The 111,697-nt window shown below is 33.7% G+C and overlaps 2 protein-coding genes across 3 annotated transcripts; both read left to right on the plus strand.

The window, feature by feature from the left end:
- Positions 1 to 37,279: 37,279 nt before the first annotated feature.
- TSLP (thymic stromal lymphopoietin) lies at positions 37,280 to 45,279 on the plus strand. The gene is given in 7 exon segments (XM_023498622.2): positions 37,280 to 37,393; positions 37,734 to 37,905; positions 38,992 to 39,134; positions 39,937 to 39,975; positions 40,767 to 40,910; positions 44,294 to 44,413; positions 45,178 to 45,279. Coding segments are annotated over 7 exon segments (834 nt in total).
- Positions 45,280 to 55,615: 10,336 nt separating this feature from the next.
- Positions 55,616 to 111,436, plus strand: WDR36 (WD repeat domain 36). 2 transcript variants are annotated; one of them, XM_031968395.1, is made up of 23 exons: positions 55,616 to 55,909; positions 59,993 to 60,020; positions 65,552 to 65,652; positions 67,282 to 67,399; positions 70,108 to 70,240; positions 71,416 to 71,470; positions 72,542 to 72,674; positions 73,013 to 73,188; positions 76,172 to 76,292; positions 76,740 to 76,805; positions 79,600 to 79,686; positions 86,309 to 86,463; positions 88,019 to 88,133; positions 89,258 to 89,423; positions 95,780 to 95,888; positions 96,657 to 96,736; positions 98,836 to 98,943; positions 100,429 to 100,526; positions 101,339 to 101,484; positions 106,455 to 106,574; positions 106,756 to 106,837; positions 109,598 to 109,785; positions 111,058 to 111,436. In XM_031968395.1, the coding sequence occupies exons 1-23, from the start codon at positions 55,733 to 55,735 to the stop codon at positions 111,205 to 111,207; spliced, it is 2,712 nt and encodes a 903-aa protein (XP_031824255.1). In that variant the 5' UTR covers positions 55,616 to 55,732; the 3' UTR covers positions 111,208 to 111,436. The 2 variants fall into 2 exon arrangements, with proteins under 2 accessions (XP_031824255.1, XP_031824260.1); XM_031968400.1 differs by having other exon boundaries at positions 101,342 to 101,484.
- Positions 111,437 to 111,697: the final 261 nt, after the last annotated feature.

The following is a 111,697-nucleotide window of genomic DNA, read 5'->3' on the forward strand; positions in this document are numbered from 1 at the left end:
AGGTTTTGGAAAGCCAGACTGTAGGCTCAAGGTCCTAGGTTCAGTCTGAAGTCTCACTTGGGAAGGTTAGAAAGGAGATGGCAGCCAAAAATTATCTATGCAGGGGAAACTCCTTTGGAAGAGGTGGAATACTCCCAGACTGATCTCTTGTAGGCTTTCCTCAAGGGACATTCTAAGAATACATTGTTCAATAAAAAAATGGTAGGAAAACCTAGAAAAGAGTTTGACAAAAAGTAGTTATAGTTCAACATCTTACACTATATACCAAGATAACCTCCAAATTGGTGCATAAGTTAAATATAAAGGATGACATGATAAATTTAAGGGAAAAGGAAGAAAATACCTTTTAAATCTATGACTACGTGAAAACTTTATGAAGAAACAAAGGAGAAAGAGGATCATAAAAAACAAATAGAATAAAGTAGATGTGCATAGATCATGAAGTGAGATATCACTATGCTGTAAGAAATAACAAAAATAATGACCAAAGAGAAGCAAAGGCATGATTTGATCAAGTGAAATAAGCAGTGCAAAGAAAATATATATATGAAGATTAAAACAAGGTAAACAGAAAGAACCTTGAAAAAATCAAAAGTGAGTGTTACAAAATTGCAAAGAGCAAGCATGGCCCCCAAATCATGTATATGTGTGTATATACACATATATCTGTATATACATGTATATATGTATACATGGATATGTATATGACATTCCTAGTATTCCTAGTCTATTACTTTGCACAGGTGTAAAATTTGTAAATGAGGAACATTTTCCTATGTTTTGGTACTTTTGTCACACAACTAGGTTCCAATTAGTACATATAATGAATCCCCTCAAGTGGTCACATTCAAATTTGTGCTGCATACTTGGGCTGGAGCCAATTATCATACTTTACATAATTGTCCCTTCAAATGATGCAAAGATGAATAAATTCAATCACTTGGGGGATTCATTTTTTACTTGAATTAGGACCTAACTATGTTCATTGGTTTTACAGTTCTTCCTCTTTTTCTTTAAAAATATTATTTATCATATGGAATGACTTTCTGGGATGAATAAGGAATGCCAGGAAAAATTCTACTGATATAAAATAACTAAAAGGTAGAAATAACAGATATTTCTGTATTCTACCAGAAAAGGTAGAAATAAAGATAAAATGAATCTGGTTACAACAAATTAAAAAGTTTTTGCACAAACAAATCAGTGCAACTAAAATTAGGTGGGAAGCAGGTAAATGGGCAAAATCTTTGCAGCAAATTTTTCTGATAAAGAGAAATATTTCCAAAATATGTAAGAAATTCATTCATTCATTCTCCCATTAACCAATGGTCAAAGGATATGAATAGGGAGTTTTCAAAGGAAAGAAATCTAAGCCATATGAAAAAACTACTCCAAATAATTAATAAATGAAAATTAAAGGAACTCTTGAGTTCCTATCTCATACACATCACATTGTCAAAATGGGAAACAAAATGGAAAATGCTGAGTTGTAGGGGTTATGAGAAAACAAGCAAACTCATGCCCTATTGGTAGGTCTGTGAATTGATTCAGCCATGAAAGCAATGTGTAACTATGCTCCCACAATCATCTACCCTGCAATAACCTGTCACTATTAGGATCATACCTCCAAAGAGCTTAACAAAATTTTGCCACTATTTTTGTAACAGCAAATAATTGGAAGTAAGAGGATGCCCATCAATTGCCAAATGGTTAAACAAATTATGTTACATGAAAGTAATGGAACATTCTTTTGCCATGACAAATTATTGTGCCAGTCATGTGTGATGTAGTGGAAAAAAAACTGGATACATTCAAGAAACCTGGGTTCATTATTCCAGTTCTATAATTTAGGAGCTATGTGATTGGGCAAATCACTTAACTTCTGTAAACTTTGGTTTCTTTGTGTGCAAAATAGAGATAAGTTCCTATTTCACACAGTTGTTTTGGAAAATGTTTTGTAAATATTAGAATGCTATAGAAATGAGAGCTATTATTAGATATCTTTCCTTATCTATTATTCCTTCAGGGACCTGATAGTAATTCAGGTATTAATATAGTAGGCAGGCTAGGTAATAGCTAATTGACTTGATAATCTAATCTCTCCATAGGTAGCCTTAAGCACTAATGGGTTCTTCCGTTACTTTGTAAACTCTCCCAAATAGCAGGAATGCAATTTAATTGGCTCTGTTTTCTGGAAATAATACCTCCAGTTGAAGAGTTGATTCCAATTATGAGACTATTAAGGAACTACCAGCCAAGGGATAAATATTCATTAAATGTTCACTATGTGCCAGACACTTGGGAGTGATAGTTATTTTTTAAAATATTATAAAAGCTTTATTTTTAAAAGTTATTTCATCAGCATGTTTAACCCATGTTTTAACCTTGTTCTTCTCACATCCTAATTATCAGTATCTCATTTGCTTTTTTTTAATTTTTATTTTTTGGTAGCAGTTATTTTTGGTCAGGGAACAGTTTTGTTGACCATACAATCCCTGTACACAGGTAACTACTTTCATACTACCTACATCCTATCTGTTTAGCACATATTAACAATTCATCATCAGTGTAGCGCTCTATCCCCATTTACCACTAATATAAATGTACTCCCATTTACTTTTCTGTCCGGAGAAAACCAATTGACTTTAACTTATTTGGATTTGTTTGAGTAATGACATTTAGGATTTATTTAGAGGTTTTGGTTTAAATGTAAATAAATACAACTGTTGTACTGACTTGGAACAAATAGACTGCTGAATTAGTGACCAAGAATAAATAGCTGAAATGCTATGGTTTCCCTCAAGCCTGAATCCCATAGCAGATAGAGGTTCAGTTGTGTTTACAAAGACCACTTATGAGCATGATTCTGTTTACAAATTCACATCCTCACCATCTGCAGGTTATTTTCTCCATTTGAGACCTTTATCAGATTTTGGATACTTTTCTAAATACCAAAAAATACATTGATCTCTCCAAGGGAAACATGGCAGGATGCCACTGGCCCAATTTATGCTGAACTCATAGCATAAAAATATAACAATGGCTGCTGACCATCTCTGATAGCCAGTCCCATTATTATCTCTTAATTTTACAGATAAGGAAACTAAGATCCAGAGAAGTTACATTTGTATTAAGTGGCAGATCCAAAACTTGAATTCACATCTCATGACTTCAAATTCATCAGGAAAGTGGAGGGCTATTCTCACTGTACCACATTACCTCACTGACATTGCTGACTGGAAAAAAAGAAAGCTTTATATGTATAAAATTTTCTTAGCAATACTTGCTATGATAGAGATTTGGAAAAACAATGTGTGCGATTATGTGGGAATGACTAGTAAATTATAGTATGTGAAAGTAATTGAATATTATTATGTCATAAGAAGCTCTCAATAGGAAAAATTCAACAAAATCTAGAAAGATAAATGAGGATATATTTATTAAGGAAAAAGAACAAAAATAAGCATGATGATTGAAAGATTACAAATATATGAGCAAAGATATTAATTGTAGGAAAATTCATAATATTTAAGACTTCATTATTTGATTTTTAAACAGAGTATATGATTACATGAACAATTATTTAAGTTATTATTTTTGTGCTTTTTGTATTTTCTTCTTTTTATTCTTATTGTAATATTTGAAAATTTATACTTATTTTAAAAAGCCAAAATAAGGCTTATGGTACAAAAGTTACCTAAATTTCTATCTTTATCTTTTTTCTCCTTCCAATTATAATGCTTTCAAAAAACCTTTCAATGACATCTTCATCCTTCTCCAAACTAGTTTCTTAATCTTCCTAACATTTTCTCAATGACCATTGAAAGGTCTTCACCCTGAAAACTAACTCCCCACTTAAATTACTCTCACCTTGAAAATACTCTATGCCCCTAAAGCCTCATCTTCTGAATGGCTATTGTCACACAAATTCCAATCTAAGGGAGAGGACCAGATTAAAGATGCCTTTATCTCTTGCTCCCCAAGCTATATTAGTAGACTCATCTCCAAGAAACTTTTTCTATCATGTCCCCTGCCCCTTTTCAGCTCCTTTTATGTGTGGTCTTCTCCCACTAGAGCTCCTTGAAAGCATGGATTCTCCTTGATGCTTCTGTTTATCTTCCCAACCCTTAACATAGTGCCTTGAAAATAGTAAGTGTGTAATAAATGCTCATTTCTGGACCACTGGTCCACTGCTCATTGCCTACAGAATGATGTCATTTGCATGACACTTCACATCTGGTCCCAAGCTACTACTTTTTATACTTTTGTTTGTTCTTTTGATCACAGTTCCCGCTACCTTTTCTTTTTTTCTTACCATATCTATGTATGGAAATTCAACCCATCTAGTTCTAGTTCAGATGCTACCTCCTCCAATTAAATCATTACTTATTTTTAGTCTAACTACTTCCACAGCAAACCTGAAGTAGTTTCCTGAAAATCAAACAAACAGACCTATGATGCTGAATGCTTCACACATAAAGACAGACATGACTTATGTTTGGCTAAGGGACCTGTGAAACCATGAGACTAAAGAATTATGTAGAACCTTTGAAAAAGCAAGAGAAAAGTGGGGTTGAGAAATATGGGCAAAACAGGCAAGAAGTAAAATTTGAAATGGCCTACTAAAACTGTAGATAGGTGGGGAAAACAACCCCTCAGCATGTCTCAACTTCTAATGCCTATAACCCTAGAGACTGCTAAGAAACAGTTTCCCCAATAAGATAAAGTTTTCCTTTGACTGAATTGAAATCCCAATTATCCCAGGTGAAAAATTCATCTAGTCTTTTGAATTTTTTCTTCTACTCTACCCTATATAATAGCCCTAATTTCTGTTTATTTATTTGGATAAATATATTTAAATATTTCTAAATATCTAAAAATAATTTTGTGAGTAAACAGCATTTGGTGGAAAGGGAGTAAAAATGGCTGTGACTATACTATTACCTTTTCCTTTTCAGTGACCAAGGAAGTTGGCATTTATTCCTAAACCCCAAAAGAATCATACATCAAAATTACCAAAATTCAATTTATGATAGATATAATTTTAAGTCAATATTCATCTTGTAGATAGGAAAATGAAAGAAAGATCATTCTAGAGCCCTTCTTTTGTTGCCCCCCAAAAGTAGACATTACAATTTCTTATGGAAATTGGGTGGGTCACATACCAGATCTGGTACCTCTATCTCTGCTACATAGGCCAGATGTTTTATGTTATTTATATTTTATTTAAATTCTACTGCATAATATTTAACATACATATATAGAAGTTATCAATCATTTCCTCTTATATGCTTTCATAGAACTTTGTTTGTAGTTCTATCTTTTATCAATTCTATCCTATACTATAGTTTTTGGTTTCCATTCTTTAATTCTCTACTAGATTTCAAGGTCCTTAAAGAAAGATGATCTGTGATATTCATTTATATATTCTGGGCATATAATAAGCAATGAATGTTCAATAAATGAATGAAATAAAATTTAGAATTAGTTAAGTTCACTGAGAACAAACTTTGTCTGCTTCATAATTATTATATGGCTAGGCCCTATCACTTTATTTTTTAAAAAGCAGTAGGTGAAGATGACTGAGGAATTGCCATTATAATTTTTTTCCTCCAAATGGTGATATAGAAATGGATCACCCATTGATTTTGTTATATCAGTTGTATCCAAACTTTTTTAAAAATCTCACAAACTGTCAGAAAATTATGAGGATGGAACTCCAATGCAAATAGATATTTATTTACAAATTATATTTAATTACTATTTACTACACCAATACTTATAAAATACTGTCAAAATAGATATTCAAAAGGATAGAATGAGCCATTCAGGCTAAGTATAGATGCATTGTCTTCCATAGGAGATCTCTTTGCATTATATTTTCCGCTAAACTCACTCTTCTTTCAAACTTTTATATCAGTCTGAAGGTATCACCATGCTTCCAATCACTTAGTTGAACAACCTAAATGTCATCCTCGATTCCTCCTTTTATTCATCTCACCTATTCAGGAAGTTGTCAAATCTTATTTCTATTTCTACTCAAACACCTCTCTCTCTAGTTGAAATCCTTTTTTAAAAAATTTTTATTTAATAGCCTTTTATTTACAGGTTATATGCAGGGATAACTTTGCAGCGTTAACAATTGCCAAACCTCTTGTTCCAATTTTTCACCTTACCCCCCACCCCCTCCCCTAGATGGCAGGATGACCAGTAGATGTTAAATACATTAAAATATAAATTAGATACACAATAAGTATACATGACCAAAACATTATTTTGCTGTATAAAAAGAATCAGACTCTGAAATATTGTACAATTAGCTAGTGAAGGAAATCAAAAATGCAGGTGGGCATAAATATAGGGATTGGGAATTCAATGTAATGGTTTTTAGTCATCTCCCAGAGTTCTTTCTCTGGGCATAGTTGGTTCAGTTCATTACTGCTCCATTGGAAATGATTTGGTTGATCTCGTTGCTGAGGATGGCCTGGTCCATCAGAACTGGTCATCATATAGTATTGTTGTTGAAGTATATAATGATCTCCTGGTCCTGCTCATTTCACTCAGCATCAGTTCGTGTAAGTCTCTCCAGGCCTTTCTGAAATCATCCTGTTGGTCATTTCTTACAGAACAGTAATATTCCATAATATTCATATACCACAATTTATTCAGCCATTCTCCAACTGATGGACATCCATTCAGTTTCCAGTTTCTAGCCACTACAAAAAGGGCTGCCACAAACATTCGTGCACATACAGGTCCCTTTCCCTTCTTTATAATCTCTTTGGGATATAATCCCAGTAGTAACACTGCTGGATCAAAGGGTATGCACAGTTTGATAACTTTTTGAGCATAGTTCCAAACTACTCTCCAAAATGGTTGGATTCGTTCACAACTCCACCAACAATGCATCAATGTCCCAGTTTTCCCGCATCCCCTCCAACAATCATCATTATTTTTTCCTGTCATCTTAGCCAATCTGACAGGTGTGTAGTGGTATCTTAGAGTTGTCTTAATTTGCATTTCTCTGATTAATAATGACTTGGAGCATCTTTTCATATGACTAGAAATAGTTTCAATTTCTTCATCTGAGAATTGTCTGTTCATATCCTTTGACCATTTTTCAATTGGAGAATGGCTTGATTTTTTATAAATTAGAGTTAATTCTCTATATATTTTGGAAATGAGGCCTTTATCAGAACCTTTGACTGTAAAAATATTTTCCCAGTTTATTGCTTCCCTTCTAATCTTGTCTGCATTAGTTTTGTTTGTACAAAAACTTTTCAGTTTGGTATAATCGAAATTTTCTATTTTGTGATCAGTAATGATCTCTAGTTCTGCTTTGGTCATAAAGACCTTCCCCTTCCACAGGTCTGAGAGGTAAACTATCCTATGTTCCTCTAATTTATTAATAATTTCATTCTTTATGCCTAGGTCATGAACCCATTTTGACCTTATCTTGGTGTACGGCGTTAAGTATGGATCAATGCCTAGTTTCTGCCATATTAGTTTCCAATTTTCCCAGCAATTTTTATCAAACAGTAAGTTCTTATCCCAAAAGCTGGGATCTTTGGGTTTGTCAAAGACTAGGTTGCTATATTTGTTGACTGTTTTATCCCTTGAACCTAATCTATTCCACTGATCAACTAATCTATTCCTTAGCCAATACCAAATAGTTTTGGTAACTGCTGCTCTATAATATAATTTTAGATCTGGTACAGCTAAGCCACCATCATTTGATTTTTTTTTCATTAATTCCCTTGAAATTCTTGACCTTTTGTTTTTCCATATGAACTTTGTTGTTATTTTCTAGGTCATTAAAATAGTTTTTTGGGAGTCTGATTGGTATAGTGCTAAATAAATAGATTAGTTTAGGTAATATTGTCATCTTTATTATATTTGCTCGCCCTATCCAAGAGCATTTAATATTTTTCCAATTGGTTAGATCAGACTTAATTTGTGTGAAAAGTGGTCTGTAATTTTGCTCATAAAGTTTCTGATTTTCCCTTGGCAGATAGATTCCTAAATATTTTATATTATCAGTAGTTACTTTAAATGGAATTTCTCTTTGTAACTCTGTTGGATTTTGTTAGTGATATATAAGCATGCTGATGACTTATGTGGGTTTATTTTATAACCAGCAACTTTGCTAAAGTTGTGGATTATTTCTAATAACTTTTTAGTAGAATCTCTGGGGTTCTCTAAATATACCATCATGTCGTCGGCAAAGAGTGAAAATTTGGTTTCCTCATTGCCTATTCTTATTCCTTATTCTAGTTGAAATCCTTATCATCTATTGCAATACCATCTTAGTTTCCTAACCTCAGATCTCTTCTCAATACAATTAATTAACTTCCACAAAGTTTGATTTTCCTAAAGAAGAGTTATTACCATGTCAACCTTCTACTCAATAAACTCTCATGATTTTTTTTCTGTTGATTATAAGATTAAATATAAACTCTTCTGTTTGGAGAGTAGTAGCCAGAATAACTGGCTGTTATTCTAAGTAGTAGGTTTTAAGTACCCCAGAGTAGCCACTACTTAGAAAAAGCAATTGCTCACTTTTTACTGGGTACTAATTTCTATTGAATGGATGACACAAGGTCATATAATCATCCTTTATTCTAGAGTTCTCTATTATGGGTTTAGCAATATTAAATAATTCCTCTACTAAGATGGGTAGAACAGGATTATGTTATTAACTAGAAATTATACATTAAAAAAATCAGGCTTGCCTGAGTCCCTCTGGTTTATTTGTAAAAAAAAAAAATTAAATTTAGTTCTATCAAGGAATGTCCTTTTCTCTGTCCTTATAGTGTCTCTCCAGTCACAGTAGGTAATTCAGAATGACAGTTAATTCAGTCTCTTCAGAGACCCTCATAAAATGACAGTTTCAATTTCACTCTCTTCTCAGATGACAGTTAAAATTCATTCTCTTTATAGATGACAGTTAAAACCTTTTGTCTCCTTAGTAACTCCTCAAAGTACAGTTATTATTAAACTGTCACTCTTCAACAATCTATTCATAAAAATAAAACATCTCTAGTATGTCAGGGATAAGCTATTGAAGCATGGATTGAATTTTTTCTTATTGCGACATTTCTTTTTCATCCTCAAGAATCACTTGGGGACACAGTCAAATCCCATTTATGTTTCTTAAAAAATTAAAATCCAATGGATTTATTGATAGATACTGCTGCCAAATTTATCAAGCGACATTTTTAAGAACTGTTTTTTGTTACATAGTCTTAGAACACAGGCCCAGGGTTCTAAATTACCACTGAGAACAAAACAGTTTTTTCAGCTTATTTCCAATTATGTAAGAGGATTAAAAAAAGAAGATATAATTAGGAGTGATATTTCAAAGATAAATTTTTTTGTAGGATAGAAAGAGATAACAGGAGAAAAACTATTATCAGATCAATTATAAATTGATCAACAAACATACAGGTAGAAGTGGTTATCTGAAAACTGAGCCAGAACTTCTTTGTCTAAATAGTTACTTAAAAATAAATGAATTAAAAATCTTTGAAAGTCTCAGCTAAAATACATGTCTAATAATAATAATAATACATATAATAATAAAATACATATATAAAATAAGGAAAGTCTCAGCTAGCTATTTGACTTTCTTTACAAGTTAAATGTCTATGCTGGAGTCAAATAGAAAGGACATTTAAAACTTTTTCTTCAGATGGAATTGTGGGAAGATGAAAGAATAAGTCAGAAAAATACTTGGCTTTCTCATATCCTCCCCACCTTCCAAATAAAATAATGCCCCAAAGTAAATTTTAGAGCAGCAGAAATAATTAAAAGTCATAATAAAGTGGTTATTCAGGTTAAGACATTAAGGAGGATATTAGGAAATATCTGATCTCCTAGGTGGTTCTTTGACCTGAATGAAGAATAGATACTTCCAGGAAGATAATCACTCAGTCCCTGAGAGGTATCACCCTAAGTGTGTGTGTGTGTGTGTGAGCATTTTCTGTGGTGGTGATGTTGGGGACCCTGATTAAACTCAGGGACTGAGAGGAGTGCTTGAGGTAAAACTCAGGGACTGAGAGGAGTGCTTGAGGTAACTTATAGACCAAAGTGTGAACTGGAGGAGCAATGTCCACACCTGACCTTAGATTATAAAATTTTGGAAGAACAAAAAGGTCAAATGCCCCCATATAAAACTCCAAAAACAACAGCATGAGAAATATGAAGCCTGAGATATTATCCCCCACATCCTGGGGGCTGAGCCTGACTCTAATATAATGTTAATAGCCAAGAGATAGGCCATTAAAAATGAGTAAAAAACAGAGAAAGAAACTGACCATGGATAGTTATTGTGATGATAGAAAAGATCAGGGATTCAAACTCAGAAGAAGAAAACAAAAGCTTCTTATAAAGCTTCAAAGAAAATGTAAAATGGTCACAAGTCCCAATAGAGTTCTTGGAAGAGCTTAAAAAGGACTTTAAAAAAAAATAAAAGAGTTTGGGGGGAAAAATTAGGAAAAGAAAGAAGAGTAATGCCAGAAAAACAAGGAAATTATGAAAAGAGATTCAAACATTTATGGAAGAAAAAAAGATATGAATGGAAGAACTGTTACAATGGAAGGAAGGGCATATGAAGGGTAGGTAGTACAAAAATGTCATTCTTACTGGTACCAGGATAAAGAGAGAGTGATAAATTTTTAGAAGGGTATGCAAATTAGGGAAATAGAGGTCAGAAATAAATTAGAATTCTGAGGAAGGATATGGTAAGAGGGGGTGGGGCAGAGAGACAGAGAGTCAAAGAGATACAGAGAGACAGACACAGAAAGACAGTGAGATAGAGGTATTTATTGAAGTTATATCTTTGAGCCAACTTAGTAACAATAGACCTGAGATTTAAATATTTTATTTTTGCCTTATGGATTAATAAATAATATGGTTACCTGTTACTCTGTAGACTTAAAATAGACAGCATTTTTCTATTTTGTTTTTTTTAAATAAACTATCATGTATCTTCGACAGAGAGAAGATCTAATTCATTCCAATTGATCAATGAGGGACAGAATCAGTTACACCCAGAAAAGGAACACTAGGAAATGAATGTGGACTACTTGCATTTTTGTTTTTTCTTCCCAGGTTATTTTTACCTTCTGAATCCAATTCTTCTTGTGCAACAAGAGAACTGTATGGTTCTGCACACATATATTGTATCTAGAATATACTTTAACATGTTTAACATGTATTAGACTACCTGCCATCTAGGGGAGGAGGTGGAGGGAGGGAAGGGAAAAGTCGGAACAGAAGTGAGTGCAAGGGACAATATTGTAAAAAATTACCCATGCATATGTTCTGTCGATAAAAAAGCTATATAAATAAACTATCATGTTTATCAAAAATGTGAAACTCCAAAATGAGACTATTTTTTATTTCTTATGGTTGATTTTTACTCCAAGATGGATTTAAATTAGAAAGGATAAATAAGGCCTTTTGTATATGCCTATATGTGTTTTTATATGCTTACTGTTATTTATGACAACATACAAAACAATAATAATTTAGTCCTAAGTTTTGACTAGTGAAATTTTGCTAGTTGAGGTGAAATATTTTGTAACAGTAATGTCATATTGTTCTGAGTTTTGATTTCAGTTATGCTTGTCTGAATTGTCATTAAGCCAACAGTTCTACTATAAAAGATGAATTTCACACGCTGTTTAAAGGAAATGCAGTCTGAGAACTACAGGTAGAGATCTGTGTCTGGGAAGAATAAGCAAAGGTAGAATCCTTTTTTGTCACTATGAAAAATGTACCTCTCAATGTATTGTATTTTTATTTTTAATAGCATTTTATTTCTTTCTCCAGTTACACATCAAGAAAAAATTTAGCATTCATTTTTACAAGATTTTTAGTTACAAATTATTCTCTCTCCCTCCCTTCCTCCTTTCCCCTCTTCTGAAGATGATAGGCAATTTGATATCATTTATACATGTGCTATCATGTAAAACATATTTCCATATTAGTCAGAGCTGTGAAAAAGCAAACCATGAGAAAGATTAAACTAAATGAAAAAGTGCTTTGATACACATTCCGAATCTATCAGTTCTTTATCTGGTTATAGATAGCATTTAGGAAGTCCTTTGTACATATAGGCTCCTTTTCCCATTGGGCTATTTCCTTTTTAAATGGGAAATTTTTCTATTTAGTTAATTCTGAACCTTGTTGTGATGCCCTGTTAATAGTGTAGAACTTTGAATAATGTGGAATTGCATAATTGGCTATTAACTATGATTTACCTGGAACCAAACAGAGTTCAGGGTGTTTTCCCTCTATTAAGCTTAGTCAGGTCAGTCTGTACTTTCAAAGAGACAATCTTGGACACTGTCATAGTCATTACCTTTCTTTTTCCTTTCATAGCAAATTTCTATAATCAGAGAAAGTGAACTACAAAGGTTTTTGTTGTTGCAATGCTAAATCTGTTAATTAACATATTAATTCTAAAAAATCTCTGAATTACTATAATAAGACACAAATATGAAAGATGTTATTTTAAATATGAATTTGTTGTCAACTCTACATCTGAGAAAAAATGAGTTCTTAGGCTTACCATCTATAGGATTAGGTTTTTGAATTATCTCTCTCTTTTTAAGATGGTATGAAGATAATATATATTCTCAAAAGAGGGGGATAGGATAAAATTGAAAAAGTTTAAAAATTTTATCAGGATAGTAAACTTTATGTTGAGAAAGCAACAAGATTAGACTGTTTTCTTTAAGAACTAGAATATCTATTTACCTGGTTTTCAAACATTTCTAATGGGGATATACAGGTTTTCAGTATGTTGTAGTAATAATTAGATTACAGATTTTACATGTAAAATTGCTTTAATAATTATAAAGAAAATGTAAACTCATGGGGTCCTCTCCTATTTTGAACTTTCTGGTGATATTAAGTAATAGAAGGATTCATTTTCCAAGTCAGACCCCTGTGGATTCTCTTTAAGATTTTTTTCTTCAGCTTGTAGATGGCATTATTCATATTATGTTCAAGTAAAGATAAGAAAGAACAAGTTGTATGAGAAACAGAAATTCTCTGAAATTTCAGGTGAATTTTTCTAATTGGATGTTTTCTAATTTGATATACCTCTATAGCTCTGTTGCTAATAAGATTCCCTCCATAAGGTATGAGGTTTTCACCACATGAACTAGTTACTGGAAAACAATTTAAGAGGTTGTATTAAATTGTCTTGTGAAGGCAAATATTAGCAGTACTAACTAGGGAATCTCAACAAGTGAGTTTGAACCAGAGAAATGGATATGTTAGGAGGAGTCACCTTAAGCTACACTAAGAAAAAAGCCTATTCTATAATTTACAAAAGAAGATATTCCCAGGGACCAGATGACTACATATAATAAATAGCTGGCACTCAAGATGAAATATTCTTATTAAAGACACATTGGCTTTAATTTACTAGAAATAAGAAAACTTCATGTTATATATCAATTCATTTGAATGTATCTCCAAATCTACTTACATAGAAAATCACTATCAATTTAGCATTCTAGATTAATCACACTCAAGAATGTATAGACTAACTACACTTAATAAAAATAAAAGCTGACATTTCTATAGTGCTTATCATCATGTGTCAGATATTATGTAAAGTACTTTTCAATTTATTCCATATACTGCTCCCAATAATCCTAACAAGTAGGTGTTCTCATGATTCCATTTTATAGATGAAAAAACGGAGGCAAAGAGATTACATAACTAATAAATTTCTCTGAAAAGTTTCTCAAATCCTTATCTAAATAGAATCAAAAGATTCTCAAATTTCTTTCCAAAATTCCAAACCCTTAACTAAACCATAATTTGGGAGTTTGCAGTAAGGATATTACAAGATAGTTACAGATTTTAGTGTCCAATTAGTTTATAATGCTGTGAATTTTTACCAACCAGGAAAAAAAAGAAAGAAAAGAAAACAGAAAAAAAATCCTTCCTTTTCTTATCCATCTTTATCTCCTCAATCTACAGCCTCACTGAGATTTTCCTCCTATCTCTCACTAAAAATTTAATCAAAAGTCAGTGAGAATAAATGCCTGTTTAAAATCACTGACAGCTGGATTTAGTAATCTTGCTCATTTGGAGAGAAGAAGCTCCAAGTGGTTGCTGCTTCTTCACCGCCCTCTCCAGTTCCCCCCTTCTGGAAGGAAGGAAGAAAAAGAAAGAAAAAGGAGAAAAAAGATGAAAGGAAGGAAGAAACCTGCAGTGTAAGATAAATAAATGAGCTTAAATAAGAATAACACATCAGTTAAGTGGGATATGCTGTAGCAGTCCATGCTCATCTGTTTAACTCGAGATAAAAATACCTATGATTTTTTCTAGAAAAAAAAGAGAAACGACTTTTCTTTATTTTACCTCCTCTTAGGAAGAAAGGGAATACAAAACTTGGAGGGATGGTGTAGTTAATGGGAAGAGAAAGGGGAAAACAGGACTGTCAGCAGTCCCTTAGACACCATATCTACTTAATCACTCTAGCAGCAGTAGCTCATCAAAATCTAAGAAGGAAGGAGACAAGGAAGAAAAGAATAATTTCTATAGTGCTTCTGGGTTAGGGGCAACTAAGATAATGCAATGTACAAAATGTTGGACCTGAAGTCAAGAAGACTCATCTTCCTGAGTTTAACACTCACTAATTGTCTGACCTCACACAAACCATTTCAGTATCTTTGCCAAGAAAATTCCACATGGGGTCATGAAGAATCAGACACTGATGAAAAATGTCAAGTATTGTGTTAAATACTTTATAAATATTGTCTCATTTGATCTTTACAACAACCCTTGGATGTAAGTATTATTGTTATTCCCATTTTACAGGGAGGAAACTGATGAAAACAAAGGTTTAATACAACTAGTATGTGTCTGAGACTTTTGAATTCAGGTCTTCCTGACTACAGTGTTCTATCCACTAGAGTAACTAACTTCCTCTAGAAGGAAGGAACAGCAGAGCAGAAATCTAGACTCAAGTGAATTGTTCAACATTTCCTGCCCAAGTGACTATGAGGTATAAGATAAACTTTCCTCCTCTAGATCTCTCTCAGAATTCTTCAAAAGCATGGTCTGAGTTCAAAATATATTAACAACCCATGAATTATAGGATCTCTCTCATCTCCAAATCAGCATTAGTTGATGTCATATCTAAATTAGATCTCCAAATTCAATACTTTTATTAAAAATTAGTCATTTGAATAAACTAAAAAACCACAAAACACAATTACAATAATTATTAAGGCTATAAGAAATCATCCCTATAAATATGCAAGAAAATAAAGTCACGATAAGGCAGGAAAGTACAATAAATGAGCACCAGAATGCCAAGGTGGCACTTAATTCTTTTTTCACTTTGAACGAGTCATTTCACCTTTACGAGTCCCACTTTCCTCAGTCCTCAAATGGAGAGGTGGATTATTGAGTGTATGCCCATCAGTTGGGAAATGGCTGAATAAGTTATAGAATATGGATGTGATGGAATATTATTATTCTATAAGAAATGATGAGCAGAATGTTTTTAGAAAAGCCTGAAAAGATTTAAATGAATTAATGCTGAATAAAATGAGCAGAACCAAGAGAACACTGTACAAAGCAACAACAAAATTATGTGAGGATCATTCATGATGGACTTGAATTTTTTCAACAATGAGATGATTCAAGGCAATTCCAATAGACTTGTGATGGAGAGAGCCATACATACCCAGAATGAGAACTATGGAGACTGTAGATCAAAGCATAGCATTTTTACCTTTGTTGTTGTTGGTTTGTTTGCTTGAGTTTTTTCTTTCTTGTTTTTTTCCCTTTTGATCTGATTTTTCTTGTGTAGCATGATGAATATAGAAATACATTTAGAAGAATTTCACATGTTTAACCTATAGTAGATTGAGCACTATCTTGGGGAAACATGGGGAAGAGAGGGAGGAAAATCTTTGCATGTATTTGGAAAAATAAAATACCATTTTTTAAAAAGACGTAAGTTAGGTAATTTTGTAGCTCTAAAACTATAATCAATGCTGCCTGGTCTGTAGTATGAGCTCAACAAATGTTTTTGAACTAATGAGTGAAAGAATATATGGGAATATAGGAAATAGGTAGAGAATAAACCATAATCTTCAAATGTGTTCCACCCAAAACTGGTAGATGTAGAAAAGATAAAATCATATGTGGGCAGAATAAGAAAGTTAGAAATTGTGGTATTTGTTATGAAAAAATGGATTTTGAAAGTCCCTCTAGAAAAAGAAAAATAATTTTTCTGTTTCACATATAAACATTTCTTTTTACTTATAGGTCAAGAAAGTACTATATCTTCTCAAGGCATCAAAACAATGCTCACACATATGAATATAGTACTTTACAACTTATAAAGCCAGTTCTCAGAACAACTATGTGAGGTAGTAGATAATGCCTCATATTATTGATGAGAGATGTTACATGAATTGACTAAGTTTCCATGACCAGCAAGTGATAGAGTGAAAACTCTAACACAGATCCTCTGATTAAAAAACTCAGAACTGATGATTTCAGAAAGGCCTGGAGAGACTTACATGAACTGGTATTGAGTGAAATGAGCAGGACCAGGAGATTATATATTTCAACAACAATACTATATGAGGATCAATTCTAATAGCCATGGTTCTCTTCAACAATGAGATGAACCAAATCTGTTCCATTTGTTCAATAATGAATAGAACCAGCTATACTCAGCTTAAGAACTCTGGGAAATGAGTGTGAACCACTACATAGCATTTCCAATCTCTCTATTTTTGTCCACCTGCATTTTTTATTTCCTTCACAGGTTAAGTGTACATTATTTCAAAATTCAATTCTTCTTGTTCAGCAAAATAACTGTATGGACACGTATACATATATTGTAGTTAACATATACTTTAACATATTTAACATGTTTTGGTCTATCTTACATCTGGGGAAGGGGGTGGGGAGAAGGAGGGGAAAAATTGGAATAAAATGTTTGGCAATTGTCAATGCTATTAAAAAAAAACAACTCAGAAGTTGGTGCTTCTTAAAATTGAACTGTCAATATTTAGAACATGCTGCTTACAATGATGAATTTTGGAGGAATTTGAAAATGACTTTTTAAAATATATATTTTAAGGTTAAATTATATATTAAAACACTTCTAAAAACTTTTTAAAATGATTTTCAGTTTCTAATTCTATTCCTCCCTGTCTTTTCTCCCTGAGATCCTAAGCAATCAGATATAGATTATATATGTACAATCATGTAAACATTTCCATATTAGCCATTTTGTATAAGAAGATTTAAATAAAAGGAAAGAAAGAAAGTGAAAAACAGTATCTTTTAGTCCAGTGGTTCTCAAAGTCTGGTCCAGAGCATCTTGGGAATCTCTGAAATCCTTTCAGAGAGTCTACAAATTCATAATTAGTTTTTATTTTTAATGTGATCAATATCTATAACTATAAACCACATAAACAAAAACTCTTTGGACAGATCCTCAATCATTTTTAGTAGGATAAAGATATTGAGAACAAAAGTTTGAGGACTACTGCTTTAGTCTGTATCCAAATCATATCCATTCTTTTTCTGGAGGTAGATGGTATAGTTCACCATGAGTCCTTTGGGATTTTCTTGGATCATTGTATTGCCAAGAACAGCAAAGTCATTCACAATTCTTCATCAAAAATATTGTTTTACTAAGTACTATGTTTCCCTGGTTCTGAATATAGTGGTATAATATACATCAAAAATTGTAAAAACACCATGAGAAGCATATTTCTTTGGGTTTGCGGGTTTTTTTTTTTGAAGCTTAATGAGCACAGCTCAATATGCTCGATGCCAGTAGACTAAATGGATTAGACCATATGAATAGTTTATAAGTAATTCTAATGTAGTTTAGGTAAAGCTGGTCCTTAGTGTAGTGTCATGTAATTAGAAATTACTTCACTCTTGTGGGCCTCTATTTCTTGGTCTGTAAATTAAGCAGTCACACTAAATATTCTCTATGATCTCTTCCAACTCTGTAGTTCTACAAGTTAGCAGAACAAAATATATTTCCAAAGAATTTAAAATTTGGTAAGTATTGGTATTAAAAAACTGAGTGACACATTTTGAATGTCTTGAAAGATGTACAGAAGCCACAGGAAGACTGGTAAGAGTGATATGAAGTCTCTTATCTTTTGGAATGAGGTAGTTGTCTTTTCTGCTCAGAGGACCAAAATGACTTCATTATGTTGGAGTCAAGGTACAATATGTCCAACTGGGACTGATTAGACCAATATGAGCTCAGAAGGCTCTATTGAAAGTTGGTCACAAAGACTCCACATTTGGAGTGGAGAGTTCTCTAAATTTGCACATCATGCATTTTTTAAAATTATTACAATTTTGCTTAGCTTATATAGCACAGTACCTTTTTTTGATGTGTGATGCATGAAACTCCCCCAAAAGACAGTGTTTTTTAGGTAATTAATAATTGAAGCTACAATCTATAAAATCATGGCCAGTGGTAACTAAAGACCTCAAAGAAGCCTTAAAATATTTAAAATCACTTTCAGACAAAGAGCTTAATGTCAGTTGAGACAGAAGTCTTAAAAAATATTTTTTTCAAAATAATCTTCCAGTATAAGTAGGGCAAGTATTATCATCCCTTCTTCACAAATGAGGAAACTAAGGCTTAGAATAGCTAAATGACTTACTTACAAAGTCAAAGAATTTGGACTTTATCCTATGAATTGGATAGGGAGTAGTTGAAAAATTTTGATGATATGATGAAATTAGCATGTTAGGAAGATTAATAGAGCATTGGTGTAGAGAATGGATAAGAAAGAAAGAAAGATGAGAGGTACTAGGATGCTTCTGCAATTGTCTAAACAACTGGAAATAATAGGCTGGACTTGATAGACATTGTGACAGAATAATCAGTATGACTTGCTAGCTGATTAATTATAGCGGCTAAAAAATTTAGAAGGAAAGAACCAAGCAAGCAAGCAAAGAAGGAAGAAAGGAAGGAAAGAAAAAGTGTTGCCCAACTGACAAGTTCCAATTGGGTCCCCAGTGGGGCACTTCTAGTTATAAGTGGTTGTTTATCCTTTGTTCTTAAAAAGGATCATGACATCAGAAAGGTGATGTCATGACATGCAAGTGAACTGGATTTCAAATAAATAGATTGATAAATAGATGAAAGGCAGATATGTAGATGATAAAAAGATGATAAAAGATGAATAGATAGATGAGAGATACAGAGATAAAGAGAGAGAGAGATACAGAGAGAGAGACAGACAAACAGGGAAAGAGAGACAGAGATAAAAGAGAAAGATACAGAGAGAGAGAGAGACAAAGACAGAGAAACAGAGAAAAACAGAGATAGACAGGAAAAGAGAGAGCCAGAGAGAGCAACAGAGATACAGAGATAAAGAGAGATAGAGAGAGACAAAGACAGAGAAACAGAGACAGAGAGATAGACACAGAGACACAGAGAGAGAAGAGACAGAGAGACAGAGTCAGAGAGAGGTGGAAAGAAGAGAGAGAGATAGGGAGGGAGGGAGGGAGGGAGGGAATTTGGTAGAATCCTTGTTATGTAAGATATTAATTCCAGAAAAATTATTGTGCATTTTATGCATATCCAGTTTAAAAATACACACATCAACAATGCCTTACACTCATTTTCTTGCTGAGAAACCCAACAGAAAATAAACAGAAGGCACAAAAATTGAGTCTTGACTCCAAAACATCTACAAGCAAAGCCTCAGAGAAATATATAGTTTGGGCACAAGTTCATCTAGAATTCCTGGAAGAAATGAAGCAAGAGTTTTTTAAAAAAAAGAATTGTTAAACATTTTATATATAAAATGAGAGTGTGTGAAAGGAAAAAAATGTAAAGTAAATGAGAACTATGGAAGAAAGAATTGGAAAGGTGAGGGGTGGTCAGAAAAACAAGTTATTGGAGAGCTGAGAATGGAGTCTTAAAACTAATATACAGTTGCGATATTTTCTTTAATGAAATTATTTATTCTATTTTCTTCTTTTGGGAGGGACCCACTTATTCCTTTGGAAATAATTTTTTCCTTTAACTTAGAATTTTTTCTTCAAAAGCCTCTTATTGTGATTTTTGTTGTAATCGTAATGAGTATAGAATGTGTTTAATATATCTGCTTTTCTATTTAACGTGTGTCAGAATTCCTCAATGCAGTTTCAATCCATAATAGCCTAACAAAGTCTTAGGGCAGTTTTTAAAATGTATTTTAATAAAATTTTTATGTTTTATCTTTTAGACAAAAATATAAATTTAGGGGATATATATTAAATAATGATACTATATTCTTAGCTATGGTGCTTTAAAGAAAAATGTAGGTTTCTTGTCTATCTCTTTTAACTGTACCATGTCATACTTTAATGTTGCCTTGTCTAAGATCATGATTGTCAACTGTAATTTTTTAATTTCCCTAAGGCAAAATAATTAGTGCTTAATTCCTTTCCTGATTTTAATTCTGTATAGATCTTTGTTTCATGTTATTTACTGTAATAATATATTGCTGAAAAGTACTCAGTAAACCCTCATACCAGAGGTATTAGTATTCCCTAAACACACCTAGTAAAAAACTTAACTCAAAAAAGTGGATTCCTTGAAAAACAGAATGAAGCAAACCCAGCTCAGTAAGTCCGCATAATAATAAGTAATATTAGAACAAAATCAAAAGATTTTTTTGGAAAGAAAAGAAATCAAGTTAAGGAAAGATGATTTAAGAATCATTGAATTGTCTTAAAAGAGATGGCTTCTCTTTGGTCTCTTTACCCTTATGTCCAAGAAAATAGGAGGTAAAAGGTAAGGAATATGATAAAACAACAACAACAAACTAGTCACCTGTAATTTAAATAACCCATTCCCATTTTTCTTCAACTACATTAGGCCCTCACTACCGCTGCTTACACTTGTTTATTTTTAATGTTCTCTTTATTATCTATCCTCCAAAGAAGTTTATTTTGTTTCTGGTTATTCCCTTATTTACTTTATTCTTCTTGGGCTTTTTTGTTCACACTGTTTTTCTCCATTGAGTTTAATATATTTCTATATCAAAATGATGTTGTGTCCAGCCCTTTTTGGTCTGGTTCAAACAAGTGTTAGGTTCATAAGATGTCAATCTTGCTCATCTTTTCAAAAATTCTAGTCAACTCTGATGTTTTTAACTTCTTGAAACATAAGAAGACATTCTGTATTTCCCTGTTTCCATTGAGTGGTAACCAGAATTGGCTGTATCTTTGAAACTTCTCCAATCTTAAATATGCATTTTTTCAGGGTAAGAATTCTTGATTGTAATCTTTTATCTTTTGCCTTTTGGAATATCATACTCTTAAGATTTTATCTCAATCACAGTTGCAGAACCTAACACAAAGATTTTTGTTTGGTTCCTTTATTCTTGAGCTTTTTCCTTATGAATTTGCAGAATTTTTTTCCTAAGACTTGGAAGATTTTGATCTTGTCTATGAATCTCTTGAATGTCTTTATCTTGAGGTTTCTTTATCAAGATGATTGGAGATTTCATTCCATTTTCATTTTTGTTCACTTGGTTTTAATACAGCTGAGCAGTTTTCTTTCATGAATTCTTAAAATATGGTTTCCAGGCAACCCAATGATTATTATCTCTTCTTGACTAGCTTTTCTAGCTTGTTTTTTAGTCTTTTGAGTTTGTTCTTATATTTGTTGTGTGAAATTATTGTTTTATTTACTCCATTCTGTTGGGTTTTGTGGGATTTTTTGTGGAGGGTTACTATTTGGATAAAATTTCTTATCTCTTGTTCTCTTAATTTTTTTTTTCTTCTAGAACTCTAATTTCATTCTTCAATTCTTACTTTTTTTATTCTATCCATTCCCAGAATTCATATGGTCAAGTCATTTTCCCCCAATTTTTCATAACATGTCAATCTTACTCATCCTTTCAAAAATTCTAGCCAACTCTGATGTTTTTAACTTCTTGTAACTTAACTTCAGGGTAAAAAACATTCTGAAATTCTACTTCCTGTGGAGCTACCCCACTTAATGAAGGATAGCCTTTTTTGAGTGATTAATGGAAGCCACCAGAAAGAGAGAGAGTGAGACTATCTCATATTGATAATTTTAAAGATGCAGACAATTCTGGCTACCACTCAATGGAAACAAGAAAATTTAGAATGTCTTCTACCTGAAGCAGGTCCTCTACTGTAAGTAATCTGTGATTGTGTTATATAGCCTGGTCACACCAGAAAAAAAAAATCTTTACTTAATTTTATTCTTATTCTAATTTGCAAATTCATATTCAAATACTTGTCAATTTCTTTATTTCATGGAGTCAAGAGTATTAAAATTAGAAGACTATTAAAAAAGTCTAGGACCAAGTGACAGCAATGTGAGAGGAGAGTAGGAATAATGTATGTGAGGGATGTTGTCATGGAGGGTGAGCACTGTCTCTACAGATTGCAAGAACTAGCACCTGTTCCTCCTATTTGCTTCTAATAGTAGTGATTACATTATGTTTTCAAAAAAATATGGAACTTCCTCCATGAGATTTATCACTAATTAAAGAGATTACTCAAATAATACAATAATCTATTTGCTTAAGAAAGTCCAATGTCTACACTATTGGCATGATAGCAATCCACTGAATTAGACCATAAATTTTGGACATTATAATTTGGACATTTTCAAGGCAGAAAAAGTTGAGTTCAGAAGGACTTATCTTGACTTAAAAAACAAGGACACTGAGGACTAAAAAAAATAACTTATAGTATATCATCTAAGTAATTAGTAGCCAAGCTATGTTTCAAATCCAAGTCTCTGATTATAAAACTAATGCATTTTCTACTACATTCCACATCACAACTATTTTTAAAGAAAAAAAGAGGAAAAAATCAGCAAAGCTATTACATTGAAAACTTTTGGAAATATATGCAATATTCCCTATATTGCATTACTTCTATTAGGGAGTCAGGAAGAGATATCTTCCTATTACACTGAAAACAAATTTTCTATGTGAGCCTTTCTATCTTGGGAAATTGGAAAATGTAGAAATCAGACTTGATTTATTGAATTATTGAATATCTAGACTTAAGAAAGTGATGGAAAAATATTTATAATAAAGATTAAACTTGAAACTGTTATTCATACATTTTGTAGAATCAGTTATTAAATATTTACCATCATATACCTGGTTGTAATCACTGTGTATATTACTTCTTTGTCTTTCCTTATATCTCTCTGCACCAGTTAATACAAATTTCTTGATACTTCTCTATTCATTTGGCATTTCTTGTGCACAATAATATTCGATTACATTCATGTGCACAATTTCTTAATTGCTTCTAACTCTTTGCTACTATAAAAAGTGATGCTATAAATATTTTGATGCATATTTTTTTTCTCGGTGACATCCTTGGGATATATGGTACTGGTGGAATCTTTAGGTTGAAAGTAAGAAGATTCTAGTCACTTTATCTGTTTAATTCTAATTGTATTTCAACATAGTTGTACCATTCTAATGTGTCTATCTTCAAATAGTCTTTCAACACAGACTATCTTTTGTCATCTTTATAGACTATAAGGTGAAACTTCAGAGTTGTTTTGATTTAGTTTCTCCTATTATTAGGGCGTTGGTACAATCCTTAATACAGTTTTATATATATATATATATATAACTTATAATTTGAGAATTTTTGCTCATTGTGTGACCTCTTCTCTATTGGGGAATAGTATCTAATATTAATTGAAATAGACTATTATGTATAATGAAGAAAAAGTTTAACATTAACAAATGTCAGCTCATCATTTGACACCAAGTCAAATAATGATAATTCTAAAATGTGTTTTAAAAATTATTAATTTTAGGACAGTTAGATGGTGCAGTGGATAGAGTACCAACTCTGAAGTCAGGAGGACCTAAGTTCAACTCTAGTTTCAGACACTTAACACTGCCTAGCTGTGTGACCCTGAGCAAGTCACTTAACCCCAATTGCCTCAGCAAAAAAAAAAAAAAAAATATATATATATATATATATTAATCTTTTAATCTTTTACCTCTGGATACTGTTTTAATTAATGAAAACAAGGACAAGTTTCCCTCATATTGTGAATTACCATGATCTTTTCTATAAAAACAATCAAATTCTCCCATTATCTTTCCATACATTGTCTTGGATGTATTGATGCACACAAAGGCAATACTCTAATAGAGTTAAAACGAGATAACAAAGGACCTTTTTTTAAAAATTGATGTTTTGGTTTTAATTACAAATATTTCCAGATTATTCTCATTCCACAAAAGTTCTCTTATAATAAAGCAAAACAACTAAGAAAAACTTATAATATAGTTACTTATTTGAAATTACATATTGCAATATTCTACCTTTGTAGCACCCCCCCAGTTGTTCTCTATTTTTATAGTGTTTTTTTAAACTTCCTGTTATGTTTTTAATCTCTTAAAAACAAAGAAAAGCACCATCAAGCTCATGCAAAAGTGAGATGCAAAAGGTTTATAAAAATGAACTACTTAATTTCTCATTACACATTTAAAAAGAGAAAACAAACATCCATGCAACAAAGCAACAGAGCTATTTGTTTTTCTCTTCTAAGTCTGTGTCTAAAGACAAATGCCTCTTTCCCTGTGTATACCATTGTTTACTCACATAAGTGGATGTTTTTAAACCTGGTTGGCTTACCCAAATAGAATTTTGTACTCCTGTATTATCTAGGCCTGGGACTAGAATAAATGGAAATTCAAATCAGGGATTAAAAAGGGAGAGCCTAGGATATACTAAGGGGGAAAAAACCAAAATATTAGCTCCAGAATGTGAAAAAGAGGAAAAAGAAAGCTAGCATTTATTAATCACCTATTATTTGCCATGCAGTCTTTTAAATGCTTAGCAAAAAGTTGTCCTTTCAGGAGCTTTGATTGGTCCACTTGTTTTATAGTGTTTTTAATTAATAGAAATTGATATTAAAAAAGAAAGACAAAATTCTTGTAATAAAAATGTGTAGTCAAGCTAAACAAATTCTTCATTGGCTACATGGTGAAGAGATGAATAGTATAGTATATCTCATCCTTAGTCAATAGAATCATAATTGGTCATTGTATTAATCATAATTTTTATAGCTATCAAAGCTGTTTCACGTAGTTGTTTATGTGTAAATTGTTTTACTGAATCTATTAATTTCATTATTCATCAGTTTACAGAAGTCCTCAAAATCATTCATTTTAATAATATTTTATAATTTTATGTTGCAATATAAATTGTTCTTCTGAAATTATACTTATTTCACTCTGATTCATATAAGTCTTTCCCAGACTTTTAAGTCATCTATTTGCTCATTCTGTAAAGCATAATATTACTTTCCATCACATTCATATACCACAATTTATTCAACCATTATGCAATTATTGGACATAAGTTTTTAGATTTTTGCTACTACAAAAAAAACCAACTTTACGTATTTTTATACATGAAAACTTTTCCTACTTCTTTAATCTTTGATGGGTATAGACCTATTAGTGGTAGCTAGATCAAAAGGCAAATTGTAGTCATAAGTCTAGCAATAGTATATAAATCTGTTTATTTTCCCTCAGCCCCTTCAATATTTATCACGACTCTTTTTTGTCATTTTCAGAACTTTGATGGGTGTGAGGCAGAATCTCAAAATTAGTATTAGTATTCAATTCTCTAATTAGTAGTTATTTGGAGCATTTTTTACATGAGAGAAAGTTGATAATTTAAGGACCCCTATTCAATATCATCTTAAAAGGGGTAATAATAGTAATATACATATAATAAATATAACATATTCATTTAATGATATATATTAAGTTAATCATTTAATAAGTATAAGAATGAGCAATGAATTAATTCATATTTTGTTTGTTACATAGGAATATAGATTCTAATAGGTCTCAATTTTAGTACTTAACAACTATAGAGCTTGCTTTCATTAACACAAGATTACTGATAAAGATTACAGCTATCTCCAACCTGTTTAGTTCAAATTCCCTGGCCAAACCAAGCATGGGTGGTAGTATGGTATAGAAAGTCCTTCCAGGATGTTCTCAGACTATATGTTTAGCATATACCATATCTTTTTGCCCAGTCTAAAAAGGAGTCCATCCATCTTGTGACCACCTAATCAACAAAAATATTACTTGATTCACCAAACTATGACCCTGCTGACATGTTATTTTTGCTCATTTTAGCTTATGTGCCATTTATTTATCAATGGAATTGTTTTTATTTTGTATAGTCACTATAGAATGTCTAGGTATCAAACCCTATAAAATTAGGACCCCAGAAGGAGAGAGCATCACAGATCATGAAGAAGGTCTGAAGTCCATTTCATTAGAGGGGGCCAGATTCTTTTAATAAAATATTTTTCGAATTCTGCCTCAGTTTCTCCTTTAGTCATTTGGAGTGATTGTTATAGATAACTGGGATTTCTTTCTTTGAGAATTGTCTGGTAATATCCCTATGCCATTTATCAGTTGGAGAATGGCTCATTCTTAGAAATTTGAATCAGTTTCTTAAATATCTTATAAATGAATAATTATCAGAGACACATTTTGCAAAGATTTTTCCCCAGTTGTATCACTTAATCTTAGCTTAATTGGATTTATTCAGAAGTTTTTTTTTAATTTTATGTAATAAAAGTCATTTATTTTATCTTCTGTGTACCCCTTTGTCCCTTCATTTAATAATTATTTATTAAGAGTCTATTATCTGCCAGGTACTGGGGATACAAATAATAAAATGAAAGATAGCTCTTGCCCACAAGCAGCTTACAATTTTAATGGGACAAGAAAACACATAAAAGGTAATTGGAAGGGGAAGGGGCAATACCAGGGGCACCCAGAATGGCGTGGTAGGGTGGGGCAGGGAATCAAGTTCTATGGAGTTCAAACCAAACAAGTTACAGATGGAACTAGTTGTAGATGGAAAATTAGTTGGAAAGTCCAGATCCCTGCCCTCTACAAAGGAAAAGTTTAGTGTTCCATTTTCCAATCAGAGGGGAGAATAGGCTAAGAGAGTTGGGAAGATGCTGAATATCCAAAGCTGAATTATTTACAAAATGATTTAGAACATCAGCTAATTCTCTTAGAAATGTTTCATTTGAGTTCAAATCTAGCAGTGCTGTGGAGGGAAAATGACCTTGTCTGGTCATTAAATTTTCTTCTATCTATACATCTTGTAGGTAGCCTTCCCCATGTTTCTCTTAATAATGTATACTTTTATATCTTGGTCAAATGCATTTAGAATTTATTTTGGTATAAATTGTGAAGTATGTTGGTCTAAATCTAATTGTTTCCATAATATTGCCTAATTTTCCCCCTAAATGAGGGGGAGATCTAATATCAAGTCATTCTAGGAAGTGGGTTCTTTGTGTTTATCAAATACTAGAATATTATACAGTTTGCTCCTAAATATTGCATACCTAATCTATTTTACTGATGGTTCTATTTTTTAATTAATACCAAATTATTTTGAAAATTATAGTTTTGTAGATATGAAAGTTCTGAGTTCCCTTTATAACCATTTTTGAAATTATTATTTATCTTGAAAGTCTTGACTTTTATGCTTTCAAATGAATTTCAGTATCATTTTTTCTAATTCTCTGAAGTCATATATATTTATATGTATATATATATATGTGTGTGTGTGTGTGTGTGTATTAGTGACTTGATTGGTATGGCACTGAATAAGTAAATGAATGTAGGTAATAGTGCCATTCTCACTATATTGATCCATTTTACCAATAAGCAATATTTCCCAATTATTTAGGTCTGTATGTGTAAACAGTAATTTATATCTCTATTTACATAGTTACTGTGTATAGACTTCCAAATATAATATACATTCCATTGTACTTTTAAGTGGAATTTCTCTTTTCTTTTCTCTTCCTATTAGATTTTATTAAGATTATAAAGAAATGCTGATTGTAGTTTTCTTTAATATCTTGCGAATTTGATTAAGTTATTGTTTTATTTCATTTTAGTTAATTCTTTAAGATGCTTTAAGATCATCATACCATCTGCAAAAGTGATAATTTTGTTTCTGTTTTGGTTATTCTCTCAAATTTCTTTTTTTTTTCTTTTTCTTTTTTGGTTATAACTAGAACCAAAATTTCTAGCACAGTGTCAAATAGAAATTATGACAGTCAACATTCTGGTTTCACTGAAAAGAATTTAAGTTAATTTCCATTAATTATAATGGTAGCTCTTGGTTTTAAGTATATATTATTTATCATTTGGAGACAGCTAAATGGCACAGTGGATAGATATGCTCCAAGAGCTCCCAGTCTGATGTGGGGAGGGAGACAAATTAAAACAATTGTGTGCAAACAAGATATAGGCAAAATAAATTGGAGATAACACAGGAAAGAATTAACATTTCAGAGGAATCAGGAAAGCTTCTTGTAGAGATTTTAGCTGGGACTTGAAGAAAGACAGGGCATGTAAGAAGCAGAGTTAAGGAGGAAGAGAGTTTCAAGTATGGTAGACATCTACTGAAGATTCCTGAAGTAGGGAAATAGACTGTCTTGGGTAAGGTAGATGTCACTGGATCACAGAGTACATAAAAGGGAACGAGGTGTAAGAAAACTGGAAAGACAATTGGAGGCCAGGTTATGAAGGACTTTGAATGCCAAATAGAGGATTTAACATTAAACAAGGCTGGAAGGACAGGATAGAACCAAGAAGTGGAAAGCTTTAAATACTAGGTTGAAAAGTTTGTATTTTGTTCTAAAGGAAATAACCATTGAGAATTTTTGAGTAGGGATTAAGATCCCTATATGTAGAAAACACATGAAAAAGCAGTATGTGTGATTTTTATAGAGTTGGCTGAGCAACTAAGCGGTATACAGAAGATCAAGAATAACTCTAAGGTTCTTATGAAAAAAATGGGTGGTGAAGGTAATAGGAAAGTTTGGAGGAGGGATTGGGTTTGTTTTCTTTTTGGACTGGGAGAAGAATAATGAGTTCTGTTTTAGAAATGTTGAATATGAGAAACTAATAACTTAGTACAGTCTCTACATTCTAGAAATGAAGAAACTGAGATCAAGAAAGGTGACTCCCAAAATTCAAACAGCTGGTTAATAATAGAAATAGAATTAGAACCTATGTTCATTCTTTTAATTACATCACATTGCCTTAATTTTAGATCCCTGAAATTCATTAGATTAGAATACTCATCACATTATTTTCAATAGGAAATATTGGCAAATAATGCTAGAAAGCTTTTCTCATCAGCCAAACTACTAGTATTAGTTAAATACATGTTGGTTAATTGAGCCTGGTACTTCAGTATGCACTTAGAGAGATGTTCAATTTGGTATCTGCCTTTAAGTTCCCATAAGTAGTTGCTTTTGTTTTTCATTCTTATATCATGAAATACTTTTCTGTTATAGCTTACCTTCTGAATGTAATTATTACTCCGGGTTTAAGGTAAATGTGAACATACCTAAGGTAATCAGTCAATGTGATCTAACTTAATATAGATCTTTCCCAAAGTTTCTCAGATATTGCATTTCCATTGAGACATCTAGTGGTAGAACGTGCCCTGTGATTTGGGAAATAAACAAACAAAACACACAAAAGAAAAACACTTAAACACCTTTAAGATGAAAAGCTAGAACTGAATCAAACAATGTTCTACATCATAATATCCTGAATGTGCATTTATTTTCACTTATCTCAGGAACTTTTGTACCCATAATACTGCCCATTTGACAAACCAGGGAGGCCAGAAGTGGGAAAAAGTTATGATAAGCAACAAGATTTCTTAATTATTGGTCAAACAATTTTCCATTAGAATACATTATTATTGTTTTCCTTATTATACTCAATTATGCTTTTTCAGTGTAATATAGCATATAAATTAGTGGGAACCTCAGATTCTTTTTTTTTTTTTTTTTGGTAAAATGAAGGGTTTGGACTAGAGGATCTCTAAAACCAATTACAACTCTAAGATTTGGAGTTCTATATTAATTCTCCTCCCCATCTCCCATCTGTAACGCACATATAATTTTGTTATTTAAAATTTATTGTAGATAGTTGCTGAATTATGAATGAAGAGAATGTAGATGTCAGCCACATAATATGAATTCTAAGTAATACACTATTGTAGTCTGAATTGCTGCTGCAGCTCTTTTTGTGGTGGCAAGGAATTGGATAATGAACAGATGCTATCAATTGAGGAATAGCTGAATAAGTTATGGTATATAAAAGCAATGTAATATTATTATTATATAAAAAATTATGAGCAGGCTGGTTTTAGAAAGGTCTGGAAAGATTTACATGAACTGATACTGAGCAAAACAAGTAGGACCAGGAAAACATTGTATACAGCAACAAAAAGACTGTGTTGATCACTATCAAACAAGACAGATTTGCTTTTCAGCTATTTGGTGATTCAAGGCAATCCTAATAAACTTCAAATGGAAAGTGCCATTTGCATCCAGGGAGAACAATGGAGACTGAATGTAAATCAAGACACTTTTTCCCTTTTTTTCTTCTGTCTTTTTTTTCCTCTATTTTTTCCTTTCAGTCTCATTTTTCTCTCCCAACATGATTCATAAGGAAATATGAAAAAAATGAATGCACATGTGTAACAAACATATTCTTTTTACATGTAACTAGGAAAAATAATATTCCCTGGAAAAAGTAGCTCTTTTAGAAATAAAATTTACTATTAGAAATAAAATTACTATTTCAAAATAAGCTCCTCCATTTTAGCAACATGAATAATGCTTTGAGGAAGAAGGAACGTTATCAGAAAAACTTTAAAGACTGAGAAGTCTACTCTAGAAAAGATTTTTATTCAGTACAATCATCTAATCACAGGACTGGAGGAGATCTAGCACTGTATTCTCTACCAACTCCATTCTTATTAGGAGGAAAGGAATGCAATACAAATATTATCTCATTTGATGTATGAAGTTAGATTTAATAGTGGTTAACATTTATACAGTGCTTACAATTTAAGTGCTTGGGTATTTTGCATTTATGGTCTCATTTAATCCTCACAATAACCATGTTAAGTAGGTGCTATTATTATTCCTATTTTATAGATGAGGAATCTCAGACAAACAGGGGCAAAGTGATTTGCCCAGGTCACACAGTCTGAGAGTGGATTTGAACTCAGGTCTTTTTAACTCTAGGCAGAATGCTATTTAAGCCACCTAGCTGCCTAGGTATGTAGATTTGAACTCAGGTTTTTAGGATCATAGAATTTAGAGTTGAAGGGATCAAATGACAAACTACTCACAGCCAAATCCTCACCTTGCTATTAGTTAGATAGCTAGTGAGCTAACAATTTTTTAGGCTTTGTAAACAAGTTTATTGCATTGTATCATACAAAAAGAGCATTGGATTTGGCTCTTAAGTCAAAATTTACCAGTCTCTCAATCATCTCCTCTCAGGTATGAATAAGAAAATGGAAGTTCAGAAAGGTAAGGTAATTTCTTCCAGATTACATGGGTATTAAGTAATAGAGCTGGAATTTGAACACATCTTTGACTACTTTCCATTACACTATATATGTTACAAGGGAAAAATTCAAGTTTATAAAAACAGAATCATTCTGCCTTAAATTCATAAATCATTTAATCATTTACCATTCATAATGCTTTCTAATATTAATGCTACAGATCTAGCTGTAGCACATACCTGAAGTTCTTTAAAATAAGCAAATATGGGAAGGTAGTATTGCATAATGGATAGAGAGTCTTGTAATCTGAAAGACCTGGTTATGAATCTGGGCAAACCTTTAAGCAGCTCTCTAAAATTGTAAGTATTGATGGGCAGATTTTTTCCTAATCTATAGGAGTTATCATTCTATACCAATGAAATCATAACCATGAAATCATGAACCAATTTTTTAAATTGTGAAATGTGCAGAAATATTCACATAATTCATTCCTAGCTCTGTTCAAAATTATGTATCTTTTACATATATATTAAAGAAAAGTGCTCTGCCTTTTTAAATAAAAATTGGTTTATAAGGAAGGAGATAGGCATTTATTAGGTGCCTACTATGTGGCAGGAAGTACAAAGCATAACACCTTGAGGTGGATGCTATTATCCCTATTGTATAGCTTAGGCAAAAAGGGTAAAAGACTTGCCCAGTGTCATACGGCTAGTCAGTATCTGGGGTCTTCAACCTAGCACTCTATCCAGTATCTATCTATCCAATTTAACTCATTCTTATGTGTTGTTATTTAGTCCTTCAACCGTGTCTGACTCATTGTGACCCATTTGAGGTTTGGGAGTTTTCTTTACAAAGACATTGGGGTGAGGACCTGAGGAAAACAGGGTCAAATGACTTGCCCAGTAACTTACAGTTAGAAACTGTCTCAGATAGCTGAATAAATTGTGGTATATGAATATTATGGAATATTATTGTTCGGTAAGAAATGACCAACAGGAGGATTTCAGAAAGGCCTAGAGAGACTTACATGAACTGATGCTGAGTAAAATGAGTAGGACCAGGAGATCATTATATACTTCAACAATAATACTATATGATGATCAATTCTGATGGACCTGGCCATCTTCAGCAATGAGATGAACCAAATCATTTCCAATGGAGCAGTAATGAACTGAACCAGCTACGCCCAGCAAAAGAACTCTGGGAGATGACTAAGAACCATTACATTAAATTCCCAATCCCTATATTTTTGCCTGCCTGCATTTTGGATTTCCTATACAGGCTAATTGTACAATTTCAGAGTCCAATTCTTTTGTATAGCAAAATAACAGTTCGGTCACGTATATTTATTTTGTATTTAATTTATACTTTAATAGATTTAACATCTACTGGTCATCCTGCCATCTGGGGGAAGGGGTGGGGGAAAGGAGGGGAAAAATTGGAACAAAAGGTTTGGCAATTGTCAATGCTGTAAAATTACCCATGCATATAACTTGTAAATAAAAAGCTATTTAAAATAAAAGAAAGAAAGAAAGAAACTATCTCAGATCAGATTTGAACTCAGGAAGCTGAGACTTCCTGCCACCAGGCCCAGCACTCTATCAACTATGTCACCTCCCATACTAACATAGTTCTTTAATAGTTACAAAGCACTTTCTTTATAACTATGAGGTAGAAAGGACTAATATTATTATCCTTATTACGTAGATAAATAGACTCAGAGCTTACTAATACTCATTGAGGTAGTAGTTGTCCCAGATGAAATTCAAAAACAACTCTGCATGTGGCAAAACTGTACTAATTGAAAGAAGCCTAAAAAAGCTATCGTGGGAGGTTGTGCTTATTTTATACAAATTGAGCTTTATGCAGAAAAGCAACTCATTCTAGTGAATAGGACACTAGATTTAGAGTTAGACCTGGGTTCAAATGTAGCTTTTCAAGTTTGACCCTGAGCAGGTTACTTAACATATTTGAGACTCGGGCAGCTCTGCAAGATTTATGGGAAATGGTACAGTGCAAAAGAAAAAAGAAAAAAAAGAAAGAAAAGAAAAAAAAGAGCTCTCTATTTGTATCCAAAGAATCTAAATTAAACCTCAACTGCCATTTACTAGTGTAAGGCATTGGTCAAGTTTCATCTCCTCTCTCTCAGCCCCAAATTAAGCTGAAGCTTAAATACTTTGGCCATATAATGAGAAGATGAGACTCATTGGAAAGGAACCTGATGTTGGGAAAGATTGAAGATAAAAGAAAAAGGCAACAGCAGAGGAAAAGATGCAGAGATAATATCATGGAAAATGATGGATATGAGATAGTGGAGGATAGAAGGGTCCATAGGCTCACAGACTCAGACACCACTGAATGACTAACCAACAAATTAGAGTATTCAGCCAGATAACCTCTGATCTAGCTCTAAATCTATATTTCTATGATCTATAACTTACTAAACAACAGATAAATATAGATTTGGTGGAGTTAGTTTCACACAATAAAATCATATATTCTTGAAATATAGAAATATTTATGAGGAAATGGAACACTCAATTGCCCTGATCTTTCTGTCTCTAACTCTCTTTCTCATCACAATATGTTCTAGACAAACTGACATAGGCAGAATTGTTAGTTCTTCAAGATGGTCTTACTGTTTTATTCATCTTTTTCATTTTTTGTTCCCCAAACCTGCCCTCCCCAGCCCAACCCCCAAATGTCCTCAGGAATCTCACTCCTTCACTTGCTTTTTAAAAGAGCAAATCAATTTGATGCACACTAAACTAATGTGTCTGTGTGTGTTTGTGTGTGTAAATGTTCCTCCCCAAGAAGGCTTTCCCAGGGATTGCCTAACTCACAGGAATGAATTGCTAATAATGGGATTTCATAGGAGATAGGACTCTTAAAATACATCACTGCTGGAAATCATCCCTGAACTGACTCATATAATGGTCACATTACTTAGAAGACTTTTGGAAAAGGAAGGTTCAGACATTAAACATAGGCAGCTACTACAGAAAAGCAATATTAGGCAAGTTGACATTTGCAGTAATAGTCAGAGTTCCAATTTAAAGAATGAGACACAAAATTAAGAACATTTACAGCATTTACTGGAACCTGTCATTTATGAAAGTGAAGAAACGATAACATTTTTATGTACAACCATTTTCAGACCTTTAAAAAAACTAATAGAAACAAACTAGCAAGCAAGAGCTATCATTAGACGTGTTCTGAACAGCTGGTGGCATATTGGGTAGAACATCAGGCCTGTAATCAAATTTAACCTCAGACATTAGCTGTGTGATCTTAGGAAAGTCACAATTTCTGGATTGTTTCTCATTTTCTTCAATTGTTAAATGAAATAATAATAGCTCCTATTTCACAGGGTGGTTGTGAAAATCAAATTAGATAATATTTGTAAAATAATAGTCCAGTGCCTAGCATATAGTGAATGCTATATGAATGCTTATTCTTTTCCCTTCTCTTTCCATATATCCAAAGGATGTTGAAAAAGTGATTCGTATGACAAAGTTATTTATTCAACATTTATTAGGTGTCTAATATGTGCAAAACACTGATCTAGGTTCAGGGAAAGCTATAAAGTTTATCTAAAACAAGATCCCTGCCTTTATGGAGTTTATAGTCATTAGTGATATGATACATACAAAAACTGGTAACCAAAATGAAAAAAAAAAATGTGAATGAAAATGATACAAAAACGGTGCTTTTTTTTATGTCTGAGGGGAATAACAATGCAGAAGAATTATATTTTTTAAGTGTACTAACAGAGATCCAATACTCTAGCAATTTTTTATTTCTATACCTCAAGGACTATTTGTTATTAACTCTATTTGCAAAAGTCAAATATATTGAATTTAAAGGATCACTACTAAATAAAGAGTGTTTTAGACATAAATTTCCCTAGCTCCAGAAGTCAGAATTAGAAGCAACAAGTAGAAGTTGCAAAGAGGTAAATTTCAAGTTGAAATAAGGAAAAAACTTCCTAGCAAGTAGAACTATCCAAAAACTGAATGAACTTTCTCAGAAGAGAGAACTTCTACCTTAATAGAGGATTTAAAGTGAAGTCTGGATGATATTCTGATGGGTATTTCAGAGCAAAGATTCTTGTTCAAATAAGTGTTGGGCTAGAAGGCCTCTGGATCTATAACTAGGATAAAGAAACCAAGACTCTGCACTAGGGTACAGAAATATAAAATAATTATTTTTAATGATTGTATAATTCAAATATTTAACAATTATATGTGTGTATATATATATGCATATATACACATATGTATACATATATATACAGTATATATATGTGTTTGTATACATAGCATATATGGTATGTATGGAATATATACATTTTTATATGTGAATATGTAGATATAGATATACATATATGTGTCCTTGTATATATAAATATACATACTTATGTGTGTATGTATATATTAGCAGTACTTTTACCCTTTCAGGAGCATAGCATAGAAACTAGCTAGCAAGAATAATTAAACTGAGAAGCTTCTACATGGTACCTTCTTAGGTTAGCTGTCACATACCAGGTAAGTTTTTCTCTAGCTGAGTCTAATTCTTCTTTCTTCATAGCAATCTCTCCCCTAGCATAGTTGAACTCTGGAAGAGACCTTGGGAAACTATGGGAAATTGAGAGGTCAGCATTCATGACACATATTAAAAAATAACATTTCCCATTCAGTTCTTTTTCACTGGTCCCAGCCATGTCCATTCATGAAGCACAAGTTGTACTGGTCATTCTGAACTGCACATTAAATTATGTAATGACCACATTTATTTATATAAAGGTTTTTTTGCATGTAGTAGAGATTCATGTGGTTAAACTATATTAATGCTTATTCCCTTCCTGTCTTTGAACTGTGCAATAGAATATGGTTTCTTCCATTTCCTAGAATTCTTTGGTTCTATGATTCTTTCTGCATTAGAACTATAAAATGTAATAAATTTAGGAGTATGTCATTGGACTAGCTCAATCCACCATGATCCCATACATCCATACAGAACCAATAGAAAAGTATGTTTTTGATGAGGCAAGCAATATTTCTCCCCAAATTTTTCTGTCAGGCATAATTAGTTCAGCACTATGATTTCATGTGTATATAGAACTTCTGATACAAAAACTCTTTGCGGATACAGATTGGCAGCTTATTTGTAATGTACAATTTTCTCCCTTTTTAAAAATGTCATTTTTGAATATCATATTCATTTATAAATATACCCTTGCTCCCCAAATCTAACATTCCCTCATAGCATTTTTTAAAGTTCAAGAAAGCCAAACATAGACTGTGCTTTACATCACATGTGATATTTCACAGCTATTTCTTATTCCTCAATTCTTTGATGAAAAAAAGGAGGTGCATTTTATCTAGGATCAAGTTTGGTCATCATAATTTTATAAGATTCAGTTTCATTTTTTTAATTTTTAAATTGCTATTTTCGTTTACCATGAATTTACATTAGCCATGAATAAAGTTTTAACAATATCCCAGAATAATCTAGTGTGGCTAGAAAAAACAGTTTTGCTTTTTTCCCTAGGGATGCAAGGAATTAAACTCCACTGCTGTTGCCATTTCCAGCCAAATCTTGTGAATCATCTGCTGTTCACTACTTCAGTCGTATACATATTTCCTTCTCTCAGTCCAAACATCAGCAGTCCTGGGTGAGCATTACAACTGACAGCTGTTTTACAAAACTTTGGATCTAGTTTGTCTCCCATCCAAAGCCCTTTCCTCTCAGCCCCACTCCACCCACTGCTCTGGTTCCCGGTCTTTGTAATTTCGGTGACCTTTACCAAGATTCATGTAGGGTGCTCCTGCCTCAGCGGTTTCAAGTGATGACTCCTAGGAACTTCCCAGGGGCTAAGAAGCAGCAGGATTCAACAAGTGGGGAGTGGGGGGATAGGGAGGGGTATGAAAATGTATCGGGGGTGGAGCTGACTGAGAGGTGGGTGAGTTTCCTTAATGCCTTTGTCCTCCCAGTGTTTCGTCAAATTGGGAGTTAAAAAGGTAACTTGGTAAGGACCTGTTTCCCAGGGGATTGCGATGTCCAGAGTCTCCCTCTTGCTTCGTCCCCTCCCCTTCCATCTCCTCCTCCTTTCCCTCGCTCACTCCGTTTCTCTCTGTCCTTATCTCTCCTTCCTTTCTCCCTTCCTTTTTTCCTGTTCCTTACCTTCCTTCCCTTTTCTCTATTCCCTAGCTTACCACATGAGAACTGGAAGCGGTAGAAAAAGAATCCAAGAGTAAAACTCGGTCTATCCCCAGTTCTTGAAAATCTCTGCCCTCGCTTAGCTTTTTACCACGTCAGGAATTTGGTCAGCACGTCATTTAGTTACTGGTCAGGCAGCAACTTATGCCTCGTGGTTGAGTGCTGGGCGTGATAGTACGAAGGAGCTCTCTGCAGCTTCTCATACTTCTGTGTTGGACAGCACCTCCGTACCTCTATCCCTGGAATTTGATATCGGTGTCCAGCATCAAATGCTTTTATGCTCATTTGGAAACCATGCAACTAAGGAGAAGGGAGTAGGATCATAAAGAAATATAACTCTGTAACCAAAATTTTACAAATACTCCATGCCAGTGTTGTTTCCATAATCTCCATGTCTCCTACTCTCTACATTTTGATCTCTGACCATTAGTCTCTGTTGTAGGTAGGTGTCTGCTCCACAATGGTTTGTTTAAAAAGTATCTCTCCTGAAAGAAGAGGTTTTGTTTAAAAAAAAAAAAAAATCCAACAGACCATTTCCACTGTCCTTAATCACTTTAAACTGCACCTGCATTCAAATATGCTATCTCTCACCAATGCTGTTGTGATCTTCAATCTGGGCTATTACTGTCAAGCCATGCTATTTCTCCTATTTCAAATGTACAATAGGCTTTCTTCTAGTCAGAGTGAATAAACTCTGCCCAATAAATAATTGGGTAAAGTGTAAGCCTTCAGAGATGTCAGAAGAATGGTGGTCTCAAGTCTCTCTTTAAAAAAAATCCTGCCCTCACAAAAATCTCTTTCTCAGCTGGTAAAGGTGCCTCTTTTTACAAATCAAAGATATAGTGTGACCAGAGATTTCTCTTTGAGATGAATGTACCTTTTAAAAGCAGAATTATTTAATAGAAGAAAGGAAGGAGGGAGCTAAGGGAAATTCCTGGTGATTTTACTTATGTTAAAATTCCATAGATTTGCTGCTCCTATTTTGTTTTTACATCAGCAATAGAAAGTATGACATACAAAAATATCATTGGCCTGTGAAGAAAATCAAAATTCCCCGTAGGCGTCAAGGTACTTTATATGTAGGAGCCAGCCAAGCTCTGCTGATCAACAGGGAGACTCCAACTTCTGGCAGCAACATGGGTGAATATAAGACAATTTTGTATTCATTATTGAGAGGTAGAGAAGAGTGTCAGTATTGAGCTAGTTCAACCAAGCGAAGTGCAGCATTTCAAAAATATACAGCATTTCAAAAATATAGGCATTATACATTGGGTGCATAGAACATGGGAACAAGGGGGATTCCAAGTGGGATGGCTGAGCCTAATATATTTGTTTTGGTAGTTTTTTTCAGGTTGATCACCTTATTTCGACTGACTGGATTGGTGTTATCCTACAACTTCAGTAGCTGTAATCACTACCAAATGGCCAGTGACTTTGAAAATGCAATATATAATAAGAAACTGGAATCTTTGTATTCGGAATCGGTGAGTGACAGGATTTAGTCTATATTCCATTGAAACACTAGGTCATTTCTCAGTTTTTTAACTTAAGAAAAAATTCAATAGTCACTAGGACACTAGGAAACAGGAAATAGTTGAAGCATAGGTATATTATGGCCTTTCTAAAAAATTCTAATGTTTCAGCATCATCCTAGGGAAAGCTTATGTTTGTGACTTTCTGGAAGTAGTCAAGAGATTGTTCTTAATTTATTTTATTCAAAATTCTATTCTAAGTTAATAAGATGTGAAATTTAGTCAATGAATCTAATGCATGGTCAATATGTGAACAAGGATGTTTTATTGAATGTGAGCACGTGTAGGTAGAGGGATGTCTACTTCAGGTCAAAAACTTGGTGTATATTGTATATATTAATTTAAATTAACATATTCGGACTTTTGAGAGAAGAATTTCAGAGTATTCTGACAGGATCCTTGTGTTTCTTTGGCTTGAAGGGAAGGGAACAAGCATTTATTAATGTGTCTCCTATGGGTCAGGACCTGAGCTAACCAATTTATAAATATCATCTCATTCAAAGATGGACCATAATGGTCCTTTTACAGCCCAAAGAAGAAAATTCATTCTCCCCAATGCCCAATACTGCTAAACAATTCTAATTCTCTAAAATGTGATAAAATGGGTTTAATGGAAAGAATTGGCGAGAAGGCAAATTATTCCTTGATGATGAGGTGTCCCTTCATCTATATATACATCTATAGATATATATACATATATGTGAGAGCATACATTCTTAGCAAATTTTCTATAAGTTTGTCTCTTTTCCTTTAGCCGTCATCTGAAAATAGCGATTTGTTCTGTGAAACTAAGGTGAGTAGTGTTATATCTGCTGCTGAGTGAGAGGTGGGAGAGGTTCAGGGAGGGGAGGGATGATCTAGTGTGTAGCAAGTGGAGGTGTTGAACTTGGAGAGTCAATAACTAGAGATGGTTTTTCTGTACGGACCCAGAGCCTTTGGACTGCTTGGATCACATTTTAAGAAAACAGTGTTCTTAATGAGGGTGGAGTGAAAGGTGTTCATGAACTTTCAGAAAGGCCATGGGTTTGTTCTGATTTCAAACTTCAAGTAAGCTTCACTTAAATTAGAAAGATCCTTCCACCTGAGAATTTCTTGGGTAAGGATGCTAGGCGGGATGTACAAAGGAACCTGAATCACCACTATTCAAAATTCCAGGTAGGGACTGGGAGAGGGGTCTTGGGCACCACCTATGGTTTTCCCTCTGAGACTGAGCAGCTTTCGGGAATAAAGGAATTTCGGAAGAGCTACTAGCTCTTTCTTCTGCGCCCTCAGATTGTTCTCTTTTTCCTCCTTCTCTTCCTGCTTTCTGCTCCTGTTCCCCTGCCTCCCACTTTTTTTCCTCCTCCCTTTCCACGCATTCATTTACTCCCTCATCCTTATCATTGCCCTCCGTGCTTGTTTTTCTTCTTCCATTTCCTCTTTCTCTACCACTCTTCCTTCCCTTCCATTTCTCTCCCCTTCTCCCTCCCCCGCCACCCATTCTATCTGCACAGCTCCCCACCCTCACCTTTCCCCAGTTTTCTCTTTTGTGGACTTTCCCCTTTCGTGGTTTTCACTTTCTCTTTCATTCCTTTCCGGAAACAGAGTGGTTGTCTAACTGTCTTAGAGCAGCTTGCCCGCAATTGGTCAAACAACTGTTCCTCTGAGATGGGGGAAACTTTTGATGATTTCGTGAATAGGACTCGCATTGCCCTGAAGAATTACTGTCCAGGCTTTCAGGAAAATCAGGTACAGACTGGCTTCGACGGAGGTCCAACCCTCCATCGTCAGTATCTTTACTTAAGCTTTGGAACTAATGCTTATGCAGTAGTAACTAAACGGGCATTTCTGACCCGGTGCTTCCACCAAGGAGTTCCTTGGCTTCTTCCTCCCTCCCTCCCCCTCTCAGCACTCTCCATCCTCCACTGAAAAGCAACTGGTTCCAAGGCATAGTAACTGTATGTGCTGAATAGAAAGTGGATTGAACCTGCTGTGGAAAGACAAAAATACTACAATAGGAGAGTGCATTCTCCCAGCTAGATCGAGAAAACTGGTACTCCTGCAGGTGATTAATGATGGAGATAGTATGGTAGAGTGAAAAAATATATGTCGTCAGGGGTCTTCAGTTAGACTTCCAGCTCTATTACTTCAAATGATCCTACATGCAGTAAGTTCATTAAGACACATCGTGACACTGGGTAAGTCACCTTACTTCACCTTGAAAGATTGCAATTTAAACCTTAAGAGAGTAATCTTTCACTCATATTAGTTACCGTCAGGGACGGTGTACAGAGTTATCTTTCAACTTTCCTTTGAGCTAGATAGTCAGTAGCTTTGAAAATTACTGGTGGGTAAGTTTGTCTATTTTTAAGTTAAGTTCTTTGTTAAATTAACAACAATATTTTGCATATATTTTTCTAAGAGGGAAGGAAGGAAAGAAAGAAGGAAAGAAAATTATCTGCAGGCAATAAAACAAAGGATAATTCTAGGATTAAAAAAGACTAACAATTCATTTGAATGAACATGTACCAACTGTGTACTAGGTGATAGGAACATGCAAAGTATAACTAAGGCACAAAACTCCCTCATTAAATTTATATTCTCTTTGAATAAGTACAAACACAGATAATTATAAAACTAAACAAATCTAGTACCAGCAGAATAGTCCTAGTTAATAACTTGTGCCACCTTTCAGAATGTGGCCCTCAAGGAGTTCCTGTACCCATGACTTTATCTCTGTATATCCTTGTTTTGGGGTATGGCTAGAGGCATAGAAGGGAAGAACTGGTTAGAATACAAATAAAAGCTGATTTTGTCATAACATTCATTTTAATGATGCTTGTCAAGATGTAAACCTGTGATTGGGAATGGGCAGGCTAGTAAGAAATAGTGTGGTAGAAATGGAAAAATCTCTGGAGCTAGCAGCCAAGGAGCTATGCCCAAATTCTGGGTCCATCTGTTATTAGCCAGTGTGACACAGGTTTCATCTGTAAAAGGAAGTTTACTCTTGTTAACTTACATCATGGGACTGTTTTGAGGAATTATGTATTATGAGCTCACAAAAATGTGAGCTATTATTACTTCCCCCAAAATGATTATATTCTGGCCTGAGGGCATTTTCAACTTTCCCTACAGTCAGGTAGGTGTTCAGCACTGAGCTTGGAATCAGGAAGATGTGAGGTCAAACTTAGCCTCAGATACATACTAATTAGAAGATCCTGGACAAGTGACTTAATCTTTTGGGATTTTCTTGGCAAAGATTCTAGAATGATTTGCCATTTCCTTCTCCAGATCATTTTATAGATGAGCAAACAAAGTTAAATGATTTGCTTAGGGCCTCACAGGTAGGAAGTGTCAGATCTTATTTGAACTCATCTGATTCCAGACCCAGAATTCTGTCCACTGCTCCACCTAACTGCTCCATTTCACATAAATACCTAGCATACAGTAAGTGCAAAACAAATATTTATTCTCCAAATAAATATTTATTCATAAAATAGGATCTAGAAAAGTGGTTGATTGCAGGCATGGGTTAGGAATCAAATCAGTTGAAGACCTATTTGATCTTTGATTCTATATGAAGGTTGTCCAATCCAGTCTTCAATATCAGCTGATCAAAAAACTCTTATGGACTGAAATGAATTCTCATAGTAGAATGGGCAATAACAATACTAAGGAAGGAAGACTGAGCAAAAGGATAGTAAGACCAAGATACAGTCTAAGAAGAAGCAAGCTTAGATTATTCTTTGTATGATACATTCAAATTCAAGGGAAAGATTAAGGCCAATAGGGCTAGTCTTTGATACTAAAAAAGTCATGATTTCATCAGTGTGTCTATACTTTTCCCAAACCTTAGTTAATGATTTTATGGATTCCTTTGGTTAAAAAAAAAAAAAATCACTTCTTGACCAGTTCTCTGGAAATGAGTTTCACAAAAAAGGTTCAGCTATTGAAGTAGGATTTTAAATAGTAGAAGAGAACCAGGAAATAGTCAACCAAGATGACTAAAAGAAGTCATACACAGAGAGTTTAATGCAGTTTTTTGAGTTCCAAAATAACATCTTTTAGCACAAATGAAGAGAGGTCAACCTATAATCCATCAAGTATTTACTGATCAATTACTATATACTATTTTCAATACAAATACTTTATAAGCTCTTGGCATGTGCAAAATATTGGGCACAGATTAGAGAGGAGGTCTGATTATTAAGTAAATATCAGTAAACAAGACCGCATACAGTTAGGTAACAAGTTATATAATTCATAAAATAAATGCTGTAGAAGTTCTGAAAAGAATCAGAGCAATTAAGGGAGATTTCACAATAAGAGTATAAAGTAACATTTGAAGGATGGTTCAAGAAGCAGCTAGGTGGTACAGTGGATAGAGCACAGACCTGAAGTCAGGAAAACTTGAGTTCAAATCTGGTCTCAGACTAACACTTCTTAGCTATGTGACCCAGGGCAAGTCACTACCCCAATTGCCTCTGCCAAAAAAAAATATTTAGATAGAATTAGAGGAAAAGAGAACAAGAACAAAATAATAAAAGACAGAAAATAAATGCGATGAAACTGATTGGATTGTAGGAACAAAAGTAATAATGCTAGAAATTTTGGTTCTGTGTGGGAAAGACCTGAAGGATCCAACAAATCCCTAGGATGGCAAGATCAATTTTAGGGCTCACCTGGAAGGCTTTAATTTATTTTAAAAGCAGATTTATGGCAACCCCAAAAGTCTTAGAACACATTTCCAATAGCTGTAAAATATCCAACTGATTCCACAGCTACTCCAGATGATTAGGGTCTTTTAGGAAACATTTTTCTGTTTCCATCTGGAGATCAACAAATAAAAAAAAAAAATCAATTAACATTTATATAATTTTATATAGTTTTGCAAACATAAATTATATATGTTATTTAATTTGTGTTTCAAAACAGTTTCTTTCATCATTCCCATTTTATAAATGAGGAAAATGAGGCTTAGAGATGTTAAGTGATTTGTCCAGGGCTATATAGCAAATAAATGTCTGAATCTAGAGAGGGTGCATGTTGGGAGTCAAATGTTCTTAAAGCTATACAAACGTAATTTTATAACTTGAATATTAGTATTCACTGTATATTCTCTTGTTCCATAGGCAAACAATATTCAAACACCAGAAAAGAATATGGAAGAAAGAATTAAAATAATGACATGCTCTGAAATAGCTAGAAACTTATTAGAAATTTGGAGAGAATACTGGCAAGAAACAAAAAATATCAAGTATGTACACTTTCAAAAAGTGCCTTGTTTTTTTTTTTTAATGCTGCCAATAGTTTTTCTTGTTAATTATACAACTTTTAAAAGCATATTTTAGAAACATTTTAATACATGTTTTCAGCTGATTTGAGGGTAGAGGTGATTAGAAACAATGCTGTAAGAAATTTCTCTAATAATTAACCACTTAAGTCGAGCTTCACAACAATGATTCTACTTTGGAACTCCACAGAAATGTGATTCAAGTAAAAAATGGGAAAGTGGAGAAGAGTGGTCAGTGGTGCTCTTTGATATTTTGAGAAGAGAAGAATAAAATCAGGCTCAAAAAACAATTTTAACATGTGTATCACCCTAATCTTGCCACTATCCTCTTTTATTTCTATCACCCTGCTTGTCTTCAAAGACTATTTCCTTAGCTTCAAATTGTGAGTTGTTCAGAATTAGGGTGAGCTATTTTAGGAAAAGCAGGCTCCTAAAAATATATATACAATCTATACAAAATGTAGTAAGGATAAATAATGGTATTGATCCCACAATTTGAAAATAAATTCTTGATTTTGTAGTACTCATGTCCAAAGAGTTTTGTATTTTAACTTATTACATTATATTCTTTATGTGCTTTTTTGAATAATAAACCTACAATGGAAGAAAATATCAGAAATTGTTGGTTAACAAAAACAAAGTTTAATAAATGTATTTAAATTTCAAAATATTTCTTAAAGCAAAACATTTACTTCAAGCATATTATTAATTTTGTACTCTTACTTCACAGCTAGAAGAGGGAGGAAAAAGAAGAGAAGACAAAGTCTGAATAAGTGATATAACACTACTGTAAAGAACTTTAAAGAAGAAAAACTATATTCTTAGCTCAGATTTTTTAAATTCTTGAAACAATATTGAAAAATACTTTTTATGTTTGTAAAGATTATTTATATTTTAAAACATTTGCAGAATGAATTTTTAACTTATTTTGTGAACACTTAAAAAAAGATATTGTTCTATATTGTCATAAAGAATCAATATGCCAGTTTAGCTGAACTGCTTCTTCTCTTTTTTTTACATTGTTGTTATTAAGATTACTTTTTTTGCTTAACATTTTTGTTATTTGAATTAACTGGGAAAGAGAAAAGGGAGAGATATAGTTGGAATTTAATGTGAGGTAAAAACAAAACTAAAATTATATATATATATATATATATATATATATATATATATTGCAGAAGGGATTCCCTGCACTGGATAATTGACTAAGTAACCTCTAATGAGCCTGAAACTAAGATTTTCTGCTTCTATGAATTAGTTTGCATGATTTAATGTTCCTAGCTGGAGTGTACAGAGGGCTGAACCTTGGGTCAGAAAGACCTGAATTCAAATCAGACCTCAGACACTTCCTAACTGTGTCACCCTGGGCAAAACATTTACTCTCTCCCTCAGTTTCTTCAACAGTAAAATGGAATAATAATAGCACCCACCTCTCAGGGGTTTGGTGAATGGCTCACAGTAAGCACTACATAAATATTAGCTTTTATTATAATAATAATTATTATTATTATGTTAGCTATTACCTCCTTTTAATATTCTGGGATGTTGGAGTTTTTCCTTCTTTTCCTTCTCCCCATCAAAACTATATTAAGTGTTTAATTTTCATTTCTCTTTGTGCTAGTTTATGTAGATCTCATCTCTGATCTCCAGGGGTTTCCAATATATATAATAACAATCTTCCAATCTCTATAGTAACAGCCCACTTATCCAATTCTTACTATCTTTTCCAGGACAGTTGATGTGGTGGCTATCCTCTTAAAAATTGTTCATGATTCTTTAATGAGCTTACAAGCTCAGTTAGCTAAGACATTTATTGAATGTCATAGTGATGAGGTCCTAACTAACTTTTTAGGGGGAAAAATCCTTTTTAGGATTTAGCCTGCCAGATAAGAGCATGTCCCAACCTCTTGGGATATTTCCTTTTTCCTTCTAAGCTTTATTTAGGAACTTGCCATTTCCATCACTGTTAAAACCCCTTTCCTAACTATATGCTCTCCCACTATATTTCCTATTTACCATTCTTGGTGTCTATTGTATCTATCCCTTCATTTTGTCTGTACCCTCTTGTCTTAAATAAACCTACCTTTTGTCAAAGAGAATGTCTACTGTGAATTCCTCACATGACCAAAGCCCAACATTTGGGGTTTCTCCTAAAGTATATCATCTGGTGCCACATCATTGGCTACATCAGTCACATCAATAGGAAGTATATTTGTTACAAAGTATTTCCTTCAAACACTATAGAAAAATATATTATGAGAGTGCCTCATTGTTTTCCCTCTCTCTAGAAATGCCTCACAAAGTATTTTTAAAATTTTTTTTATTTATTATTAAAGCTTGTTATTTTCAGAACATATACAGGGATAATTTTTCAACATTAACCTTTGCATAACCTTATGTTTCCAAATTTTACCCTCCTTCCCCCGACCCCTTCTCTAGATGGCAAGCAATCCAATATGCTATACATGTTACAAAATATGTTAAATCCAATATATGTAAACATATTTATACAATTATCTTGCTAATGCCTCATAAAGTTGACTACAAATCACTTTGCTCTTCAGTATGTCTAGCTCTTTGTTGATTTCTTTTTCTTTCCTTCTTCAGTGAGATCAGTGACTGGCCTATAGTCTTTCTATTCATCCAGATTCCTGCACTCATAAAGGGACTTCTATATACATATCTATATTTCCTCAAGTACTTTAACTTTCCAGTTCCTCAATTTTCTCATTTTCTATAACTTATTCTTCTACTTCATCTTAGCTACACACAGAAAGGGTCAAATTCTATATCTATATCACCTATAATTCTACTTTCATGTTCATGAACTCTGAAGATCTCTGATCATAATCTGTTGTCAACTCATTTTGCTCACTGCTTCACAGCCCCTATTATTGGCACATATTAGGTACTTAATAAATGTTCATTCACTTACTGCAAAGAGAGCAGTATAATGTTAACTGGTTCACCAAGAGATCAAGATGGAGAAAAGAAAGAAAATAAGACATTGTAAAGATATTGACTGGAGGAAGAATACAGTTGTGATGAGACTGACATGGTGGGGAAATTATTATTATGCTTTATTATTTTATAACCAATATTACTCTGTAACCCATCCCATTCCCCATATTATCAAATCTCATTTCTCAGCCTAAATCAAAATATTTTGTTTTTCATCTTCACCTTTGTGGTATGTGAAAATGTCACAAAGGTAAACTGAGGCAAGTTTTCCTGGCATTATAAGAGTTTATTAACAGTGAAACTAGTAACTATTAATAAAATAGGTTAAATTGTTCATGCTTCAGTAGACCAGTAATCACAATGGCACTGAAAAGATCATAGTTACTGAGAACCTGTTGGTGGGCAAGAGTTGGTAGCAGAAAAACCTAATATTAGCTGTAGCTGGAGAAAGTGGGCTTCAGATATGACTGATCACATCTCTCTATGACAATTTTAATAAGACTCAGCTGCCTTTACTAATCTTGGCTAGAAAAACAAAACCACCTTAATCAGGATTCCTCTGGTCAGACTATCCCTTGGACAACAAGTCACCCTTAATTTTGACTAGGAAAAATAAGGACAGGAGAGCCGACCCTGGGAGGGGAGAAGGAATTCAACCCAACCTGGTTCTTCTGTTATCACTAAACCAAAGTGAGGGTCTCACTTTAATCTGGTTAGCAAACCAATGTCCTAAGGATTAGGAGAGATCACATTCTTTGGTCATGCCTTGAGTTTGAACTGGAAGAGATTTCATTTTGAGCTAGACTGAGAAATAGGGTTAGACAAAAATGAGCTCTTTTCTCAGTCAGGGAATAAACATTTATTAAGTACTTACTATGAGCCAATAAGCACCTCCTATGTACCAAGCACTGTGCTAAGCAATGGGGATACTATGAGAAAAGATAGTCCCTGCCCTCAAGGAGGTTATAATCTAATGGGGAATGCTAAAAGGAAACAAAAGGGGCATGGGGCATTCACATTTACAAAATTGAAACCACACTATCTCCAGTCATCTCGATCTATATCTGGCCACTGGATCCAGATGGCTCTGGAGGGGAAAGTGAGGCAGGTGACCTTGTACAGCCCTACCAAACTTAAATTCAATTCATTTGCATAGCATGGTATCACCTCCCTGATATCATGGTCCTCTTCAAGAAAGAAGAACAAACAACAACCTCTGTGAGTAAAGTTGGTCCACAAACTGGAATTGGTCAGTTGGGAGTTCCTTCCTTCCTTCCTTCCTCCTGTTTGGAGGAGTTTGGGCAATAATGGTGGGGAGCTAGCCTTACTTCTTCTTACTAATATAGAGTTTAACTTAATAAATACTCCAATACTTCCCTCAGTCTGGCATCAAAAGTCCTCCTAATCCAGATCCACTTTCTAGCCCTGTGTCCCCTACTCTATTACATATACTTCTTGGTTCAGATATATTAGACTATTAAGCTTTCCCTGAAGTCATCCAGTGCTTTTCAGCTCCATGCTTTAATCATACTGTTTTCTCAGTCTAGATTATCATCTATAAATGTAATATTCTCTCTAAAATGTAATCTTCAATCTTCTCTTGTTGGAGTTTTCTTGGGGTCTCTGGGAGCAACCTTCCTTTCAGTTCAGTTCAGTAATCACCACAAGTGCAGCCAAGTGTTAAAGTCCAAATCTTTTATTGTCTCCTCCAAAATCTTGTCTCCTTCACTTGGGGCTCAGCTAGTTTTTCTGGAGGTCTTCTGGATCTTGGTTTCAGTGGAGAAGTGAAAGAGGACAGCCTGCCCCCACTTCTCTGGTCTTCCCTCATTCTCATTCTGGTTGAGTTTGTCTGAGCTTATATTCACAAGATGTGAATCTTATAGAACTATAGTAAGTACTAAGTACATGTACTGAACTAGAGAACTGGTAAGCACCATGCTAAATAACCATTGTCTCTATTAATTCTACTGACTTAGCACCTTGTTTCAAGTTCTGACCCATAACATATAATCCTCTCCACCATCTTCCTATCAAAATCTTAGTCATCTTTAAGGGTCAGCTCAAATGTAATTTTCTCCATGAAGTCTTCTATACCTCTTTAATCAAATAGAATCTCTCTTTTCTCTGAAACCTTATAAATACTACTTGTGAGATGTCATAAAAGGGATCCATGGCATAGTAGGAAAAACTCTGGACTTGCTTGGAACCAGAAGAACTGAATTCAGTCTCTAATTTAGACATTTATTAACTGTGTAAGCCTAGGCATTTTACTTACTGATATTCAGAGAAAATGAATATATTGTTCAGTGTCAGATAGTTAGGGGCCTTCCATCCATGAAAACACTGATAATTTCAGCCCCTGAATTTCAGCCTCAGATTAAACCTGTTCAGTCAAGTCCCATAGTTCATATCAATGGCAAATACTTCCCTATCTTTCCTAGGAGTTATACTTTTCTTTCAAGGTGCAGAGGAGGAAATTACAAGGAGATTTAGGGTTTCTAGAGTTTTTTTGAGTTCAAGATCTCTTTAAATATCTATCATTTTTAGGTATCCTTGTGTGGCCTGTGTGGAACAGAAAACTCATACTTTTTAAAAAAATAATTTTAATTGATGTCTTCTGTTTTTGACCATCGCTGGAGAAGGAAATGTAAAACACTTCAGAATCTTTGCCAAGAAAACTCCATGAATAATATTAAAACAATAAAAGATGGCACTGGAAGATGAGTCCCTCAGGACAGAAGGTATCCAACACACTACTGGAGAAAAACAATGCCCAACAAGAAGTAGCTCCAGTACTAATGAAGCAACTGGACCAAAGCAAAAAGGAAGCTTAGCTGTGAAGAATGTACCTAGCAATGAAATGAAAAACTGAAACTGTACAGATCAACATTGTACAGGAAGCTGGAATGTAGGATCTATGAATGAAGATAAGCTGGTTGTGACTAAATAGGAAATGAAAAGATTAAAACAATGACATCTTGAGTGTCAGTGAATTTAAATGGAAGGAATGGGTGGATTTCATTTAGGTGATTATTACACATACTACTGTGGGCAAGAATCCCTTAGAACAGGGGTGGGGAGCCTCTGTAGGAGAAATGATTTGCATAATTAACTGTAGGCAATGATAAACTGAAAGCTAGGTACAACAACCTCCCACTATTTGAGTTGTATAAATTGATAATTTTGATTGGCCCATGAATGGTGTTATACATATCCAAATAGCCCTTGGCAGAAAAGTTTCCTCACCCCTGCCTTAGAAGAAATAGAATGTTCCTTGTAATCCAACTGAGTTTCAATTGATCAAGGATGGACAGAAGCAGCTACACCCAAAGAAAGAACACTAGGAAATGTGTAAACTGCTTGCATTTTTGTTCTTCTTCCCAGGTTATTTATACCTTCTAAATCCAATTCTCCTTGAGCAACAAGAAAACTGTTCGGTTCTACACACATATATTATATCCAAGATCCACTGCAATCTATTTAACATGTATTGGACTGCTTGCCATCTTTGGGGAGAGGGCGGAGGGAGGGAGGGGAAAAATCGGAACAGAAGTGAGTGCAAGGGATAATGTTGTAAAAAACTATCCTGGCATAGGTTCTATCAATAAAAAGTTATTTAAAATAAAATAAAATAGATACTCCTAAAAAAAAAGAAATATGTTCCTTGTAGTCAATAAAAGGCTGAGAAAAGCAGTACTGAGGTATGATCTTGAAAATGACAGATTGATATGTTTAATACAAGGCATACCATTCAACATCAGATTAATGCAAGTTCATGCTCCAACCACTGATACTGATGAAATCAAAGATGATAAGTTTTATGAAGACCTTCTAGAAATCTAGAAATAATACCAAAAAGGATTCACATTCATCATATTCATCTTAGTGGACTAGAATGTTAAAGTAGGAAATAGCACTGGACATGGAACCATTTGGCTTAATTGAAAAAAAAAAGTAAGACAATGCTGTATAGTATCATCTTATTTATTAACTTATATGCAGAATACATCATGTGAAATGCCAGGCTAGATAATCACAAGCCCAAATTAAGATCACCAGGTGAAATATCAACAACCTTAGATATGCAGATAATAACACTCTAATGGTAGAAAACGAAGAATTAAGATGCCTCTTGATGAGGGTGAAAGAGAAGAGTGTAAAAGCTGGTTTAAAGCTTATCATCACAGAAACTAAGAAATGTTGAATTCCCAATCCCTAAATTTTTACCCGCCTGCATTTTTTATTTCCTTCACAGATTAATTGTACAATATTTCAGAGTCTGATTCTTTTTGTACAGCAAAATAACGGTTTAGACATGTATACTTATTGTGTATCGAATTTATACTTTAATATATTTAACATGTATTGGTCATCCTGCCATCTAGGGGAGAGGGTGGGGGGAAGGACGGGAAAAATTGGAACAAAAAGTTTGACAATTGTCAATGCTGTAAAATTACCCATGCATATAACTTGTAAATAAAAAAGTTATTAAAAATTACAAAAAAAAAAAAAAACAAAAAAGAAACTAAGAAATGGGTAATTGGTCCCATGACTTCCCGACAAAAAGAAAGTGGAAGCAGATTTCATATTCTTGGGTTTGAACATCACTGTAAATGGTGACTATGATCATGAAATTACTTGGAGGGAAATTACTTGCTCCTTGGAAAATCTGAACAGCATACCAAAAAGCAAAGATATCACCTTGCCAAAATTAGTATAGTCAAAGCTATACTAATAGCTTTTTTTCCAGTAGCAAGATGAGGTTGTTGGATTGTATGGAAAGCTGAAGGTTACCGAATTGACACTTTTGAATTGTGGTGCTAGAAAAGACTTTTGAGATCCCTTGGACTATGGTGCTTTTCTTCTTTATAATATGAGATGGTTCTCTCTAGGGACAAGTTTCTTGGGGAGGTTTTCTAGAGGCAGCCTTAGTTTCAATTAAGAGTAATAACCACCCAAAACACAGCCAGGTGCTAAAAGTTCAGATCTTTTATTGTCTCCAATATAACCCGGTTAGTTTTCTTAGAGGCCTCTCTCTCGTTGGTTCTAAGAGAAATCTTGCAGCTTTGTCCTTTGCTTCTGCCTCTGCTTCCTTCAGCCTCCAGCCAGCACCAAGGTGAATGTGTCTTGCCTCCAAGAGAGGGCTTCTGCTGAACTGACCGATGCTCCCTTCTTCAATCTAATACAGCTAAACTCTCCGAGAGAGCCTCTGTCTGTTTCTTATATAGGATCTCTTCTGACAGAATGGGATTATAGGTTTCTCCCAGAGTGCTCTCTGGCCCTGAGAGTTTTAAGGGAGGTGTGAATTCAGATATCTCATACTAAACCCTGAAATCTCCCAAATGTGTGAACTCCATTGAGTACTTAAATACTTCTTGTTTATATGAGCTGTCTAAAGGTGTGAACACAAGCATTGTTTCTATCAATTGTACTTAGTACCTTGTTTCTTCTGGCCCATAACATCTCCTTGTAAGATCAAATCAATCATACTGACCCATGCTAAATTAGATAATTATTGTTTCTATCAACTTTAATGACTTTACACTTTGTAAAGATTCCAACATTGGACAGCAACAAGATCAAATTAGTCAATACTTAAGAAAAAAATTCAGGGTATTGTGAGGGATGTAGAAGACCCTTACCCAAAATGACTACTCAGAGATCACTCAATAGAAAGCAGAAAAGTTATTTATTAATAAATTCTCATGAGAATGAGCAATTCCACTGCGAGGAGGGAAAGAGAAAGCTTGCAGTAGAAGGGCTAAAGATTTAGGAAAGATATACAGTTTTTATAGGTTTGGTTACAAAGGATTACATCATAGGTTGGGGAGCATTGAGAAATCGGTGTCTTCTCCCCTAATTGAATGCTAAACATTGGTGCCAAAGGCAGATTAGAATGGAATGCTTTGTTTCCCTGATTCCGAGAGGAATCATCAGTCAGACCTTCAAATTTCAGATTATTGAGCTGACGGCATTTAATAATCTAAATATTGATAACATTGAACAAGGATAAATGTCATCATTTCTGGTTAAATAAATATATCTAAAGTTTTAAATAAATATTGGCTTGCACACATCATACTTATGCAAGTCACAGAGACATAGAAATAATAAAAAATACAGAAAAAGAATTTAAACATTCCTGTAGGTTCTTCACTTTATTTCTCCATTCCACACAGTATTCACTAGAGATCAAGTACTGAATCTGAAACTTAAATACTTCTCCCACATAATGAGAAGACAAAATTCATTGGAAAAGACCCTGATATTGGGAAACACTGGAGGCAAAAGGAGGATACAATATAAAAATGAAATGGATAGATAATTTCATGGAAATGAGGAACATAAGCTTGAACAGACTTTGGAAGATAGTGGAGGATGGAAGAGCCTGGAATGCTATGGACCACAATGGTCACAAAGTGACAATGGACACAACAACAAAGTATTGCTGAACATCCTTCACTCTCTTTCAAAGAACCATTCCATGTAAAAAGAAAAAACCAGTAATGTTTAAAGACAAAAAAGAAGAAAAAAAGTACAAATGGTTACAAATAGTGGAAATACACTAAAAAAGTCAAAAACATATGCAATGTGCAACATCTGTAAATGTTCCATCTCTACAAATGGGTGACTTTGGGGTGTTGTCTTTACAATTTTATTACATCTTTCTCCTCCTTCTCCTTCTCCTTCTTGTGTGTGGGGTAGTGATAGTTGTTCCTGACATTTACATTGTTGCCATCATATATATTGGTTTTCTTGGTTCTGCTTCACTCTGCATTAGTTTATATGAATCTTTTCAAGCTTTTTGTATTATTGCCTTTATTCTGCTTTTCTGTATTATTCAGTTGTCTGAACAGAGGCAGGAGTGTTCTGGGCATGGGGACCAGCTAGAGAGAATGCCCTGGAACTGAGACATAGTGTTGTCTTGTTTGGGGAATATCGAGGAGGTCAGTGTCACTGAATTGAAGAGTTATGTGTTGAGGAATACGATTTAAGAAGACTGGAAAGAGAGAAGGATGCATTCAGGACTCTGAATGCCAAATAGAGCATTTTGAATTTGCTCCTGGGAAGCAACAAGAAGCCATTGAAGTTTATTGAGTGACTTGATTGGACTTGTGTTTGAAGAAAAACTCTTTAGTGACGGAATTGAAGAGGCTTTGGAGTCAGGAGATGTAAGACAGGCTATTTCGGTAATGTAAACACGAGACAGAGAGAGACAGAGACACACACAGAGAGAGACAGAGACAGAGAGACAGAGAGAGACAGAGACACACAGAGAGAAACAGAGACAGAGACAGACAGAGAGACAGAGAGACAGAAAAAGATAGAGACAGAGACAGAGAGAGAGAAACAGAGACAGAGAGAGAGACAGAGACACACACACAGAGACAGAGAGACAGAGACAGAGAAACAGAGACGGAGAGACAGAGAGACAGAGACACAGAGAGAGACAGAGACACACAGAGAGAGAGACAGAGACGGAGAGAGAGACAGAGAGAAAGACAAAGAGAGAGACAGAGAGAGAGAGACAGAGAGAGAGAGAGAGAGACGGAGAGAGAGACTGAGAGAAAAACAAAGAGACAGAGAGAGAGAGAGACAGAGTCAGAGAGACAGAGAGAGAGAGAGAGACAGAGACGGAGAGAGAGACTGAGAGAAAGACAAAGAGAGAGAGAGAGACAGAGTCAGAGAGACAAAGAGAGAGAGAGAGAGAGACAGAGACAGAGACAGAAAGACAAAGAGAGAGACAGAGAGAGAGAGAGAGAGAGAGACAGAGAGACAGAGACAGAGACAGAGAGAGACAGAAAGACAGCGAGACAGAGACAGAGAAGAGAGAGAGAGAGAGAGAGAGAGAGAGAGAGAGAGAGAGTGAGAGTGGGAGGGAAGGAGAGGGAGAGCGAGGAACTGATGAGAGAGTGCACTAAGTGCAGAGAAAAGAGGTCAAGGACAAAATCTTGGGGGACACCTACAGTTGGTAAACAGCTTCTGATACAGAAAAAGACAAGAAAGGATGTGTGTTTGATTCTCCAAGGAGATCCCTGCCGGCTTCAGACGGCTGCAGCCAAACGTGCGCAGCGCTCCGCAGGACGGATTCCGCGGGAATTGAGAGCGTGCCCCGCGCTCGGAAGCGCCGGGGAGGCTTCCTCTAACAGAACGGAAACGAGGGTGACGCGTTGGTCTCCGCGCCGGAAGTGGCCTCGGCAGAGGCGCGCGGTCTCTGGATGCGCCACGAGAAGCTGTGGTCGCGGCGCCGGAGAAGCCCCTGAGCTGGAGCCGCGGCGGCGGGCTTGCCGGACTAGGGCTCCAGCTGTCGGAGGCGATGGAGGGCGGCGGCGGCGGCGGCGGCGGCGGGCACTCCCCGGGCAGCGCGCTGTTCTCCGGGTTCCGCGCTCTCGGGCTCTTCAGCTCCCACATCCCGCACGTGGTTCGCTACCACGGTCGGCACCGCAGGTTCTACGTGACAACTTGCGTGGGCACGAGTTTCCACACCTATAATGTAAGTAGCCTCTCGCGCCGCGTCCTTCCTCTCCCACTGCGTCGCCCGCGTCTCCCGGGCCTTCGGGCTCCCCCCCGCCCTTGCCGCCGCCCGCCACCGAGCGCCTGCTGCCGGGCTTGTGGTCTTCATCCCATTTCATGCCTTAAATCATCCGCGCCTCCGGCAAAGTCAGCCCTGCGGAGGAGCTGACTCATTTCTCACGCTTTGGGGGCTGCACGTTTTTTTTTTTTTTTTTTATTTATTTAATAGCCTTTTATTTACAGGATATATACATGGGTAACTTTACAGCATTAACAATTGCCAAACCTCTTGTTCCAATTTTTCACCTCTTACCCCCCCACCCCCTCCCCTAGATGGCAGGATGACCAGTAGATGTTAAATATATTAAAATATAAATTAGATACAATAAGTATACATGACCAAAAATTATTTTGCTGTACAAAAAGAATCAGGCTCTGAATTATTGTACAAATTAGCTGTGAAGGAAATCAAAATGCAGGTGTGCATAAATATAGGGATTGGGAATTCAATGTAATGGTTTTTAGTCATCTCCCAGAGTTCTTTCTCTGGGCATAGCTGGTTCAGTTCATTACTGCTCCATTGGAAATGGTTTGGTTTATCTCGTTGCTGAGGATGGCCTGATCCATCAGAACTGGTCATCATCTAGTATTGTTGTTGAAGTATATAATGATCTCCTGGTCCTGCTCATTTCACTGCATCAGTTCAAGTTCTCCAGGCCTTCGAAATCATCCTGTTGGTCATTTCTTACAGAACAGTAATATTCCATAATATTCATATACCACAATTTATTCAGCCATTCTCCAACTGATGGACATCCATTCAGTTTCCAGTTTCTAGCCACTACAAAAAGGGCTGCCACAAACATTCGGGCTGCACGTTTTTTAATCACTTGCCCGTCACCCAGGTTTGCCGCTTCGCTAAGACACCCGGAAATCAGTGACCGATAATACTCTTGTACGCTTTGTCACTCCTTGGCTTCCGTGGCGGTAGTTTGCCCCGAATCTCTTCCCGCCGGTCCCTTATTTCTTGCCCGACCATCCATCGCCCTCTTAGAGGGTGCTTGCTCCAGCTTTCGTCCTGGACCACCTCTTCTTTCTGTGCTTTAGAGAGTGTATGAGTTCAGTTGTGAGTACACTTCCCAAGTCCTAATCTCCCCCCAGATCGCAGTGTCCCCAGCTGCGTGATGAATATGTGCCCCTGTTTCCTAGGCATCTCAAACTCGACATAGGGGAAGGGGGGAAAGAACTAACTTGTTTGCAATCTTGGTTCATGTTGAGCTTATTTACTTCAACTTTCTTTTTATTATTTTTATTTTTTTATTTTTGTTTTTATTTTTTTTTTAATAGCCTTTTATTTACAGGATATGTGCATGGGTAACTTTACAGCGTTAACAATTGCCAAACCTCTTGTTCCAATTTTGCACCTCTTACCCCCCCCCCTCCCCCAGATGGCAGGATGACCAGTAGATGTTAAATATATTAAAATATAAATTAGATACACAATAAGTATACATGACCAAAACGTTATTTTGGTGTACAAAAAGAATCGGACCCTGAGATAGTGTACAATTAGCCTGTGAAGGAAATCCAAAATGCAGGCGGGCAAAAATATATGGATTGGGAATTCAATGTAATGGTTTTTAGTCATCTCCCAGAGTTCTTTTTCTGGGCATAGCTGGTTCAGTTCATTACTGCTCTATTGGAAATGATTTGTGATTCTGCTGGAGGATGGCCTGTCCATCAGAACTGGTCATCAATAGTATTGTTGTTGAAATATACAATGATCTCCTGGTCCTGCTCATTTCACTCAGCATCAGTTCGTGTAAGTCTCTCCAGGCCTTTCTGAAATCATCCTGTTGGTCATTTCTTACAGAACAGTAATATTCCATAATATTCATATACCCCAATTTATTCAGCCATTCTCCAACTGATGGACATCCATTCATTTTCCAGTTTCTAGCCACTACAAAGAGGGCTGCCACAAACATTCATGCACATACAGGTCCCTTTCCTTCTTTATGATCTCTTTGGGATATAAGCCCAGTTATTTACTTCAATTTTCATATAATACCAAGGTCCAGATCTTCTTGTTCTGCTATAGCATCTCTTCATTCAAAAACCCGAATCTAGTTCAAGGTGTCATCGTCTGGGTTATTCCTAACTAATCTTCCTAACCATCAACTCTTTCCCTTTTCATTGTTAGTTGTGCACCTGCCAAAATAACCTAACTAGCCATAGAATAAGAGTGATTCATGTCACTCCTCATCACAGAAACCCTGAGTGATTCCCTCTTGCCTTTAGGCACAATATAAATGTTTTATCCTGGCCTTTGTGATTCTCTGATTTAACTTCAAACTATCTTTGTAATTTTCTTTCACATTAATTCTATTAATTAAACCTTAAGGCTCGTACTTCCTCCTTTATTAGTATATATGATTTTCATTCAATACATTTGTCCCATACTGACAGTATACTTCTTTCTCATCTGTTTTTTCAGAAATCTATTTTTTTTAAGATTTGATTCAGATGATACATCTGACCTTAACTGAAAAAATTTTGTCCTTCATCAAATTATCCTAAAGCAGTCTGTCTAACTGAGTCTTCTTTGCCTCTGTGACATATTTACCATATTTGTCTGTGTAATATATTTATTATATTTTTATCTTTTCATCTACCTTCCCTTCTCCTCACCTAAGATTTTAAAGTAGGAACTTAAAAATATATTCCTTTTATTTCCAGTGCCTAATATAGTATCTTCCACGTAGTGGATGTAAGAAAGGATGACTCTTGAAATTAAAACAAAATGAACAGATATTAAATATACATATATATATATAAATATATAAAATACAAAATTAAAACAAATGAACAAAAATCTCCTTTGTTTAGGCACTTGGGAAGATGTAAAAAAAAGTTAAGAAAAATACAGCTTTAGCTCTTAAATCTAGAAATATATAGACATAGGTATGTGTAACATAAAAATTGATATGAATATTAATTAAATTACATGATAGGCCTAGATAAGAGTCAGAAGAACCAATGTCAAATTTCACTTTTTTCCACTTTATGACTTGTAACCTGTAGCAAGTGCCTTCTTTGACTTTAGAGGAATGCCTCAAGGATCATATATATAAATTCCATAGTTTGAGGTTTAAAATCCTTAGTTATCTCATCTTTCCATTCTTCTTATACATTATTCCCTTTCATGCACACTATAGGCTATCCACACTGGTCTTATTATTCCTTTTAAGCATTCTGTCTTCTCTCTTGGTGCCTTTTCATTTGCTCTCTCATATCTAGAATATACTCACTACTTTCTTTCTTAGAATCCCTATTTTCCTTAAAAATTCATCTCAACCTACCTTCTACATTGAAGCCTTTCCTGACTTTCCCCAATTGCTAATACTTTCTTCTCCACCAAAAAAAAAAAAACAAAAAAAAACTTTGAACGATTTTGTCTTTTCCACTCCTTCCCCTCAAATACCTTGAATTGATTTTATGTTTACATGTACAGAATCCCTGTTTCATCTTTATATTTAGAGGGCCTAGGACAATGCCTGGTACTTAAAAGAAATGCCTGTATTGATTAATTGATAAAAGGAGAGCTGAAAAACTAAATGCTTTATGTGGCCCAAGAGAGAAGGTCATTCTTTGTGTGGTGAGAGGAGGGTAGTTGGGGAGATGGATTATTTGTGAAGGTGAAAATATCAACTGTTCCTCATGGTTAAGATTCCAAAAGGGATTTTATATTCTCAATTTGCTTCAGGCTGTTGGATGTCTTCAGTGGGGAGTAGTAGGTTGTTTTAGTCCCCCTGTAGTTTTTTCATTGCCAAAAGCTGTATTCTTAACCATAATCACATAGTTCATAAGTATGTTCTTTGCCCCAATGAGAAATAATATAACTATATATATATCCACCACTAAAATAAACCTTGAATCTTTGTCCTCCTGAAGTCTGTAGAGCAATTTTCATGTACAAAATACAGCACATTTTCTTAAGCATGCTATTATATTTTTATTTGCTAAAACTTATTCAAAATTCCTTTTTTTTCTTTTTAAACAGGTCCAAAAGCTTAGTTTGGTAGCAGTAAGTAAGTATGCAGTTTATTCTAAATTTATTAATGTTTTGCACTTTCTTGATGGTATAAAATGTGTATTTTTGAATTACATAAAGAAATGAGAAATCATTTTGAAAATGAATTTGTGAAGGTTTTTTTGTTTTTGTTGTTATAATAGAAAAGATAGAGCCCATATTCAAATTATTTCACTTTTTGAGCTTCAATTTTCCTTATTAGTAAACTGGGGATAATTACATTTGGTACTAATTATCTTAAAGGGTTGATATGAGAAAAATCACCATAAATGTGAGTTCTTGTTATTCAGTCAGGAATGATATCAGTGAAAAAGAAAGCATCTGAGAAAAAAGAATAATTGGAAAAAAGTATCTTAGATCTGAAGTAATAGTATCAGAAATATTAAAGTCCCAAATTAATTGAAGTTCTTGAGAAATAACTCAGGCAAAAAAGAGAGTCAGTCATTGAGTTAATAGTCAACAAATATTTATTATCTAGTAATTGTATATCCAGTATTGTGCTAAATGTTGGTGATAAAACAAGGCAAAAACAGTCCTTTACAGTAAGGCACTTACATTCTAATGGGAGAGACAACATGTAAATAACTAGGTAAATACCAAGCTATTTACATAGTAGATTGGGATATATAGAATATTTGAGGAGAGCTAGCTCCTTAGGTGTGAGGGCTTGCCAAGCCCTTTTCAGAGGGGCTCACCCACTTTGGTGTCTATCTGGCACTCAGCTTTTACCTGTGGCTCCAAGAAGCTATAACATGCTTCAGCCACATCCTGGTAAATCATCTCAGCAGAAAGGCTATACCAGATTGAGGGTAGTCACCAGGCTTATAAAGTTGTTGGTGAGTTAAAGAAATGTTCACTCCAGATATGTGAAAACTTCCCCTGGTACAATGGACAGAAGAGAATAGTTTGTTCCAGTGGCCATAAAGGCAGCTGGAGCAGGCTCTGTGAAGTACTTAGATCTTGGTCAAACATCACCACAGTCATCTGCTGCATCCCAGGCCATCACCATTGATCCTGACTTTTGTATTGCCACAGGACTTCCTTAATTCTGAAGAGGCTGAAGAATTGGTGCTAGACTCTGCCTCACTTAAATCCAGTTTGCCCATGAGTAAAGAGATTACCCTGTGATAGCATTGATCCTTTGAACTGAGCTAGCTCAGTCTTTGGAAGGCTCTGAAGGAAAAATGTGGGAGAGAGGAGAGGTATTGGACTGACCACCAAATTAAAGGTCTGCAGAACCATTGTGCTGCCTCATTGTTGTGTGCTTGGGAGACCTGGGCAGTTACCAGCTCTATGCCAGGAAACTGAATTACTTCGATTTGAATTATCTTGGGAAGGTTCTGAAGATCACCCGGCAGGATCAGGTACCAGACACTGAGGTCCTTTTTAGACCTAAACTGCCAAACATCCAACTCTACTGCAAAGAGCACAACTGTTGAGCTGGTCACATTGTTCTAATGACAAATATATGCCTGCAAAAAAAGAGTATTTTATGGACAACTCACACAGGACAAGTGCTCACAAGGTGGTCAGAAAAAGCGATACAAGGACACTCTCAAGGTCTCTCGTACAACTTTAGGATCAATTGTATGACATGGGAGACACTGGCACAGGACTGCCCTGCATGGTGTGCCCTCATCAGAGAAGGTGCTGTCCTCTGTGAGCAAAGCAGAATTGAATTAGCTCAAAGGAAACATGAAATATGCAAAATTAGGGTTCATGTGGACTATTTGTGTCCTACCTATGGCAGAGCATTCCAAGCTCCTATTAGTCTCAACCATAGTTGGATACACTGTAACGCAATTCTAACACAGTGACAGCATTTTGGTCATCTTTGAAAATGAAGACAATAACACAAATCTGACAGTCTAAGCAAAATTGATGAATATTTACAAAAATATAAATTGCCCAGATTGACAGAAGAGGAAACAAAGTACATAACCCTATCTTAGAAAAAGAAATAAAATAAGCCATCAATAATAAATGCTTATAAGAAAAATATCCCCAAGGCCAGATGAGTTTACAAATGAATTCTACCAAACATTCAAAATGAAATTAATTCCAATATTATATAAACTATTTGGAGCAATAGAGAAGGAATTCCTAAGCAAATCATTTTATGACATATGGTGATTATACCTAAAATGGGAAGAGCTAAAACAGAAAATTAGACCAATTTTCTTAATGAATATTAGTGCAAAAATTTTGAAAAAAATAATAGCAGGGCAATTATACAATATATCCCAACGATTAAACATTATGAGCAGGTAGGATGTATATCAGGAATACAGGGTTGATTCAGTATTGGGAATAATTGACCATATCAATAAGAAAATCAAAACAAATCATGATTATGTCAAAAGGTACAGAAAAAGTTTTAGGAAAAAAATACAGCACTTATTTCTATTAAAAAACACTAGAGAGCATAGGAATAAGTGGAGCTTTCCTTAAAATGAAAAGTAGTATTTATCTAAAACCATCAGCAAGTATTATCTGAATGGAGATAAACTATAAGCCTTTTCAATAAGATCAAGGATAAAGCAAGGAGGCCCATATTGTCACTCTTGTTCAATATTGTAGTAGTAATGTTAGTTATAGTAATAAAAGAAGAAAAAGAAATTGAAGGAATTAAAATGAGAATGAGGAAATAAAACTCACTTTTTTCAGATATGATGGTGTACTTAGGGAATCCACTAAAAAACTAATTGAAATAATTAAAACTTTAACAAACTTGCAGCATATAAAATCAAGCCACATTAATCATTGGCATTTCTGCATATTCTCAACAAAGTTCAGCAGTAAAAAATAAAGAATTTTCATATAAAATAACAGTAGATGATATAAATTACTTGGGAATATACCTGCCAGGACAAATCTAGTAATTATATGAACACAATTACAAAATACTTTTCACGCAAATAAAGTCATATCTAACTGGAAAAATATTAAGTTACTCATGAGCAGGTCAAGCCAATGTAATAAAAATGACTCTTTTCCCAAAATTAATCCATTTAATTCAGTGCCATAACAATCAGACCTCCAAAAAATTATTTTACAGAGCTAGAAAAAATAACAGTCATCTGGAAGAATAAAAGATCAATAATATCAAGAGAATTAATAACAAAAAAAAAAAAAAAACCCGCAAAGGAAGATGGACTAACTATATAAGATCTCAAACTGTAAATAAAGTTATAATCATCAAAAGTATATTGTTCTGGCTAAGAAATAGAGTGGTGGGTCAGTGAAGTAGATTAAGTACACAGGACATAGTAGTAAATAATCACAGTAATCTAGTGTTTGATAAACACAAAGCTCCAGTTCTGGGAGGAAGCTCCACTATTTGACTAGAAAACAGTATAGCAAAAATGAGATATAGACTTATACTCTTATACTTTATATCAGATAAGATCAAAGTGGGTCCTCTTTTTCATCTGATTATGAAAATGAAGGTTAAAATAATTAGGAAGATAACTGGCTTGAGATGAGAAGAGGGGACAAGTGGGAGCTCTTGGCAAATGATTTTTTTTTTCCAATGAAATATAAAATGATGTCCTCAATTGATAGGGTTAGGCATAATGGTGACAGGAGTCTTGAGGCAGGAAGTTTTGGAATTCTCAATGTGGAAAGCTTAAGCTTCGTTTATTAGCAAGATATTTTTTAAAATTGATAATCAAAATGCTTTGGGGAACATAATTGACAGAGAAAAGTCTTCATTATGTCATGATTTAAAACTGTCAGGCACAACCAGATCTTTCATTCCAATTTACTTTTTTAGACATGGATAGTGAAAGCCAGAGATGTTAAATGACTCATGAATAGTAGGCAGCATGACACCTTAAGTAAGATTGGAGTTAAAATCCTACCTCTTAAATTTACTGTGTACCCTTGGGCAAGTCACCTAAACTCCCTTTAGACACAGTTTCCTCATCTTTAAAATGGAAATGATAACAGTATGGTCTTCACTGTTGTGAAGATAACTGAGTTAGTAAATTTAAAGTACTTTGCAAATCTCAAGGTCTATATAGATGATGGCTGCTGGTGGTGGTGGTGATATAAGTAAGTAGTAAAGGGAAGGAGAGAAAGATGGCTCAGTTCTTTTTTCCCTTAAATTTTCTCCAGAAAGAAAACTTCAAAAACTCAGACAAGCAATGTATAAAGAAAACTGAAGACAACATAGATGAGAAGATTAAATAAAACCATATCTAAGGGTATAAGTTGTTGCTAAAGTCACCCTAAGTTATAATTTTCCAGTATTTAAAACATAAATTTCAAATGCAGACACATTTTAAAGGCATCTTTTCCATCTTCTCTTGAGTTTTAGTTCACTTTTTAAATTGTTTAAATCTTTGCTAGTTTGAAAAGTGTTCCTGCTGGAGAAAATGTAACAAGATAAGAATCAACCACCTTCAGCCCTTCCTTTAACTAACAAGTTAGTCAACAGTTGGAAAATCAGTTGAATACCATAAATAATAATGGCAAACATAAAATACTTTACAAAGTACTTTGTATGTGTCATCTCATATGCTCTTTTTAAATAACTCTTTGGGTTAGGTACACCAAGTGTTTTTATCCCTAGCTTTAAAGGATAAAGCGAGACTCATTAAAATGAGTCTGGAGGTCATATCGCTTAATGAGGTAAGATCTCAATTCAGGTCTTCTGATATAAAATCCAAGATTCCTCACTCCATCAGAGTGCCTCAAGCACTTTGATAAATGTAGACATTTAGTATCTGAAGTTCATTTAAATGTTTAATGAAATTTTGAGTGGTATTGTGAATAAGATGGCCAGCATATAGTTTTTTTTTAATTATATAAATGAACAACTGGAACCGAAGAGTGCTAGTTAATGGATTTATCAGAAATCCAGAGCTGTAACTACATATAGCTTGAGATACTTAATTCTGTCTCTGTCTCTTAAAGCCAGTGGGGTGTCAGACAAGTCACTTAACCTCTTCATCCTCTTCCTGCTACCAATGAAGGCTGTAGATTAGATAATCTCTGAAGTCCATTCTAACTAATTTGATGGTCTTGTCATATATTCTAGGAAATTTAAAGGATTTGCTCATTTTCATCTTTGATTTATGAGCCAGAGTGCTTTCTACTCTTCCAAAGTTCTTTGGAGTACAACAGGGATTTGTTCTTAGCAATGTCAAAGCCAATATTTTAATCACTGGTTTAGACAAAGATATGAGGCTCATGTTTATTAAATTTTTGGATTACACAAAGTTTGGAGCAGTAGCTAATATGTCAAAGACTGAAGTGTGCTCAACTGAATCAAGAAGATAGAACTCCTTAATAGGGAGAAAAGGGGTTCCATCATGTATGTATATAGGCTACATTTAGGATGAACACCAAATTGGCTTTAACTCTGCTATAACTCAGGACTCCAAAGTAAAAGCCTCAATCACCCAGACAGTAGGGACTGCAGATGCTTGTCCCCATATCTAGTAAAGCATGTTAATACCACAAGTTAAAATATTTTCTTATTTTATATTAAAACTTGGGGATTTCTTGTTTGTTCCTTCCTAGGCAATTCTGTACCTCAGGATATCACTTGTTTGGCAGCTGATGGGAGGCTGGTCTTTGCTGCATATGGGAATGTTTTCTCTGCATTTTCCCGAAACAAAGAGGTTTGTATTATTCTGGAAAATTTTAATTTGCCTATTTCATAATATTTGTTATTTCATATAGTGAATTCTAAGGGAGAAAACATAATGAGTACACTTTGTTACTTCTGTCAGCTTCTTGAGAACCTTGCTATATTTCACCTTGGTAGACTTGGGAGGAAGCAAAATTACCCATCTTCCTCATTCTTGGGCAGATCCTATCCTATATTATCACTTCACTAGTTTAGAATGGAAGATGGTGCCGTAGGTATATAATGTGTTAATAATGAGAAAAAGAGAAGTGGCAATGTGGATTATTCTGCTAACTTTATAAATACTAAAGCTATTTTATGGTCTCTACTTTTTAACAAGGTTCTCACTGTTAAACTAAGCATGCCTTTAAAGTTAATTTTAAATCCAATAGGAAGACTTTGCTTCTACCTCCGGTCCCCAGTGCTTTGGATAACAAATAACATAACTCCTTGCAATTTCGATGTGTTATTGTATATATATCATATCTTTCTATACTTTCTCACTTAATGTTATAAATCAACTATAAACAGGTGCCCAATAAGTTTTTGTGGATTTCTCATGACTTAATGAGTTTCTAGAGCTACTCTAAAATCAATACCTTTTATTAACCAGGCTTATGAGATGAATAGGTGTTTTTAACTTTTATTGTGTCTTGTATCTCTTTGGCAGCCTATGGACCTGTTCTTTTTAAATACATAAAATATATAGCATTATAAGGGAAATCAATTATATTAAAATTATCAAAATATATTTTAAAAAACCAAGTTTACAGATCCCAATTTAAGAACCCCTGCTGTAAGACCATCTTCTAGTGTGTCCCTAGGCTTATACCTGAAATCTTTTCAGCTTGATAAGACCTGTCCAGTGATTTACTCTTCATTCTCCTCTCTTTCTCACCATTTTTTCTGAGTGTCCTTTGCTGTATCATTATCATTCATACTCCCAAGACTGCCCTGGGCTACCCTTAATATATTCTGTCTCCTGGGGACCATATCAGCTTAGATAACTTTAAGTATCACCTCTGTATCTCGCTGTATCTTACTCTTTCCCCCCAAAACCAACATTTTTACTCATTTCCCTCTTCCTGCTGAGGATACCATCATCCTTTCAATATCTTAAGTTTACAATTTTGTTATCATTCTCAAGTTCTCATAATAACTCATCTCACCATCAGTTTCCAAATCTTTTTTCTTGTCATCCATCTCCTCCTCTTTTTCCTAACATGACTGCCTTTCTGGTTCTGGTTCAGGCCCTTATCAACTTTCACCTGAATCATTGCAGTAGTTTCCAAATTACTCATTTCCTATATATCTAAAGATGTGCATGCTCTCTGATATGGATTGTAAACTCATTGAAGTTAAAGACTGGTTCATTTTGGCTTTGTATTTAATTGACAGTCTGAAAATTCAAGATAACTTGTACATGATGTATGAAAATAGGATTTTTAAGAAAGAGCTCTACCATCTGTCATTTGTTATTACTATACAAAGAATTTAATTATAAGAAATATAAGTAGTGAGGATGTTTTTATATTTTCTAACATTAGTACTATATTATTAGTATATACTGTACTATATATTACTATACTAATTGAAGTATTTTGAACTTTTAATGTTATAGGTAGCACATACCTTCAGGGGTCACAATGCAGAAATTCATCTCTTACAGCCCTTTGGGGATCATGTCATCTCTATTGATATAGACAGTATTCTCATTATTTGGCATATATATTCAGAAGGTAAGAATATACATTATGCAATATATTTAGTTCAGGATGGGAGAAAATAAATTTTTAAGTTGCTAATCTTTCCTGTAGAGTTATTAGCATCTGCAATAAGTACTTTTTTTTTTAATAATAAAAGAATTATTTCATTGTGTTTCCATTAATTAAATTTCCAAGAAGCAACCAAAAATCACAATTTTGATAACTTGTCTATTTTTTTTTTTATGTTATTTGTTTTGTTCACATTCCCTGGGTTTGTAAATTGTTACATCTTAGTTTAATTTTTGGGATAACCATAGTTAGTTTCTCATCTCTACATAGTTATAAAATAAGAGTTGTTTTTAAAGTTTAGATACCTACAGAGTTCTAATATAAGATACTTTGGAAATAAACTCTGTATATTTACAGTGACTATAGCCATCATTTTTATATGACAACAAAAATGTTATTCTGGGTCAAACCTACATCCATTTCCATTGATATTTTATTTTTGATAGTGGCCACCAAAGAACATTTTTGGAAATAGTCAAGTCAACCTCAGAAGTTTTGAGATTGAAGTCTCGAATACTTCTACTTCCCTTAATGATTCATAGCTTCATCATCCATAAATTACCTGAATCCTTCTCAAGCTTTTACATTTTCACATTGTATCACTTCTTGGATCTCATATACTGACAAGACAGACTTTCTTACTGAAAGTTTGCTACTTATTGGGGTAAAGAAATTTGTCTTAAAATAACCTTTTTAAAGGTCAAGGCAACTATTATATTTCATTTGGTGATTTCATCAGCTCCAATTGATTTAGTATTATTTCTTTGAAGATGATTTTTGGATCTCTTTATCCAGCCTTAACCTTTTGCCTAACCTATTCTAGTCTTGCATTTCCAAATACCTCTAGAACATGTGAAACTGGTTGTTCCATAGACATGTTAAACTCAACATGCCCTCAAATGAAGTAATTATTTATCTTTCTCAAACTGCCTCCCCACCACTTCCTTATCACCATCATCTTCCTAGTCCCCTAGCTCACAACCTGGGTATAATTGAGCCCTTTTTCTCACCTTCCACATCCAATAGTTAACTTTTAAGTTCTATTGATCCTTCCTTTTGTAACTTACCTTTTAAAACCCCCACCCCCAACCTCCCAACATTGCCATCACTGGTACAGGTCCTTATCACCTCACACCTAGACTATTTATTGGAGTAGTCTTCCAGTTAGTTTCCCTTCTTCAAATCTTTGCTCACTCCAGGACGTCAGCCCCCTCTCTCAAACTGATCTTACTGAGTTCAGTACTGAAGTGTGTCAGAAAAACCTGGAAAGATTACTATAAACTGATGCACTAATAAATGATTAGAATTAGGAGAAGATTATATTCAGTAACAATATTATAACAGTAATCAGCTGTAAAAAATTTTAGCTTCTCTGATCAATACAATGATGCAGAACAGTTCCAAAAGACTCACAACAAAAAATGCTATCCACCTTCAGAAAGAAAACTAATGAGCTCTGAGAGCAAATTGGAGCTTTTTTTTTTTTTTTAACTTCATTTTGGAAATATGTTTTGTGTAACTTTTTATATACAGTGGGTATTTAAGTGTTTTTTTTTTAAAGCACAGTTCTGACCCAGTTATTCTTTCTCATTCAATAAACTCCAGTAATTTCCTGTCACTGCCAGGTTCAGATATAAAGTCTTCTATGTGGCACTTGAATACCTTCATAATGTGGTCTTTTCTTCAACTTTTTCCCCAACTACTCTGAGATCTAGTGACACTGATCTTTCCTAGCTATTTCCTGAATGACCATCCATCTCCTGAATATGTATTTACTTTTTCTCCCCTTGTAGTAAATTTTTATTGCTATTTTTATATTACTATAATTTCCTCCATTCTGTTCTCTTTTCTCCTATAGCCTATCCCACAAAACAAATAGTATTTTTTTTTTAAGAAAGAAAAATTAGAGGAAAGTTCTTCATGATTGATTAGTACATTGAAAGAGTTTAAAAATATGTGCAATTCTTGTGGGATTATTACCTTTGACTTTGCATTTTTACTTATTGTTAACTATACATGAAATTCCTTCATCCTTATCTCCTGTCTTCCTTTAGCTCCAAGCTAAAATCATGAACTTCTGATTCTTCTGAATGCTGGTGCTTTCCCCCATGATTATCTTTAATTTATCTTGTCAGTATATAGTTATTGGCATGTTAACTTACCCTACTAAACTGAGTTTCTCAAGAACATGGACTGGAAGATTATTGAATTTTTTTGTTTTTGCCTTTGTCATTTTTTGTTATAATCACAATAAATCCTTGTTGACTTGATTCCCATTAATTTAATTATTATCTGGAATACCTCAGCATCATTTGTATGCTTAGAGAATTCACTAGGCTTCTAAATAAAGACACATATAACAGTAAAATCAGATTTGTTATTGTATTTCCCCATCTAAGAAGTGTTTTTCATAATCTCTTCTATTTCCTATCTCTAAATGAGTTATATATCAATATCAAATTTTTTCTTTTCTATTTGAGAATAATTTTTCATAATAATTTTTGTATTCATTGCTTCTATTTTAACCATGTTTCTTTTGTAGTATTTTTACAAGTTAATTTATAACAAATCTAAATTTTAAAACGTACTTATTCTTAGTATTAGATATTTGGAAGCATTACTGCATGCTGAAATTATTTGCATTGTTTCTTAAACTGTTCCTTTATTTGCAGAAAAGTACCTACAGTTGACTTTTGATAAGGCTGTTTTTAAAATTTCTACCATTTTGCATCCAAGTACCTACTTGAACAAAATTCTCCTCGGGAGTGAGCAGGGAAGCCTCCAATTATGGAATATTAAATCCAAGTAAGCATATTTCTAATTAGTTCTAATTAGATGCTTCTCTCCACACATTTCAGTTTGTGCTCTACTTATTAGCAGCTAGTTATCTTAACCAATATTTAATTGCATTTCATAAAATCTAGAGAAATCTGTCTTGGTAATTTTCTAGTGAAAAATATTTTGAAATTCTCTTATACATCCATGCAGCTGACTTTGATTTGTTTTTATGGCTCTACAGTCAAATGTGAAAGACAGGTGAGTTTTTTGGATGACCTTTGAGTAAACTGAGGAATAAGAAAAATAGAATATGAACATGAGAAATGTTAAATCACATATTTCCTCAGTAATAGTAACAAACTCATTATTGCAATATTTTTAAGCATTTCTAAGAACACAAAATTTATTTTTAAATTGCATACTTTCTTACAAGTTTATTGAAGGTTGATAAGAAAAAGGGGGAAAAAAAGCATTATCTCTTGGATATTTAAGTGACTGCTTCTCAAAATCTTTCTCTTAACCCCCCCCCTTTTTTTTTTTTTTGCTGAGACAATTGATGTTAAGTGACTTGCTCAAGGTCACACAACTAGAAGTGTTAAGTGTCTGAGGCTAAATTTGAACTTGAGTTTTCCTGACTTCAGGGCTGGTGCTCCACTGAGCAATCTAGCTGCCCCTTAAAGCCTTTCTTAATTCTAAGATGATAACAATGACTAAAACAAATGTTTAATGCTTTAGTATAGCTAGCATAATACTTTTAGATAGGTTGTGTTAGCTAATGAATATGTACATGTTAATATGTTGAAATCAGTTTGCATAATATACTTATTTTTAAATGACTATATGTAGCATGATTTCACTAATTTGAATGATCAGAAGTAAGGAGTGATATTTTTATGATATATTTTTTTGTTTGTACCTGTGCTTTATTTCATGCTGTTTGGTAGCTAAAAGGAGAAAAAAACTTATAGTTGTATTCTTAAAAAGAATATTCTTTACAATTCTTGTTTGTGTTTTTGCCCTACTTTTAAATTTAATTTGCATTTAATCAATTCAACACGTTTATGAAGTACTTGCTGAGTGTAAGGCACTGTGCTAGACCTTAACTTTGGATTTTCTGAAGGAGTGTGCTTTCATGTTTTCTAAGTATATGGTATTTGTCCATCAAAATTAGTTTTTTAAGTAGTTTTTTCCCCCCCTTATAGCAAACTTCTATATACATTTCCAGGATGGAATCTTGCAGTGACAGCTCTCCAACAGGTTAGATTTTTACTGTTAAGAAACAAGTGTTAAATATGTGCTTTTCTATATTTTGAGCAGCATCTCTGTAGATTTTAAAAGGTAGAAGAATAGTTCATTTGTTACTTTGATGCCTATGACTGCTGGAATGAAAAAAGAGTGCTTTGGAAATTTTAAAATAATTAAAATGAAAAGAAACTAGTCTTAATGGCCAGTTATGGTTATGAAATTCTGCTTGTGAAGATGATATATTAGTTTTGCTGAACTAGTTTTTCTACCTTTTATTACAAGTAATGGCTTAATAAATTAGGAGTTGAGAGAGGGGGATATATTTGGAAATGAATACAGTTTTAAAATAAAAGATATCAATTAAATTCTTTTTTTTTTTTAAACAGTTCCTTGATCTACAAGCATTAAATTGAGAATTGTATTGTGATCTGTGAAACTGTCGTTTTCCTATATTAATTTCCTTGTAGCACTGTATGGTGTTGGGCCTTTTTTGGATAGTAACTTAATGTTGTTTGAGAAAAATTATTACTAGTACAAAAGTAATGATATCAACATCATTGAATCAGTGGTTGTTTTGAATCATGAGGTCTAACCCTTCATCTGTTTTAAGCTTACCCTGGAAAGAACTATTTTCCTTTATGTTGAAAAACTTTGAAAAGATGATTTTTGGAATACCTTCTACAGAAATCAGATAAACTGTCTGGCCCAGTTTTAGTAACTTATTTCTTTTGTATACATTTATACCCAAACCACTGCTGGATATATGCTTTTCTGTATCTGTTGTCTATAATTATCTACATAAGTTTGCCTAGAAAGAAGTGTAGCACATTATAGATAAATTCTCTAATTTAGGGATTAGGCAAGAATCAACTTTAAGCTTCCTCTTAGCTAACTTTCTGTTGTTTAAACACAAAGAAATAGATATTATGAAATTTTTTGATAACTTAGGGTAGGGGAGTGGAGATCACAAGGTAGTACTGTTAAAATAAATATATAATTATATAAATGTATTGGAATAAATATATTTGGATTTTAAAAAGAATCACTTTTTTTTGGGGGGGGGGTTACTTATTTAATTTTCAGGCACCTGCAATAGATGTCATTGCAATTGGACTTGTATCTGGTCAGATTATTATCCACAACATTAAATTTGATGAAACGCTGATGAAGTTTCGCCAGGATTGGGGTCCCGTCACTTCACTTTCTTTCCGCACAGGTATATTTTATCCTTTAGAAAAAGTTCTTATACATATTTGATAATAAGGAAATTTTCTAAATGATGTTTTCTTATATCTATATAATGTAGCAGTTCACAAAAGAGCAGGGATCATCATAAAAGAATTTGTAGCAGTTCACAAAAGAGCAGGGATCATCATAAAAATATCTGCAATTTTTTAGTTTCATCATCTATTAAATATATACTTGCAGTTTATTTCTGTTAACGGTTGAATTCTTTTGAGTTTGACATTTCATATATTTTAATTTTAAGGAGTTTTTAAGGAGATATATAATACTTAATTATATTTTATGTTGTTGTTTTGTTTTTATATGTAGATGGACATCCAGTAATGGCATCTGGTAGCCCACTTGGTCATATCAGTCTCTGGGACCTGGAAGAAAGAAAACTAATCAATCAAATGAGAAATGCCCATTCCACTGCAATTGCTGGTTTAACATTTCTCCATGGAGAGCCACTTCTTGTTACTAATGGTGCTGACAATGCCCTGAGGGTAGGATTTCTTTTTTTTAAAATAGTTTTATTTACTTATAACGAGATAAGAATTTTCATACATATATCAAAACATGCCCTCTTCCTCTGAATATGACTGAAAATGAAACTATGAATTCTACTTCATATCACTTGCTTTAAATATATAATTCTACTTGAATTTCAAAGCATTTCTGCTTGTCTTATTTTTAGTTTAATAGTTGAACTTCCCTTGTGTGAATTTAAAATATTACATTGGTTCTTTAAGACATCATCATCATCATCATCATCATCATCATCATTATTAAATTTTTAATTAACTTTACCTTCTTCCTAAGTAAAAATACAAAGGAGCCTGGAGTGAAGAGTTTAACACAATCAAAATTAATCCACCCAGTAGCCGAATCTAAAAATGTATATACGTTCCTTTTTCCATCTTGTGTTTGAAGAAGTGTCACAACTCTAGAGTATTTTCAGGTGTTTTTGAAGACTGTTGTTTTGATTGCATATATTAATTTCAAAGTTTGTTTCTCTTTACATTTTTTGTGTTATTGCTTTAAATTTTTCTGGTTTGGTTTATTTCACTTTGCATTAGTTCATACAACACAGGATTCTATGAAATTGCTTTTCATCATTTCCTTTCTCTATTTCTCTGAACTGTGCTTGTGTTTGAAACTTCTTACTCAGTTCTATCTGCTGTCCCACCTAGCTGCCCCTCTACTGGGGAAAAGCAGAAGGCAAGAAGTAACTATAGTACTAATGAAGGGTTTGGGACAAAGCTGATAGGAAATTCAAATGCCATAAAGATCAATAATGCATTTTTTCTTAAATTTACTAATTGATAAATAATCAATTATATCCCAAAACCTGGGCTATAAAAGTAATCTTCAAGAAAATGTTCCATGTAAAATTGGGCATGATAAAAAAATAAAAAGAGTATGGATTTAACAGGAGCAGAAGAATTGAAGAAGAGATGGCAAAAATATGCAGAACTATACAAGATAGATGTTAATCAGTAATCATGATGGTGAGGTAATTGATCCTAGAGCTAGACATCCTGGCGATACAAGTCAGGTGGGCCTGTAGAAACATTGGCAATATAAGGCTAGTGGAGGTGGTAGAATTCCAGCTGTATTATTTAATATCCTAATAGATGGTACATTTAAAGTGCAAATTTGGAACACTCGATTTGAAAAGATCACTTTAGGTTCCATTCCTAAAGATCCCATTGCCAAAAATGATCAGTTTACCAAACAGTTGCATTCACTTCACAAGCCAGCAAGATTACATTTAACATTCTGCAGGGTAGACTTCAACATTACTTAAATTGAGTATTACCAGACAAGCAGGCTATTTTTTGAAGAGACAGAGGAATTAGTGACCAAATTGCCATCATTATGGATTATGGAGAAAGCCCAGAAAAACATCTGCTTCACTGACTATGCTAAAATTTTTGAATGTTTGGTTCACAACAAATGTGGCAGGTCCTCAGAGATGGCAGTACCAAATTAATTTACTTGTCTTCTAGCAAACTTGTATAGAAGTGAAGAAGCAACAGGTAGAACTACAAATGGAGAAACTACTGGTTTAAGATTAGAAAAACAGTAAGATAAGGCTACTGTATATTGTCACTAACTAATATGCCAAGTACATCATATGAAAATGCCTACTGGATTGTTGTGATACAGGAGCCACCTGCCAGTGGCTGCTGGAGGTCTAACTCAGACCTGTAGAATGGATCTCTTAATGTGAGAGGATGATGAGGATGATGATGATGATGAAGATGATGATGATGATACAAGGAGACTGAGAGGCAGTTGCCTTCTCTGACCTCTCTCCTCATCCCTCATGCCTCTAATTTATTTCATTCCCAATCCACAAGGAATACTTGTGTAAGTAAAGGCTTCTTTGCTACTCCTTCAAGTGTTATGATTCACAGCTGTGGAGGCTCTCGGAGAATTGACCTGCCCCTTCACTTAGGCATGGTCCTTAACAATGGATGGAATTAAAGTGCCAGGAAAAATATCAACAGTTTCAAATATGTAGATAATATCACTCTGATGGCAGAAAGTAATGAATTTAGAAGCCTCTTGATGAGTGTGAAAGAGGGAGTGTCCAAAAGCTGACTTGAAACTTAATATCACAAAAAATTAGATATTAGCAACTGGTCCTATTACTTGGCAAATAGAAGCAGAAGAAATGGAAGCATTGTCAGATTTTATATTCTTGTGCAGAAGTGACACTGTCAAATTATGGAGCTGGAGAAGACTTTTGATAGTTCCTTGGACAGCAAGGACATCAAATAGTCAACACTTAAAAAAACTAATTCAGACTATTAACTGAAAAGTCAGGTACTAAAGTTGAAGCTTTAACAATGTGACCACATAATGAGAAAATGAGAAACATTGTAAAAGACTTTGATATTGGGTAAGTTTGAAGAGGACAGTACAGGATGAGATAGAAGTAACTAACATGAATTTGGACAGACTTTGGGAGATCATGGCATATAAAAGAACGGCATGCTATAAGTCTGTGGCTTCATGAAGAGTCAGATATCTGACCAACAGCAAAATAGAGAGCACACAGAAGAGAGTAACCATACTATTTAAGGGAATTAAGTCTGCTGTATGAGGTAATTTAAGAATCTGAAGATGTTTATCCTAGAGAAGAAGATCTGGAGATACAATTGATGTCTTCAAGCATTTGAAGGTCTGTCATACCAAAGATAGACTTGTTCTGTATTAACCCACAGGCAAAAATACAGGTTTTACGTCTGGAATTCTTTCCAACAATTAGCTGTTTCAAGGTGGAATGGATTCAGACAAAAGCCAGATTACTGCCTTTTTAGTCATATTTAAAAAGTGATGGGTTGAACATAGGGGACCCTTTGAACTCTAGAAATTCTGTAATCCCCATCTTTAGCCAGCCTTCTGTAATTTCAATTTGTGGTAACCAGTCTTCCAGAAAACTAAGTTGTTGATTTCTTGTCTTTTTTTCTCTCTCAGATTTGGATATTTGATGGTACTGCAGGTGAAGCTCGGCTTTTGAAATTTAGAATGGGTCATAGTGCTCCTTTAACTAAAATTAGATACTATGGACAAAATGGACAGCAAATTCTTAGTGCAAGTAAGAGTATTTCATATTGTATAACTTCAGTTATTCACTTAATTCAATACTTCAATAAGTATTTATTGAATATTTATTCTGTGTTTTACACTGTGTTTAAGATTTCAAGACTTAAGAGTTCTTTTTGACCACCTTAATAATAATTTTAATAATTTACTTTACCTTACCTATTTCATTTGTCTATCAAGGTTTAGCTTCTAGTCATGTGGGCTTAAAATGTATATTCAAATCACATTGGAAAATTTTAATTTACCCTCTTCAAACTTTATCCTTATCTGTTGACATTCTTTCCTTATGTAATCTAATGTTTTTCTGATACATTTATGAGGCTATTTTCTCCTAAAATGGTATATATTTGAGGGTTGAGAGGTTTTTTGTATCTAGCTTGAGTAGATCTTTAATTCACATTACTGCTCTTTGTAGCTTGACTTTTTTATGTTCTGTTAGGTCATGATGGCACTTTGCAGTCATTTTCCACAGTTCATGAAAAATACAACAAGAATTTGGGACAAGGTAAGTTAATAACAAAGGGAAAGTTGGTCTTGAATATAAGTTCTCATTTTGCTACCTTTCTGATACATATTCTCCCATGGGACATTGGAAAGTGTAGTAATATAGTTTATCCCATTTCATTCAGATAGTAAACATTATTAAGTACCTAGTATGTACCTGAGAATATAAGAATCAAAAGTAAGCACTTGCCCTCAATGAGCTTTCAATCACAAAAATGAATATGTATGAACAAATTATATACAGGATAAAAGAGAAGGCACATAATAAAATGACCTTCCTTACTACGCCATCCCATTTCCTCAAAAAGATTGTCTTCTCTGTTCATTTTATCCCTGTTAACTATTGTTGTTTTTCTCTTTTGCCCTTTGTAGCTAAACTCATTAAAACAAAACAAAACATATTGTCTACAATAGGTGCGTCCACTTTCTCTCTTTACTTTCTTCTTAATCTCTTAATTGCTATATCCAATGACCTTTCCTTCCTCATTCTCTTTGACCTCTCTTTAGCCTTTGACACTGTTCATCACTCCGTTTTCTTTGGTACTTCTCTTTAGGTTTTTGGGACACCACTTTCTCCTGTTTTTTCTGCTATTCATCTGACCTTTTCTTTTTCACCTTTACTGATTCCTCCTCCATTTCATGCCCTCTAACCATAGATTTCCTTCAGATTCTGTTTTGGGGGCAGCTAGGTGATACAATGGATAGAGCACCAGCTCTGAAGTCAGGAGGACCTGAGTTAAAATCTGGTCTCAGATATTTAATACTTTCTATGTGACCCTGGGCAAGTCACTTAACCCCAATTGTCTCAGCAGAAAAAAAAAAAAAGAAATCTGTTCTGGCTCCTTCTTTCCCCCCTCTGTGATAGTTCACTTAGTGTTCTTATCAACTTTCATATATTTAATTGCCATCTTTATTCTTATGATTTTCAAATCTACCTTTCCTGTCCCAGTATCTCTGCTACTCTCCAATCTCACATATCAACTGCTTTTCATTCATCTCAAAGAGGATGGTCAATATATATCTGAAATCCACTCTGTCCAAAACAGAACTCATTATCCTTCTTTCCAAATCCTCCCCCCTTGCCTTGTCCATTGCTGTAGGAGCAGCGCCATGTTCCCAATCCCTTCGGCTCACAACGATGGAGTTCCCTGTGATTCCTCACTGTCTCTCAGTCTCCCACTGTGACTAGTCTCTTGCTAAGGCCTCTGTGATTTCATCTTTTCAGCATCTCTTGTGTACACTTCTTTTTCTCCTTTGACATCCCCACCTTTCTAGTGCAGGCTTTCATCACTTCACCTTGATTACACAGTAGCCTATTACTATATCTGCCTGCTTCAAGTCTCTTCCCACTCCGCTCCATTCAGCCACTGCACCCATTTCCTAGGATGCAGAAGTGATTTTAATTCCCTATTCATATTGTCTCCAGGAGCAAATATTAAACACCCTGTTTGTCAGTTCACATTCCTTCATAACCTGGTCCCCTTCTTCCTTTCCATTCTATACCTTTTTCCCTAACACATATTCTTCAACCTAGTAACACTGACTTCTTGGCAGTTCCACAAACAAGGCCTCCATTTTCCAATTCTGGTTGTTCCTTATATCTAGAAGGCTCTTCTTCCTCTGCTATGTTCTAACTACTCTTTCTTCCTTGCCCTCTCTCAGCTTCCTTTTAAGTACCAACTTAAATCCTACTTTCTATATGAAGTTGTGCTCAACTCCTCTGAGTTCAATAATTTACCTCTTTTAATTATTTTTTACTTATCCTGTATATAGCTTGCTTTATATGTATATTTGTTTGCATGTTGTCTTCCACATCAGATTGTAAGCTCCTTAAAAGCAGAGACTATCTTTTGTCCTTTTTTTTATCCCTAATGCTTAGAGTAGTACCTGGCACATAATAGGCATTTAATAACAGTTTACTGATTGAATTGAAGTAAAAGATAATATTTTAGTTGGGACTTAGTTGGAGTTTTTTTTTTTTAAGGAAGCCAAAGAGATCAGTAGTTGGAGTGGAAGAATGTTTGGGGTGGCCAAAGAGAATGTCTGGAGCCAAGGGATAGAGTATCTTATTCATGGAACAGCCAAGGTGCCAGTATCAGTAGATTGAAGAATATATGTTGGGGAGTAAAATGTAAGAAGGCTGGAAAGTTAAGAAGGAGCTAGGTTATGAAGAACTCTGAATAACGAATGTAGGATTTTTATTTTTTAATGTTTGATCCTGTTGATAATAAGGAGGGAGATATTGGAGTTTGAGGAGGGGCGTGATGTAGTTGAACCTATATTCTATTTTCATAGGCTTTGTCTTTTCTATTCCATAATGAAATTGATAACTTACTATATCTGGGGTGAGGAGGAATTTAGTAGAATGGATGAGAAGGAAGATCAAAGAATCTCTTTGTTGGACCTTATATATTATCTGGGCCAACTCTGTCATTTTACAGATTAGAAAACTTCAAAGAGTGACTTGCTTGAGGTTGCACAGTTGTTTAGCTCGGCCTGAAGTAGAATTCACAGACTCACATCTTAATTCCATGCCCTTTTCATAATACTACTATGAGAAACATGCTTTTTAAATCTTGAAGCATTATGTAAAGAAGTAAGTCAGTATTTCTGTGGAAATAGATTAAAGTTGACAACGTTGATAATTATCAATATTCTTGTTCCATGTTGTAATATATAATGTAAATTTATATTTACTCTATGTTGTGTGAGACATTAAAAGTGAGTGAAAATAAATGCCTTTTATATAAGTTTATTATTGAGATATCCATTAATTTTATATTGTTATTTTCCAGGAATGATAAATAAAAAGCAAGCCAAACGTAAAGGCCTTAAGAATTGTGAGTCAATGAAACTTCCACCCATAACAGCATTTGTAGCAGGTAACTTTAATGTACTGTTTTTAAAATTTCATATTCTTTCTTTCATTTACAAGTTACTGATTTGTTGATTTCCCCACCCTTTCTGCTCTTTCCACAAATGACATTATTAAAAAATGTTTTGTATTAATTCTTCTCTTAATCTTAGGAACTAAGACATTTTTCAAATGAATACAGTTTTGTTGAAGAATCTTCAAAAACCTGAAATTCTCTTTGTTCTTAGGTAGAGAAAGATCATGACTTACCTGAGATCACATAGTGACAAAGTTGAGAACAGTTTCCACTGTATTGTACTACCTTTTCATTTATATGTGTTAACTGTAACCATTTCTAAGATGAGGGTTTGGAATTTAGTGTTTGACTTAAAAATACTGCTTAAAAAAATTTATTTTTAGGTATTTAAAATATTTTCCTGACTGGGGAAAGGACAAATTTATCATTGTAAAATTGTGCTATTAGCATATTTTCTTCACTAAAAGAATGATTTGTGTTTTCATTGTGCTGGTTTCTTTGGAATTTATACTATATATTAAAAATTATTTAATATTCTCTGTACTATATAAACATATTTATGTGGTGGTTTTAGGTTTGCAGAGCATTTGATTTTTATCTCAGTTGAGCCTCACAATAATTCTGTGAGGAAAATATCGGTATTAATCTCTATTCTATGAATGAGGAAACTAAGGCTCAAAGAGTAATGATTGCATATCTACTAAATGTCTGAGCTGTTTTTCAACATAGATTTTTTTTGTCTAGCCCAGGTCACTGTGTCATGCTACTTCTCTCAGATGACTGTAGGCTACTTTATTAGATGAGGATAGGCTGAAAACATATATTGGAGGTAATTAGATGAAGATTTTTCTGAGCTGTGGGGTAGCATAAAAAGATGGTATATAGGATTAAAAATTAGAAATTTTAGGCATTCAAATTGAGTCAAAAGTATTTTGAAGAATGCTTAGATTGTTTCATTATCTGATTGGATATTAGTCATGTTATAATGCAAGATCATTAATCATTACTGTTAAGTGCTGGAACTGACACTTTTGTAGTGAAGAGATATATGGACAAATAACTAAAAATCTGGGTCATTCAGGAAAGGCTTCATGAATGGAAATGACATTTAAGCTGGTCTTTGAGGGCAAGAAGAATTTCATTAGGCAGAGATAGATAAAAGAAATTTGCATATCCAAAATAGGTCACATTGATTGATATCAGGATAATAAAACTTAATTCAACAGTTTATCAGTGTGTACTTACTATTTTTGAGTTGTTAGATTTTTTCATCTTTTCTACTTATTAACACATTAAGAGTTTTTCTTGTTACATTTTCCTATTTTGTAGTACATCTAAGAACCGTATTTTAAAAATTTTTAATAATTGGAAGTGAAAATCATTTATATAAATATTTCCTAGAAATTTAATAATGGAAGTTACAAGGTTCTTTGGAGTTATTATTAAAGCAACTGTACTCATTTTTTCTCTGACAAAAGCATGAGATTGTGAGCAAATCACTTAATCACAGGGTGGTTGTAAGGAAAATGCTTTGAAAATTTTAAAGTACTATCAAGATGAATTATTGGTAATCAACTATCTATTTTAGGAGCAACATGGCATCTACATGAGTACAGTAATTTTATTGTTGTAAAATTCATATTTTGAAGTACTTGACTTGAGAATAGAAAGTGATTACAAGTTAATAGAGAAAAATTGATGTTAAAGAGTAATGATATTCTACCCGAAAGGCAAGAAAAAATACCTGAAGAAATTGTAGCTTGATGCGAATAAACACAAATTAGAGGAATAATTTCATTGAATACTTAAATAAATCTTTATGATAATATATATTATATAATGATAGACTGATATTTATAATAGAATATTATTTTCATAATTGAATGAAATGTGAAGGAATTTAATTTGGATAAACTTAATACAGTCAGAAAATCCATAAATGAGTGAATAGAAAAGCATTTATTAAATTCTTGCTATGTATTAACCACTATATTAAGCTTTGTGCTTACAAATAGAAAAGGTTTTCTCTGTTCTCAAAGAGTTACATATTACATATTCCTTAAAGTCTCTTTCAATAAAAGCATCTTTTACGAATATGTTAAAATCATTCCAGTATCCTTGAAATAAACCAAGGTAGAGTATATTATTAGTGATGCTTGAAATAAATATATGCTTAATAAAGGTATTTTCCATTGTCATAGAGAACACCTATTGTTCTATTTGTCCAAATGGAGGAAAAATCCCATGCAAATCATGGGATGTCCAAAATGTTTGCAGAAGATACTGTGGTGATTACTCCAAGTCCTAGAATATTCCATGATCTACTTAAATGAGATTCATAATCATTAAAATGACTACTTTAACTATTTACTGAGGAAAGTAGATAAAAGAATATTTAAATTTCACTCAAAAATGAATGATAAAGCATTGTTAAGCATATGTTAAGCAGCAGATAAGATAGAAAAAGTAAAACAGTTCCTGTACTCCAGGACCTCACACTCTAATTGAGAGAATACATATGCAAGAGTTCAACTTCAGAGTGACTGGAAAATAAGTGAGTTGCACTGCCCAGAAGTTCTTAGACTGCATCAGTAGGTCAGATAGCAGTTCCTAGTGACTTAGAAGATGAAGCAGCAGAGCAAAGGATAAGACTTAGAGGGCCTCAAAGTGTCAGTGGCAAGCTGGTGATCAGATCTGATGATCCTCTGGCTAACCAAAAGGATTAGAATTGGTGACTCTGAACTTTATCCAAGCAGTAAGAGGATTCACATTGTTCTGGTGTAATCAACCATGCTTTGTAGCAGATTGTATATGGAAGAGATAAGAGAAAAGAATGATTCCAAGATTGTCAACTTGGGTGTTTGAAGGAATAATAATATCTTATATTGAAACATATATAACTAAATAAGAACTTCATCATCTGTTCTCTTCTCCTTTATTCTAGTTTGATTAGGAAGTGGGCAGAGATGACCTTTAAATTGTCAAAGATAATCTCTCCACATGTCCCAATAATTCCCTCCCATTTTTTCTAGTAGATTTTTCCCAGTTATTCATTCTTGCAAATTGACAATTTTTTTGAACCTACTAGTTTTTTCCCTACTGCCTAAGTCTCACCTATCTTCCATAAATTCTCACTTACCTTGCCATCCACCCAAGCAATTTTTTTTTATATTGTCCATTCCTCAATCACTTCTTAACCTTCTCTTCTCTTCCTTTTTTCAATTCTTTGCAATCTGATTTCTGGCCTCATCACTCAAAAGTGTTGCCTATGAAATTACCAGTTAGCTTTTAATGTCTTTTTTATTTTGTCACCCATATACGTATTAGCTTGGTAAGCAGCTATTTTTCTATCACTCAGTAAATAAGTATTTGTCAAGTATTCTACTGTACACTGTGAAGAATACAGAAATGTATAAGGAATAGTTTTTCTCGGTGACCTTAACATCTAATTGAGAAGGTACAAAATTTAAATATATATTGGCCCAAGGTAATGTCAAGTAGTAGGAATAGTGCATTCAAAAAATGGTGAAATCAATGTAGGTAGCTTAATATAAGAGGATAGAACTTAAAAGTTTTGACAGATATGTAGAATATGACAGAAAGGGACAAATACTTCAGGAATAGGAAATGTCATGAGCAAGGATATAAAATTGACAAAATTATAGACAGTGGATAGACCTGAAACATCCTCAAGCCTAGGGTTTATTTCAGGTTTATGGTGGGAGTTTTCAATGCCTGGTCTAGGTAATGTGATGCTATTAAATCAGTATTTTAAGTTTAAATGTTAGAATAAAGCTATCATTCAGGCAGAATAATACTGGCTTGTCTCTAAAGGAAAGGATTGTTAACTATTTTTCAGCATAACAATCAAGAAATTACTTTTGGGATCTCTGAAGTAGACAAATGTAGAAAGTGAAATTTCCTATTTCTAGATGTATTTAAGCAACAGGATATCTGATGAGACTTGTTTGCTATTGAAATTGCTAAGTACAAAAAGTATTTCAGTTAATTGTCAATGATATACAGCATTTTCTGAGTATTGAGTACTTCATTTTTATGTCCAAAGACAGATTCTGTGTTTGGCTATTTTTCTTACTTTTAAAATTCTTTTGTGCCCAGAGAAATTTTAAAATATAATGAATGTTGATTAATTCCTGAGTTTTCTGAAATCTAAATATATTAAATCCAGTAAAGACATATGAAGAAAAGTGCAAGTTAGATCTTTCAGATAACTAAAAAGTTATTTGAACTTTGTACCTTCAGAGTATTAATTATAAACTTAGGCTTTCTTCTGTTCCAAAAAACCTTTAAAATCCTTAGTGAATTTTTTCTTCTATTTATGCCTTTCTTGCTACTTGAGACTCCAAAATAGCCTTGGTTAGGAGAAAGACTTTAAACCTGTAGATAAACTTAGGCCTTGGTTTTATTTAGAAGTTTAAATACACCCATTTTCTAAAATTATGAACAAATTACTTTTTAACAAGAAGGCTAATTAATTTCACTCTTGCTTTGTGTATCCATTCTTTAGTAGAATTAAAAAAAAAAAGTGGATTGATCCATTTTACTGAAAGAAGGAAAAGGCAAGAAAAAAGTATATAGATTTACAGATCAAGTGAAATTTTCTTTAATAATCTGACTGTAATATAAAAATAGAATAAAAGCAGTATTGCTACAACTTAGGATCATAAAACAACTTAGTGGAATAAGGAAAATGAAGCCCAGAAAAGCACTAAATTAGAGTAGAAAGTTTTCTTTCTACTTCTGGAGCAGAACTTTTTTTTTCCTCTGATTTTTAATTTTTTTGTTCTTAAGTATTTATTTTATAATAACAATAATGACTTTTTTATGTTTCAAAATACATGCAAGAATAGTTTCCAACATTCACCCTTGCAAAACCTTTTGTTCCAAATTTTTCTCCCTATCTCCCCCTAGACAGCAAGTAATCCAATAAAGGTTTAACATGTGCAATTCTTCTAAACATATTTCCATATTTGTCATGCTGCACAAGAAAAATCAGATCTTAAAAAAGAAAAAAAATGAAAAGAAAAAACAAGCAAGCAAACAACAATAAAAAAGGTAAAAATATTATTCAGACCTCATAGTATTCTCTCTCTGGATGCGGCTAGCTCTCTCCATTACAATCTATTGGAATTGCCCTGAATCACCTCATTGTTGAAAAGAGCCAAGTCCATCACAGTTGTAGATCAGAACCTTTTAATGTGGTCTGTGAACTTTTTTTTTTTTAAGTATTTTGATAAATATATTTCAATATAATTGATTTTCTTTGTAATCCTTTGTATTTTTGAAATTTAAAAATATAATTCTCCTTAGACTACCAAAGGAGTCCAAGACACAGAAAAAGGCTAAAAACTTCCACCCAGGGGGCAGCGAGGTGGTGCAGTGGATTGAGTACAAGCCCTGAAGTCAGGAGGATCTGAGTTCAAATGTGACCTCAGACACTTAACACTTCCTAGCTGTGTGATACTGGGCAAGTCACTTAACCCCAATTGCCTCAGAAAAAAACAAAAAACAAAAAAAAAAAAAACTTCCACCCTGTATCCTAAGGGTAATCTGTGAGAAACAAGAAGTAAAGCATCTAACACTTTTAGTAATGGTATAATAGTATTGTGATGGTGTTTTTTCTTTTCATGGAAAAAAATTAAATTGAGTTTGGGACGACACTTTTAAGATCAGCCTATTTTGGTCAGTGTTTTGATGTCTCTGATTTTATTTGTATGGATATTGATTCTCCTGATTCAGATTAGAAATGACTTTTCCATACCTTAACCTATGTGATTATTGTTTGTTTTTTTCATAAATGTCCTATCCAATTTGCTAGAAATCTTTCCTTTTTTTCTTTTAGTATCTTCTAACACAGTTTTTTGGTGATGCCCCTCCAAGCTGTTTATCTCTTGTGTCATTATTGATAAATCATTGACCTAGTTCTCTTTCTGATTCTAATACGTTTTGATTATTGATAACATACTGCAAGCTTCTTATATCTTTCATACACTTTAGCGTTACTTTTGGGGTTGTTAGTTTAATTCTTCTAAGTATGTTGTTTCCATGTCTTGTGGCCATATGAAATATTGATATTAAAGAGTTTAGTAAAAAAATAAAAAGTTTAGTCTTGCTAATTTAAAATTATAGAACACCCTGGATTGTTAATGCAATCTAGCACCATCTTCTCTCTATCTCCTCTATTTATAGTATTTATCTAAGATAGACAATTTGATTAGCTACTTGTCTAAATACATTTCATAATCTGAACAATATGTATTTTTCACATAATTTGCTGGCTAAAAAGATGTATCTCTTTTGCATATTTGTTGGTATTAGGGTGTTTTTTAATGCTTATTTGCCAGTGCTTAGCACAATGCTTATCACATAATAAATGCTTAATAAATATTTGTTGATTGATTATTATCACCCATAAAAAATTCCTTTCAGTAACTAGATTGAAGCATGTAGTAAATAGTAGATTGATGGATTTAGTTACTGCCTTCTAAGGAATGAATTTAAGAAATTACTACACAAATTTTTTTCACTGTTTTTCTTCCCCTTAAGTATTTCAAAAGATTGTATATTGTTAATGTTTTGAATTATGTTTCAGAGAATGCTCGTGAGAGTGATTGGGATGGAATCATTGCTTGCCATCAAGGGAGATTTTCTTGTTCAACCTGGAATTACCAAAAATGTACCATGGGAGCTTATTTTCTGAAACCAGAAAATTGGAAAAAAGATAAACTACATAACACAACTGCAACAGTGAGTGATCTTTTTTTAAGAGAATTTTGTCTTAGCTATTTTTAATTTTTGTTATTATTCAGTAAAATTAGTTAAGAGATGTCTAATTAAAAATCAGTCAGCAAGTGTTTGTGTGCCAGGCACTATGTTAGCTGCTCAGTATATAAAAACAAAAAAATTAAGTAGTCTCTATTTTTGGAGTTTTAACATGTACAAGTACATATGTAAATAAATATATATATATAGAATCAATATATGCATAATATATGTACATAATACAAGATTGCTAATTACAGAGAGAGGGCACTGGTAGTAAAGAGAAATTAATATTACTTTGTGTGATATAAAGTTCCCATTAACCAAATGTTCGTATCTGTTGAAGTGTTTTTGTTATTTAATTTTCCAGTCACCCTAGGTTAAACCAGAAGATCTTTTCTGTGGAAATTATTTTTAAAACTTTAAGTGTCTATTTTACCACCTATGTCATATTTACATATTATGCTGTATACCTAAAGGCATGATCAGCTTTCATGGGGGGGAGGGGATAGATGAGGAAAATTTAATTAAATTTCTGATGACAGCAAGATAGAGGGCTACTTCTATTTGACAATAAACAATATTATAATCAGTTTTTTAAAAAAGTCAGGTAAATGTATTTCAGTATAATTAGTTTCTTTTGTAGTCCTTTGTATTTTATTGATTTTAAAACATTCTTAGAATGAGTCTATAGGCATCTCCTCAGACTATCAAAGGGATCTAAGACATACCAAAGGTTAAAAACCTCTTGGTTTATGTCCCACAGATATTATGCAAAAAATAAGGAGTAAAGCCCATAATTAGTGCTATTAAGGTTACATTTCATATGACAGGACATTGTAAGATCTGAGGGCCTTGTTATGAACAGACCAATAAATTTGAAAATTATTTAGGAGGCACTGGAGCAGTATTAAAGACTTTTAAACAGAGGAGTAACATGGCCTGATGTGTGCATAAAAATATTTGAATGGTATACATAGGTGGTAAAGAATATCTTACTGGTGATGACTTTTAAAAAAAGAGAGAAAGGGGGACAGGTATGAGAGATGATGCAGAGGTGAAATGATAAGAAGTTAAATAATCTTTTGAGAGAATGTCAGAAGGAGAGAACAATAAGTAGTAGGAAGAATGGTATATTTTTCAAGGCGGATGGAGATGGGAAAAAATTGCTATTAAATATGGCATTTGATGACCTTTGAGAATAAGGCAGAAGCCAGATTGCAGTGTATTGAAAGGAGGAAGTAAGTGATGAAGAAAAGGACACATTAGGTATTTTTTCTCCTTCTCTCTCTCACCCCCCTCTTTTTCCCCCTCTCTCCCCCCATGCAATAGGCCTGGCTTTTTACAAGAAATTAAAAGATTGTATAGCTTTGGATGATCTAGATGAAAGGTTAGGTAAATTTTTTTTCCCCAGATTCAAAAGACTTGTGTCATCAGGAATTCCAACCAAGTCCAATATTTGTACTTGTTAACTTTAATCTTAACTACAGCAGTAGTTAATTGATTTGTTTTAATTTCTTATTTGTAATTTTCTCCAAAGGCTATAGATATAACTTCATGTGGAAACTTTGCTATAATTGGTCTTACATCAGGAAATGTTGATGTCTATAACATGCAGTCTGGTATGCATCGAGGTTCATTTGGAGTAGATAAAGGTAACTTATTTAAATTTTTTATTTATTTCAATTTGATATGGTGAAGTTTTTTTCTTTAAACTGAAACTATGAAAACTTACTATGTAAATTAATAATAATGTACTATATGTATATTATACTATATGAATTGATAATAATGTACTATATGATTTAATAATAATGTATGACTTGGGGACAGCTAGATGTCACAGTGGATAGAGCACCGGCCCTGAAGTCAGGAGGAACTGAGTTCAAATCCGGCCTTAGACACTTAATACTTCCTAGCAGTGTCACCCCGGGCAAATCACTTAACTCCAATTGCCTCAGGAAAAAAATAATAATGTATGACTTAATCTAAGATAGAAAAGCTGCTTAGGGAATACAGATTCAAATTGTTGCAAAATTGTATCTTATTTTCTAAAAGAATACTGTCAAGGCTTAAACTAAAAGCTAGCTTCACTTTTCCTAAGTTATAATGCCTTCTGTGAGAATTAGAATGGCGTTTGAGCTATTGAAAAGTGAGATGTGTTGCCTTAGGAAGTAATAGAACTTCCCTCTCCTCATTGGAGGCTTTAAAGCAAAGGCTATGTTATCATCTTGTAAGATACCTATAAGGGAGAATCTTTTCACATATGTATTGACTTAGGTGGCCTCTGGGGTTTTTTCCAAGTGTTTGAGAATATAATTCTCAATTCTTTACTTTGGTTTTTAAATCTCTTTCAAATTTTGATGTCACAATATTCAGATGAAATGAAAAGATGTAAAATTCAGATTTTGTGGTTTTCAAGTGTCAGAAAACTTTTTAATTTTCATCATAACATCTTTTGATAATCTTTGGAATTCTCTTATGGAATAGATGTAAACTACTTTAGTAATGAGCTTCATGTCTGCTTTATTTCTTACCTGGAAGTATTATATTGTGATAAAGAGGATATAGTATAATGATTTCTGTTAACTTCATACTCTTAAAAAGTGGAGTAAATAATAGGTATTCAGTAATAAGTTATTGAATTAAATAATAAGTTTTTATTTAAAACAGCTATTTTTTTCTCTACACTATTTTGAAAGACACTGTTAAAATTATATATGTATGTATTTATATATGTATGTGTGTATGTATTTATTTCTTTGCATTTACTTTAAAGCCCATGAAGGTGCTGTTAGAGGAGTGGCAGTAGATGGATTAAACCAGTTAACAATTACAGCTGGTAGTGAAGGATTACTCAAATTTTGGAATTTTAAGAGTAAAATGTTAATTCACACTGCAAACTTAAGTTCATCTCCAAGTATTATAATGCTACATAGAGACAGGTGAGTCTTTTAACTTTCTAACTTAAAATTGCAAACTCTTTGAGGATAAGACATATAGATTTAATTTACAAATCAGAACCATGTGATGTGGCTCTCTTCAACATTGAGATGATTCAAACCAGTTCCACTTGTGCAGTGATAAAGAGAGCCAACTACATACAGAGAGAGAACTGTGGGAACAGAGTGTGGAACACAACATAGCATTCTTACTCTGTTATTTGCTTGCATTGTGTTTTCTTTCTCCGTTTTTCTTTTTTCTTGATCAGATTCTTCTTGTGCAACAAGATAACTGTGTAAATGTGTATACACATATTGAATCTAACATGTATTTCAACATATTTAACATGTATTGGACTTCCTGCCAGCTAGAGAATATAACAAAAGGTTATATAAGGGTCAATGTTGGAAAAATTACCTATGCATATGCTTTGTAAATAAAAAACTTTTTTCTTTTTTTAATTTATATAGCTTTTTATTTACAAGATATATGCATGGATAATTTTTTTCAGCATTGACAACTGCCAAACCTTTTGTTCCAATTTTTCTCCTCCTTCCCTCCACCCCCTTCCCCAGGTGGCAGGTAGACCAATACCAATATATGTTAAATGTGTTAAAGTATATGTTAAATACAATTTATATATACATATCCATACAGCTATTAAAAAGCTTTAAAAAACAAACAAACAAAAACAAGTCAGAACTGTGTGTACAAAGCAATTTAAATATTTATAATGTTACTTTTGTCAAGCATTCCTGTTTGTGGACATTACTTGTTATATCGCTTACTTTATATGTGCAAGACACTCCTCGATCTACTTTTGAAGAATTTGTGAACTTCTGAGTATAAAGGCAGATCATGTTGTGTCATTAATTCTCATTTCTCTCTAAAATATATGATTCAGTTCTCCCTATTTTTTCTTATTCAATAAACTTCAGGAATTTTTTTTATTAAGGGCTCTGTTTTATATTTAACACCTTTCACAACCTGGCCCCAATCTACCTTTCCAGCTTTATTACACATCATTCTCTCCCACACACATTGAGCTTACCATTCCTTATATAGATTATTAAGTTGCCTGCCTATGTACTTACAGACTAGCTTTTCCTCTTGCCAAGAATTGTATTCCTTCTTGTTCTCTGAATCCTTATTTTACTTAAAGGGTTAGCTCAGTTGTTACATTCTATATGAAATCTTTCTGTCCAGTGTTTTCCCCTCCAAATCATTTTATATTTATTTTTGGATATACCTTCATTAAGAATACACCAAATTCATGTAGAGATAATGCTTAAGGTTTTTTTTTTTTTTATGGAAGGGAATTGAAGTTCTCTCAATCACCTTTTTATGCTATTAACAAGATCTAAGATTTTTTTTTTCTAAATCTTAGGTATCTTCCCCTCCCTTAAATCACTTCTGTTTTAGTCTCTCAATGCCTTAACAACTGCATTATCTGAATTCTGATAAGGAGAAGGAATAAAGGTATTTATGTAGCATCCACTTTTTTTGGACACTATCCTAAGCATTTTTACAAATACTATGAATCTGTGAAGTAAGCGCCATTATTACCCTACTTTACAATTAAGGAAAATTAAAGCAAATAGGGTCAAGTGCCTTGTGTAGGATCACAACTATTAACTGTCTAAAACTGGTTTTGAACTTGGGACTTCCCTGATTCCATGCCTAGGATCTATTCACTGCACTACTGCTGACTCTAGAATGTTGTCCTGGTGAAAAAACTCTGGCAGGTGTCATAAAGCTGGAATAGCTTTGAATAAAAATCTGCTTTGATTGAGTTATTGAAGATCATAGCTCAATATGAAGAGGCTTACCCTAAGCAGGCTGGCTGCTAGATATATTCTTTGGCCATAATAGTCCATTAAATAGAAAAATGTAAAATGACTTTCAGTCCTATTCTTACGTGAGTAGAAGTGGTAGGCGGAATGGCAGAAAAAGGAAGGGAATTGTGTTAACAACCAGTGAGTCTGTCTGTCCTTGGAGGAAAAGAATCCTGTTAATGTTAACATAGTTTTTTTAAATGAAACTAGGAAACATGTAGAAACTACAGTTAAATGGAAGGATGGTTGGCAGGCTTTCATTTGGGAATTGAAGGAGCTGATATAATTAGTTTTGCCTAAAGGTTCCACCATTTCATGGGATATTGAGTCATGTGCTTTCTTTGCAGTGCTCAACAGAGTAACATTAGATATATTTTGGGTTATGTAATTTCATTTTTTAAGATGTTGAAAGGATGGAGAAAAGTTAAAGAAGAATTTAATTATACCTTCCAGACCATTCTTTCAGTATAGAGATTTCAAATGACAGAACTAGAAATAATGGAATTAACTTGCATAGAGTTAGAATTAAGTTTGATGAAGGGAAAACCTTAAAATTCAAACTTTTCAACAGTGGACAGGGCTGTCCCAAAACTTCATGAAAAGTATACAAGCAAAAAGTAGATGGCCACCTGTCAGATGTGTTACAAATATGTCCAGTACAGGGACAGGTAGGACTAGATGGCTTCTGGGATTGCTTTCAACTCTGAGACTATATAATTCTGTGAAGGTAAACATGCATTCTATATTGAAAGACAGTAAAAAATGTTGGAAAATAAGGTTTCATATTAAGAAATGAAAGAGACCTATATTCAGAAATCTCACCTATTATATAGTAAGTACTTCAAGAAGAGTTAAAAGATGCTTGTTTATAGCAATTACCATGTAGAATCACAAAAATGAAATTAATCATATCTTAATATACTAGAAATGACTTTCTACCACTGTAGGAGTAATTTCTGAGTCATCTATCAGATCATCAACTAAATAGGGCAGTATAAAATTGCAAGAAAGGCTGAGGATGAAAAAAAAAGTGCAGTTATAACAATTCTAACTTGACCCAATGAAATAAACATTTGATGTTGATGTAAATAAGAAAAATTGATTCTTATCAAATTTTCTTTGGAAGTATAACTAATGTGAAGCATTCAGCACAATGAGCAGGCTAAAAGGAATGGAACAGCCTAAAGCAACAAACATTTGACTTCTTTGCCAAGAGAGAGACATGGCCTCCAATGGATGCAGCAATTTAAAATACAGAATAATTGGGTAAGCTGTAAAGAGGGTGAAGATTGTGGGTAAATATCAAATGATAAATTCTCTAGTAAGCTTGCCTGGTGTCAGTGATTAGACCCAATCTCAAGATCAACATTAGATAAAAATGAAGGCAGACCAACAAACAGATGAAATATGAGATTTCTATACTTTAGCTTTTTTTCATCTTATATGACAGTGCTAATACTGGAATCTAACACCTCAATCCATCATAAGTTATACCAGATTAGATATAGATAAAAGAAATCTGTGCCAGTTTTTAAAGCATTGAAGGATTAGGTTTATTTATTTATTTCCCCCAAAATAATCTGACACACAAACAAGCATTTATTAAGTGCCTATTAGAGTACTGTATTAAATTCTGGGTATTAAAAAAAAAAAGGATGAAAATCCCTGCTCTCAAAGAACTTAGATTTTCAAGAAGAAAAGATACATGATTTGGAGAAATCATTGTATTATTACCCAAAAATTTGATCAAGAGAGTGTTATATGCATATTTTATAGTTATATTTCTGATTTTACAGAAATCTAAATAATTTCACTTTTAGAAGCCTTTGTCTCCCATTTTCCTGCCTTTTTACTGGCCATTCCATTATCCTTCAAAAATGCTATACTCCTTCATCACTGTAAAACCTTTTTGTGTGTATGTGTGTGTGTGAATGTTTTTTTTTTCTTTATTAAAGCTTTTTATTTTTCAAAGCACATGCATGGATAATTCTTCAATATTAGCCTTTGCAAAACTTTGTATTCCAGTTTTCCTCCCTCTTCCCCTACTCCCTCCCCTATATGGCAAGTAGTCTAATATATGTTAAACATGATAGAAATATATGTTAAATCTAATATAAGCATTCATATTTATACAATTATCTTGCCGCACAAGAAAAATCAAATCAAACCAGAAAAAAAGAAAGAAACAAAATGAAATGCAAGTAAACAACAACAGAAGGAGTGAAAATGCTATGTTGTGAACCACACTCAGTTTCCACAGTCCTCTCTCTACGTATAGATGGCTCTCTTCATCACAAAATCATTGAAACTGGTCTGAATCATCTTATTGTTGAAAAGAGCCATGTCCATCAGAATTGATCATCATATAATTTTGTTGCAGTGTATAATGATCTCCTGATTCTGTTCATTTCACTTAGCATCAGTTCATGTAACTCTCCCAAGACCTCTCTGAAATCATCATGTTGGTCCTTTCTTATAGAACAATAATATTCCATAATACTCATATACCAAAATTTATTCAGGGATTCTCCAGTTGAAGGAGAATCCACTCAGTTTCCAGTTTCTAGCCACTACAAAAAGGGCTTCCCCAAACATTTTTGCACATGTTCGTCCTTTTTCTTTCTTTATGATCTCTCTGGGATATAATCCCAATAGAAACACACTGCTGCGTTCAATAACTTTTTGATAACTTTTTGAGCATAGTTCCAAATTGCTCTTCAGAATGGTTGGATTCAATCACAGTTCCACTAACAATATGTCAGTGTCCCAGTTTTCCCATATCCTCTCCAAAATTCATCATTATCTTTTCCTGTCATCTTAGCCAATCTGATGATACACAGTGATACACACTGTAAAATCTTCATAAAAATTACCTATCAAGGGTATCTTATTAATATGAGGGAAAAAAAGAGGCATGTTTTTGGGGGAAATGAGGATGATAAATATTTGAGTTTATTTTATTTAGATCCATTCAGAACATATCTTTTCCTTTACTATATATCATTTATATCATTTATGACTACCAATTTTTTCTCCTCACCTGTCACCAGTTAGACATTCTGTTATCAGTGGAGGAAGAATCAAAACTATTGTGAGTCCTCAAAAGATTCTTGACTTTTACAGACAGTTTTCCACAACAGAACACATCTTCATAGTTATACAATTGATTGAAAAATGTAGCAAATATAGTATCCTACTAATTTACTTTTTGTTGATCCTAAAAAAACTTGACGTGGCTCTTTCAATAACATGTTTCATACAAATAAAATTATACAATATTCTTTGATAAGCTACAGATATAATGTTGTTTCTTAAGCACTTACTGTGTGCCAGATACTAAATTCAGATTGTTGATTGTACCAATTCCCAGAAAACTGAGAATCCACCACAACCTCTCATCCCCTTTTTGATGCTCAAAAAAAAAAAAAAAAGTTATCCATGTAGGAAAAGGGGAAGGAAATGTGCTTATTGTCCAGGTGTCATTGATAGTTTGTCAGTGTGATATGTGTATCTTTATCTTGGAAAGATATGGATATGATAAGTTGTGCCCAGGATAGAATTAGAAGAGGAAATTAGGATGGATTGCATTATGGAAATATGCAAGACTTTCAGCATCTCAAAGACACAAAGCCCCATCTTTTTAACATCTATATTTGCCTATTCGTGCTACATCATTAGGAACCACTAGAGTTTCTGGAGAATCCAATTTTTAAGTGACCTAAGAGAGAGCTGTGGTGGTCATAAGTAGACTACTGTACTGTTGGTGATGACTTCGTGTAAAAATTGGTGTCCAGAAAATATATGAATGAGAATTGGCCAATCATGTAACAGAAACAAGAAGTCCTGCTCATTGTACCTGTTCCCCATGCAACATTAAAAGACCTGGCATAAGGACTTCAAGATATTGGAGATGTATCTTCCCTTTGTCTTATAAAATGAAAAGACATTTTTGGCTATAGCTACTCATGAAGTTATAGAGAATCAATTTGGTGGGGGCAGCTAGGTAGCACAGTAGATAAGAGTATGATGGAATTAGGAGGACCTGTGTTCAAATCTAGCCTCATAACTTAGCTGTGTGACCTGGGTAAATTACTTAACCCCAATTTACCTCAAAAAAAAAAAAAAATTCTGACAGAATCAGTTAAGGGAGAATCCTATTCTGATGAAGTTGAAGATCTTTGAAATTCCTTCTCTATATAAAGAAATACATTTATAAGTAAAAAGCAATTCATCAAGCTATTCATGTTATGTCATTTGTTATATTTTTCTACTTGATTTTTCCCATTATTGTGACTTTTTTGCATATTTGTTGAGTTCGTTGTTCTTTATGTAATATTTTGCAAAAATCTGAAATTTATATTTTCTTTACTAGTAGAATCCTAAATTTGTCTTAAACTTAGTATCACTGCTACAGTATCACTAACATTTTATTAGATTCTTACTAATGTAAAATTTAGCAATAGAAAATTGTCTTTATTTGTGATTTGTGTGCTTTTTTGTTAATTATATGCTTCTTTTGTCAGTGGCATCCTGGGAATTGCCTCAGATGACTTCGGTATAAGTGTTGTAGACATAGAAACCAGAAGAACAGTCAGAGAATTTTTTGGACACCAAGGCCAGATAAATGACATGGTAACATTATTAGCTGGGACAAAAGTCACTTTTAATCAACTTTTAGTTTCCTTTTAAAAATGGAATATCCCTTAAAAGGGATATTTAACCTTTTAGATTAAAATTGTAAAAAAAAAAATAGACATTTGTGTAACTGTAGAATTAAGATCAGTTGTTTTCCAAGGGAGAAAATACTCCAAATAGTAATTTTTTATAGAATTTTAATTCTGGGCAAGTTTAAACCAAAAAACAAAAAAAAAAAAAAAAAAAAAAAAACACCGAACATGCTTTTGCTTCTCTGGAAATTGGTGCTATTCTTTTAATATTATAAAAGGATTAATTTTTTTTTTTTTTTTGCCTAAAATTTTTAAGTAATTTAGGAAAATTTTAAGGAAAACTGTATTTACTTGGGAAACAAAATGGACTTGCTGATGTATGAATGCCTCTCTTCCCCTCCTTCATCCCCCCTGAAATTCAGTCTAAAAATACTCTTGATACCTTTGACAGCAACATTTGTTCTCAATATCTGTATAAAAATACCAATATGTTGAGTATAGTAATTTATATTTTATCAGGGCCATTTTGTATCCTTTAGGTCATATCTCATAGACTTAGAGCATTTTTGTTTTTGTATTTCTAAGAATCTATAGTCTCTTGTATATGGTGCTATAGTGGATGCTTAATAAATGCTTGATGATTTAATTCTTAATAAATTCTTTGATCTTTTGAACTGTTTAGCACTTAAATAATTTTTTTAAAAAGCACTTACATATTTTATTTTGTTTAAAGGCTTTCAGTCCAGATGGTCGTTGGTTAATAAGTGGTTCAATGGATTGCTCAATTAGGATTTGGGACCTTCCATCTGGATGGTAAGTAAATTTGTAATAGCATTCTCAGCTTTGTATGAGTCCTTTTCGTCTGTGTATTAAGACACTATGAAAAGAGTCCTTGCTTTGGACCCTGGAATTAAATATTTAATAGATATCTCAGACAGGTTAATAAAGAAATTGTGCATGACTTTCAAATTATCCCTAAATGAGAATTCCACTACTTAGAGTATAGACCTGAGGATAGATTAGGAAATTAGATAAAAGATTATTTTCAAAAGTAACAAAATCCCTAGAAAGTGGAAAAAGAAAAGGTAGGAAGATAAGATAGAAGATGATAGCTTTTATCATTTACTATATCTCCAGGTTGACCCCTGCCCACTTTGGCCTCCTTTTTTCCATATTAAGAAGAGGGTTGAAGGGTGAGATTAATCTGAACACAGAAGCAGTTAGACTTTTAGGAAGGAAAACCCCAGTTTTCTTGTGATTGTCTTAAAAGATAGAAGTAACACATTTCACTTGAGGATATCACGAGACACACTTTCTAATACACATGTTGTTTGAAACATACTGCCAATTGTTAATGCTGTAAAGTTACCCATGTATATATCCTGTAAATAAAAGGCTATTAAAAAAAAAAAAGAAAGAAACATACTGCCAAAAAAACAATTACTAATGAAGTTGACGTAGGTAGAATTTTGTTCATAACTGGAAACTACTTACTTTCCAGGTTTCAGATAAGCCTTTATTATAATGCTGGGTCTGAAGTGAAGGAGACTCTTCTTCTGGTGTCAGTACTTGATGTATGACCTGGGGCAGGTCACTTAACCTGGTTTGCTTCATTTTCTCACATGCAAAATAAGCTAGAGAAGGAAATGGCAGATCACTGGTATCTTTGCCAAGAAATCCCCAGGCGGGGTTACAGATACAGCAGCAACTAGAGAAGTGTGCTCTGTTGGTCATCTCCTGTTGCCTTGACACTGTGCTATGGGGAAAAGTTGATTTGATTTTTTTTTTTTTTTGCCTAGTTTATTGCAGTTGCTATAATGTTGGCTATTCAGTTAATGAGAAATTCTAATATCTTTAATACATATCATAGTGAACTTTTATTTGAAACAGTTTGAGTATTAAAAACAAACACACAAATTTGTGATTTAGCTTTTTTTGCTAGTATAAGGATGGTGTGATAGGGCTCTGATCTGACCATTTTTCAACTTCCATACTGTTCTATAATTAAGTACTTTTACAAGACCAGAAAATCTTCTTTTAAATGACTATTAGAATTCCATTTGGCTTGTTGCATAGTACAAATATTGATATTAAAATGTTAAGTAATTTGCCATATAATCTTTGTTTATGAACCAGTTCTGCCTTGTCTCCCTGATGCATGCAAGATAGAGGTACCATTGTACAGAAAGAGCCTTAGGCTGTTTTGAAAGAAGAGTTGGGTGCAAGTCCTCATATTGGCAGGGTAACCCTGGACCACTTGTTATTAACTCTTCAGTACTTCTGTCCTCTAAGAAAGTAAGCTGTAAAATAGGCATAAAGGCGCAGCTAGGTAGTATGAGAGGAGAATGTGGTGGACTGGGAGTCAGGAAAACCTGACTCCAAATTCTGCCTCCTAAGGATTCCTCTCCAACCAGAAGGAAGGAAGTATCCTTTTCAAATTTGGTCATGCTTGTAGAATGATGAGTTTCTAGAGATAATGAAATCCAAGAATGGGAATGGGTGTTCAAGCTGGGTGGGAATGGTAAGATGAATTCTCTAGCCATCCTCCTTAAATGGTAGAGGATTAGGAACTCTTCAGTGTCTGACCTTCAGTCTCTCTTGCAATAAGAAATCATATCCCTATATTCACACCCCTTATCTAGTTAATTTTAATTGGTAATTTAGCCTCCAAGAAATGAGAACTGAATGTTTACATGTAAATTAATATAGTTAAGTGCTGATAATGACCAGGGTCACCAAGGGGTTCAGAGTGAAATCTTAATTCTATCCCTCCATTAAGCAGAGTCTAAGAGAAAATTAACTCCATTATGTTGAGATGTAAATGGGATAAAAAGCTTAGGCTCCTCTAGATGCTTGAAAATTGTAAAATGTTCTTTTTTGTCTTTCTTTTAAATAATTTTTCCCGTTTCTAGCCTTATAGATTGTTTCTTAGTGGATTCAGCACCTCTCAGTCTTACTATGTCTCCCACTGGAGACTTTCTGGCCACTTCCCATGTGGATAATCTTGGAATTTATCTGTGGTAAGTGCTTTATATTTTTTTCCAGCAAAAAAAAAAAAAAAATATAGCTGCTCAAATTATCTTAATGGCTTTAATCTCTCTAGTAGAAGTGCTCAATTTTTTCATACTTAAATGAAGAAAAACATATTGAAAATGACTTCAAGAGTACTAGTAAAATACCATTAATGTACTTTATAAGGCTTATTTTGTAAAAAGTCATTACCTTAGTGTATTCTCTAAGATACAGTTGTCCTAACATATTTTTATTGTAGCCAGTATTAGTTTAATATTTTAGATTTGATTATCCACTTATGTTAGGTATTTATAAAAGTTTTCATAGGTTCTAGAGGGAGAGAGAAAATCATCATGCTTATTAAATTGAAATAATTAAGAAAAAAATTCTTATGTATTTTAATTGGAACTAGAAAATGCTAACTTTGGTACATGCATGCTGAAGTCAGTAATTTGATTCTGAAAATTCATTTTATGTCTGTTAACTGACTTCTAGATTTTCTAAAACCATTGAACGTGGAAATAGAAGTGAGCATACTAAAGAAACTAGTTCAGCAAACTTTGTTTTATAGAAGAAAGAATCCAGAGAAGTCAGAGACCTCTATGACCTTATGGTCATAGAGTGAAAACAAGAATGAAAACCAAGGCATTTGGGCTTCAGGTTCCAGTTTTCATTCTACTATGCCATACTGCCTCTTTTTTTCACATATTTGATAGTAAACCTAAGATGTTTCTGAAGTTCCAGGTCGAATCCTATTATAATGAATTTTACAAGTATTTTGTATTCTTATTTCACATTGTCATTCATTTGCTGAAGTTGAAATCACTAGAGCTGAGTTCAAATTATGATTCTGCTGCCTGTGTGACTTTAGGCAAATTATTTGCTTTCTGGAGCTCAGTTTTCCCATTTGTGAGATGAAGTGTTTGAAATAAATTACAGTCTCCTCCAGCTCTAGATAAATTATCCTATAAGCCTTTGAAATCTTGACTTATATCTTGCACTTATAGGGGTGGTAATTTTTTTCAAACTCCATTAGTCTGAATTATGAGATAGAGATTAATCTTCATTCCATTGCCAAGGAATTGCTAAAATTAGGCTTATCCACTCAGCTTTTTAAACCTTAGAAGTTCCAATATTGATTTAACAATTTTAGAAATGTAGAGAAAATTATTTACCCCTTGCACAAAAAGATTTACCTGAAAGGTTACACTTTTTAAAAGGATTTGTAGGATTGGGGAATATAGCAAATGTTTTATTAGGTTATGGGCTTTTTTTTAAACTTTGACTTTTCCAAGTGTTGTATTAAAGCAAGGTATATTATATATTAGGATATTTTCAAGTAAACAATCTAAATATCTTAATCTTTCTTAGTTACTGAATAATCTCAATCTGAAGCTATAGAAAATAGAGGGATGTACCATTTATATGTTAGTCTGAGCAGATTGTTTCTGTGAACTTTAAATATATTTACTTGTATTGTTTTGAATTTTTAGGTCTAATGTCTCCCTGTATTCACTTGTTTCATTACGACCACTTTCAGCAGATTATGTTCCTTCTGTTGTAATGCTTCCTGGTACCTGCCACAACCAAGGTAATTACAAAATACTGGGTTCTTTTTGGAGGTGGATGGGAAAGGGTAAGGTTGAGTATTAATATAATGATTACAAGATAACTGTTATTAAACATACAACTTAGTGTGTGGGATAACTGACCATATTTGACCTTCATGTTAAGAAAGTATTAACCTGTGAAAGCAATTTTAATTTTAATATTTTAACAAATTTAGTTGGGCAGATTTGAGTGCCTTCTCATGCATCATCATTATATTGAGAAATCAGTGGCTAAAACCAGTGACCTTCTACTTAATCTTTATTTGAATATTTACAGTTGTTAGGTGCCCTGAAAACAAGAAATGTGGTGGAGTTTCAATGTTATTTGAGTTTAAAATAAGGGTAATGCCATCAGGTACTGAAATATAAGCAAGTAGATAAAGAAGTTTAGGAAGTCTTTTCCTTTTGGGAAATAGCCTTAATTGAAAAACATCTCATAGGAGAGATGAGCTTAGAATAAAGATTTGAGAAGGTGAGAAGATGGTCATTTTAGCATATAGAAAGAGGAAAAAATTTTAATATGTTTAGATATAGTAGAAGGGGGTGGGAAGTAAAATAGGACATATAAAGCATTCAAAGACTTCAGTAGTAGAAATATACTTGCTATATAGACATATTTAAATCTTGCCCAAAAAGTATGTGTGTATATCAAATATCATAATGTTATATTTAATGATCTCAAACTTAACATTTTTAAGCATAGTTTAAAAGGATTTAAATCAACCACATACTTGTAATTAATTGTGTTGCATATCTGTATATGTCTATTTTACTGAGAATTCTTTTTTTAAAGAAGTAGAACTCTCGGAAGAAATTGAAGGACCAGTTGATGAAATGATAGTTTATGATTCACCAGAACAACTCAATGAGCAGCTGATAACTCTGTCACTACTACCTGAATCAAGGTGGAAAAACCTTCTCAATCTTGCAGTTATTAAGGTAATAACAGAATTATCTCAAATTCTGGGGTCCTAAACTTTACAGAAAGGATAATTTTGACCATTAGTAATTAGGAAAAATACTTTTTAATTTAAGAATCTTCTCTTATTTTGTGGTCAAGGACTTCTTGGGCAGTGGCTATATAAAGTAAAGGAAAAAGATGTGAAGAGATAAAAAAAAAAAAGTCACATTATAATGGGTTTGATTAATGTTTCTAATCCTAACTTGAGATTCCTTAGTTATCTAATCTTAAAATCAAATATTTAGTTATTTTTTTTGTAGCTTTTTTTTCAAATGAATTCAATAAAGAAAATTACTGTATTTATTTTGGGAAGGTTACAGTCTGTAACAAAAAGTACTTCTCTGTGGTACTTGCACAACAGAAAGGGGAGAATGAAAGAATTCTCATAGACCTGCCATCAAGCATGAGTTTTTCTTCTTTGCTAAACCTTTTTTTTTATCATCAACAAACATTTACTTTGTTGTCTTTTCAAAGCATTGTTCTAGCACATGTTTATTTCTTAACATTTATGTACAACAGAACTTGTATGTAGTCCACTCTACATCTTCTACCATCTTCTCCAACAGATTGATTCCTCAATTGTTCTCTGCCTCTAATCTTTTCTCAAGATTCCTAGCAAAAAGTTGCTTAACTTGAAATACCTCAGTGACTTAGTAGATAGAGTGCTGAGCCTAGAGTCAGGAAGACCTGAATTTAAATCTAGTTTCAGGCACTTAATAGCCTTGTGACTTGGGCAAGTAACTTAATTTCTACCTCAATTTCCTCAACCATAAAATGAGGATGATTATAGCACTTGCTTCCCAGGGATGGTTTGAGGATCAAATGAGATAGTAGTACAGGGCTTGACAAAGGCTTGTTCCTTTTCCTAATACCTACCTGCTGCTCCCATTTTCTCTTTTCTTGCCACTTGCCATCTGTTTGTGATTTTTTAATCTCAACTCTGAACTAAAATTGTTCTTTCCATGTTATTATTGATCTCTTAATTGACAAATCTGGTGGTCTTCTCTCAGTCCTTATCTTCCCTGATCTCTCTGAGAGCATTTGACGTCCTAAATCCTCTCTATTCTTTTTGTTTTCAAAACACTCTCCTCTCTTGGTTCTCTTCCCTCCCTGTGAGACTGTTTCTCATGATCATTTTTGGATTCATCATCCATATTAATCAAACAAGTACTTATTAAGCACCAAGTAAGTGCCAGGCACTATATTGTTTGCTGGGAATACAAATATAATACATGAGGCAATCATAAGGAATTTAGATTTTAACAAGAAAGGTGACACACTCCTCCCCCACACATATACTCTTTCTCTCACTCAATAGTAAGAGAATAGTTACAGATAAATACGAAGTCACAAACAACAAGGTGATTTAAGTGAGAGCACAATAGCATTTGGAAAAAGGGGCTAATAGAGTGAGAATGTTGCTCTTGAGCTGTACCTTAAAAGAAGATTGGACGTTTGTAAGATGGAGGTGAAAAAGAGCTAGAATCCAGGCAGGGGAACTAGCCAGCTCAGAAACATAAAGAATGGAGGTAAATGTTGTCTGTGAACAGAGATCCTAAAATACAAGAGGGAAAGTGAGTGATAGAGATGGGAAGATAAATTTGGAGCAATTTGTGAAGGACTTTAAAAGCTAAAGAGAAAGGTTTATATTTAATCACAGAATCCATAGAGAATCGCCATAATAGATTGAGGAGAGGAGAAGAAACACCGGTCATATCTTAAAAGAAATCACTTTGGCAGCAGCATGTGGGTTATGTCTTAATGCAGGGAGGCTAATTATCAAGCCATGGTAATGATCTAAAGAAGATGTGAATAGGGCCTGAAGCAAAATTGTAACTCAGTAGAGGAGTCAGGGTCAAGAGATATTTTGAATGTAGAAATGACAATTTAATTGCATGCATGAAGTAAGGGAGTATGAGGAATTGGGTTGAAGGTAGTGTTGAGTTTACAAATCTGGCTGCTGTGAAGGGATGGTGTTGCCTTTTTTGGAAATAGGAAAACTTGGTAGATTTAGCAAGGAAAAATGGTGAGTTGTATTTTGGACATAAGGAATTTAACATCTTGGACATCTAATTTAAAATGTCTAATAAACAATAGGTGATGCAGGACTGAAGCTCAGGGGAAAGAATGAAGCTTGATAAATAATATATATATTTGTGAGCCATTTGCTTAAAGATAATACTTTAATCCATGGGAGCTGATGAGGTCACCAGAAAAGAAAGTGTAGAAAAGAGGACCTGTGACAGAGCCTTAAAATGTCCACAATAAGGGCAGATGACCCAGATGATGAACCAACAAAGGAGACTGAGAAGAAGCAATTAGGCAGGTAAAAGAATCACAAGCAGAGAACGGTGTCTTGGAAACTCAAAGTGCATCTATGAGATATAGCATATAGATTAAGAATTAGGATTGAGAAGGACCATCAATATTGGCAAGTAAAAAATTCATTGGTAACTGAAAAGAACAGCTTTAGTTGAGTGGTGATGGTGCAAAGGTTAGAAAATAAGTGAAAAGAGGAGGATTAGGAGACTGCTAGTGCAGATAATTTTTTCTAAGATTTTGTCTGTGAAAGAGAAGAGAGTTATAATAATAGTTTGAGGGGATGTTAAATTCTAATGAAGGTTTTTTTTAAGGGTGGGGAGATTTGGCCACATTTTAAGTCAGAAGGGAAAAAATTAGTAGACAATGGGAGGTTGAATTTGGGAGAGAGATGATGGAGTTTGTGATTTGTTGGAGAAAGCAGGAGATGGATTTGCATCCTATTCCTAGAAATACATTTCCATCTCTAAAATGATTGGCCTCAACAACATAAGCCCCTTTATTTTTAGGAAGACATGATTTTGGGGGGGAGAAATAGTCTTTTAGCCTCAATTTTCTCATTAAAGGAAGAGGCAAGGTTCTCAGCTATACCCTCGATATGTGCATACATAGCCCCATCTTTCTCATTTTTTTTGTTCACACCCTCTCTCATGTAACCTTTGCTCCCTCAAGTTTAATTATCTCTATACAGGTGACTTAATGCATACATCTCACCACATGTAGTTTCTGAGTTTCAGTACCATGTCCTCAACTTTCTATTGGCCATTTCAAACTAAATTTCCCAAAGAATCTGAACATTAACTTGACCAAAAAAACTTTTATCTTTTCCCTCTTTCTTTCAGACTTCCCTTTTTCTCTCAAGTAAATTATCATCTTTCTGGTCATTTGTGTTCGTATCTCCCAGTCATCTTCTATTCCTTATTTTTACTTAGCCCACATATACAGTCTATTGCTATCCCATTTATCCCTTTTTTTTTCCCTCCACAAAACCATCATCCTAGTTCAGACATGTTTCATTTCTTTCCTGACTATAAAAATACCTTCCCAACCATCTTATTGCTTTATATCTCCTCTCCTGTCTCCTTCATATATCTACTAGAAAGTCATGGTGACCCTACCTTTCCACTTTGATTATAAATTGCTCACCTCCACGCCCATCAAATGAACTGCAGTCAAATTGGCCTGTTTCTCATATAGAAGCCTCTGTCTCCCATTTTTCTGCCTTTTTACTGGTTATCTTATAATCCTTCAAAAATGCTATATTCCCTTGTCACTTCTGTCTCAAAGAGTTCCTCACTTCCTTCAAGACTAAGGAAATACCACTTTCTACATGAAGTTTTTCCTGATTGTCAACTTCTAGTGCTCTCCTTCCTTGCATTACTTTGTGTACCATACATGTACACATTATTTCCCTTATATAATTTAAGCTTTTTAAGAACAAAAACTTTGTTTTGTATCTCTAACATTGTCAGGCATGTATAGCCATTTAATAAATGTTTGCTAATTGACTGGTTTGCATACACAAATCTTAACAATTAGTAACTGCCTTCTCTTAATACTAAGCATGGATAGCTTAAACTTTTTTTCAGTTGCTTAAAATATAGTTAATTTCACTTGTATTGATTCTGGATTTCAAGAATCTTCTCTAACTTAAAAAAAATTGTTAATAATCATGTTAAAGTTTTAAACAACCCATATCCCATCCCCTTTGATGTTCCCTATTATTGGGCCCTTAGAAAAAAGGACATATTATGTAAATTTTTAAAATAATCACACATCTCATCAAATTATTCATAACAGATTTGGTCAGAATTAATTATTTTAATGAGATAATTCTGCATAACAGATGCTTCCTTTGGATCTCATATTATTGTCTCGTGTCCTGCTTCTACTATACCCAAGAAGAGTGATTTTAAGTACTCTGGCTCCTTAATTTTATAATTAAGAAAACTTAGGTGAAGTTATTTGAACAAAGCAAGTAAAGCCCAAACTAGAACCCAATCTGATTCCTAGTTTTATGCTCTTTCTTTCAGTCTTTTCAGTCTGCAGCTCTTAAAACTTACACATTTTCTTCTTTTTTGAAAAAAAAAACATTTAGAGCAGTAAAAGTTTTAACAGAGAGAAAGGGAATTATCATGTGTTAGATATGGTGAAATAACTGATATGAATTCGTTGAATGATTTTTCACAAAAAATGAAAAGATTTGAAAACTACCTAGTTAGTGTTATGACTATGGACAAGTTCAATTGCTTTAGGCAATTCTTTCAGACAGTCTGATCTGGGCTAGTAAAAGAGTATACACCAGTGACATCTTAGATCCTTGACATATTGAGGTATATTTCATTTGAAAATGTGGTATTTTATTTTTTACTTATTCAGTATTGATAAAGAAGTGCTAAAATATTTTGTTGAAAGTGAAAATTCATTTATAAATATTGCATATGTGTATTTTTTGCTGCCTGGGGAGAGAAGTAAGCAAGGGAAGGAGAAAAAAATTTGTAACAAAATCTTGCAAAAAATGACTATTGAAAATTATCTTTACATGTATTTAGAAAAACAAAATACTGTTGAGAAAAAAAAGTTTTTGTTTTATGAGAATCTTTTTGTCTTCATATTTTTCTTTTATCAGAAAAAGAATAAACCAAAAGAACCTCCCAAAGTGCCAAAGTCAGCACCATTTTTTATACCTACAGTTCCTGGCCTTATACCAAAATACCTTTCTTCTGAAGAAGATGTGAATGCCCAACAGGTAAGATCACAGATTCAAAGTTCTAAGGATATATTCTTCTTCCTTTCCTACCCCTGCCCCTTTAATATTAGTTGGGGTGGGAAAAGAGAATGAATATCCCTTTCCTCCCCATTACATGTCAAAGCATTGGACTATCAGACTTCATTTTTAAAGTGTGTAATTTTGCTGTTTTTAATTCAAGTCTAAAGTGATCAACCTTGGAATTTTGGCTCAAAAATCTGACTTCTGTCTGAAACTTGAAGAAGGGCTGAATAATAATGAATGTAAGTAAAAATCTGAAATTTTCCATCCCTATTTTAAACTCTGGAATATATAAACAAGAGATAATGGAGTATTTATAGCTAGTTCATTAGTTGTCATTTATATTTGCTAATGTTGTTGTTCAGTCTTTTAGTACTGTCTGACTTTCTAACCCCGTGGATTTATCCATGGTGTTTTTTCTTCGCAAAAATACTGTAGTGATTTTACCATTTCCTTTTCCAGTTTGTCTCCATTTTTCAGATAGGAACTGAGGCATATAGGGACTAAATGACTTACTTAGGGTCATGTAGTTAGTGTCTGAGGCCAGATTTGAATTCAACATGTTCTATTTACTAAGCCACCTGACTAGTAGTAGCATCTAAAAATAGTTCCCAAAAAAGCAGACCTAAAAAACCAATGAGCTGGGTAGTTTTTTAAACTTAGTTATGTATTCAGTTTAATTTTAATTCATTTTTCCAAGTTTTTGTACCAATGTTGGGTGTACAGCTTGGTCCTATTTTGTACCAATGTTGGTATTTTGTTTTGGTGAGAGAGAATTCATACTGGACTTGTGATATTTTTATTTATTAAATGACATTGTCAAACAGTTAAATTTGACTTCTTATAATATGTAATTTGATACCTTCTGTCTACTCTGGTTCACTTTAATAGATTTTTTTTTTTCAGAAGCAAACTTTGAACAGTATCTTTTCACATTTGGATTTTTTAAATTCATTGTGTTTTTCTTCTATTTTCCCCTTAAAACTTTTTTTTGTAATTTTAATTGACAGTATTTTTTCTGTTAATCTGTCCCTCCTACTTTTCCTGCCCCCATTTAAGCCAAATCCCTCCACCACCACCACCACCACCCCCCAAAAAAAAAAATCTTTCAAAACATAACTGGATAGCTTGGCAAAATAAACAGTTATGTTAGACATTGCCAAAAGCAACTCTTTCGGAATTTTCATCTCTTCTCTCTTAGGAGATGAGTAAATGACCTGTTGAATTTTCAGTCTTTTAGACTGATTGTTTTTTCATTATGTTGATCAAAAGTTTTAAGATCTTTCAAGTTTTTCTCTATGGTGTTATAATGTTCTATTAGTTATGCATTTGAGTTTGTATCAGTTCATAAAATACTTTCCAGTTTCTTCTGAAATTATCTATTTCATCTTTTTTTCAGTGATACAATAGTAGTCCATTACATTCATATCACAATTTGTTCCTCAGTAGGAAGAATTCTTACAGGTATTACAAATATTTTTTGTATATGTAGATCCATTTCCCTTTTTAAAAAATTTTGTTGAGTTTTTATATTACAAACATTTACAAATTACCCCCAACTCTATGAGAAGTTTCTTGTAAAATGTAAAACAATTAAGGTAAAACTGACCTCATTTCAACACAGCATTCCACATCTATAGCATCCTCCCCTTTCTGTTTTCAATGAACAGATCTAATTTTTTCCACTTCTCATCACTATTACAGCCTCTCAGTCTCTCAACCTACTCACTTTCCCTTGACTGCTACCCCGTTCCATCTAAGGCACACACAAAAATGGTCGTTGATCTTGCCATCATGCACAGATGTTCCATCTCCATGTTTAAGAATTCCAGAATTCTCCTATTTGACTACAGCAAGGGTCCTCAAACTTTTTAAATAGGGAGCCATTTCACTGTCCCTCAGACTGTTGGAGGGCCAGACTATAGTAAAAATAAAAACTTTGTTTTGTGGGCCTTTAAATAAAGAAACTTCATAGCCCTGGGTGAGGGGGATAAACATCTTCAGCTGCCGCATCTGGCCCGCGGGCCGTAGTTTGAGGACCCCTGGACTACAGTATTGGCCTTCATTGCTGCTGGGCAATCTAACTATACCTACTTTATCAACTTACTGTCCCAATATCCACATTAATTCTTCCAAGCCTTTTCTTCACCCTCCAAATTTCAATTGTTTCAGCTGAGAATTTTCCCTAATCTTTTATATAAAAAATTGAGGCCATTTGCTATGAGTTCTCTTTTCTTCTCCTTGTCTTCACTTGAAGACTGCAACCTCTCTTCTCCCCACTTCTGTATCATAAAATGAGGTGGTTGTCTTCTTTACCAAGGTGAAGCCCTCTGCTTGTTCAAGAGGTCCTCATATTCCATCCTGTCTCCTAACAATTGTCCTGTCTGTCATCCCCATGCCTCCATTTATTTTCAGCCTCTCTCTGTCTTCTGGTTCATTCTCAGGTGTCTATGAACATGTTCGGGTCTCTCTCATATGAAAAATGGGAAATATCCATTCTCACTATCATCTTATATCTCTTTTGCCCTTATAGCTAATCTCCTAGAAAAGGAGATTTGCAATAGGTACTTTTTCTCCTGGCTTTCTTCTTAATCCTATGTAAGCTAGCCTCTGACCTATAGTTGCTAAATCCCCTTTCTTAATTCTCATTCTCTTTGACCTTTCCATAGCCTTTGACAGTTGATCACTCTGTTTTCCTTGATCAGATTTGTCTGCTGCACTTTTTAGAATTTTGTAAAAAGAGGTTTGATGGGGATTGTACTTCTTTCTTTTACTTCCAGATAGTCAGAGACTTTTAAAGTTATTCACAATACTATATCCTCAGAATGTTTTTTGGCCTAGAAGTTACTTCTCTTATTTGCAAAAACAAATTACAAATGATAGATTATATAAAAAGTCCTTTTAATAAATAATAGATCACTTTGGTTCTAATGATATACTTCTTTCCTATTACAGGTAGCTGCAACTAGTAACTGATTTTTTTTTTTTTCTTAAAAACACAGATGAATCTCCACTTAATATTCTTAAGGAATTGGGCCCTTCAGCTATTGAAATAGAGCTAAGAAGCTTATCTCCCGACTGTGGTGGCTCTATACAGCTCATGCAGAGTTTCTTGAAAATGATTGGAGCAATGTTAATCACAAAGCGTGATTTTGAATTGGCCCAGGCGTATCTAGCTCTATTCTTAAAGGTAATTATAGCATTTATGAGAAGAAAGCTTTTTTTTCATAATACTTATGAATACTTGTGAAATATGGAGGCTTCTCCTGAATAAGATATAGCAATCTAGACTTCCTCCTTCATCTCTGTTCCTAAGCAATTAAATTTTGTTAATTTTTCTTACATGAGTAAATATGTCAACATTTTACAACAAATCTAATCCACCTTCTTTGTTCTGTATAGCCATTGATTGGTGAGATTGAGTTCTAGGTAGCTACAAAGTTGTTGGAACTAGCATAAAGCTCCTTTTTAGAAGATTATATTTCAGTCAACATTCATAAGGTTTCTTTTAATAGTAGAATGAGAACAAGGAAATGTGTTTTTCATCACAAACTACTTCACTGTAGAAAATAGCAGTTTCCCTGAGAATATTAATTTCTTCTCTTTTTACTTATTGAAGGGGCAGATATATACATATATGTGTGTACATGTACCTACATTCCCATATCAGATGATAGGGCTTTGTAAACTTTAAAGCACTTTATGAATGCTAGTTTTTAATGTACTTTTTAGCTAAGAAAGGTTAGAACTGCTATAAGACTTTTGGAAGGTCTGTTAATAAATAAATAATATTCCATATTTGATTCCATTTAACTATTTCTTTAAAATGTAACTGGTCTGTAAACACTACTTAAATTAGAAGTTTAGAAAAGGGAAAGGAATAAAACAGTAAATAAAAATAAATTAAAATAGTTCTTATCTGTTATTACAGCCCTTATTCCCATTACTTTTAAAAAGTTTATACCCATAAACTATATGTATATACATATTGTTTCCCCTATTAGTACATATATACTCCTTGGTGGCAGGGACTATTTCATTTTTGTCTTTTAATCTTCCTGCAGCTAGCTCTGTATTTAGCTTATAATGAATGCTTAACCACTGTTTGTTGATTGTCTAAGGTACTTTGTGATAGAATAGAAGTTTGAGTTTGACCTCTTAGCCTGCGGAATTCTTACACTGTCAACCTCACTTCAGTTGTAAAAATAGAATATAATGATAATTACTAAACTATGAAGATGTCCAAAGGACAAAAATTAGCGTTAATAAAGGAGAGGGGAAAGCCTATTCTCACTGGAGGAAAAAGTGTGTAACTACTCTAAGCATTAGGAAAAATGTTAAGCATTAAGAAAACATTTAGATTTACTTGGAGTCTCTGTAAAAAGTAAAAGATTAAATGAGAAATGTCATTTTCTAAAGCTCACACAATTTAATTTTAACTTATGAACATTTACTTTTTCAGTTGCATCTTAAAATTCTTCCTTCAGAGCCAGTCCTTCTAGAAGAAATGACCACATTGTCTTCACAATTAGAAGAAACCTGGATACATCTGCAATCTCTCTTCAATCAAAGCCTATGTGTTTTAAATTTTATAAAAAGTGCTTTGTTGTGAAAGACTTATTTCTTATTCCTGCTAAATTTAAAAACTCCAAAATCTACAATTTTGCAAGGAAGACGTGACACAAGAAGATTTGTAATTGTTTTAAACACGAACTTAAGTTCCTTTTTACCTTATTGATGCTTTACTATTTCATTGTATAGTAAAGAAAAGAAGTGCTTATGATATTGACTGGATTTTACAGTCTCTGATTTTTCAGTTGTGATAAAGATAATTTCCTTCACTTAAAAACATATTGTGTATTTGTTTTATATCTCTATAAATTCCTCAGTTCATTTTCTAGTACCTTTCATTCTTTATTTTCCTGCTATTACATGGCTTATTTATGATAACCCAATCTTCATCTCTTTAGTGTCTCTTATATGCGATGCTGTTAGAATCAGACCAAATCTGTGATTTGGAAACTTTCAATGAAGATGTTTCCTCTACCACTTCTGATGAGCATCTTCTGTGCTGCTCATTTCAGCTACCCAGGCAGCTCTTT

The sequence above is a fragment of the Sarcophilus harrisii genome, chromosome 1 (genome assembly GCF_902635505.1).
Source record: "Sarcophilus harrisii chromosome 1, mSarHar1.11, whole genome shotgun sequence".
In the NCBI taxonomy this organism is placed as follows: domain Eukaryota; kingdom Metazoa; phylum Chordata; class Mammalia; order Dasyuromorphia; family Dasyuridae; genus Sarcophilus; species Sarcophilus harrisii.

Coding starts and splice junctions, on each gene's coding strand:
- WDR36 (XM_031968395.1), top strand. CDS start 55,733: ATGGAGGGCGGCGGCGGCGGCGGCGGCGGCGGGCACTCCCCGGGCAGC. Junction 60,021..65,551: donor GCTTAGTTTGGTAGCAGTAA/GTAAGTATGCAG, acceptor GTTCCTTCCTAG/GCAATTCTGTACCTCAGGAT. Junction 73,189..76,171: donor GTGCTGACAATGCCCTGAGG/GTAGGATTTCTT, acceptor TTTCTCTCTCAG/ATTTGGATATTTGATGGTAC.